This window comes from Anopheles gambiae, chromosome 3 (assembly GCF_943734735.2).
Source record: "Anopheles gambiae chromosome 3, idAnoGambNW_F1_1, whole genome shotgun sequence".
NCBI classification, from domain to species: domain Eukaryota; kingdom Metazoa; phylum Arthropoda; class Insecta; order Diptera; family Culicidae; genus Anopheles; species Anopheles gambiae.
Genome location: NC_064602.1, coordinates 22306829 through 22435129, shown reverse-complemented (window position 1 = coordinate 22435129; position 128301 = coordinate 22306829). Strand labels below are relative to the sequence as shown.

Genomic DNA, 128301 nt, shown 5'->3' with positions numbered 1-128301 from the left:
GCTTCGAGAAGACGCGTGCTAAGCAAATTACGCCATAGGAAGCAATCGAGCAGAGAGAGCGAACCGCTTACATCGGGCTTTTCCCGCGATGTGCGTACGGTTATGGCAGAGCTCGAGTACAGCTTCCGGTGCCAGGTTTGTGACCTTTTTCCAGACCCCTATGACTTACGGAAGAATCTGTTACGGTGCGACCGGTTATCCTTGCGTGCAGTGATACGTTAAGCAACAGTGAGCAACCGTGAGAAAGTTGTTTGGAAACTTTGTTTTTTCTTCGACCATGTGCTTATCGCTTCCCTTTTTGCTTCCATCCAAATGGCAAATGCCCTTTCCTGGTACCACTGGGCAGTACACTGGCTGGTCAGTACACTTTGTAGTGCTAATTATTTTCACCACTTACCGAGCCAATGCGAGATTCGTGGAAAATTGTTCCTTGATCGTTTAATTAGCTCCCCATGCCGTGGGACGAAGAAACCATCGCCCTCGATCGTTAGCGAATGGCGACTCACTCCACTGCCCCATTCCAAATAGCTATAACTTTTAACTCTGCCTTCGCAACAAGTCCCTCATAATGGATTATGCGGATGAAAGTATAAATAGCGTGTATGGTATGCTCCGCTTTCACCATTCAACAGTCGGTTGGGATGGGGACAAGTTTTTCATCGTAAGAGTTACTTATGACTTTCTCGAGGAGATTGTTTAATCTTACCTTTTTCAGAAATTGATAAAACCTAATGTATGCTCATAACTGGCATAGAATATATAATACATAGGTTTGAAATGGTCGCTCGAAAATTTTGTTTTGATGTTATGCTCCAGCAAAAATTACATGTTTACATGCATAGTGCGTAATTGGCAAACAATTTTGATGATGGTTATTCTTCTGTGGTGTAAGTATTTAGTGGTGCTAAAACATAATCAAATGCAATTAAATGGCTTTTTATTCATTTGAAAACATAAACTGAAACCTGTTTCATGGTAGGCATTCAAACTAGTGATGTGCTGTCTGGAGCGCACCCACGGCTCCGATCCGACTCCGACTATTGTTAGTTCGTTTCCGACTCCGGCAAAATGGAACCACTAGATCCGAACGGAGTCGGAGTCGTTCGGAGTCGTCCGGAGTTGACCGGAGTCGTCCGGAGTCGACGACTCCGAACGACTCCGAACGACTCCGAACGACTCCGACTCCGGGCGACTCCGGGCGACTCCGAACGACTCCGAATGACTCCGAACGACTCCGAACGACTCCGAACGACTCCGAACGACTCCGACTCCGGGCGACTCCGGACGACTCCGAACGACTCCGACGACTCCGAACGACTCCGAACGACTCCGAACGACTCCGAACGACTCCGAACGACTCCGACTCTGGGCGACTCCGGACGACTCCGGACGACTCCGGACGACTCCGAACGGCTCCGGATGACTCCGGATGACTCCGACTCCGGGCGACTCCGGGCGACTCCGTACAACTCCGGACGATTCCGAACGACTCCGGATATTGCAGCGCGGACCTACCTTCCGGAGTCGATTCCGAATTTATCGGAGTCGGATCGGAGTCGACTCCGGATTTTTGCCAACTTTTCCCATCACTAATTCAAACGCTGCATCATGACGTTATGGCGTATGGTGAACATCGTCACATCACCCGTGCTGCGCGTATTGCATAATGTTAGGCGGAATATGGGAACCAACAGCACTAACATGAGCGCGGTGCGTAGAATAACACTTTTACAGTATAGGTGTCCCCCGAGATACGACTGTATTTGGGACCGAAAAAATGTCCCAAAGCAAGGCGTAAGTCGAAAAAGTCGTATGTCGAATATATATGAATTTAAAGATTTAAAGAAGAGTTGAAATTTATGATATCGTGTATTTTATTTAAAATAATGTTCGATAATGTAATAGTTATATTTAAAAACCGTATACAATATAGATATTCAAGATAGGGTAGTTGTGGAATCTTTGGAAATGTATGTATAACGGTTATCAGCCCAGATATTCAAAAAAATACATCAATTTCTTGTCAATGACAACTTTTAACTGTCAAAATCAAAATCGTCGTATCTGCGAATCGTCGTAACTCGGGGGACGCCTGTACGTAGATTAAGCTCCGGTAAAAGTTGTGTTTTATTTATAAAAAAGGACATAATTATTAATTGGCTTTCTCGAGCACTTAGAAGTTTTTTTTTCTTCTTTTAAGTAATAAGTAAATATTATTTATATGCATACACTTTCAATTGCCAGTTTTTAAAAGTTTTACAATTTTTTATTGCCAATACATATCTCTACTACGTATGTAAGACGATTAAAATTGTATAGAACAACTAGAAAAATTATATCCTCTTCTTTTTCCTTCTGACATAGCTACGCGAAATTCTGCACCAAGAATAGTTTGCAATATTTTCAGATGTTTTACCATTGCTGCGATTTCACCATCTATCGACAGGTGTGATATGTACATGAATAATCCTTATTACAATGTTTAAGCAAAATAAAAAATGAAACTGTTGGGAGATTGAACAGTAAACTTGACATGCCGTCGGGGGCCCCTTCGATTATCAGTCACATGCTCTACAATTTTTGTTGACCGGGGGGGGGGTGCAAATGATTCAGCAGCCTCGGGGCCCCAACGGCCATCCTTCCGGGGCCCTTTTCGCTAGTACTCTGTCCGTACGGCATAGTATAGATTGGCGATCTACGGAGCCCCCAAATCGGTGGGGCCCCAGGCGACCGCCTAGTCCGCCTACCGTTAGATCCGCCACTGCCACTATGAACTTTAATAGCAGAAATTATCTTGTCTACAACCATTACAACAACTATATCTAGCTAAAGTAGTCTTAACTTGTTTTGAGGTTTTAACATCTAAAAAAATACGAGAGGCAAATGCAAAAAACTCGTCAAAAATAAAACTAAAACAACTACAGTCGTTCCCAGAGTTACACGAATAATGCGTTCCAGGGACATTCGTGTAACTCAGATTTTCACATAAGTCGAATATCACGTTTTTCAGTCAAAATATGAAGGATAACAAGTTATGTATGATCAAAATTAATAATCTAATGGCCATTATTACATATGTCATACGATTCGTGCAGAAAACTCAGTTATTTATGTTAATTTTGTGATTTCAAACTTTTAGCAAAACTGCAATTTATTTTGCATTTGGCAATTGTTGGAGGAACTTGTACCAATTTGACGTATGATTTGTCAAAAAAAATCGCGTAACTCGAATTCGCGTAACTCGAGTGTCGCGTAACTCAGGGAAAGACTGTATTTCATACCATCATTTATTCTACTTACAAAAAAACTGTGCCTGGTAAGTTCATAGTATTAATCTAGTGAATTTGTAAATCTTAATCTAATTACTTAAACAAATTTGTTTATCCTTATTTAAATAATAATCTAAAAAAATGGGTCATATGACCCATTTTATACTAGCTAGTGCAACACCTTGAGTTGTCTCGAGACAAAAAAAGCGTCCCTATACTTCTACCACACCCTTAATGTAATCGTTCGGTATCGATAGTCTCGTCCCCACGGGGATGCTAAGCAATACCGAAGCCCAGCAGTGCGGAAAAACACACATTCGCTCAAGCGACGGTAAACCACACAAGCCCATCACCCCTCCGCCTAACAGTATGCAATCGCTGCTGCAGCTTAGCAGTGGGGGGAAACTTTTCACCACTCCAAAGCACCCAAGCTGCATCTCCGCCTGTTCTGGTTTTTATTTCCTTGCTCCCCTTTTCTGCTGTGGCACCACACTTGCACGGCAGGACAGCCGCCAATCCCTTGACTGCATTTCCGATCAATTAACACAGTTTCCTTGAACTACATTACATAAGCGTTACCTTTTGCTTCCACTTGTTGCGTTGCGGGACATACGGCATAAGGCAAAAGGCCATCCCTGCCATGCGTTCGGTGTCTTGTATCGAGTTTTGCCACGCGCTAAACTTCTCCACCCTTCGCGCCTCCCCGTGCCTCCCATATGTCGCAAAACCCCTTCGTTGAGATCACATCGATCAAAGTGGACCGATACGCTTCTACGCTACGGAGCTTATTGGTTACGATTTTACCTATCGGGCTTCTGCATCAGCTTCCACACGCAGCCTCTCGCTGCCGTAGCGGACAAGCACAAATAAGGATTAGTTTCAGCGCCAATTTCTCATTACGTGGCACACGGACCTGTAAATCGCCTTGCTCGTGCCATCGGGATCCTTTAATCTACCGTGCCCTATTCACCTTTTCTTTTGGATTTTTAGTCTTCCTCACTCTCCCTCTCTCTCTGGATTCTATCAGCTAAACGACCGTTTAATGTGATGGCAATTTGTTGGCTCTCCTTCAGTGTGTTGCGTGTGCTTGGAATCAGCTGCTACATGGCGCGATTATTCATTCTTCTTCTATAGATGAGTGTTAGTGCCAGATAATGCAGACTGCTTCTTCGTACGCTTCTTGGCGATTGGGATCGTAAATTCATTTTCGCGATGGCGGCAGCCCGCTTTGCTGCGGCGATTCCACCATCCACCACCGGTCACGAGACGTTCGCGCGGGTGCGAATGCAAAGAAAAAGGTCAACCATCGCTTATCAGTGTGTGCCCGGCCGCCCGCCGGCCGGACAGTTTGTTGTTTCAATTTTGAGCGAAAAGCACGATCGACGTGCGTCATTCGATCGAGTACGATCGTGGCCCGCTGGAAACTGGGACGAAACTGCCGTTTTCTTTTTGGTCCCAGGAATACACGCTCACACGCTCACAGACTCACTATCAGCTGTTGAGCGGTTGGTTTGGTGGTAATATTGAAATTTATTGCCTGAACTGTGTGTGCCACCCGGCCCGGTAATTGCCAAAAGAGTGATTAAGATGAGGCTTTTCTGGTTATCTATTAATTTAATGCTGTTTTTGGGTTTCGTTCTTTAGAAATAATGAACTTGAAACGGAATTTATAAGAAAGAAAATAGAAATATTTTAATTCTTAACAAATGCTTTTATTTACATCATGGTTTGCTAGTTAAAATGTACAACAATTTTTTATTATTTTTCTTGATAAATTACGATTCCATTTTACAGCCTCTTTGAGTGAGAAGTTATCAAATGATGTCAGTAGCATTCAATAGACTACATAAACGACTGTATCTTGCAGCTTTACCTCAACTACAGCTAACAATAATGAAGAAGTAAGCTTATCATTCCCACACCCCTGTCCATTATGAAAATGTACTTCACATTTTCTTTCCTCCCCCAAACACAATGCTATCAACTCATCCCGGAACGGAGGCTTTACGAACGGCACACGTGCACGTATGCGGCTACGATAAGACACCCACCGAGACACTGGTACCGGCGTCGATCAAATCGACTATCCCCTCTTGTCAGTCGATGCTTTCCTGTCAATCATCATAACGCGCATGGAGGCGTATTTCTCTAGCGATTCGTCCTCCGCGGCACTCCTCACAGAACAAGCGCGCCCGCAACGAACCGAATAACTCAATTAATGCTCGCATCCACCTACTCTTATCTAGGGCTGCAAGCATATCATCTTTAAAGCGGGGAGTAGGCATGATGAAGCTTCAGCACTATCGAGGATGGCATGTGTATTGGCCTTGTCTTCCCCGTTCAATACGTTCTGACGATCGGAGATAGCAACTAGTGCTGAGCCCACTGCTAATGCATGCCACGGTTTGTGATAAGCTGCGATACGGTGTAGGATGCTTTATATCTTGATGGACCGCCGGAGCCAAGGTGAGCCGTGCGCTGCTATCTGTTTGCATTCAAATGAAGCGAAGGGCGGGTTGTCAATTGCAGTTCAGTATTTATTGGCTGTTGTTTCCTGTTTCACGGTGAAATTGGGAATGGAGAGAACATGTATAGGATGTCCTGTGGGGAACCTCGAATGATTGAATGCATCGCTGGAAGAAAGGTAGGTCAGTACGAATGTTTGTTTGTAGAGCTGAGATAAAGCATATGAGTTTTATGATATCATCTGTTGCTTTTGTTCAACTTTATTGGGCTGTCATGATGGTTCAATAAAAATAAATTGAAGAAAATATTTATGGAGTAGCAAAAAATGCAGAACAAGGTCACACTTCACTAGTAAAGTAAATTGATTTTTTATTTCTCATAAGTACGGCACAGTTACACATAATACATAATCAATAGTTTAATAGCTATTAGAGTAATTTAATCAGGCACATTGAAAGTAACTCTTTCTTTTTTAGAACTTTAACAAAGTATACATGCAAATTTATAATATTTTAAATTATTAAATCGAAACTATTCAATTAAAAAAAAAATAATCGAACCTGACAATACGTGTACAGTCGTTTCCCCTTGTTACGCGACACTCGAGCTAAGCGAATTTTTAAATTTAACAGTTCGTGTGTTAAATCGGTACAATTTTCTCAAACAATTGTTGAGTAAACGTACCTATAGTGATGCTAGTACCAATAGTGGAGGTATTGCACTAAAATGCGTCTCATACGATAAATTAACAGTAGTTAAGTTATTTACGATAGTGTGAAATGTTCTCTAACCTTTTACACAGGATTTAAAAATGAAATTGGGCCATTCCGTATCTTAGAGACCGAAAAATCCATTATTTTGTGAAAGATTTCAACATTTTTCCAAAATCCTCAGGATTTTATAACGATACTCATATTTTTGTTAACGTTCTAAATGACCACATAACAACGCAATTATTAGTTTTTTAGCATAATTTTTATCAAATGATATTGTTTTATTCAAATTCATTAGCTTTTGACCTTATTTACGTATTTTTAAGTGTTTTTTACGATTATAGGTACACCAAATAGGCATGTTCCTATAGTGATCCTAGATCTAAAATCAATAAAAACAGGTAATTTTAGATTTTTTTCGACGACATTTTTGACATGTCGTACTGTTTTCATTAAAATAAGCAACAAAAATGAGTTTTCTGTTAGTAATTTATCAAACAAAGGCCAAAATTCGCTTATTTAGCGGAGTGAAAAATTGACTTCAAATCAAGCGAACTCTTCTGGGCATTGATTGACGACAGGTGTTATTCAGTACTTTACTCAATATTTTCATCAACCAAATTCATACATTTTTTACGATCAAATTACGAAAGAAATCATTATTGTGGCAGTAATCCTTGCTATTCACACGAAAACAGCTCCAAAACTAAGTTGTATTGATATTATACACTGTTTTGAGGCGTCCTTGTTTACCACCACTATAGGAACACAATACGACGACTATAGGAACCATACCACCATCATAGGTACAACGAAGCAATCACAAAAATATGTATTTTTTCGTAAATTTTATGTGTTTCATGGTAAAAATGGTTGTGATTGCGAAGATAAAACATATTCCAACATGTATTAAAATATTCAGAAATGGTCCTTCCTGACACTTAAAATCCATTAAAACACATCTGTACCACCACAAATTGCACCACTATGGGTACATTTACCCTATAATACAAAATAAATTTCATTTTTGTTAAATGTTTAAAATCGCTTCAGAGTCATAAATTACCGAATTGTCAACATGAACTGTATTACAAAAGTAATTTAGTACATAGGAGTACTAAGTTAACTCAAGCATAACTGTTTATCAGTCATGTTCATGTTCAATGTCTCCGAAACGCATTATTTGCGTAACTCAGCAAAATCCTGTATAACATACTTAAAAAAAAGTCAATTAAAAATGCATTAGAAAATTCAAAACCTTGTCAATAATTTTCATGTTTTAGAAAAGTTTTTAATATTTTACAGGGATTGAAATGATAAAAGTATTATCAATTTTAAACTAATAACAATAAACGCTAAAAGAATCAAACTTGACATCGTAAGGGTTAACAAAAGACACACATGTACGTGTTGCTGATATCTTCTCCCCCGTCCCCAATGCACTGGCATTACAGAACGAACGATAGCTCAGCTGTTGCAAAGACCGGTTTGTTGCTCGTAACATCAAACAATAAACCATACCCCATTCACTTCCCGAGGCTCCCCTTATCGGTGTATCCCTTCAAGCTCCTTCCATCTTTGCGCGATAGAATAACGGTGAGAGAATTCACACCGCATTGCCGGCACTGTCCGAGTATAGAATTTCTCATTTTTCCCAAGAAAAATAAAGGGAAATCGACACCAACAACAACAACAACAACAACAACAACAACAAACACCGAGTGCCGGTCTCAATGAAAATGTTATGAGCAAAAGAAATCTCATAAATGCTGCTTCTCATCACTACCAACGCATTCCTCATCCCTTTCATTCCTTTCCATAGTAGTAGCGCATGTGTGTCGTGGTTTGCCCGCCGTCTCACCAGCGTGGGTGTGATTTTCTTTGTTCAACACCATCGGCATGAGATAAAGGTGACTCCTACACACCATGTTCTCTCTCTCTGTATCTCTCTGTATCTCTCTACACACCACCAACGTTCAACGTCGCTCTAAAAACCGCCCGTGTCTGGGGGGGTTGGTTCAGTTGGTTCATTTTCATCCCTCTCCTGAAGATTAAACACAGCTTTATGTAGACAATAACAACAACAAAAAACATCCCCCTTCTGGGAAGCTTCATTTGGTTGGGATGAGCGTGTGTGAAACAGACAACAACACGCACACTGAAAGCATTTTTGTGCAGATGCTCTACCATGACCTCCGCTAAGAATTATGGCAAATTTGTCATTGTGGTGTAAATAAAAATGAATAATAAATCCGCATTTTCCCCTTTTCGCTTTGTGTTCGTAAGTTTTACACATTGTTTTGCATACTTTTAAACACACACGCACATACACAAACAACCATAGAAAAAGAGACTATTTTTATATCCAAAAACCAAATCCACGCTGGCCCACTGTGCGATGGGGGTGGAAAACCGTTTCACAAAAAAGCGGAAAACTGCTCACAGCATCCCTTACAGCGCCGGCACTTTTACTCTCTTCACACACGCGCTCACGCGGCTTGGTTGGGCTGATCTTTTGCGTTCACTCCCGCACTCGCTGCCAACCGGAGTGTATGTGTGTGCGAATTTAACGTGCATCGCGATTGCTAGTTTGTGTCACTTGTGAAGAGAAAGGCCCAGAGACAGATTTTAGCTGCAAACATCTTTTTAATGTAAGTATTTTGTGCAAGAAAACGGCGATAAATAAACTAGAGTGTAGCGTTGTGATAAGATTTTACATGTTGAAACGCAACGCTTCTTTGTTTGTATGAGGGCCGCTACAGAGTCCGAGTCCGCGCGATAAAAAAACCCTTGCCACGGCGCGAGCTCCACGTATCCACGCGTACGCGTCACTGTATGCGTTTCGCCGAAACTGCATACGAGCCTGTTAGAATTGTTATGGTTGCGGCGCTGGAGGAAGTGCGCTGCAGAGAGAAAAAAGACACAACACAAACACCAAACACAAACCAGCAAGAGCGAGAGCGAGAGAGAGAAAGGTACGAATGTACGAGAGAGTGTGTGCGGTTAGCGTAAAAGATTAGATGGAGCTTAGGAACGGGCCGATCGATTTTTAATCCAAGCCGGCGTTGGCGAGAGCGCGATAGTAGCCACCGCGAAGCAAACGAAAGTGAAATGCGAAAAGGGGCAGCTGAGAGCGGGATGAGAGCGGCACGATGCGAAAGAGCGAGATAATGCGAGAGTGAGCACGAGCCCACGACCACCACACTGCTACTACGCGTATCCCTTCACTACAGCGCGGGCTAGCCGTGGAATCGAGGGTGTCTGTGACACCCTCTCCCGTACACACACACACACAAATACCCAGCCGGAGAGCACCACTACACCGACAGCAACACCCGTCGGTGGCAGCGGTTTAAGTAGTTGAACCGCGCTTTAAAGCGAACGCACTTAAGCTACAGCAGCGGTACGAGCAGCAGCGGCGTGCTTTCGCAGCAGCAGCAGCAGCAGCAAAACTTCTTCAACAGGAAGTGGCGTAGGGAGAGGAAGCTGGTTAGTGTCTCTGTGTTTGTGTGTGGGTGTGTGTTTGTGCCTGCATCCTTGAATTGTCCTTTCCGATTTTTGGTGGATGCTCAACGTAAAACTCAAAAACAAAAACCCAAAAACAAACGGTCTAGGAATTGGGGTGTTTTCCGACTAAATCGCTCGTTGTGTTTGTATGCAGCTGTAGTACGGCTTCCAAGGAAAAGTGTTTGAGTTTGTGGGCCTATATCTTTCCCCGAGTGCAACGTTGCCCAGACAACGACCATGAGACTTTGGTCTTTTGTTACGTGCTCCGTCTGTGATAGTGATAGTGTTCCACCAGACAGGGACCGATTTTGTAATTGTTTGCGTGTATTTAGTCTGATATTTTTTTGTTCCCTGTCTGTGTGCTCCACCTTCCCTAAGTACACCTTTGCCTCATTAGCTCTCCATTACTCACAGTCTTCTTTGCATATTTTTCTCTCTTTTTTGCAGGATTTGCAGTGTGAACGGCTTTGAAGCAACGGCCTAACTTTTCAATAAAAAACAAACATCACACAACCTGCCACACTCCTTCACCTCGTCGTTCGGAAGAGAGAAAGAGATCGTGAGTGTGTGCAATCGAACCTACGTGTGTGTGAGCGAGTGATAGTGTGCGTCTATTGTGCGTGCGTGTGTGTGTATCTCGATAGTGTACGCTTGCATCTTAGCCGATCCAAGTAGACCTGTGCCAGCCGTGGGAGCATCGACACTTCATTTTGTGATAGAAATTCAACGTTGTCGGTTGTCGGGCGCACTAAATTCGAACCTTTTTGCTGATAATCTCGCGCAGGTGTTGTGGTATAAGAAACCCCACAAACCCCAAATTGTGCTAGTAGAAACGCCGCGTGTGTAAAGTGACGTCCATCTTTTAATTTGACTCCCTCCTTCGTGTGTGTGAAAGCAAACTCCCTGTAAAAGAAGAAAAAGATGGCTCTCCGCGTCGTGGGACTGTTCATCCGCCAGGAGCTGTCCGGGCTGGCCGGCAAACCGTCGGTGCGCATGATCAGCACCAGCCGCGGCCCGAACTGTGCCCGGATCCTGGAGCACTCGCCGAACGCGCACCTCAACAAGACGCTGCTGGACCGGTACACCCGGCTAAAGTACGACCCGAAGTACGTGCAGGCGACCTACGTCTGGATCGACGGCACTGGCGAAAACGTCCGGCTAAAGGATCGCGTCCTCGACTACGTGCCGAAGGCGCCGGAAGATGTGCCCGCGTGGCAGTACGATGGCAGCTCCACCTACCAGGCGCTCGGCGGCAACTCGGACATGAAGCTGGTGCCGCGCGCGCTCTACAAAGACCCGTTCAAGGCGGGCCCGAACGATGTGATCGTGCTGTGCGACACGTACCAGCCGGACGGGAAGCCGACCGCTTCGAACCATCGTGCCGCGATGCAGGATGCGTACAACCGCACCAAGGATCTGGAGCCGTGGTTTGGCATCGAGCAGGAGTACACCTTCCTGGACATTGACGGGCGTCCGCTCGGCTGGCCGGTGGGTGGGTTCCCGGGACCGCAGGGCCCGTACTACTGTGCGACCGGGGCGCAGAATGTGGTCGCGCGCGATATTGCCGAGGCGCACGCGGTCGCCTGTCTGTACGCGGGCGTCCAGTTTGCCGGCACGAACGCGGAGGTCATGCCGGCCCAGTGGGAGTACCAGGTCGGACCAGCGCTCGGTATGAAGTGTGCCGACGATCTGTGGCTGTCGCGCTACATCCTGTGGCGCATTGCGGAGGATTACGGCGTGGTCGTGACGTTCGATCCGAAGCCGATGGAGGGCAACTGGAACGGAGCGGGTGGGCACTGCAACTTCTCCACCAAACCGATGCGGGCGGAGAACGGTATTAAGGCGATCGAGGCCGCGATCGAGAAGCTGTCGAAGAAGCACGACAAGCACATTAAGGCGTACGATCCGCGCGGAGGAAAGGACAACGAGCGCCGGCTGGTGGGCCGGCTCGAGACGTCGTCGATCGACAAGTTCAGCTGGGGCGTGGCGGATCGTGGCACCTCGGTGCGCATTCCGCGCGGCGTGGCGGACGCGAAGAAGGGCTACCTGGAGGATCGCCGCCCGAGCTCGAACTGTGACCCGTACGCGGTGTGCAATGCCATCCTTACCACCTGCCTGTTGGACGAGTAAGCGGAGCGGGGGTGAACGAGAGTGTGTGTGTGTGTTTGAATGTGTATTGTGTGTGTGTGTGAGAGCCGATCGACATTTTCTCCCGTTTTTTGTGTTGGCACTCCCTTCGCTCCCACCACACGCGTTTGTTTCCCTTCTGCTAAATCCCACCGCTGCTCCTCCAGCATAAAGAAGGCATGACGCAATCAAGCCTGTGCAAGATCGATCGAAGCCTTTCCTCCCCCCCCCACAAGACAACAAGGAAGAAGGGGCGAACACACCCAAGATGGGTTCTATGTATACGGTTTATTTTTTGCTTCATTTTTTCTTTTCTAAACCAAACTTTCCAATTGTGTTTGGCCGAAAGGACTCATGACTTAGGCAATGGAATGGTGTTGGGCAAAACATGTCAAGACTTTCACCGAGCGAACTCGATGGACTGATAATGACGGTGGAGATGTATATTTGTGAGAGATGCCTTTTTAATGAACCCGCTTTTATATAAAGATGTGTGTGTTTTGTGTGTTTTTACAAGAAAAAAAAAAGATCGCAACGAATGTATTTCTATTTTACAAGCAAAATCGTTAAACGAATTGTACAAAAAAGGAGCCATTACAGAGTAGAAGGAGCAAGAAAAACAGAAAGAGTAAAAATGCTTAATTAACTAGAAATTGTGCATTTCGTTCCTTTTTTTGCTCTTTTGTTTTGTCTTTTTAATCAGCAGCCACGCGCTTAAATTTTCAGCAATGAAGCTTGGTTTTACTCATTGGCAAAAAAGCGTCTTATGAAAGAGAAAGAGAGATATGTGTTTGCAACGAGCAAGGGACATGAAGTGCATTATTATTTTTCGTTTGTTTTTTTTTATAATGGAGGCTGTAAACTCAACCGGGCAGACGAAAAGGGAAAGCGATGATACTTAGCTTGGAAGCAAAAGGGGCAGAAGACGATCGTACGCAAATATTCCGAATACACAAACATAGGACACATTTTATTTTCCGGTAAGCGTAAAGACAGGTGGGAGCGCGATATTTTAATGGGTGTGTGAGAGAGAGAGAGGGAAGTTAGAGAAAAAAAGAGAAAAGAAAAACAAGATAAAAAGCGAGCAAGAGAGAAGTCAGAGAAAAAAAAGGAAAACAAGATTAAAAGCGCGAGAGAGAGAAAAAAAGATAAGAAAAATTATCGTAGCTGTTAAAATAACTTGTTGTTTAGAATGTAAGTGCAGTTGAAGTGTAAGAGCGTGTTATATCAGCGAAATAAGGTGGGCAAACGCAGAAAGCAAAGAAGTAAAGGTGGATGAAAGCAAAATAACACAAAAAGAATAAATCCAACCATCACGTTATGCAAAAACAAAGTGAAACTCTTTATGTCTGTGTGTGTGTATGTGTCAAATTGGCAGCCAATAATAATACTTATGCGCGAAATATCAAAAAAATTAAAACAAAACAAAAAAACATTCGAAACAGAACGGCAAAATTGCATTAAATAAAACAAAAAATATCAAAGTATGAATAAAACAAACAAACAAACCATTAAATCTAAAACCGCTTGGAGGATGTGTCACGTTCTTGTCTTCCCCTTTTTCTCTGTATGTGTTTGGTTCGAGATGTGTTCGAGAAAGCAATATTTTTCCCCTTTTCACTAGAAAAAACAGCTACCGTTCCGCTATCCTACTCCCTTCTTGGCGTTCAATTCCTTCCTTTGGTTGGGGTTATTTTTAAAACCACTCCGTTTTCCTTTCCTACACTGACCTCATGTGACAAAACGGTCGCTCCCACGACTTAGCAGGCTTAATGATGACCATCATCATCACCATCATCATCATCATTATCATCGGAAAAACTCATTCGACCTTCTGATCATTTCAAACATTTCACAAACCTGAAACGACCTTCTGGGTTCAGCGGGATACAGCTGACCGCATCATGTTACACACAGCTCAGATGACAGTGCCACAACCCTTCCTCGTACTGCCCTTAAGCCCCCTTTGTTCATCTTTCATCTTTCGTTCGCCCATGTCCATGTCGAGCAAAGGTTCCGCCAGGTCCTACCGTGTGTACTACTGGATTTGTTTACGTTGTGCTGTGAAAAATCGAAATCGATGCCTTGAACTTCGAACTAGCTCGTGGAGCAGTATTGTTGTTTTTCCGATGTTTCTCCCACTCTCGCCTTGGTTGTCAGAGTTCCGGTGTAGCTAAAAAAAAAAGAAGAGGAGGGAAGGTCTCGTTACGTTACACAACACTACGAACGAGGGTGTGTTTCGTTTCTTGTTCCTTCTTCAAACATACATACCCCATTGGCCCGCTAAATACGGCTGACAGTTGATTAGCCAAAAACGTGCTAGAAAAAGAGTACTCAAAGTACTTTCACTAGAGGCATGCTTATGATGGATGGATTTGGCGAAATAACGATTTGCGTCGGTTTGGGGTTCACGCTTATGTAAGCCGTTCAAAGCTGGCGAAAGATCAGGTGAGTGGGGTTTGGGTGTACCTTCTTTTTTCAACATACGATAGGAGCATTGACCTAGGGAAAGGTTTTTTTTGCGAGGTTTTGATTTTAGAAATTTCCCTCATAAACCTTATGTCAGTGTGGTATTTAAAAATTCCCCGTTTGATGCTTGATGTGATAACGAATCATGTAATCTCAATTTGATTAGTTTTGCTCGACGCTTCTCACCCCATAAATCCTTTTTGCATGACATTACTCAACGAGGTGTTAAGTAAAACATTGTTCTTCAATGTTTAAGATCGAGACCATTCCGAGTCATCCAGCAAAAGGGCTATCGTGTATCTTTTTCCGAGAAAAACGATCACAACGGTACAACATACCTTTGGCACAACGGCATTACAACAAGTACAACCCCGCCGAGCACCGTAACACTTGGCGACATTGTTGTTTTCTAGCCTTTGTTTTCGCCCCGGGACCCCTTGCGGCAAACAAAAACAAACCTTGTACTACCCCATCGGTCCATGCTGGCTCAGTTCCATTACGGTGGCACACGACAGTCGCCCTATCGATGAGCTCACGAGTAAGGGCAGCAGAAAGCAACCCCCCCGAAAAAAAGGAAGGAAAAAACAACCACGCTACACAAATACGTACAGAAACACCCCACAATCGAATGGAAATGGGTCTGCCCTGGCTTCACAGAACCAACCCCCCGCTACTCCGTCGTTACTCGGAACACGGCTAGCGAACACGCGGCTATCAGATGATTTCGCGCGGGCGAACGAACGAACCAACGAAAGCTAATGCGGCCTGCGCAAGTATGTGTTTGGTGCGGACCGTACGCGCGTATAGCGAAGCATACGCTTTTGCGCCTGTGGGGCGCAAGTGGTTCAGTCGCGCGCGCACTCCTCGCTTCGCCTCGTCCGCAACACAAACGCGTTGGCGATGGTGGCAATAATAATAATAATAATATTACACCACCCAAGCAAAATGAGAACGCGATACGCGGGGGGAGCGATAGAAAAGAGTGGCTAAATGGGGTGGGATTCTTTTCATTCTCTAATTTTTTTTTTGGTGGATCACCAGCTGATCGAAATTGGGTAAAGTTCAGACAATCCTGAGACCGTGCAATTGAGGCCGGTTTTAAGCACTTTTTTGCCACGCTTAAAATTATCAGTTGGATGTAGTCGTTGGAAATGTACTTATCTTTCGTTCAAAATAATAAAAAAGACAAGAAGATATATAAGAGATCCGCCTTGCTGCGGGCTTTTGTTTAAAGGCAGCGGGTTGTTTTTATTGGACGTCTTTGTGTAAAACTGTCCATAAAAATGAAGAAAATCTTCATCTTTTTACCGTTCATTCAAGTAAACAAAATAAGCAAACAAATACATTTTCAATGCGAACAACCACACAGACATCACCTACCCCATTTTTTAGCCGAACAGTTGTTGCTTGTGGGAGGGAAGGGCGCGATAAAGCTTATAATGCGTGTCATCGAATCTAGGTTAAACCGTCTAAAATATCTGTCGCTTTACAGCCGCTTTACGATACCACGCTCCACCACCACCATCACCATACGAATACTACCCGTACCGGTTGATATAATGTGTTGGTTATTGGGTTGGTGACTGTTTTCTCCTGCAGCACGCCAGATCGGGGAGAATAAAATCTCAGAAATAGAAGAAACATAGTGCGTGCGTTTGACGATTGTTTTTTGTTTGGATTAGGGATTTGTGTAGAGTAGATGGCTGGCAAAATGATCGTGTATATTCGCAGCAGATTTTGCTTGATTTTATATGATCATGTTGGAAATAATAATTCATAGTTTATCGCACAAAATTATTCTCTTAGAGAAAACAAGAGCGTTTTTGGATGTTCAGGATATGAGATAAATAAGGTAAAGAGAATAAGGTATAGACGGTAAGGCAAATGAAGATTTAATATATTTGTTTGTCAGACAAGGTTAACAAAGCATTCAAGTTATCAGAAACTGTAATTGAAGTATTATTAGAATAAATAGCAGCCGCTTTTTATGATTTTAAGGAAGTTTTATATTCCAACTCGATTTGAAGCAATGAGAATTGCAATAAAATAAATGTAAGGGACGATCCATACATTACGAAATGTTCTTAGGAGGAAAGTACCTTCCAGCATGAGCACAATTTGTTACAAAGGGTAACACAAAGACAAAGCAAAGAGCCAAAAAGCACAAATAAAGGCCCTTTCACATTGAAGAACTTGGAATAGAATTGATTCGTCAATACACATTTGACAGCTTTTACCCTCGGCCAAAAAAAATGTATTCTTTGAGGTGAATATAGATTCTGCTAAGAAAGAGAATTCCCCTGTCCTAGGGTAAACCGGGGGTTATTTGAGTGAGAAACACATAAACCAGATCGAAGAATGTCGTTGCAAAACAACTTCTCCTACACAAGTTATTTGTAACAGAAAGACATATTTTAAATAAAATTCTGTTCCAATATCCGAAACGTATTATAACGCGGATGTTTCTTTCAAAAAAGGGAATTGACCGATAAATTCTGGAATTATTCCTGTAATGTGGGCCTTGAGATGCACGATTTCAAAGTGAAATATTTCAAGATCTTAATGACGATCACTGTAGAGGGGTGATGGCAAATTGGAACGTCATTAATAGAAGGAAACATGTATTTATAAATGATTACGGAATTTATGGATAACCCCTACAATTATAAAACCAATCAATCCATCAATCATTTTCTCCTATTTTTGAGTGAAATATATGCCTATTTTTCGTCTAGTTCTTAGACAAGGCGAAGCTTACTGTCACCACGTCAAATACACTATTAATAAAGAGGGAGAAAACATATGAACAAAATAAAATGATCGCGATCGTTGTTGACTCAACGTTGTTTGTCAGCCTAACCGTGTGATCGTAATCGTTGTATTAAATTTATCTCTTTAATTTATGTTGTTGTCTTTCCCTAATGCACATTCTATTGCATCGTAAACATAAACAAAATACAATCATTTATCTAGCTCTACCCAACACAAAACGAAATAAACCCCTCCTCAGTACAATGACTTGGCAAAACGTTAAACCACACACACGCGCAGACGAGCCTTTCGCTTTCGCACCACAGCGAACACGCACCCGGCGCATTGAATTTGACCTAAGCAAACGCGACCGAACTAGATCCTCTTCCTTATGTGTCGGCTGGTTTCCTTTCGAATCCATATTGACTCATTACTGAACCACTGAACCACCTTCCCCCACCTGGCCGCCCACACTCTACCACAGCCCTGCGCAGGTCGTTTTGCACACACCAAAAACCACGAACCGCTCGCGATATCGCTTCCTGGTGCGGTGAATTGTGCCGTTCGGCTTACATATTTGCCACCCTGGCCGGCCAGGGAGTTATTTCATCTTTCGATATTTGCATCTCGCAGTGCGAGTGGGTTAACCGGTTTTTCTTGTTAAATGTTTGTGCGGATTGTTGGTTTACTTTGTGCTTGTTGTCTTCGTTTTAAGAAAAAAATCAAACCCACTAAACGCGAGACTTTGCGACGATCAGCGCAGTTTGCGAGCGTTTTTGGCTTGTGTTGTGTGCCTAGCGCGAATCAAATTATTCCCATCACGAGCACCTCGTCCCGTTTTGTTTTGTTTTTGTTGTTGTGCGATCGTATGATGCTGTGTGTACTGTTTGTTTGCTGTTTGCGCCTAGCGTCATGACGCGTCGTATTTATTACGCGTCTAAAAATGAAAATCAATCACTCTCCACTCCACCGCGAGGGAGCGTATTCTATTGGAAGTGACCACCTGGGGTGACCATACGCTATTATCTACACCGCTCAAGAGCAAAAACGCACACAACACAGCGGGAAGGTGTGTAGCAAAGCAGCAGCAGCAGCAGCAGCACAAAACACAATAGCAAACAGATAGCTGCAGCGATGCGATGGTTTGATTGAGCCGCGATGGGTCCGGCGGGAAGCCATTTTTATCAGCATCTCCGAGTGCGCTACGGTACGGCGGTACGAGACACAGCGACAACCGAGACACCGGACACGCTTCCCGCGGAATGGCGGACCTAGTAGCGGCACGTACGCTGCGTACAGCGGCAATGGCAACTTTATGACAAAAATAGCTCCCTTGTCAGCTGGTCAAATGACTGATGGTGTCGCTGTCTCGCGCTTCTATTCTACCTCTAATGCGTTCGTGTCGATGAAATCTCAAACTCAAAATCACACGCCACACGCACGTTCAATATTGGGAAGACATAAGACATTTGGGTAGAAAAATACACACAAATTCTAGAAAGAAAAGTGTCAAGGTCTCGAGATGTCAAGACACTATTTTTATAGGATTAGGTGGACGGTGGACAAGACATTCCTCCCAACTGGTCCCGACAGTAGTTGCTTTAAGGTAAACGAACGCATCTGTACATCTATTCAACTCCAAAATTCTCAATTAACACCTTTTTGCTTCAAGTTGTCCGAGTAAATTTGCACACGTGCTAACATCTTAATAGTCGAAAATCAAAGAAATGCAATGTACTGCCGCTGGAACTATGAGAAGTGTTAACTGGTTGTGTAAACCTGCAAACAAAACGCTACTATTTACATCCTCATACGTGATTAAAATTCCAGTCAAACAATTGCTGTTGTGTAATCTCTGCCATTGAAATCCTTCGCTGAATGAACAAACATTTATCTCTTGATCTTCGATGCTCAATAATGCCTTACCGTGTGCTCCTGATTACCGCTCTCCATCCATCCATCTCCCGTAATCGAGCAAGATTTCCCTTTCGATGACCTCCAGGAGCATCTAAAACCACCCATTGTGTTTACCCTAATGTACGTGAATCAATCGTTATCGCACCCACTCGCTTGAGGTGGTTGTCTTCTTCGACGATACCCACTCGTACGGCCGTTTGCAAAGAGATAGCCCTAGGGTAAACCCTTAGGTTGTAAGATGGATTTACCCCTCTTTGTTTCTCGGGAGGAACTGAAAAGAACAAAAAAAGACACATTCATCGATAAAGCGTCCTCAAGCGAAGTGTTGTCTACTGGCAATTCAAACAAACAGCTACTACTGGCAATTATTTAAAAGGCGATCAACCGATCATTACCAGTAGCTAAGGCGGCTAAGAGTGCTTGCCTGTACGCGGTATGAACGAATTGCTGATTATAAGGAGCAGCGAGGCGCGGCTACTATGATTGAATTTTTATAGAAACATACCAGTACAGTACCCCATGAGGCACCCTCCCCATGAAGGCATGAGGATGAGGGACACCCTGTTTCGGTGTTTCCCTACGGGGTAATGCAGCAATCCAAGAATAACACTCCAACACGCTCCAGTAGTCAATTGCTGATTAGCAATCGCACAGGCGTCGTTAAACAACGTTAACGTAATTTACGTTACAACGCATTGAAGCAGTCTGCCCGCGGCCTATCTCGCGCGTGTTATTGTGATGTTAGAAAAGGTTGAAATTGAATCCTAAAAAGGAAACAACATGCAGCGGCAGGAATGATGATGAAATACTCTACCCAACCGCGAATGTAATGCAAGTCTCTCTTATCAATTCGCAATGTATGCAGTTGCAAAAAAATACGATTGTCAAAGAATCACACCTCGGTCGCTTGTGAGTGGTGTAAGTGATCTGATTAGGTTGGAGCATTGCATCGCTCTTGTTGATCGATTACGGACGATCAATTACAACGCATAATGGTTTTTTTGGGCAGTAGTTTGAAGAAGGTTCAATGTGAGTATGACAACTTCATTCGGTGGCTATAAGGCATAGCACGCTAATAGTGTGCTGTGTGTATTAAGCTATTACTAAAACAAATCAATTTCCATCACAGCTCATCGGTCCCACTTAGCGCCGTTGCTAAACGACACTAATTAGCCGATAAACACACCAGTCGGTCTCGTGCCCGGGTCCCACTCGTGTTGGAGGCTCGCCAGCCAGCCGTCTCGATAATTGGTGGTTTGAGAAAACGTGCCCCATGCCCCATCAACCTCCCATTAGTCTACCTCCGCTCGCACGGGGATAGCAAAGATAGGTCAATATCTTACTCTACTCAATCGAACCCCAGCGTGGAGCTCTGTCTTACTTCACACTTGACTGCGCTAAAACACACGCTCTGTCGTAGAACGTGAGCGGCACGTTTCGCTACTGTTACGCCCCGACCAACGTGTATTCTGGGCATTGGTCCAGAGATGGGAAAAACTCTCCCTCAAAGCTTTAAGCTTCATGTGCAAGCGAAGAAAAACGTGCAGAAGAACCACGTCCCACGAACGAGCATAATGAAGCGCCCCCATGCCAGGCCCGGCGAATCGGTGCGTGCTGTGGCGAAAATGATTATCAACGCATCACTCTCCGGTCACCCGTTTGCTGCATGATTCGGAGGGGAGCCCCGGGACGGATAAGACGGACGCTTCCCGCACTCCCGGGTCCAACGTTCAGCGCCGCCGAACGCGCGGGACGTGTGTGGCTGAGTGAAGAAGATTCTTTGCCATTTATCAGTAGCAGCCTGGACAAGCTGGACAATGTCCTCTGGAGTCAATTTGACCTCCTTTCCCCTGGTGGTGTTGGATGTGTACGGTTTATATGAGCCCCGGGCAATAAAACATTACGACAGCTGACTGTGTGTGGACCTGGAGTTTCGCGTCATAAAATGGGAATAGATAATGCTTGCTCCGGGGTAATTCAGACATGACCTTCCGTTATTGTCACGGTGCAATGAGTGGACCTCGAACGAACAAAAAACCATGAGATTACACTTTCACTAGAGCAAGGAGCAAAGTCACTAATTTTATGTTTTTTTTTTGCCATAATAATGATCACTTGGAATTGCACGTTTATTGTAAAGCACAAAGCTACGATCGCACGTTTCTTTCGCTCTCGCTCGCTGTTCGGCTGTTTATTCCATACGAGGGGAAGAATTGCGAACCAACGCCTTATCAGTGCACGGTCACACAACCCTCCGACCGAAGGGTGGGCAACCAAACATTCTTCCGGATGGTTCGGTTCTTATTTACCGAAAAGCTTAGCGTACCTCCCTAATGGTCCGCTGGTTCGATCGGTATAAAATTCAAGAGAAAAAAAATATTAAAAATCAAAACACACACGTCTGCCAAAAAAGGGTTTGAGGGCCTAGACCTGTTTGCGTGTAGTGTCCACCCGTACCGATAGCACAACCTTGAACCTGCTTGGCTACAGGGAACGTCTCGAAAGAATGGCTTCTAAGCCACAACAGGAAAATAAAAACACTTCTCATGAGAGAAACAACAATCAGGTTTTCGTTTTGCGCGGTGCGTGTGTGTCTTTGTGTAGAATCCATTCGCTTCTCTCTTTACGTCATCATCACGACCAAGATCGAAATCTGTAAAGCGCTGTCAAAATATGGCTGTCATGCGTTAATTAAACGCGTGGCGCGGCTCGGCCGCAGTTGGGGCTTCGATACTGATAAGCAGGTTTCGGCCGTGATTGGTAGCATAATTGAAGCAGAACGATAAAGCCGTATGTTTTGTGTGTGGGGCGTTTTTTTTTTACTTACCGACCTTTGCTTTAAATCACTGGGTTCCACAGCTGGGGTGTGTTTCCAAGGCAACAAGGCTTGTTGCTTGGATGCGTACAATGTAAGTAAGCCGGTTCCAATTGTGACATTGTGTGAGTGTGTGATTGTCATTTGGCCAGCTCGACGAAACAAAGTAAATAATACCGCTGAAAGCCGGTTCTACTAGTTGGAATGAGTTGTATCTTCTTTAATTGTGCATATTATTAAGTATTGTACTTCTAAGTGTACTGGAAGTTTTATACACACTTATTCAAATACCATTTGTTATATAGAATGTAACAAGAAAACATCAATAACAACTCATAATTAATCACAAAAAATCGATAACAATGGACCAAATTGTTAAATGCTTGATATACGTTGAGTTTGTTGTTCGCAGTTGTTTTTGCAAATATCTTAGCCAATTCTGAAGCTAGACTTCATAATTTCGATGTCATTCGATAGATAATCTTTCTAAGTATCGATTATAATTTTAAAATGAAAGATTTTGTATATTCTTTCTCTTGTTCTTTTATATTTATTTTAGATTTGTATATTTGTAGAGATCATAATTTCATATCATGTCATAAGCAATAAGGGCATCTGGTCTTCTCCAGATACCATTTATCAATTAAAATTGTGATTTTCGTCGAATATTAATTTCAAGAATCTAAAAAATATACTGATCACACTTTGAAGAAAATCCTTTTATAGATCCTCCCAGTTGATGAGATTCTTTTCAATTTGCTGGAACTCATTTAAACTAATCTTCTACTTCAGTCCAATACATGCTATAGATTGTGCACAGTTAGGTGTAATTAATTTGAATTAAATTAATAGGCAAAAAGGTAATAAATAATTAAGTATGATTAGCTGAATCTAATCTTGAAAACTATGCAATACAAAAAAACGTATTATGCTTACATTTTTAAATAAACAATATTACATACAAATGTTGCATGGAGTAAAAAATCTGTGGTTTCAAATGTGTAAAATGTTGGATTAGGCTAGGGTAAATAGGAATGAAAAATGCTACTGCAAAAATGATATAGTTCATGCGCAATCTTTTAACAGATTTTAACGTTTTAAAATTTTCTCAAATAATGTAACCTAAATATTTGTATACCTAAATACCTAAAATATGTACCGCAAAATTGTTATATGTTTGCGATGAAGATGTTTATTCAAGTAGAATTATTATTGATATTATCACATCCTCACCACGAATTGCATTAATCATGTACATTGTCACCTTGATGTGTGAATAATATATTTAAAAAATAGTACACCATAAAATCAGAACATTGTGACGTTCCAAATTTTCGTTACCTTCCCAAACAAAAGTAAAATAAAAGGAATATTCATAGCTATGTTCATCAAAACATATTGTGCCCATCGTTATTTTTTTTTATAGAATTACCCATCATTTTTTCACCTAAAATAGCAAAAACCAACAATAATTTGATGGAAAAAAGTATCCCCTCGTTTTCTGAATCAACGGTTAAATCGTTCTGCGAAGCGATTCGTAAACAAAATAATGCACCCAGCCCCAAGTGTCAATGTCAAACATGCGTACACGCTCCGCAATCGGCCAAGGTTACGGACGATGCACGCGAACACACCTAGCGGCAGTAGCAGCAGCAGCAGGAAGAAAACCACCAACCACAAAGACAACGATCGAAACCGAGAGAAACGGTTCAAGGTGCAAACGTCGGCAAATGTGTCGACAGTCGGCTGCAATCGTTGGCGCTTCTGCAGCTCTGCGGTAATAAGGAAGCAAACCGTCTTGCGGCGCCCTCAAGCAATTCAGACCGCATCAGCGCGTTGCGCTGTGCGCAGTGCTGGAATGCCGATAGACAGATGACAGGTGTGTAGAGTAGCGGTCAATATAATGCAGGCAAGAGAACGGCAATGACAAACAGAGTTCGTTCGGTCGTTTTTCTGCTTGCTTTTTTGTTGCTTGCGGGCTGAACACACTCAGCTGATTTGCGTTTATGTTTGCGCGTAATGCAGCTTCAATGACGTTCGTGCAGGAGGACGGTTGACGTTGTTGCTCTGCCGGAGGGTGCTTGCCGGTGCGTGATGCAAGCTGTTTTAAAACGGAAACATTGATATTGAAGTTTAAAAAGGCTGGTGACATACTTAATCATCTTTTAATTCAGTTCCTTCCTTAACAAATTAAGATGCTCATTCCTCACTGATGTACAGGGGTCGGTGAACTGTTTAAATCATCCTCTACCCCTCCAAATCTCTTGCGTGTGTGGTCTGGGGCGCTGATAGAGCAATTAGGTTAAAAAACACGAGACAAAAAAGCTACCGACAGAAGAAGAAAAAAACACAAAAATAAACAATGTAAAAGCATACTGAACCCTGCAAACTAGTTCGCTTCCGAACCGATTAAACGATCGTAAAACTGTCCCATAAAATTGTCATAAAACCGATTGGGCGTAAGTTTTTTTGGGCAGGTTACGCAGAGAATCGGGAGGGCGTGCGGATCACCGAAATGCCAAAACAAAGGCGGCAGCAGCAGTAGCAACAGCACATAAAACACGCGCGTTATGCTCGTTAAAATTGGTCGGTTCCGATTACCTTCTCCACGGGAAAAGCGGTTGCGTGGCCGATGGGGAGTGGTCAAACACATGGACATGGATTTCATTTGTTTACGACCCTGCTGTGTTTGTATTCCCAACCCTCCTTGCGGTTGCGCTCCAGAGCGGCGGGTGGTGATGATAGTTGATTTTTAATTTACGACCCTTTCAGGTGAACTTGGAATTTGTAATAGGATCGTCTAAAGCAGGCACGTTTTGTGTTGTGTACGGTGAGTTGCATGTGGCATTTAGAAGATCGTTGCATTTTTCTGCGATAAAATGAAAAGCGAAAACGTTCTATATCTTATCTGTCGTAGGAATGCTTTCATGCAAAGCAAAATCTTCTTTCCGGATTTCTCCCACAGGGTAGAAGCGTGATCACAATGATTCGCACAGACCGGATGGCCTTCGAATGAGCGAACATCACGCCACCGATGTTTTTCGATTTTGCATTTTTTAAACCTGATTTCAGAGAAGAAGAAAAAAAAATTGAACAACCTACATGGACAAGGGGCTTGATAGTTTTGAGTTGGCCGGTTTATTTCTGTACTCCGCTCTGTTCTGACCACACTTCAAATGCCTTTGACAGTGACCGTATGATGACTGTTCGACCATTACTCGTCCGAAACTGCTCGTAACCTTAAAGAAACTGTTTTGCTATATCTTCCACCCCTGGAAGGTTGAGTTCATCTTTTAAGCCTTGGGGGGGACACATTGAAAAGTACTAAAAATAAATACCATTACATAATGTACACCCTACACACACACACGCACGCAGCAACTTCCCATCATCATGTCCATCAGCCCGTACACACGTGTGCGCATCGATCTGTGTGCGCTTGGCAACGGGCGCGTTCGAAACCGCGCAAAACCTGTATCCCTACGCGCTGCTTGTTGCGCTTCGCCGTTGTTGTTGTTTGGTGCTTTGCATTGTTTTGTATTATTTTGGTATTCGTTATTTGTTGCTGTGTTTTGCTTCTTCGTTTTGCTTCTGCCTTAGTCTTATTTGTTCTGTCTCCATCTCAGACAGCTTGCCAAACCCGTTTTGTGGAGATCGGCTTTTTGTTTTGCAGCTCGATGAGACAGCGAAATTGGTTGCCGAGCCTTTTCAGACTTCGAACTTTGTGCCGCTTTCTAGAGGGTGTCTTGTTGCCGCGTGGACCAGCCTCCAGTCAGGTAGAAACAACACATTTTAATCGGATTACAGTGTGTGTGGTATGCGATGTTTTTTTATGTTATTTCACAAATTGAAGAATTATGAAAATCGGAATTAATATTTTAAACTATAGCATGTATGTAACAGTCACAATCTCACAATCTGATGCCTAAAATCGATCCTTTGGACTATTGGAATGATTAATCTAAGAACATTTTTTTAAAAAATGTCACACTACCTGCTTTTCATGATATTATTATTAGTATTATATTGATATTGATATTGATATTAGTTATCAGTTTTAAGATCGCTTTATCGCTTTATACTTCGTATCTTTCTTCAAAAACATAAGTGAACATATCATATAATAAGATTTACTCAAATATTGACCTACAAATGTTGTATCGGTTGTGTATTGGAAATTAGTCAGATTCTATGCAAAAAGGCGCACAAACTCAATAAAATTAATGTATTAATGTAAATTAAATTAGAAGACTAACTCTCCATGAAAGCGTGATCACTTTTTTGCAAAATATACTTTTATTTGTACGATAGAAACTGTCCGCTTGTCACTATCACCTAATGTTGGGGCGCTTTACGATTCCAGTCAGCTTTTTCATATGGAGTTTGACAGTTGGAGGCTGAAATCATGTCAACACTCCATACAAATACACACACAAAACTAGACTGCGATTTGCAGTCTAGATTATTTCAGCCTCAAAGCTAGAATTAGATTCGAGTGCCTGTTTTCCGTACGAGCATGAGTTTTCACTTATGCCGAGGTGCATTGAAGAGATCAGGTGATGGAATCTAGAATCAAAGTGTATGTAGACCAGGTGGTCTCATAGCTTCTTTTTTATAACCAAATTTGAGCGTCACTTTTTGACAGTACGGGTGAAAACTTTTGTTCAAACAGGATTTCTGGAAACTTGACGAATACACAAAACACTCTTGAAATCTTCAAAAGCAGAGGCGATAAAAATCAGACTTCTAAATACATACACCATGAGATAAGCCTACCTGTATATTATACCCACTTTGAAAGCTGCTCGAAAACTGCAACACAATGCAAGCAGCTGACATGCTGAAATTTCAGCCTACGAACTTAAAACAGAAAGGAGCCCGTTGATAGAGTTCTTATCAGAACTCTGACGTCCTTGAACTTGGTAATTTAGTTACAAAAAAACGCCTTAATCACTAACGAGCTCATTTGAAGCTAATCGTCAAAAGAAAGAGTATTATTGAAAAACAAATTCCTTTTTTTCATTCAAAGTGCCATAACGCACAGGAATGCTTGTGGAAACACCTCATAATCTTATGCTTTCAAAGCAATCTTCAAGTTTTGCTTCAAGAGAAGCAATCGCAACCTCTTGTAGCTTCAGCAAGTGTTAGATAAAAGATAAGAGAGGAAGGAAACACTAAAGTCATATGCTCTGCATTAACTACAGCATGTCCCCTACTCGAGCTCATCATCATCAATTGCAAAAGTGAAGAGTTATATACCGCTACCCGTGTGTTGCTGTAAGGCCAAGAAATGGTCAAATGAAATTTTAAAACCTCATCCACTTTTATTACTCGCCCGACAATCCATTTCCCACACTACACAGCACACACATGGTAAACCTATTGCCTATTGGTGCATTAAGCTGGCGAACTACCCCTATTTGCACATTAGCACACACATCGGTGGCATTACTGCCAGCCCTTGATCCTGCGTCGGTTTACGCCAACCAGTGCCGACTCAAGGACGCCAAGAGAGACGATGATGACGCGACACATATTGATGGCGTGGTCTCTTTTTTTGTTTCTGTATACCTTTTGTTTTGCATTTCACTGCACTTGCTGCTGCTGCTGCTTGCAGTGCTGCATGTGCCCGATGTTTTGCTACCTTGGGCGAGGTTGCTGACCATAATGGACACATTCGAGTGATCGCACAAAAGAATGGACAGAGAGAGAGAGAGAGAGAGAGAGAGAGAGAGAGAGAGAGCGAGAGTTGGTGGAGAAATGTTTGAGAAATGCAGTTCACCGTTACCCAATATCGATGGATGTGTTTATTATTACTGAGGTGTCAATGACATACATGTTGCTGTTTTGTTTCAGCTCAAACAGCTGGCAAACTACTGATCCTATATGAGTTGTCATAACTTTTTTTTTTATTTATAGAGGTTTGGATTTAGTGGAATAAAGCCCCATTTACTGTAAAGCTAAAGAACGATTAACAAGATGACGATAAAAAAAAAACCACTCCTACAAGAAATCCACTCCGTACAATCGATTCAAAACCAGACGTCCGGTCGGGTGTGAATAACCTTCACTTTCTTGCGTTCGTCCGTTCAGCACGTTCAGGTCTTGCAGGCGATAGGGAGTGCATTGCCACCGGTTACATCGAAGACCGTTTCAGTTTGCATCTCTATCAGCTGCATCACCCGGAAGCTTTTTTGCATTATCACACTCGAGAAGCCTCACTTGAGAGCAGACTGAGTACATGAGCTCGCAAACGCCACAATAGAGGCATTGTAATTTCAGTGAAAGAGAATCTCAAACCCAATCCTCCAAGGAAATTAAACAACCACCACCTCTGCAATATGCAGTGAAATGACCTTCGTTTTCAAGGACATTCGAGTATTGGGCACAATAGCAGAAACGATCCCCCAAAAGTCTTATTAGCTACCGTCGTTTGCAGTGTACAGCCGTCTGTTATAGGTACGCCTACAGATGTCGGCAAATCTTCGCCCGAAAGTCTGGAATGTTTTATTTTACATTTTTTCGCGCCCCCAACACCCATACAAGTGCAGTATAAAATTGGTTTTCCCGATAAATTTCCTCTCCCCAGTAAAAAAAAAGCTTGCCAATCAATTCTTCTTTCATGTTCGTTGACCTTGCGGGAATGGGACTGCGTGGTTGTGTGTCTGTGTGTTCGATTGCATTTCCGATTGTTATAATTATATCCGATGATTTATAATTATATTGACCCAACGTGGTCGTGAGAGGCATTTTAATGATTTTACTATATAAAATTAAACTCAATCCAAGGTTGTTGTGAGGTAGGACTGTAAGGGATTGAAATGTAATTCCCACTCCCAACCATAAGGGGAGGTTGGCTTTCCCTTCATTGCGCTCGGCCTACATGGCACATTGTTGCCGGGACGTGTGACCCCACGGCCGCTGCCAGCACCATCATTATCAGCGTTTATTATGCATTCCATGCTCATGTTGCAGGCTTGGGTCAATTGCATCCCGACATCTCGACAACCACCACCACCACCACCATCATCATGCTTTGCCTTCAGCTTCGTATGCAGCATCGTCTCACCATGGCACACGGAGTGTCTCGCCTCTCTCCCTACATTGCTTCATTTAATCACGCATTCATTCGTAGCATAAATTTTATGCCTATTGTTGTTTCTTTTTTTTTGTCACCATTCCCCGCAACACGTCATATTGCATCGAAAACTGCAAACAAAAATAGGGAGAAAAAAGCAGGTTTTTGATCAATTAATTGGCCGGCTTGATCTCTCGCCACGACCGGGCGTCGTCCTACATTCGTATCGCAGCGCGTATGCGTGAGTGTGTGTGTGTGTGTGTGTGTTTTAATTTTTATTGTGATAAATGGCACCGGGACCTTTAATGGGGCCAGACTATCATTTTCATTTCTTTTCTTTCGCTTCGCACACTTTCCCGCGCCCCGTTTGAGCTCTTCTCATTTCCCTGACGATCCAGCAGCAACACTGGTCATCATTATGCAGAGCAACAGTTTGTGTCGTTTGCAGCGTTACATAATGAACCATGTTGTGTGCGTGTGGGGGGGAGGGGAAGGAGTTGGTAAGGGAAGGTTTTGCTAAATGAAACCATTTAAAGTTTGTTTTTTTTTCAATTTCAAAACGAAGCGCCCAAAGTGAGATCACTCTTCCCTCGAACCTCGTACAGGCGGATGTTATGGTTAGATAGAGCCGCGATTGTGAACACAATCGATGAAAGTGTGCCTCGACTGCCGTTCGAGGGGAACAGCAAACATGATACTTATAAGAGCAAGTAGAAGGGGGAGAAAATCAGATAAAAATAACCATTCCCTGGTACGGATGGGGACTGTTTCTGCGAATCTGTTTTGTGGTAGAGAAGGAGGATTTTGCTACCGACCGGCGAATATTGACTGCATGTCCATCAACTGACCTACGCTAACACGCATGACGACACTGGGCCTCGGCACGCTATGCTACTTAGAGTCTAGAAATACATAAGACATGTATCGGATGAAATAAGAATAACTGTAGCCATGTTATTGCAATTCATCAATGAGTAATTCAATATTTGTGTTGAATTATTTTTTTGCTGCTGCTGCTAGTTAATTTTACTAATTTTAAAATTATTTATCAAGCAATACGGCCTTTTTGGACCGTCCCTCCTGAATAAAAAAAATAACTTTATCTAATGCATCGCTAAATTTACAAAAATAATCGCACAGCATTCCAACCAAACGTGTTTTTTCTTATTATTTTTGTTACATTTTTTCCGTCCAAGCTTCAACAACTATTATTAATTAAATTTAATCAACAATTTTATTTCTTAATTATCTACTTTTCCACGGTTCCGGTTGCTTCGCCGCCATGTACACAATTGTTTAAAGCTCTCTTGAGCAACACTAGTTAATTTTGAGAAAGTTTGCTAGAATAAGTAAATACCGATAACGTACAAATCATTTAATTTGTATTTAAAAACACATTGTATTTAAATTTTAACTCCTTTCATAACGAATTTCAAACGTCTTATGCTGCGTAGAAAGAGATGGCTGCAGATGCACGGTACAAGAGCAAAAGCTTCTAGGAAAGCTTTTAGCATAATGGTGAGAGCTTTAAGCACGGACACAAAAGAAAGCTTTTCTGTTTGTCTTTTACCTGAAGTTTTACTATTTTTAACGGTTTTTCTAACGAATATTTAAAAAAAATATTTAAGATACTAGTGAAACGTTATAGATTAGTTATAACAATTCATACATAAAATACAGCACACGAATTTTTTTTATTAAAATATGATAAATAATAAAAAAAAAGAAATATGATAGCTTATGTTGTTGTATGTACAGGGACGGCTGGTTTATTCGATAGATGCGTTAGCTCCTACAAGGCTGGATGGAATTGAATCTCAATCGAACCGTTTCCACATCGTAAAGACTGAGTATGCAGCTGTATTAATAATTCTCGAAGGCCTGTATAGGATAGCATGATCGCATAGGTAAACAAGAAAGAAGATAGTTTGTTCGTTGCCTTGAATGTTTTTACATGTTATGTAACTATTTTATAACTATTCGTAAACATATCAAGATTTAGCAAAAAATGTTTTGATATTGTATTTTAACAAATTATTATTATTCCTAAGAAGTGTTTAAACTAATGGCATGTGCTCATCATTATTCACCGCCTGCAAGATGTTCTTCAACAGCTATCACATATTGTATGGACACAATCACAATAAAGTCTCAGTTCTTACAAGTGATGTTCAACACACCACAAAGAACCAGCTTGAGGCGTGGTGAAAATCATGTGAAAGAACTGAAAAATTATTGTGATGTCAATACAATGTGTGATAGCTGTTGAAGAACATCTTACAGACGGTGAATACAGGGTTTCAAGCCACTTTCGAATGTGCACATAATTATTCACCACATCCAAGATGTTTTTCAACAGCTGTCAAATGGTGTATTTGCTTCAAAATGAAATTTCAATTTCAATTTCTTACACATGATTTTCATCATTTAACAAAGAACTTTTAAACTCAATTCAGCTTGAGGCGTGTTGAAAATAATGCTGATGAAATTAAAAATTATATTGATGGAAATTAAATGTCAAATTGATGTGGATTTACATCTTGCACGCAGTTAATAACAATGTTTACATTTGAAAATCGAAGGGGCGGTCACGTGGTACAGTTGACAACTCGTACGACTCGATAATATGCCCGTCATGAATTCAAACCTAGAATGGACCGTCTCCTCGTAGTAAGGATTGACTATCCGGCTGTGTGGTAATGAATTAAGTCTTGATAGTCTGTATAGGCCGGTATGTTCGCCAAATAGAAGAAGAAGAAGAAGAACATTTGAAAGTGACTTGGAAATCCCTGTAAAGATAAGCACATGCCTTTAGTTTAAACATCTCTGTGGAATAGTATGCAACTGCAACATTTGACAATTGTTGAAAAACTTTTGGCAAGCAATAAACAATGTTGGAAACATTGGAAATTGACTCGAAAAACCGTGTATTGTAGTGGCTTCACAATAAAGTCTCATTTCTTACACATGTTTTTCAACACACCACAAACAACTGTCCAACTCAATCCAGATTGAGACGTGTTGAAAATCATATTGAAGAACTAAAACCATATTGTGATGCAATTACAACATTTGACAGCTGTTGAAAAACATCTCACAAGCAATGAAACATGCTGTACAGATTAGAAAGTGACTCAGCAAAACCCTGTAATATATTCCATTAAGAGGCTATTGTGCTCTTCAATATTTTAATGCTTAAAATTTATGGTTTCCTATTACAGCTAATGATTTGCTAATGCATATGATATAGTGAAGCAACAGCAATCGACAACTTTCTCAACAACTTTCATTTCCAGGAAAGCAGCAATAGCAAGTTTTATATGATATTTATCACATCCGGTCAAATGGATTGTATTCATGGAACGCTTCAGATTGTGATACGAAGATTGTTGGAAAAGAGCAGAAAGCCATCCATTAAATATTTAGCCTGTGAAGGAAGTGCGCATGATACTTTTCCCAAGACAGATAAAAACGAAATGTTCTTCCATTGCAATCAACATTGGTTTATTTTTCTTCATTTATTTACGTGATATAAGTTATTGATTTCTGTTTATTTATTTTTTATATTTTTCCTACCATATTTACACTTAAACACCTCGTTCACCTCGAAACCACCATGTTTTACGTTTAATTGAACGCATCCTTTAAATGTTCACTTGCCCAAAACTCAAACTCACCGACCCCCGGGCCCTATATCCAGCCCCGCTGATCGTAGATCCGCAGCGTGACCTCGAGCCGCCGATAGTAGTCCTCCTCTACCAGGTTGTCGTTGAAGAACAGTGCCGCGTCCTGTTCGCTCTGGTCCGGGATCGATTCCTTGCGCGCCAGCACCACGCGCAGCATCGATACGATGTGATACAGCTCGAACGGTGCGACCCGGTCGATCTCCTCCCGGAAGCTACCAAAGCAAGGAAATGGGACAATAGAGACGGGTGAGAAACAACGAAACAAAACCCTCCACCTCCACTTTCCAGCACATTTGTTAACGGCCGCGTGCGTGCTAATAATTAATTGCTTTTGGGTTTTTCGTCCCACCAGCGGGTACACACTGTTGCTGTGTGCAAACATAAGCGAAACCTAATGCCCTGTCGCGCGAGTTTGGGTACAAAAAAAGGGAACCCCAACCCACCTTTCAAGCGTCAGCTCGTCCTGGGAGGGAAACTGCAGCCGGGCCAGGTTGGCGGCCAGCTGCTGGAAGTAATACTCGAAGTAGCCGTCCAGCTGCGCCTCCAGCTCCGGATCGTTGACGCTGGTGATGATGAAGAAAATAACGTCCCGCACGAGCGAGTCCATCTGTATCAGCTGGAAGTCGACGAACTTGAGGCTGCACGGGACCTGCCCGGTCGGGTCTGTGTGTGTGTGTTTGTTCGCCCGATAAGCGCACCGGCGTGTCGGCGTGAAATGGATCCCAATCCACCCAAAACAAATGAAGCCGAGGGTGTATAGTAAAAATAGAATAGAAAAAGGGACGTGTCCGCTTTGTTAGTTTTCTTTATGACATCCAATGGTGACAAACTGGGAAAAGGAAGAAAAATTACCATATTTGATCATCATATTGTTCACCCACAGGTCGTTGTGCAGCATGGTACAGTAGCAGGTCAGCTGGTCCGAGATCAGCTGCGCCTGGCGTCGATGGCACTCGTTTATCTTGGCGTAAGCCCGCCCGGCCAGCCCCGCCTCGACCCCGGTCCGGAGGATATCCTGCCGAAACACATCCATCATCTGCCGGAGCGTCGCCTGGCTCAACCCCGCATCGATATCAATCTTGACGAGATACTTATGAATGCCTGCCTCAAACACGTCCGGCTTCAGGTAGCGCAACGCAATTGGGATCGCATGAAACAGGGCCAATTTCTAAAGTAAAAAAAGAGGAGGCAATAGGAAGCGAATGTTTTGTTCGAACGAAACGGGTTCCAAACAAAAGGGTATCCACTCAAATCCTTCTCTGCTTTCGGCCCATCCTTACCTTCAGCACATATCGGGCCAGCTCGCGGTTAAAGCCTTTGCGACGGTCCGCCGTAACGTAGCCGGCCAGCTTCAGGTTTTCGAACAGCATCACACCGTCCTGGTCCACCTTTTCCACCGCAGGGTCTAGCGAGACGCGCGCATTAAAGCAGCGGCAGAACACATCGATCAGCTCCCCATCGCCGTCGAAGCCTTGCTCGCGCTGCAGCGCCAGCAGGCTGGGCACTATCTTCAGGTAGACGGCGGCTTCCTTCACGAACGTGATGTCGATTTGAAAGATTTCGAGAAACTCCTCACTGCTCGGGCGCATCTTGGCCACGAGGTGCAGCAGCTGGTCAACCGGTGGTTGATCGTCGTTGCTCGAGTTGTCCTGATTGGGAGTAGGCAAAAGAATACAATTGTACATGTTTTTTTTTAATTTATTAATTTTAATGTATAAACTATTGCTAGAGGATTTATTACAATATGTTGAAACAACAGACAAGCGTCTTGTGTGGCTCAGAGTAGACTATAATTTACAATTTAAAATGCGGGTTAAATTCATTTTTAATAATAAAAATCCCAAGCTCAGATATATTTCCCAGGGATTCACGCTTTAAAAAAAAAATTTATAGAAAATGAAAATTATTACCAGTAAAACTAATTTGCATGTAAGCAACGAATGGAGTCGCCCAGTGTTTTATTGTTGAACAGCATTACAAAAGTTACTAAATTAGTGCTGATTCGTACATGTCTATTTATTATATTTTTTACAGTTTTAAGAAATCAAATCGTTGTTTAAAGACACTGTCAGAATACAAATGTCATATTTTATTAATTTGTTGTTGAATTAATAATTACGTGAGGAGCTAACAGCGTTAGATCAGCAGCAACAGATGTTGTGCTGATGATGAGACAGACCACGAAACCATGGTCAAAGTATTCGATTCAAATAAGTAAAGCTTTCATAAATTTTCTCATATTTATCAGAAGAAGTTATAATATCTTATGAAAGTTAAATACAAGATACTACAAAGAATGGTAATTCATTTTATTGGGCAATTTGATCTACATTGATTGTGAAAAGTGACCCAAACGTGTCCCAAAGCTGTGCCGGCCCATCACCCCATCGCAAGATCAGTTTCAGCGTATACTAAACTTTTTTTTTTATATTATTTAGGCCAGTGACCAATGCTGAACTCCGAAAGAGTTCGACAGCACGGTCAGCACAATGCTCGGCCGCCTGAGGACATTTGGTCACTCGACTTTAAAGTAGAGCTTCACATTCAGCATGCCTACTGGTCGCCCGATGCCTAGACCGTCACAAGATTTAGCATTTCAACTTCAGTAAATTCTAAGCTTTGTTTTCCAGAAACTTTTAATTTTTTATATGAAAATCTGTTACAATAAAGAATTGTTTCTTTGGCTTTGACGTATAGTATACACATTTTATTAACATTTACAAACAAGGTTTGATGAAAATTATCTGCCGTTTAAGAAAGTCGTTGAATTTACTCAGTTGTTATTTAGTCTATTTTAGTTGTTCGGGTGACCAAAATATGGTATCAAATCATTTCAAGTAGTTATTTATATTTTTGAGTTTCTTTTTAAAGTGTTAATGTTTTCACCTAGTTGTAATTTTTCTAGTTGTTTTCACAACAACTAGAATGTTTTCTTATAACACAATTGAATTATGTTGTGTATAAAATTTAAAAAAATAATCATTATATTTTAACCTTAGCAACTTTAAAAGAAACCATTCAGTACAACTGTTCCAAGGTAAACAACTTTTCCCCGTACCTCGAAGTACACCATTAATCGCATTAAACAAATCATCTCATCACAAAAATGACGAAGCATCGGGCCACTTTAAGCAGCCTCAGCCCCGGTGAACCATTTTTCATTCAAATTGTACCATTCATGGCATCGAACAACTGGCACTTCATTCCGCAAAAGCGGGAAAAACATCTTTCAACACAAACACCTACCGAACGCTTTAAAGTGAAGTATGTTGTTTTGGGAAAAAAGTGACCAAACGCACAACAAGATGGAAAGGAAACACAATTTGCATCAACTCAAGCATCGCATTTACGTACAAGACGGTTGTAACGGTGCAATTGATGGACCCAAAAGGGAGGAAAAAAAGGAAAGTAAACGGCTTTCAATAAATCACTTCGACACTCGGCTCAGAAGTGTAAGTGAAGTTGACGTTTTCTTCCTCCTCCATCCACCACCTGTCCCAAAAAAAAGAAGGACACCCCTAAACACAGCTGTTTCCGAGCGCTTTTTTGTTGGGGGGTAGCAGGTCCATTTCAGCTTTTTGCTTGAATGATCCGTTTTTTTGTTGTTGCTTTTTTCGTTATTGCTAACGCATTCAGGTTCACAGATCTTTAACCTGGCTGTACCGCTGCACAGTTCGATTCAATAGAGCAAGAAAGGAAAGGTTTGACCGTAGGCCGCAAAATTTAATGAAACACAGCACGGCGCTAGGGCACAGAAATGGTAGCCAGATCTTGCAGCAGTTATGAAAAACCATTGCTGGATGGAAAAGATTTTCTTCATTTTTTCTTGCTGAACAACCAGAAACAATCACCCTGGAAGTAATGCGGAGGTTATTTTTGCTCTTTTTTTGTGCAAAGGAGTGGGAGAGTTTTTTTTCTATTCGCCTGAACGTAGGATAAAGCTCGAAAGAGGAACGTATCCACTACCGATTCCATTTAAAAAAAAGCGTTGAAAATGTCTTCGGTTAAATCAGAAAATTCCCAGAATCCTTAGTCTCGAGTCTCGCAAAGAGGTCCTTTCCAGTGAATCATTAAATAATCAGAGAGAAAGAGAGAGAGAGAGAGCGCAATGGATATTATAATAACACAAAAAAGCACACACCACACATACCATAATTAAGCAACCTATTCAATGCATAAGTGGTTTTGCTAATAATTCCCGGAAGAAGAAAAGCTTTAAATTATATACAACCTTTGAAACAAGTTTCCAAAAGCATCATCCATTGTTAATGATATCTTTCATACAAAATGCTTCACACAAAAAAGGCACTCAAAAGCATTTGAGGCTCACTTCGCGTTAAACTATCTTTGCATTGCTGCTAACAATCTTATCACAGCTCGATACAACAACAATCACCAGCACAGTGGAACACAGCCCAAAAACCATTGCCCTGGATGCCATTCAGGCGAAATGTTTTTCCGTCCCATTAGCACGTGGTTGATGGAAACTTTCGCCCTGGCGCCCGAATCAAACCATTCGCCACGTCATTAACAGACGACACACAATCACGCTCACACACACAAACACACACTCACGCAAGAAACGTGCTTTCTGCCTTTTCCGAACAACAAAAATGAATGGAGAACGATACGAAGAAGGGAAATATATAAAAAAAAAACAACACGAAAACAAAATAAATCAAAACAGCTATTCTTTTCCCCTTATTTTGTGCGATTTTTCCTCCTCTCTTGCCGTGCCTTGTTCAAGGTTAAAGATGCACATACACATACACACATCTCGATAAGGCGGATAAGTGTGTTGGTGTTGGATAAGAAAAAGGGACCGATAAATCATGTTCCACGCCACGGCATTCACCTGTTGCCGCTGGCTGGTTGGGTTTTAGAAGGATTCGCATGCACTCTTCTGTCCTTCTTTCTCTACTACCTTAGATTTGTTTGAAACAATGTGCATGACGCAAACGCTCCTGGGCAGGAAACGTGCTTTACCCATAAGGAATGGGTTGAGAACATTTATTCGTGCCTTTCTTTTTTCTTCTCCAATCATCGTCTTGAAACCGGAGCAGAATCAGGTGTCTTTAAATAACTTTACCTTGCTTTCGCGCTTCTTGTACGTTTTTTGTGCAGAAAAACAGCATCATTTCCTCTTGTTTCCATCACTTTTTATGTGTATGTGTGGCAAGTATTCAATCAATTGATCATAATTAATCATCCCTGTACGAAGGCCGCTTCGCATCGAACGCGAAAAATCCATCCGAGCATCACTTAGAGGGAATCAAAATGGGAAAGATCACTCGGCACTTACTTTCAAAAAAACAAAACCAAATATCCTCCCACCAACCCTCTTATGAATTTGAGTTCTTTTTTGCTTTCCTTCACCACCTGTAGCTAATAATATCCAGCTGTAGCTGTGAAGCAGTTCCAGCAACGGAAGAAGATTGAAAAATAGAAAGAAAAAACACACCGAAATGCCCGTTCCTTCTCCAAAAAGCGTACACTTATACACCTCTTTCTTTAAAGGAAATCCTTTTCAGACGAAACCCATCGCCGACGTCGAACATCCTCTTGAAATGAAAAAAAACCAATCAAACATATCTCACATTTACACCTTCCAGCGAAGCGAAGCAATAGATAACACGCCCGAATCATGCCCGAGGATGATGGTGCTATCGTTGCTTGCAGAGAAATCGATTGCCCATGTGTGTCGAACGGGGAAAGATATGTTTTTTTTTTATATGTAGCAACATTAAACGCTGGTAAAATCCAGAACCAGAATGGTATTGAATTTGGAGCAGGGCGATATTGAGCGACGAGAGCACTCGAGCACGAGGAGCTTTTCCCTCGCTGCTTTTGACCATAAGATAAGACACGAACAACAACAAAAAGAACATCACTTTTGATGCTCTGTTCAGCACACACTGTCCTTTGTCGTGTGGCGATGTATGTGCGCCTGTTGCCACTTTTGCGACATCACATACTCCATCCCTATACAAGCAGCACAATCAATCCAGTCAGCAACAGGAGATGGCATCATTTATCTTCGCCACAAAACTGATACACCTCCCGACTGGCCCACCCCACGTGGCTGTTAAACCACCAGTCCTGTAGTGTCAGGAGAGGATTTAATTTACAATTTATGAGGCCACACGATCTAGATGGCACCGCTCGTTGAAACGGGGGCGTGCAAGATGGCTACGATGCTGGGATACGCTCAGCGTACTTTAACGGAGCCACACACACTTCATACGGGTCAGCGTCGGGAGTAGGGAATGGTACGTCAACACTTTCCCGTAAGATGGGATTTAATTTGATTAACCATTTACACTCGAGCCCGAGTCTTCAGAGTCGTTCGAGGCGACTCAGCTTCACACCATGCTGTGACACCATCCTCTTGGTGAACTGACGCAAGGCAAAGCAAAAAGGGGAAAACAGAGGAAAAGGTTACGCGATTGTGTGTGTGTCTGTGTGTCTTCCTTGTGATGAGCTTCCCGACCTTCGTGCTGCTAATTGCTTTGCCATTTTCTTGGTAGCGGCAAAGCAGCAGGCAAAAGTAAAACCATTCATCTGAAGCCGACTGGGCGCCTCCATCTTCAAACTCACCACGTGGTGAGTGTGGTTTGCGTGCTGAAGGCGGGTGCTACCGAGGGCTGTGTTATGATTAATATGCGACACATTCAGCTCAGCGTTTTCTTGCCCTTTCTTTTGTGTTTGTGTACTTTCTTGAGCAGACACCTTTGCCTTCTCCCATTGCCGGTTGATTAATTTACACCGCCCCCCTGTAAGTGATTGGCTTGACAAAAACCCCGACCCACTCGCGATCTTGGTGCTGCCGCACACCGTATTGCACACAACGGTTTACCTTCTGCTCGCGGCGTTCCTGCACTGAAGCGTCCTGGGCGGTACGAACCGTAACGGCCAGCATGGTGCTGCCGTAGTTGTCGCCGGGCGCAGTTAGATACTCCGACTCGTAGCCGAGCACGCGGGTGCCGGCGGGCAGGACGGGCGCCAGCAGTCCCTCCAGGTCGCGTATCGGGGGCGGTGGAACGGTAGGCATGCTGTGGGATGCGCGCCAAATCAGCACCAAAAACAGCAACCGCACCACCAAACTAATGGCGTAAGCGTGACCGTAACAGACGACGCCGTGCGGGAAGCACGAGCGCGCGAGCGTGCCTGTGTTCCCTGTTAGCGCGCAACGACGTGTTAAGAGTGTTCTGGCACTTTTCCCACAGCACGTACCCTATTAACACTGTACTGTAACCGAGGTGCGGACCGAACCAAGCACCAAGCCTGCCCGGAAACCGATTGCTATCAGGACCGAACGCACCGAGCCGCACGCAACAACTGGCGCTTCTTTCGTGGACGATCGCACTGCACTGCTTAGCGCACGGGCGCACTATGGTCGCAGAACACGAACACGAACAGCGGTGCCGGTTGGATATGGCGACCCCGAATGCGACTCCCGAAGCCGAACACTGGAGCCGTGGAGCGGTGTTTAGGGAGCGCTCAGTTCGCCAGCGAGAGGAAACGGAATGGAGAAGAGACGTTGTGCCGGGCAGACGGCAATTGGTCAAGATTGCAACGCCGAGCGCGCCAAAACGATTCCAGTTTTGAATGAATGGCTGATGCGCGATTGAGATAAGAGTTAGGAAAAGGAATTTCATTGATAGCTTCACATTAAATTATTGAGATTTAGTGAAGAGATACATAATTTTATGGTACTTCATGGTTGTTAACATTATAAAATTGGTCAAATGATGCTCGTAGAAAGCTTATTTATCATCAAAATCAATCCATTATAATACTTATTCGTTTCATTATGAATTACTAAACAAAAAAAACGACCTATGTTTATTACTTTAGACCTATTTCTACGTAGTTTAGGGCCTATTTAGGGCAAGAACATTATTTTATTTCAGTTTACTTTTTAAATTTAATATTTATTTTTAAATTGATATAATTGAAACATTTGAGCTTAAGTAATTTCTTTTACAATCTTAAAAAATGTACGTAAAAAGGACAAAAATTGATGTGAGAGATAATAATTGATGAAAGGGTCTGTTTCGACTCCTGCTTTTTCAAAAATAAATGGTTAGTAAATTAATTTTCATCGTTTTTTAAAATATTAAACTATTACACAGCTTTCTTTTGTCATAAAAATGTTGTTTTGATGAATCACCATGAGTTTGAATAACGAGATACAAGGGTTTTCAAGTTAATTTCGAATGAAAACATTGTTATTCACCGCGTGCAAGATGTTAATCCAAATCACTCTGACATTTAATTTCCATCACAATAATTTTTAATTTCATCAGCATGATTTTCAACATGCCTCAAGCTGGATTGAGTTTAATAGTTCATTGTTATGAGTTGAAAATCATGTGCAAGAAATTGAAATTGAATGGAATTTGTTATGTATTGAAATCTGAAATTTTCATTTTTTTCATTTTGAAGCAAACACACCATTTGACAGCTGTTGAAAAACATCTTGGATGTGGTGAATAATTATGTGCACATTCGAAAGTGACTTGGAAATCCATGTAATGTTTAATTTCTGTAGTATATTTGTCAACACTTCGACGGTCGGTTTTTTTCACCGCGATTTGAAGCAGGATTTCATAGCCGTAGAAGTGTTGAAAATCATGCTGAAGAAATTGAAAATTATTATGATGAAAATGAAATATTAGACTGATGTGGAGTAACCTCTTGCACGCGGTGGAAAACAATGTTTACATTCGACAACAGCTTGAAAAACCCTGTAAAACTTATTTTGATAATAGGTAAAAAATAAATACTTTCAACACATTTACCAACATTTGCAACACCCTTTTCTGTACATTAAAGAGATATTTTTGACTTTCTTGGCTTCTTAAACTTATTGATAAGCAACCTACCGTACAGCGATCCCCAGCCGGGGGCGTCTGTTGTTATTTCGTACGCAGCGTTATCATGGCGTATCAAAGCGTTTTTGGCTAATCGAAACGACTGCGTTTTTAAAACAGCTGGTGACGATAAGAAAGAGCGATAACAAACATTAACCAACCCGATAAACCATTGATTATCTATTATCTTAATCCTACGCTGGGAAAGAATTCGATAAAATGCTTTAAAGCGTTCTGTTTGTGTGCTTCTTTAGTTTACCCCAAAATGCAATCATGCCATGAACAAATAAATCAGGCCAACCTGTCCCAATCAAACGCAGTTCAGGAGTACGAAAAAAAAAAAACGGGACAGAAGTCAATCTCTATATGCACCGTCCTGAAAGTAAACCACTTCATCACACGCCCAGAACCCTTCGCTCGTTGACGCAATAGTTAAACGGTGGTGGTCGGTTGATGATGATTTGGTCGTTTCCCGTGCGGTTCTTCCCATTCAAACAACACGCACCCGTATATCGGTATGCAATGCATGCAGCATGCACTCGCAATAACCCTTCCCTGCATGCAACGAGGGGGCACACACACACACATGCACACGTAAGAGGCACGGATCTGCTGACATGTCACTGCCATGGACATTGCCGCCAAGTGACCTTGGCCTTTTTCAAACACAGTGTGTAGAGTATGTGTGTACAGGAAGGGCAGGAAGGTAATTTTCGAATCGAAACCAGACCTAACCGCTTGTTGCTGCCCCGTACTGTCGCTTTCCGTCTCTCTGCTCTGAGTTCTGGCGAATTGACGCTGGGGATGAAAACCACTTGACTGGTGCATTGATTGGCCCTCTTCCTTTTGGTTGGGATTTACGAGTTTTATGAGCACTAAAATTATTTAAAATATAATTAAAAAGATTCTTGCAATAGCTTCAGTTCAGAGTTCAAAATCATAAAATTGCAACAAAATATTGTGCCAAATACATTCTAATCCTGCAATAAAATCCTCCCTTTGCACCGTTCTTTAACGCTTTGATTTACTTCAATTGACCACCCTCGTGCTATCGTGCCCATTCGTCGGCAAATGTCCCCACCATCATCATTTGCAGCACTTGTCAACCCGATTGATCCACTAAATTATGCAGTAACAGTACTTAATAAAGAGACAAAAAAGAGAAAACACCCAAAGCCATCCCGGCCCAAACCCCCCCGCCCAGTGACTGCACACATTTGCCAATTTGCCAATTTCGTCCCATCACGCTCCATCTAGAAAGGGCTGGCTCGCGGCAGCACGAAATCGCCATCGGAGGGCGGAGGGGCCATCATGATGATGATTTCTTTATTTATGGGATATAATGTCCCATCCTTCTCGACATCTCTCTTCTTGTCTATCACTGGGTGAGCGCGCGTACGCAAACGAAATGACTTTCTGTTTGTGTTTTACGGTTAGCGTTTGGGACGGTTTTGGGTCGACAATGGCCCGAGAATCTGACACTTCCGGAATATAATCGGGTGTCTTAATGGAGAGCTGAATGTTGGTTAGAGTTAGCGAGAAAAAAAAGAATCTATTCTGAAATTCTGATAGACCGAACATTTTCAATTTGGATGGTGAGTTTATAGTTTTAGACGGCCTGTGATGGTTTAAGGGCATTTATTATATATTTTGAGCCTTTTTTGTTCATGTAATTGTTCTATTATTTACTTATTGTGTCTTAAATTGTGTCTTTTTAAAAAAGTTAAGCATTTATAGCATTTGAATATTTATTATCTTCATTTATCTTTATCTTTATCTCTTTATCTCTCTTTATCTTATTCTTTATCTTTATCTCATTTAGTGTATCAACTTATGTTATTGTAATGGTTTAGAATAGTTGTTTTTTTCTATTTTTCACTAATATCCTTACGTTTTTCATTTCTTGTTGTTAAATAATTTTTATCTACTTTTCGATACATGTTTTTTATCATTTCATTCATTTATTTTTGACATTTTTCATGTCTTTGTTCGTCCTTCTCGATCTTTTTAGCATTAATGCATGTAATACTCATCTTATATTTTATATAGTTACGATTGAACTTAACTTCAATAACGATACAGATTATTATTTCTTGATAGCTGCAAATAATTGAGCATTTTTCTTTACTTTTTTCAAAACAACCTAACTGATTACTAAATTTACATTTTTACTTTGTCAAAACGATTGAAAAGAGTATAAAAATGACAAATTTTAAAAATATGTTTACATATATCTCATACATTCAGCAGTACGATTGGTCCTTAATTGCACAATTAACGTCAACAAAATTGTACATAGCACCAGAAACCAGAAACTTGATAGCTTTACCACTCCTCCCACTTGAAACAGCCCAAACCAAACAACAATATTAAATTGAGCCACAAATGCTTAACAAACATTCAAGTTCTAATGATAATTTTTAATACCCTCTCTAACGACGTTAGCGAAATTTCCCGTGCCCCGCACAAAACTGACACTAATCCGCTCAAGTGGAAAACCACAACGCTCGCGGTCGCGGCCGCAGGTTCGCGATTCCCTTCCTGCCTTTCTACCTTTTCTGCCCTGGTCGCAAGAAAATCTTCACTTTGTCATTGTCAAATTGTTGACCTTTTTTTTTTTTTGTTTCGCACTGTGACGAGTCGTCGTTCGTGCCTTCTGGTTCGTGCCCTCCAGACCAGATCGCTTTTATAACATCAAAACAGTTCACCGTCTAAGCTCTGAAGGTACCGCAAAAACTGCGCCAAAAATTGCGCTCTAGCAGAAAGGGGAGTAGGTTAAGGGTACAAGGAGTTTGGCGACAAACAATTCTTCCCCTCACCATCATCAGCAGACGCGCACAACACCGGAAGCTGATAGGCACACCGTTGGCCGCCGCCTAGAAATCAGTATCAGAGTAAGACTAACCGCGGCTGCAAAAGGTTAGGTGAGCGGCTGTTGGAAAGTTCGGCTCGGTCCTATCATAACATGAAATTTTAATTAACGGCCACCGTCTTAGTTACAGCTAGAACGCAGCGGCACAGCGAACGACGCTTAGGAAGGAGCGCCAAAAGCAATCTGTTTCTCTAATTTTAGACCAATGCCCTTAAATGACCACCACCACGATGGAGGGAAAGTTTTAATTACACACAGACACACGCACACACACCGGGACGTGGTCGGATGGGACGCACAAGATGCAATTCGAGAGTATGGGGGTGGTTAGTTCCTCGGAAACGCCAACCTACGGAACAGGCTCAGGAAAACAATTATTCGATTAGTTTGTTGACTGACGGACTGACTGACTGACTGTTGTTGTTCCTCCAAGTGCCCATTGCTGCCCTCGCGATCTCTCTGTCTCTCACCCCTCATATGAATTAGCAGAGGAGAGCAAGGTGTTATTTAATTTCTGCACTTCAACTTGTGCTCTGTCTCACTTTCTCTCTGTCCTCCACTTCCGGACGTAATAAACTGCCGCAGGGGAAAAAAGGCTTCACACCCACCGTACGAGTGTTTTGGCTTTTTGGCTTGATGCCGCCTGCTCCTGCTGCTGCAGGGTTGAATCAAATTAGTTCGGTCTATTACCGGCGGCGACAAACGCCCCGTCGTCGTTGCTCGTCCTTATATACCGTGCGCTACTGGCCAGCCATTGCCGGCGATGGGAAGACATCGGAATAGTCCCAGCAAAAGGATGAGATAACAGATTTTAATCATCACGCCGTTCGCTTTGCTACAAGCGCACACAAACACACCGTCATCGACGTCCTTGCGCTCGGCAGAGAAAGGATAACGAAGAAACGAATAGCTGGTGTGTCCTATATCTGGTCGGTGCTGAGGAAAGTATTCGGCGTAAGAGAACGATGGTGTGTATCTGGTGTGTTTGTGGTCACGTCAGGGTGATTGTCACCATGTGGTACGTGATGGTGATGTAATTGATGCCTAAGGTCAATCCTGGAGCCGTACATCATCTCTCTAGGGTGCTCTGCCAACACAGAGACTAAAAATGCACTTACGGATGCATAATCAGAAAGAGAGAAATGTCGAATGTTTCCAAATGCACAGATGTGGCTGATGTTGATACATACGAGATACGAGATAAGTAATGAGAGACATAACCGTGGATTTATGAATAGGATGTAGCAGACGTTGCGATTATTTGGATTTAGTTTTTGCGAGCAATTTGCCATGTTATTAAAGATGTCAGAAGGAGATATATGTTCAAATTACAACAATATCCAAATGTACTTTGTTGAGAAATGGACCTAAGAATTAAAAGAATCTTCGAGGAAGAATCAAGTCCATGGCGTAGACTCATCAGAAGATTGAAAACCTTAACTCCAACAAGAATGTACAAAGATCTCAACCGTTTCCCAAAACGCATCATAGCAACCTGTTCGTTGCTTTTTGCTTAGCAACCTCTTCAGTCGGGTGTCTCCATTCGGTGAGCAAGCGAGCATAGAAGCAGCCATCATAAATATAGGACTTCTGGTACGAATCAACTAATCAATATATCCAGAATGTCCCGCTGCAAACCACCGAAACCGGTGTCCTTTCCCACACCGATACGCTACGAATGGAGCAAGGCGTACCTGGCCCGACCGAAGGATAACCTCATCGCCCATCCGGACAGCTTGCTGAAGCATCCGTTCCGGCCATCGTTCGAGAAGGTAAGCTTTTGAGGAAAGATTTTGTTTTGAGCAAAGGAGTGTATTTACTTTCTAAAAACACACACAAACGCAGCATGGTGATCCAACCATGGACTGTCTGCTCGACTGGTCGTACGCGAGAATTTGGCACTCGGAGGCGGAAGCGTTTCGCCTGAACCGGACGTTTACGGAAAAACCGGCACCGAAGAAGAAGTTTCCGATCTACGCGAACCGTAAAGCGCCACTGGTGGAGGTGAGCAAGGAACGGTTCAACATGAGACGGTTCCAGAATGTGCCGGCCAAGGTGGAAACACGGCGTACCGCAGCAGCTCCATTGCGTCCGTTGTGTACTTTTTGAAGGGTGAAATTGGTCGTTGGGATTTGTTTATTCCACGAAACTAAATTTCCCACACAATTTCGTCTGGTTGTGCAAAATCTAGTGTATGTCACTGTAAAATCTCGTGCGTGAATATCTCCCCCTTCCAACCGCGAACAGAGCATTCTCTCGCACTGTTCCTCTCTCAAAGCATGGCTCCCCATTTTACGCTCACAACTTCTCTCCAGTTACCAGTAAACATGTGCGTTCGAATTGTTGCGAGCGAGTGACAAAGCAAGCGCTACTGCCAGCTGTCAAATGTCCTTCGCCGGACATATCCTTCCAACGTGCGTGTTGTACAAAAAGAAACAGAAAGAGATGGCAAATGTTGGAGAGCATGCGAAATAAAAAGAAAAAAAAAAGGGTAAAAAGAAGGGAACACTTACATCAAAAACACCTTTCTTCGCTGCGTGTCGGTGTCACAGGCTCGAGGAGTTTTGTGTTTTTGTGTGCATAATTTTCCACCAACCTCCCAACCAATCAACGATGACTGAACTGTAGGGAAAGCTGATTTAGTTTGTCGCTTTTAGCGCTTTAGTTTGTTAAGGAAATAGGCCCTCCTCAGCTGTGTTTGTTAGAAACCAAAAATATCTTAATTCGCTCCAGGATTCTTTGAGTTCTGTCGAGTCCTACCATCAGCCACATAGGTTTTTTCGATTACGTACCAGTGTTTTTCCCCCGTTGTACCTTGACTTCTCCATCCCCGAGTGGTGCTGTGCTGTGTGTCGTCACCTGCTTCCGGATGGCAAAGTTACGAAGCATCTTCAAGTAAGGATTTTTCGATTGTTGTTCCTCAGAGTGGCTCATAAGTTCCATCTCTTTTGCAGAAAACACCTGATCCCTAATCTGGAGCGCAAATGTCGCCTGTGCCTGTCGGATAAGGAAATCGTACAGTCGATCTTCCAGTCGGACAACAGCAAGGAAACAACCGACACGCTAGTAGAGAAGATCTTCGAATGTACCGCAATCATGGTAGGCGTTGCGACGACGCCAACAACTTGATGTGTTTATGTGATGTTTGAGTATCCTTATTCTTATTGTTAGCTCTCCAAAGACTACGACTACCCTTCCCCTATCTGCGAGGATTGTGCACTAAAGCTGGACGAGTTCTTGCTATTTCGCACGAAATGCTTGCGGAGCAACGAGATCTACCGATTCAATCGACTTCACAAGCAGCGGCTTCTGTTTACCAGGAAACCGGTCACGGCAGAGGACAGTGGTGGAATACCTTGTGAAAAGCTGGATAGTGAGTCTACTGCATCAACAGACGAGCCGGATGTTACTGGTGGTGTTGGTGGTGATGTGTATCCCAACGAGGAAATTACTATCCCTTTGCCCTACTCAGTTCCTGCCGTGGTCATTGCCGAGGCTAGTGGATCGAGCAGCTCCGACAGTCGGACAGTTATCGAGCAGGAACGATGTACTGCCGAAGGTGATCCGGAACAGGATCACAGTTCGATCGTGACGCTAACGTTGCAAAACGGAGAGGAAGAAGTTACGGAAAGTCCCTCAATACAACAACAACAGCATCAGCAACAAGAGAATGAAACGGGATGCAACGGGAACCATCAAGGTTCGGCCTCGTCCGGGTTGGACGAACCAGAGGGTGAGGAGATCCCGCGTTGGAAGAAGCCACCGGATCCGGACGATAGTGAAAGCACCGGACGGTTATCTCCCGCACCCGTAGTACTTCTCGTGGATGAAACGGACAGTATGATGAGATATTCTATGCTTAAAAAGCCCGCAAGAAGTTAGTACTTACTCAGAAATCTATTCTATTCCAAACAGCTACCATAAGTGAGGCTGAAGATGTTGAGGAAGTGATACTACTACCTGCGGAGCTGCTGGACCCTTCCCCGACGACAGGTGACGAACTGGAACGGGTGGAGATGATCGGCGACGTAAAGTTCCCGATCGAAACGATTGAGCAGCTCGACCAGCTGGAACGATTAGTTCGAACGTGCGATACGGCGAGGGAGCGCTATGTAAGATCTTCAGAATCTCCTATTATCGACCTTCGACCTCGCTGACCTTTCACCCTTGCCAGATTACTCTGCTGCGACGGCTGAAAACACACGATACCTCGTTCAGTGACACATATCAACGGTTGTTTGCGGACCGGCTGCTGATTCACTACAACTACGATGGCATCTCGCCTAAGTACAACAAACGACCACTGAAGACGTTGCTACTGTTCACGGAATGTATGGCTGGTAAGTGGCAGAAAATAAGATGAAATGATTTTGATGAAGTCGCTAATGTTGCTGTTCGCCTGGGACGTGTTCTAGTGGCCTGGGAGGACCATATGGATGCCGGTAGGGTTAGGGAGGCTGTAATTGAGGCTGTGAGAAAATCCCATAATCGCTACAATCAGTACAACCATCGGAAGGTAAGGATCATTGGTCTGTTTGTTTGTAGATGGTTCTTTTATACTCATATTTCTTCATATTCCCATTATCTAATGTCCTTCGTCTAGCGTGCCAGGTGAGATAGAATCTTAGTAAATCCTTCAAGAATTGCTTTTAATTCTTAACCTTTTTCTCAAATTTCGATTAATTTTAAAGCTACGAATGGTTATAGCTGAAGATACCCCACTAAGTAGCGGTTCAAGTGAGGGAGCAGATGAATCCACAAACTGCCAGCGAAGAAGCCGCATTAGTTAAACGTTTTATCAAAACACTCCCCAATCCCCCTGAGGGGAGGTTTGTTTTCACTACAACATTCACTACGACACAATTTTCTATGACACAATACACAGAATCGTACGGTTATTAGAACGAATAGCTAGAAAATTGCTACCAATAAGCATGGTTGACTGTTGAGACACAGAGCATAGTAGTAGTAGTAGTAGCATAGAGAGTAATAACATAGACGTAAAGAGTGAGTACGCACATCGTGTGTTTAGAGCGAATCGAACCAACTACACCGCGCAATTTGCAATTACCAGTATTACAATGATTGTAGTAGTCTCTATTTAGCAAAAACTTTCACTAGTGGACTAGTGCGTGATATACTTAGGCAACACAAAGAACGACACTACTGACTGTAGGAGCTGAGTAGACAGACAGTGACGGTAGCAGCTCGGATTTAAGCAGCAACGTGCTCTTAGAGAAATTTAAAACAAACCCCAGTGATAGTTATGTGAAGCAACAAACAAACGTACAATGTACTAACGTCCTGCGAACGGAAACTGCGCTTCACTTTTATGGCAGTCATTAGTAGCAGTAGTAGTAGTAATAGTAGAAGTAGTAGCGAGAGCAATACCAGTTAGAAATTATGTCAGTGTACACGTCAGTATCACATCTTTTCACGCCGTTTTATCAGTTGCTGATGAGTGCGTACTTTTGTTAAAAGTGTTCATAAACTTTTGTACCTTTACATAAGGCCTGCGTGCGTATGTGTATGGCGACTGTGAGATGCCATTTTTGAACCGTTTTATTGTGTGTATGTGTATGTCTAGATAGAGTGATAACATGATGAAAGGGGACCAGCATAGGACACGATCCCCCGCTCCCATCTCCCAGCCCCTATGCTCCACTAAAACTCAAATTAACTTGGGCACTGTTTGCCATTTTAGCCTAATTTAAAGTTTCAAAAAGAACGAGCAATATCTGAATAAGCGGCCGTTCCTGCTGAATAAACAAAACAAATTTAAAAACGTTAAACAATAATGATAACATGATAAAGCACACTGTGAGTGAGCATAAATAACGACAGCAGCAAGAACAACCGTACAGCTGTGCACTTACATATAGCGTCCTTATCAAATCAAGCAATATTGCACTTGCAATCGAATGCAACTGAGAAATCGAGCTGTAGGGACATGGAGCGAGCCACATTTTCACGAATTTATATTTTCATTTTTTCACGCGTGCACAAACGTAAAGCTACAGGAGAGGGGTTTACTTTTAAAATGATTATCGTACTATCATGAGAACGGATTTCTCTCTATCTCTCTCTCTCTCTTTCTTTTGTTATAATGTAAAGGAAAAGCAAACTAATACTGTGAGAAAGATAGCAACACTACAAGGGAATAAAGTGCAATACAATCTTCCACATAACGTTACACACACACACACCTTACGCCGTTGGTGGCATCGTTTCGTTTCTTTCAAATACCTCTCCACGGAGACACATCACCAATTGAGATTTTGTGTTCTTTTTAACGTTTAATTTCACCTGTAATTCTGTGTATGCGTTAGTTCTGTTGCTTCCCCTAACATCGGATTACATTGTATCATCATTGATTCTGTTTTATATATTGTTACTGTTTATACGAACTTTCCGGCTTTCCCTCACGCAGGCGTAGATGGATAAGATTGTAAGGTTGTAGTTGCTTTTCGGGACACAAGTTTTGTTTAAAAAGCATTTCAGTTAATTGATCCGAATTCAAAAAAGAGAAAACGAACAAGTTTTGCTGCTAACGTGCAAGACCTCACTATCGGGGACGGCGTATTGTAAAAAAATTTGTGGTAAATGGCTAGCCGTATTTCTAATATCAACAGAGTGGAAAATTATTCACACAGTTTCTCTAAACGGAGCTTCAAAAAACCCTAACTACGTACCGGGTAGCGCGGGTTAAAGAGAAAGCGAGTAGAATGTAACAACGTTCACACTTGATCTCAAAATTTTAAAAAAAATGAAAATTTACCACTTTTTACGCTCATTCATTTCGTTTTCATAAATTAAGTTCATAGTTACAATCACCGAAGCAGTGCAGCACTACAGGTTCGTTCAGAGGTAACAAACCGTAGCAATGCGGGGGTAGCAAACAACTACAACGACTTTATAGCGTGTTACGGTTACTGCTGGTTACATTCACTTATTGTTGGTTGCATTACTGTAGTACAAAAGTGATGATCGGGGCAAAGGAATTCACAAACAGAGTAACAAAAGTGATTTAAAAAAAAAGGTCATCCACGCACTTTGCGGAGAGGACGAGTACGAGCTAATTACAGTAGTTTGAGTTAGAAACGGATCTCCCACGGTCATATACTTTACTACCTTTTTTTGTATTGTTTTGCTATGCTTTTTCACCTTAACGAAGAAGGAAGTGTGCTCACTCACCACCGTTCTCTTTCTCTCTCTTGGTTGCCCTCCATTCTAAAGAGCTTACCACTGTGCAAGCAAAAGTGTCGCAAAACACAAGCGCTACGCCAAACAGCGGTACGCGTCCTTGTCCTTCTCTGCCTTGTGCGTTCCGCATACCTTACAACGGAATACGGACGGGGAGAGGTGGGTGAAGGGGCACATACCACAGACAGTAGGGGGTAGTAGTACATGTGTCGTTTCTTCACGGTTGATTACAATATGCGCTTAAACATCTAAGTATCTGCTGCACTCACACACACCTCACCTTCCTTCACATAAATCATGCGCACGAGAGCTGGCAAGCAGCAGCAGCAGCAGCGTCACGCGGTATGTAATTAACCGAAATGGAACGAAAAGTTGGAACTATTGCCACCGCCGCCGCCCTGGAAGCCACCGAACCCGTAGTCGGACGGGAAGAAGAACTGTCGATAGATTTGCTGCGGATCAATGTCGGCTGGAAAAGGTGCAAAGAAAAATAGTTCAAATTAAGCTTCGCCGTCTCTAGCTGGTTTACGCATATCTGCTTCGCTTACCGCTGTGGTTCATCTCCTCCAGATCCTGGCCACTGTCGTAGCGCGATTTCTTCACCGGATCGGACAGTATCGTGTACGCTTCGCCGAGCTCCTTAAACTTGCGCTCCTGCTCCTTCTTCTCCTCGTCCGTCGCGTTCGCGTGCCGGTCGGGATGGTGCACGAGGGCCCGCTTGCGGTACGCCTTCTTAATCTCATCCTCCGACGCCTGCTTCGTGACGCCCAGTATTTTGTAGTAGTCCTTGCGCTTCGACTTCTTCAGCTGGAACTTGGCGTCGCGCAGCAAATTTTTCACCTCCGGCGAACGGTCCGACTTGAGCGCCTTTTCGTAATCCTTCACCGCTTCCTCGTAGTTTTCCATGTTGTAGTACAGCTTGGCACGCTGCAGCAGCGCCTTCATGTACTTCTCGTTCAGCGCCAGCGCACTGGAACAGTCCGCAATCGCTTCGCGCAGGTTGCCGAGCTTCGAGTTCACCAGCGCCCGGTTGTAGTACAGCTTGCTGTTGATGTCCTTGTTCTGGGGATCGAGCTCGAGCGCCTCCGTGTACGTTGCCAGCGCGTCCCGGTACTTGCCCGACTTCCACAGCTCGTTGCCCGATTCCTTCTTTTCCTTCAGTTGTTTCGCTTTCTGCCTCATCGCCTTCGCCTTCTTGTGGTCCGGGTCGAGCATCAGCGCACGCTCGAAGTGCAGCAGGCCCTTCTCCAGGTTGTCGCTGTAGTACAGCGTCAGCCCGCGCACGTAGATCGCGTCCGCGTTCGTGCTGTGCGTCTGCATGATCGAGATCGCAATGTTGCACGCCTCCTCGAAGCGCTCCAGCATCGCGAGACACTCCGCCTTCAGCAGCTTGTTTTGTATGCTGCCCGGTGCAATCTTGATTGCGTTATCGCAATGGTACAGACAGGTGCGATAGTCCTTCTTATCGTAGCAGGCGGCCGCCTTCTCGTTCAGATCGCGCAGCTGCTTCAGGCTGGCAATCTCCTCCCGCAGTGCCGTGTTCGAGGGGTCCAGCGTGAGAAACTTGCGAATCGCTTGCTCCGTACCGATGACATCGCCTGGAAGGGAAGGGGAAATGGGAAAAATCAACAATTGAAGCCAAAACATGATTTTCACCCATTAAAGGGCATCACAGCGCTACTTACCGAGCATCAGGGAACATTTGGCCATACGGACGTATCCCTTCTCGTACTTCTCGTCGATCGTGATGGCCGTCTTCACATCGTTCAGGGCGGACCGATAGTCGCCGAGCATCATGTAGCAGGCGGAACGGTTGCCATAGTAGGCGGCCGTACCCGGGCTCAGGTGAATCGCTTCCGAGTAGAGATGCAGTGCCGCCTCGTACCGTTTCAGCTTGTACTCATCGTTTCCGGAGTTTTTCTTCTCCTCTGCCAGCCTGTCGGAAAATAGGGGGAAACGAAATCGAGAAAACAAAATGTAACTCTATTAGTACGGTTCGTTCTACACCTTTCGGAAAAGGTCACACTCGGTGGGGGGGTAAACGTAACGTAGCATTTTTTTTTTTCTTTTTTTTCTTTTGCTTTGCTTTAGCGACTGTGCAATCGAACCTCAGAAGCTCAGTTATAAATATTCACCGTGAACGGTGAAGTACACAATGAGGTGAGTGAGGTAGGCTGTAAGGGTTACGGGGTAGGTTGGAGGAAACGATGGAGCTCGCTACTCCCCCCCCCCCCCGCGACCTAGGTGTAAGGTGGTGACGGATGACGCAAATTTGACTAGAAGGGAGGGGGGGGGGCAATCGTAATCGAATGATATTCGCGACACTGCTCCGTACATTAAAAAATAGGTGCTATAATTAAAACACCCTTTACTACTGTGCAGGACGACTGAAACTGAAAAAAATGCACTTTGGACAATATTTTATTCGACGTAATAACACACACACACACACACACACACACACACACACACACACACACACACACACACACACACACACACACACACACACCTTTCGATTGCCACCACTTCCTCCATTGTGAAGCACTCAGCAGCACGATGTTGTAGGGATAGCTTTGCTGGTATTCACTTGCGAAATGGGCTCGCACGCACTGAACACCGTGTCCGTCCTGGCCCGGTGGAAATTGTTTGCCAACGAAAACAACTTTTCTTCCCTGTTCCGTTACTGCAAGAAAGGAAATTGTTTCCAAATAGCAACCAATCTCTCACCCCCACGAGCTCGCACCAAGGGCACAAAGTGAGCGAAAGCCAGGTCGGTGCAGGGCGTTACTGGATGAAGGCTACTTAACGTGGGCGAAGCACGAGCACTCGAGTTGACAGTTGTGCGCACAGTTTAAAGGTGAAGTAGGTACTAGGAGTACGGGTGGTTCTCGAAATATGGCAAATGCCGTCAGGCGATTAAAATGCAATACATTTTTACAACAGAACTCATTGGGAATTATTCGAAAAATATTATTTCTTCGAAAATTCTTGATGTTAACTTGGCTACGGTCTGTCCTCGACATAGGAGACACGCGTTTTTGTAAAATTGACAATTCATTTATAAAATTGAAAGAATTTGATCTAATAATTGTAAAATGCATAAATTATAAGATTAAATTGCTTTTCGTCTAAAATTTTAAAACCTCACAAAAAACAACAACATGTAAATATTCTGTAAAAATCGTGTTTTGTAAATGATGTTGTACAGTCAGAATTGAATATTTGAAAGCTTTTTAGTTGTCATGCTTTTTAGTTGAACGCTCGATAGTTGGCTGATGTTTTACTTAAAAAGCATGCGTTTGTATGGAAAAATCCAGTTTTTGAAAAAAACCAAAAATTCTCATGGCCTGCCGTCAAATTCAGATGTTTTTTTGTATGAAAAAACGTACCAACTAAAAAGCACATATTCAATAGTTGACAGGGAATCAAAGTTCAACCAGTGAGTTCGAACAGTATATAAACGAATTGAATTAAATTCAACTCATCCATTTCAAAAGTGCATTTGGAGTTTAAAAAAGTGATAATCGAGTTAGGAAGATGTGTTGGGTACTCATAAATCACATACAGTAGAACGTCGACTATTCAGTCAGCTCAGGACAGGATAATCCGCCCCCGGATAATCGTAACTAGCGAATAGACTGTTTACAATTATAGTAAAAGGTGTTCAAAAATTATGTTGTTTCAGTTCTCTTAAACAACGCCCTCAAATCAGCAAATTTACCATATTTTATAATGATGTTTTCACAAGCATGACGTTTTCGATACAAAAATCATAAAATTTACTAGTTATATTAACAGTGAATTTTAACCAATCGAATCATTCCCAGTAGAATATTTTTTAATAATTGACTTTAGTTGTAATAATTCTCCTAGAACAAAAATGAAATTCGAAAAGCAATAGCTAGGTGCACTTTTTTTCACATTACTGTTTAAGTCACGTACACGTTTAAGTCGTCCACCTGTTAATCCACCCCCGTTCACGCGAAGTTCTACTATGTTAAGCGCTATTTTAATTTGAAAATAAAAAAATAAACCGCTCAACAAATATTTTATGTTTGCATGAACCATGAATGACCCAACCTTTTCGCCATATTGCTCACGGGTTCATAGTGATGGTCCACGGGATCGGAACTTTAGCTCCGCTCCAACCTTCAGCACCCAATCCGGCCCGCTTGCGAGCTGTCAAACCGAAGGGTAACAAAAAAAACCTGCCCAATTTTTCTCTACCAATCTTTGCAATTGTTTTCAATTAGTTAACACAGTTTATTTTCTTACTTTTATACACTGAACGGTGTAACGAATAACTAAAGTGTGCGGGTGAAATGTAAACAAAGAAGTGTGTCCGAACAGTAGCCCACAGCACCTCATTTTGATCCTCCAGTCGCCGCTAGCCAGAAGACCCGTGTGTGTAGGGCGAGGGGCCTTGATACGATGGATGCCCAAAAGGAGGAATAAAAGTGAAGTGAAATTTGTGACCATTGCTCGAGGCTGCGGCAATACCCCTTTGCATGTAAGCATCTTAGTGTTGCCGGTTAGCAAAAAAAAATCCAGATATGTATAGTAACAAAACGCACCCGGCCCACGGCTGAATACGAGGAGCGAATCGAACGGTGGAACAAATGTAAAAGCGATTATTTTCTAAAATGGCGCATTGAACGTGTTAAATTCATCGCCCATCGGCCGATGCGAACCTCGAACCAACCACATTCCATCACCCCCAGTCCCACCTCTCCCCCACACAACCGACTCGCTGTGTACGCAAATCAGCTGTTTGCACCCCCGCAGGAGTTTTGTTTTGATGTCGGACAATTATTGAATAACCTCAATTTTGCTAGCCATAACCTAAGTTTGTGCTACCAAACAAATCGGCCTCCGTTGGTTGGCTGTGCTCTCTCAGCCTCCTCCGTGTGTGTACAGAGGCGAGCACCCATTCATGCGACCACCGACATCGACTTGACAGCGCTCGCGCCCTCTGGTGGCAGACAAGCGTACCAGCGCTCTGCTTTATCTCCCACGAAGCACGCGTACGTGTGTGTGTGTGGCTGTGGGTATGTGTATGTGTGCACAAGTGCCGAAGCTAAAAGAGCTGTCATTTCTCGATGCGCGATGGAAAGCGGTAAAGCAAATTGCAAATACTTTCGCCTTCGTTGTCGTCGTTCTTGTGCCGTGTCTCATATTTCAAGAGCAAATTTTCGGTTGATACTAATCGTGTGTCCCTTCTCCTACAGTGGGGTAACCGTGGCGTAGCGTGCCAGCAGTCATGAACCACAACAACCCATTGCCTCCGCTTTGGCAAGTGGCAACTACTACCAGCGGACACCAGCCGCGAATGAACAGCAGTGCCGGCAGCAGCACAGGCAAACTCACCGCCGGAAGCATTTCCTCTGTGAAGTACGTGTCCAATGCACGGCCTACTATGAAAATCATCAACATCCCCAACCAGCAGCAAGCGTCGATGACAGCCACCAGCGATGGGACGCTGCTTTACGGCACGTCCATCGGAGGAGCCGGTTCGTACCTGACAGTGACGAACGACCAGCGGCAAATGCAGCCGCCACCACAGGTACGCCGACCGGTGACAACCACCACCACCACCACCCATGCGGCACTGCTGAACGAATCCATCCTGCTGCAAACGCCGGACGGCCGGGAGTACCTCGTGGACGAACGGTCGATACAGAACATCGATCAGATACCGCCGGAAAACTTGATCTACATGACCGCTTCCGAAGCGCTGTCGGTGGTCGATGCGGATGACGTCGGCCAGCTCGCGATTGTGGACGAAAGTCAGCTCGCGCTGCACGATTACGTGGTGCCGGCGGAGGCGGCGATCGATCAAACACAGCACCAAGTACAAGACCAGCCCGCCACCTCCGTCGAGGCACAACAGTACGCGGAAGAGTGCGAAGTGACGGAGGAAGTGATTACGGACGATTGGGTGCAGCCGCAGGGCGAAGAGTGCGTGCAGGTGACGGTCGACCAGCTCGGCGTGAGTGCGGTCGTGGTGCAGGAGGAGGACGACATTTCCGTCCCGCTCGACCAGGACCAGTACACGCTGTCGCGCCCGTACCCGTGCGATTTCTGCAGCCGGCGGTTCCGCAAGAAGAGCAGCCTGCAGAACCATCTGATGGCGCACTCGAACGATCGGCCGCACTGTTGCAACCTGTGCGGGGCACAGTACAGCCACCGGGCGGATCTGATCAACCATCTGAAGCAGCACGCGTACTCCGTGGCGGAGCAGGACGAGCTGGCGCTGCGCAGTGACCAGGAAGCGGAATGTATGTTATTTTTTATCACGTTTTGTTCATTTTCCGTGAGCTCACTTTTGTGTCGTTTCCCTTCTTTTGCTTTCAGATGATCTGCCCGATCTGGGGCACTCATCCTCCGGCGGTGGTGGCCATAGCATGAAGCATCGTTTGCGGCATTCGAGCGATGACGAAGACATGTACATCCAGAACTCGATGGTGAGCTACAACTCGCAACCACCGATGCAGCTGATTTCCACCACGCATTACGGTGCTTCGTCCTCGTCGACGATCGGCTCTTCCTCGTACGCGCATGACGTACCGATGGAGCAGTCGCCTTACCTCGAGAGCGTTCCACCCGTGCTGGAGCAAAAGTACACGCTCGGCAAAATGGATCCGAGCGGCCCTGCAACACTTTCCAACACCACCGGCAAACGTACGCCGCGGAAAAAGCAATCCCAATCCACCCAGGATACGCGAACGGCACGGACAAAGCCAGTGTTTGCCTCGAAAGTCGGCAGTCGGCAGATTAAAAAGGAACCCCTGGAGCATGGGGAAGGTGGTAACGCCATATCATCGCCACCTCCCACGAGGACGGTCGCAGCGGACTGGCGCAAACCGTTCGTCTGTCAGCAGTGTGGCGCATCGTTCGCGCGAGAGAAAGCGCTCCTTTCGCACGCCCGCACCCATGCCGGCAGCACGCGCTACGATTGCGCACTGTGTAATGCGCACTTTTGGGAGCAGTCGCTGCTGCGGGACCACGTGCAGCGAGCGCACCCGGCGCAGGAAGCTTGGGTGGCCGACCACGAGCCTTACGGCAGTGCGCACGGAGCGATAGAGCTGCCGGTGGTGACCACCACCACCACCACCAAGCAGTACAATTGTGATAGCTGCAGTGCAGTTTTCTTCCAGCTGGACCATCTACTGAACCATACGCACCACGCGCACGGCACCTTCGAGCAGCACCAGCAATCGAGCTCTAACCGTAGTGTGCTGGTGAAGCAGGAACTGCTGCAAACCTCCAGCAAAGTGGAGCTGGAAAGTGACCGTGAAGCGGAAGCCACCGACCAGGAAGCGATCGAGGAGGACGAGGAAGAGGAGGGCGAAGAGTACGACAATCTCGAGTACACGATCGAACACTACGAGCAGGCGCCGCCGCCGCCGCAGCGTTCGAACGAACCCGACCAGTCCGCGCTGACGTGTCGCGATTGTGGGGAGTCGTTCGACAGCGCGATGGACTTGCTCGACCACAGTGAGGTGCACGGTGGTGGCGCCGCCCAGTACGAACCGCTCGAGTGTCAGCTGTGCGGGGAGAAGTTCCCGGACGAGGCCAACATCAAGCAGCACGTGCAGGACCGGCACCGGGACGAGCTGACCGCAACGTCGTGCGCGATCTGCGGCAAGCGCTGCAAAAGCCAAACCACGCTGATGAAGCACGCGTGGGACCATTCGCGCGAGCGGGCCCACTCCTGCTCGAAGTGCGGCAAAACGTTCCACCACATGACGCGGCTGAAGCGGCACATGGACTCGCACCGCAACAAGGCCGTGCGGTGTGAGGTGTGCAAGGAAGAGTTCCCGGACGGCCGGACCCTGATGAACCATCGCCATTCGCACACGAAATCGAACGAGTATCCGTGCCACGAGTGTGGCAAAACGTTCGGTTCGCGCTCGTCGCAGCAGATCCACATGCGCATCCACACGGGGGAGCGGCCGTACGCGTGCCGGTTCTGCTGGAAAGCGTTCGCCGACGGGGGCACACTGCGCAAGCACGAGCGCATCCACACCGGGGAGAAACCGTACGCGTGCCCCGTCTGCCCGAAAGCGTTCAATCAGCGGGTGGTGCTGCGCGAACACATCCGGGCGCATCATTCGCAGGCGGACGCGAAGCGCGGCTCGCCGGATCAGCCGTACTACTGTACGGTTTGCAGCTCACCGTTCGGCACGACCGCCGATCTGGTGCAGCATCTGATCGAGCACAGTGACACGAACACGGCGATGAAGCGCAAACCGCCCACCTTCCCGCGCAAGTACAAGCGGCGCCGAAAGCTGAAACCGCACGAGCTCGAGCGGCTGCAGAGCGGCCGGCGGAAGCAGAAATCCAAGCGCCAGATGGACAACGAGGAGGAGGAGGAGGAAGAGGAGGAGGACGATGACGATGGGAGTGGGGGTAGTGGGAATCAATTCGAGGACGGCACGACAGCGCGCACAACGGATCGCACGGTGGTGGAACGTGCGCGCGGCGATGGCAAACCAACCGGCTCCTCGTTCGTTCGCTACCATCCGGACGGGACGCGCAAAGCAAGCACGCGCGAAATGTACCTTGAGTATGACGACATGGGAGGAGGGAGCGTCACGCATGCCCCCAAGGCATCCTCGCAAGGTATGCTGGACGTCAATGGGATCAATCTGCTGAGCAATGTTGTGCTGCTGCACGGACAGCAGGAAGAGCCGTCCCACGCGCACAACAACAACCATCTGCCCGAATCTCCTCCCCGGCACATGTTCGGGGAGTTGCCCAAAGCGAAGCAGCAGCCACCGGGAAGTTCGCGCATGATTTACACCCAAAAATCAACCACAAAAGCAGCCCCAGCGTCGTCCCGCAAAACGCCATCCGCCCGGAAACGGCCCGCCGCCAAAGAGCAACGCCCGGCGGCAGCGCCACCGCCGCCGGTGAAGCTGGAACCCGACGAGGACGATCCTGCCATCGCGATGGAAGCGTTGTTTCGCGGGCGCAAACGGAACGCTTCGCTGCTGCCCGAGATCCCGCCGCACCGGATCTCGTCCGTCGGCTTCCCGCTGCTGGACGATGGCAACACGGACGACCCGATGGACGAGCCGGAGCAGCGGGCGCGCCGCAGTACCGCCTCGTTCAGCGCCTCGGAGGACGATCTGCTCAGCCAGCAGCTGCTGATGGAGATTTCGCACAAGAGCAAGTACACCGAGCGGTTCAACAGTGACACGCTGAACGATCTGGAGGAAATACTCCGCTCGCCCGTGAAGGGTGCTGGTTCGCCGGCCGTGGCCAAACGTGCCACGACCGTTCCCTCCACCAGTGCTACCGGTAAGAAGCAACAGCAAAGTGCTGCTGCCGCTAAAAAGCCAACCAGCCAGCGTAAGCGAACGGCAGCACCGAAAGCAAAGGCTGCGGCGAAGGGGAAGAATAAACCTGCTGCTTCCTCCACTGCCAGTGGCGCCGGTTCCTCCAGCAGCAGGCAGCCACCACAAAAGCCAGTGGAAAAGCGGGCGGCCCGAGAACCGCCGGCAGTGTTGCGCAGTCAGCGGCTTACGCGCCGCCAGCTCGAGCGCGAGGTGAACTTTCTCAAGGAAGCGTATGACGCCGGTGAACCGGTGCACGAGGCAACGGCTGACGGGTCCGGTGGCTCATCGTCCGTGGCGGTGGTAAAGACAGAAGCGGTCGATAAACGCTCCTTGCTGGATGGCGCCGCGACCGGAGTGACTGAGGCGCTGGACCGACCGGACAGTTCCGAACGCTTGGCAGCGATGCTGCTCAACGATGGCCTTCCGGACGAATCGGACAGCAGCAACAGCAGCGGTGAGGGAAGTCGCCGTAGCAGTGTGATGTCCACCGCAGCGCGACAGACGCATAAGTACGGTCCGGAATCGTACGCAGAAGAATTGCAGATGATGGAAACGGCGGAGGAGGAACATGTGGTAAAGCAGGAGGATGACCAAGGGCAGGGTGAGCATCACTACGAGCTGGGTGACGACGATGTGGGTGAACTGTATCTGGATGATAACGACACTACTACCTCAGCAACAACACCAGCCGCAGCCATTGGTGACGAACCGTTGCATCGATGTTCGATCTGTTGCGCCTGCTTCGATGATCGGGCACAGCTCATCCTGCACGTTCCGGTGCATATTTAAGTGTGTTAGTGAGTGTGTGTAATAAGGTGCCCTTTTGTGCATGCTAGGCATGCCGGTTTTGATGCGTTATATTGTTTTCTAACTGCCAATTTAAACCCCGCTGTACAGTGTGCATTCATAAAATAGTGCCCCTCCCCCAACGAGCCGTTTCGAGCGAATGATGGGAGGGGAGATTAGCTTTTAAAACCTAAAGTCTCACAACTTTTTTTGTGACGTTTTCCATCAACTTATTAAGGATCGCTTCTTAAAAAAGAATCCTACGAAGTGTCCGCGAAAGTCGCAGTCAAAAATGAAACCGATTACTTGAGCAAATAAAATCGTTACAAGTTAAGAAAGCTCTTGGCGTGTCTCTGTGTGATTTTGTGTACATTTTTCATCTAAAAATCTCGCAACAAAAACCGCAAGCAGGAAACGGTGGGCACCGCAGCACGCCATCGCAGATAAACGCGCCCACCTCACACGCGATAAGGCGCAGCGGGAGTAATGGTTTAATCTTATTTCTCCCCAAAATAATTATCTTACTGCAACAGTTTTCACTGTTTGCAATTAAAGCAGACAAATAGTATTACAAAAATCCAATTCGGAGGGCCACCCGGAACACTGCCGTGTCCCAGTTTGTGCAACAATGGGAAGTGTGCGGATGTTACCTTCCTGCGTTAATTGTGTCTACCTCAGATGCGTAATTGTTGTGCCCTCGAAACAAATGGCAAGCCGCTGTGGACCGCTGTTGTTGTCGTAGAACATTAAACAAAGGATGGGTGCGTCGCCGTCGTCGTCGTCGGTTGGCGGGGACCGTTCGGGCTGGCGGGCAAATTGAACCGTTTGCAGTGTCGTGCGGGTGTAACACAAAAATAAATCACCCGTTCAGCTTCAGATCGTTAAAGGGATGTGTATCGCAAGTATTGATTTTGCTCTTGCTGTTCGCAATAGTTAGACGCAGACGGATACCGACAACAGGGTCAGGGCCGTTTCACATACTTTTTTTGTTGCCACGGAACCAACATAACCTCGCCCGTTGGCTGTTGGTCGTGGGAAAATTTCTCTCACTGCAACACGGGCCGACAAGAACGTCATCTCTCCCTACCGTGGAGGAGGAAATTAACCAAAAACCTAACCATACAAATGTGCCATTTTGCTACACCATTGACGCACAAACGCATCAGACGATCGATCAGAGAAAGGGAGAGAGAGAGAGGCTACTCACATGTTAACATCGACCGGCACGAATTCGACCTCATCCGAATCCTGCTCGGAGGCGACCTCCACCGTCTCGCTGGTGTCCATCGTCGACGGTGTGCCCGCCTCCTTCGGTGCGCTCGTTTCCGGCTGATCCTCGATCATAATCACATCCTCCGACTCGGAATCGTTGCCGAGATCAATAATCGGTGTATCGGACATGTTGGCTGCACCCTCACCACCACTGCCTGCCTGCCTTGGGGCCCTTCTGTGCTGCTTCTAATGCGTACTGCGTACCACCAACAACCAGCACGGCACCGGATTTTACACTTTGATCCTGCTGCAAGCAGTGGCCCAATGGGGGGACAACAATCAATGGGAGGAAAACCCGGGGAAAACTGGACACGAACCGCACACACGAACGCACGCACGCACGCACACACACGGGGATGGAGGACTGCTTTTTCCCACCGTTTCGTAGCGGAAAAGGGAAAATTTTTGCTACGAAAGAGTAAATAAATAACCTCTCTCGGTGGTACACAAAAACAGCAGTAGCAGCAGCAGCAGCTGGTGCAGTACGTGCGCGAGAGAAGGTTAGGGCAAGGTGACGTTTCGTACTGCTTCACCAGCTCATTCAAATGCGCGTTTGACGTTAGGGAGCAAAATAAAACGGGGAAAATTGAGGAGTTGCTCAAAACGAAATGTTCTATTTTTAATTATGTTTTTGTAACGATGACTTTCGTGGAATCAACAAGTTAATTTAGCTAAAAATGCACTCGAATCCGAGAAGTGCATAAATTCCAGAGCACTTTGAAAAGAAGAGTTCTTATTTTTGTCTAATTCAGACTAGAAATCGAATCGAGAAGTATCGAACGTTTTTCCGCTATGGAACTATTTCCTAGAGTCCAGTAATTGAAACTTTATACGAGAACAGATTTTATATTTACTCCGGCTCTGGAACTGAAGCTGACAGGAACTTATCCCAAGTGCCACTACTCCACTAAACGACCACTAAACGGGTTGTAAACGGCTCAAGCTCTCAACCTAAAAGGAATCTAAAAAGACTTCGTTTAGCAGACGGCAACGACTGATGCATTCTAAAAATAGCAACAACAAAAAAGGCTGGTGGCGCCTTGCCACACAGAGGAGCGATTTTTGCCCTTTGAGAGCTTTCTACTTCCCTCTGTACTTTTGGCTTGATTTGCTTTTGGTATGGTTTTGAATTGAAGTTATGCATCGCTAGAACTAGAACGGCGATACGATTGTTTAAATACCAAACTCCAATTTAATCCATCAGCACTGAAGCAAGTGCGATTTGAGTAGGGGTCGTTAGTGTTGATACCCGTGTATTTGACCACACGATCATTCATATAGATTTTTGCTCGGAAAGTTAAAAGGCTATATAGGTTTGAGAAGGAGCCTTCGTTTTTTTATATGGATATTTGATTTTCCAGTCGTTTCAGCTTAATCTGTAGCGTTTGGGATAGTCATCAGGCTGATTATAGTTTTGTGACGGATTTTCGGAATCGCACCCATGGCTAAAACCCACTTTCTAGCATTGCAACTCCAGTTCCGATTCCTGCTACATCAAACCAACGGCTCCGCTCAAAGCTGTTCCAAACCATTGCAATCGTCTGAGTCGTTTGGGGCCCCGACTATGACTAGCTAGCTTATATGACGGCTCCGGACGGCACAGACGATTCCGACAGCTCTGGACGGCTCTGGCGACTCAGGACGGAACCATCAATTTAATTTCACCAAAATCGGTGTCAGGGAAAATTATATATCACGGATATATTCTTGTCCTGGACCTGATCTCAAGCTTATTCCCATTTTGGAACTAGTTCCGAACCTTCCGAGTCCAGTCATTTAAAGCTTACCTATTCTCGTCCCAGATCCGTTTTGCTTCTTACTAATGTTCTGTGAGCGAAGCTTCAGGGACCTTGTTAGGTTCTGGAACTATTCTGCAATCTATATTAGTCCAGGGATTGATTGAAGCTGCAACCCGAATCTCGTACCTGAAGCTGATGCTAATTCCGAAACAATCTTAGTGAGGGCGTTAAAATAATTCCATAAAAATAAATAAATAGAAGCAGAGTTATGAAAAACTGATTTTGAAGAGATTTAATTCTACAAATTCAGCACCAATTTTCGCTTAAATTCTGCGCTTTGGTCCACTGGCACTGGATGACACAACCCGTTCACCATCAGCTAACTATAGGCGCGAGTCGGCAACTTCGTGACCATAATAATCTGCCAGTGGAATTTTCCATCCACTCCGCTGGCCAAAACTGATGCATTTGCTTGCCCGCTTGCCGTACCACACACACAGCTGTCAAATCGCAGCAATTGCAGAAACGTCAGGTCGCAGAAGCCAGTTTGTTTCCTGCTAATTTGTAACCCGCGAGTGTTTCAACATTCTCCGTAAAAATCTCAACTTCACAGTTCTGCCGAGTGAGCCGAATAATTACAGCCGAATCTCGTACGTTTGTTGCCGATATACCGATTATAAAGTTTTGTGAAATGAGTTTAGTTGTACGACTTATGGCGTAGCTTGTCTCCCCCTCCCGTTTAGTTTCTAGTTCAGTTTTGCGTTTCGGATTTTCGGACTCTTTCACTGCCTACCACGTTCGCTGGAAAAGAGCCGAGAACGATTTCGCGAAAAAGTGTGAAGCTCAACAAAGGAGGCAGTGGAGAAAAAAATGCGATGACGTTGACGCTGCTGCTGGTGGAAGCTGTGCCGCTCCTTCCGTGTGTGTGGTAACGCGTCGAAACACAAAACAACGCACTGCTCGAGAATGTGGGAGGAGTGTGTTTTGGAATTTTAGGGTAATTTTGGGTGGAATCATCGGCGTGGGAAAGCGGCGCAGAGGTGGACGCCCTTTCTAGAATCCTCACCTCCCCCGAAACGAACACACAGAGACGTGCACACAGTCACACTCACACACACACACACCAAGCGCAGCATTATCCATGCTTCCAGGCGCATAAAACGCTCTGTGGAGGCTGGCCAAGCATTCGATGTGGCAAATTGAAAGCAGAAGCAAACGTGACGCTGTGGTGGTGGTGCTGCGGCTGCTGCTTCTCCAGAGGTGAAAGGAGCTGCGTTCCCAAAAATTCAACCGACACTACCGAAAGTAGGTTACCCCGCTGCTTGGTGGTGTGTGGTGCTTTTGTGCTGTAAAAAAAACGTTTCCGAAAGTTTCTTCTCTTCCGTGCGTGTGTGTGTGTGTGTGTCTGTGCAAAACTCCCGTCACCCCATTCCATCATGTTCGCCTAGCGCGATATGATTTTCAACACCTTCTTCCCACGGTGCAGTGACCTTGTTTTCGGTGGTGGTGGTGGTGAGCAGATATTTGGGAGCTGATTTTACACAACCCCGTACTTCACCAAATCACAGCATGGAGAGCATAAATTTAGGTGACTTTGTGTGGTAGTGCGTTTGTGTCTGTGTGCGTGTGTGTGTGTGGGTATGCGCTTCATGCCATTTCGCACAAGTGTTGAAAGTGTTTGCGCTCCTGTCTGCACATGTGTGCGTGTGTGTGTATGTGTAAAGCATAATGAGACAACAGGATTTGGTGTGTCGTTGCTCCGGAGTATATCGCCTTGTCCCCCAGCATGGTTTGGGGTGGAGAAAATAGGCAAAAACAAAGAAGCCCCAACATCGCCCCCTGCAAGCCCAATCCAAGCAAGCGCGTGACGATCCTTTGTTGTGTTTTTGGGGGGCAAAGTGAATGCCATTGACAGTTGTTGTTCAAGACAGGGAGAGCATCACAGATGAAACAAGCTGCATGCGTGTCTTGCACGTGGTGAGTAAGAATTTACAAAAAAAAAAAAATAAAAAAATAAAATAAAACCCCCTAATGTCTTTCACCTTAAAGCAATATTATTTTGTTTCACCTTTTTTGTTTTTTAGCTGCACGGGGTGGGCATTAGAAACCAAACCAAAAAGGGCACACGAACACACACGCAGGAAATTGAACCACCCCGCTAATGGTGATTAGTTTGTTTATTTATCAAACTTTTGTAGCCGCCAGCCCTACTTTTGTTTACCTTTCGAAAACAAACGAAACCAACCTCCCAATCCTCCCCCACCTGCTGCTCTTTGCCGGCAGCACCACCTCCCTGTGGTCGGGTATGCAAGCCATGTAAACAGCGCATTGAAAAAGAGAACGGGTCAAGCGAAAGGTATACATAGACGCCGGGAGCATAAAACTCTGGCTTGTTTGTAAAAAAAACGAAGGTGTGTGTGCGTGTTTTGGTGTGTCGATCTATGGTCAGCATGGGACGCCGCGCAAACCCTTCAAACAGTGGGTAGGAAAATATGTGTTGCTGCGCGGACCAAATGCGTATAATTTTCAATTGTAAGCTCCACGTGTCATCGAAGGTAAAACGTGGCTGTGGGTCTCACAGTTTTGGTGTATGTGGAAGCGAAAATTAGCGCCCCAGGTGTCCTAAATGGCCCAGGTCTACTTTAGTAAAGTCTGGCGTGTGGTTTGATTCCCCCGACGAACTGTCCCTAATGGCATGGATTGATTATTTGGTTACGTATGGTATAAAAAAGAATAAGATAGGCAATAGAAGAAGTCAACGTGCTGTTTATAAAGGACGTCTTAAAAAAATAATAGAAATCGAATTGCAAAAAGAGTGAATAAGCACAAACACTTCAAAATTTTCCGCATCGGAATAATGATATTCACCTTTTGCCCTATTTAAGGTTGCTTTTCACATCCTTTTTGCTGCCAACGGTGCACTGTGATCGGACTGTGTGGGTGTGAGCCTCCGGTGAGCATAGTGCAGTCCCCTCGTGCTCTGTCTGTACGCCGCGGCAGTAGCTACCCAGTTGGTGTGTGCAGCAGCAGCAGCAGCACCAGGTCAAGGCTTTATTTTCTGCACCTGCGTATCGGAGTTTGGTGTTCGTAGCAGTAGGTAGCCCCAATCTGGGCCCCAAGCTCCATATGATTGGTTTAAAGTTCGTGTCTTTTGCTTGATGCTTCTAAAACTCTTCTTTTTTATTTTTTAGCTATGCGCACGATTGCTTGAATGAGAGGGAGGGGACCGTATAGCGTGTAGTTACGGAGCAAACACACGAATCGCTTCATTGGCACGTTCTACATTAGCTACTCGATTAGCTCGACACCACTGCTCCGTCCCGATAGGTGTAATCCGTGGCAAGACGAACCGGGCGCATTTGCCCGGTCCGAGGTCGCACTTATTTCAGACCCGTTTGCGTTGCAGTGGCGATGTGTTGGAGTAATTTGTGCCGTTGGTGTGCGGAGTTGTGCTACAAACGCAACCTGCCAACCTCCGATAGTAGTGTGGTGAGTGTGTGGGGCTGTGGTTTTTGCAAAACGCAACGTGCGAAATTGCACTTCCAATCAAATCGATCCGACTCCATCCCACCCCTACAGGAAAGCTCTTCAAATGGTGTGGGAAAAAGGGAAGTGAGAGGCAAGCAAATGCATAGCTAAAACGAACGTAACGTAATCGGGATGGGAAGCAGAAATATTTCTCTCCAGAGCCGAAATGAAGCCACCGGCGGGTTTGTGCTTTTTCCATTGCTGCTTCTCCGTTCCATTGGAGAGTAGTGTGGAAAAACCCGCCCCCTGCTCCAATCCCCGCACTAAGAGCGGGAGCTCTGATGGGGGTGGAAGACTAACATTACATTAGAAATTTCCCGTTAGCCGGGGCCGGGGCACACGGAATTCCGCCGTGTGTACCGATTTTCTCGATTTGCCGGTTTGCTTTCCCGGCCCGGTGATGGTTCCCGTTCATTCGTACCGCTTTGCTGCTGGTGATCATTCGTTTGGTTCGGGTTTTTCTATGTGTGTGTGTGTGTGTGTGTGTAGTAGCGAGAAGATTTGTCGGTTTCTTTCCCTTGATCTTGGACGAGAGCAAAAGCGACGGAAACACTGCGGGTCGGTGTATGTGTGTGGCCATTGATGAAAGGAAACGATGATTTGTGACGTACCAGTGATGGCTGGAGACCATCATCAGTGGTTGAGAAATTGGTTGAAAAGGTTCAAACGAAGTAAAAAGCGATTAAGTTTTTTTTTTTTTAATTTTGATTCTTAAATTATATTTTTTTCATATTTTAGCACCAACGAAAACATCTCAGACTTTGAAATTGTGCTGTGAATATAACCACCAAACCACCAAAAACTATACATTTGATAAAATGAAGCAAACCCCTGAACAAACGTGGCTTTGCTCAAAAGAAAGTTAAACAAACCCTGACATCGTCCACCTGGAAGAAGCAGAGATCCTTCTTAAAAAATGGCATTTTTCTTACTGCTGGAAGCTTATTTTTTTGCGAGTGACGGATAAACAAACTGCGCACCACCACAACCATACGAAATCCGTCGTCTTCTATCGTTACTTACCGTAGGTCCAGAACCAACCTCCGCCCAGGTCTCCGGGGGAGGAAATATCTTGCTCGCTGAACCGTAACGACCATAAAGAACAATAGACTTAGTTGGAATACCTTTGTTTTAAATAGACCATAATTTGGGTGAGACCAGCAGCCCACCGCTACCGCCACCACCACCACTACCACCCCTAACAATCTAAATAAGCTTGCTCAGTGAACAGAGAGCGCAACTCTTCAACTGTGGGTAGCCAAGATGCAAGTCACGTGATAAATTCACGGTCAAAAGTATCGTCCAGCTGCTGGGTGTTTCCGATCGTTAGGTTTGAAAATTGTGATAGAATTAAATTATTTAATTAGATTTTCTAATATGTTTGCTCTCCTATAAGCAATAGGTGGTGAAGCAGCTTGGCTCCATCTCGTCGTCGTTTGTCTTTCCCCCCCCCCCTTCAATTGCGATCTTGTTGCTACTCTGACGCAAATCTACTGCTGCTGCTCTACATATCGATTCGCGGCCTGATCAGTCGCCCGTAACGATCTTCACCAGGTGGAACAATCTGCTTCTGCTGTTTCGCGCAACCACCTTCTCTTCGGGGTTCTGTTGCGTGTGTGCATCGATAGTTGAAGATGTTGAAGAATTTAATACTTGCACACTCACCGCCACCATCACCACCAGGAGATGTAGAGCCCATTTTTGCCTGTATTGCAATCGATTAAATATGATTTTTTAATTCGTAGAACCATGCTGCTGATGTAGCACATAAACTGCTGGTGTGCCTAGGGTGATGTATAAAACTCGCCGGAGTCTGACGCGTTGCAAAAGTTACTGGAGCGTTCAGAGCACAGACTAGCAGTCATCGATGCTTGCGGCGTATCTTGCAATTGGCAGAGCTTCTGCAGAGGCATTACAGCGACGTCATCCGTGTCTAGAGTACATCAGGGCCCGAGATCAAACCAAAGAAGAACCACGCCAGGAGGGATGATTCTTTTGTAATAAATTTATGATCATATCTACCATTAGCAGGGGCAACCTGCTTCCCGACCCGCGCCTGCCATCCTTACCGGATCGTGGATCGGAGACCGGCCCGATCCGTTAGCTCTTTGGTATTAATGTTTTGCTCTCCTCTACCACCAATCGGTTGAGATTTTGCGGCTTGTTATTATTTTGCTTGCCAGCCTGCCCTGCCCTGCCCGGTCAGCTCACCCGGCGGTGGTGTAGTGCTCAGCTAGGCGGAAACACAACACTGGTTCGGGATTCCGCACCACTGACTTCTTCTCTCTGGTGCTGCTTTCTGTGAGTGTGCGTGTTTGAGGTTGGATCAGGTCGCAAAGGGAGAGGCAGAACACAATCGCCGTAATGAGTTTTAAGACAAGCGGTAGAAATTGATTATGGCTTTTTGATTACAAGTGGGGAGTTAAATTTGTCATAAAAAATATTAGCTTGTTTACTGTTGGTTTTTGTTATTATTTTTCTTTTGTCTTAAATTACATTAAAAATTGGTATTAAATATATCCCACTTATTCATTCGAAATCGCAACAAAATTGGAAAGAGTATCAGCCAATTTTGCAGTCGTCAGCATGACTAAATTGGAACAATCACACGTTGATTAATTATTTTTTTGTTCTCAACATGGTCGCGGCGTACGTAACCGCCACTGTATCAATGGGTTCACATTTGTTTGTTTTGGTTAAGATTTTGTATCGTATTTTCGTACGCAACACCCTCTTCCAAACGCCATGTCGAGTTTATTGACATTTCCTTGATTGCAATCTTCGTCTCGGAACGTTTAACACCCAGCCCCAGACGCGCACGATTCAACACACGCTTTGGTCTTCTTTTGCGCGAATTCTTTCGCCTATATTTCGCGGACGTGTCGCTCGTGTTTTGGCCACTGCTGGTGAGCGGTGCGTTATGGCGTGAAGAAAGACCCACGAGATGATCTAGCTCACTGTGCAGCCCAACCGTACCGTCCGTCCAGACACCGTTACTGTCTTTTTTTTCTTGGGAAAATTACAAAAATAAAAAAATGGATGAATCATAGCGACATGTTGTCGTGTGGTTAGGATTTTTCTGTCCGTTTTTTTGTATGTCTTTTTTTAATGTGTATTTTTATCAGCCTGTTTGTATCCGTGCCGCCGTTGAAACTGGATGACAAACTGTGGCTGCTCGCATTTTAATGAAAGCTAATCGATGAATTGCAGTTTTAACAGCGCCCTCTTCTTTTATAAGCGTTTAAAAGATCGTAAAGTTTATCATTCATTATTACAGTGTCGGTTTCGGTAGATTATGAAACAGTCGACGTTCAAAAATGTGCAGTTATGTGTGGATTGTGATTTTTTAATGACACTTTCTGCGGTGACGATTTAGGTGAGAATACAATGATGAGATAAAAAAACTACCGCTATCTTTTAAACAACGCATTATGCACGATCGAAATACAACGCGGTGCAATATATTCGAAAGTTTTGGCGTGTTATATTGGAAATCAAGTTGCGTGTTGCGTTGCTTTTGGACGCAACAAACTATCTATTAGTGTGTGTATGTTGCGGCAGTGGAATAGTGTCATCAGTATGCTCTGGAATCAACACAAGGAAGGACTGAGTTCAATTCAGCCTAGAACCATTGGATTGTTTGTTGAAATTGTAAATATCAGAAGTCTTAAAAATAGGCGAATAACAAACTTTTTAAAATCCAACTTAGAAGCAAAATTTGTTTATTCTACAAAAAATGTTTTGAAAAATATGATCATCGAAATGAAGTCTGATGAAAGACTTTCTATAGAATATTATATTAAATTTAATCCTGATCAAGCTATCTAATAGCTCTTCTAATACCTCTGGTTTGCATTGCTTAGAGATCATGTTTTGCTACGACACACTTAATGATAACCCCCTTAAGGTAGAATGGAATGGACATGTTCAATTTCCAAAAGCAAATAAGCATGTGCAAAACAAAAACCCATTCTTCCCCGGCGGTGGAATTCATTTTGCGCACTGTTTCCTTCATCGCCGCCCTATCGGCGAAAGCACCGGAGACAACCATCAGTCACGAAGGTTCACCATCGCCGCTCAATTACTTCATTAAACATTCATCGGTACATTCCGCTGTTTCTGTGCTGTGTGTGTGCGTATGCCTCGGGAGGCGATTTAAATTGCCCGCTTGTCTCCGCGCACATATGCTAACCAAGCCGCGAGCGTTTATCCGTGGATGTATGCGAGTGTGTGGATTAAGCGCGTACTTCGTTTCATGTATGGTCAGTTTCATTCGTTGGAGCAAAACATATTATTCAATGAATTGTTTTTAGCGCTGGCGGGCTAGGCAAATGGGGAGTGTAAATCGGGACAGTGTGATGGTCACCGGGGGACGTTTAATTGCATTCTTGCAACGGTTGGGTCGTTTAACGGTAGTGGCTGTTGCTCAATGAAATGCGGTTATGGTTACCTTGGACTGTGAATCGAAGAAAGTGGACAAGCATAATGAGTTAATTTTGGTTTGTTAACCAAAATAATAGTAAAATTACAATTCAGCTTCGCTGCAAAAGCTACAATCGTATGATTTTATAGATCTATAAAGCTATGTATTTAATGCCAGTGAAGTATTCCTCTTCGACAGGTATTTTACACCCCTTCAATCCGGCTCCATGTGGATTCAATAATTTTAAAGTCTTATTTACATAGACGAAGGTCACCGCAAGAAGTGTCACCAGTCAATTAACGCTTGCCCGCCGTTGTATGTGTAGTTAAAGCATTGCATCAAAAGCGCAAAACAGGCAAAAGCAATAGAAAAACGAATAAAAAAATCCATTTGGAAAAGGTCACGACCCAGTTTTGAGGCTACGCCTATAGTGCACTATTGATGACTGCATGCATCGTCGGTAAACGTTATTTACATGTGACAGCGGTACTGTTTGCACCCGTATGGGTTTAAATTGCACAAAATAGTAAAAAAACCATCAAAATGGGTCGATGGCGAAGAGAGCGTGCGTGCATGCTAATTTCTCCTTGACATGGTTTATCTTTGGTTTTGTTCGTGATACAGGACATTTTTTGTTGTTGTTTGCTGGCCTTTAGAAATACTATTAAAACACAAGTTTTAAAAATTTAAAGTGATCTTGTTTACTGTGAGTGGTTTAGTTTTGGTCGTGATTGAATTAATTCTTCTGTTGCCTAAAGCGACTCTAAAAGACCTTATTTTGAACTTCTCTCCTCATTTGTTGTCAATTATGCAGTGTTGGCACATAAATCTCGAAAAGAAGGCAGCCATTAAATTAAAACAATGCCCACTGCATGTCAAAACACCGACGGCCAGCAACTGTTTTTGTAAAAGAAGAAGAAAACGAAGGAATTTTGTCGCTGGGCCGGCCGCCAGACCATTTACGGACGGGGCTACAATCAGATGCAGTTTTGCTTGGGTGCTGCGTCTGTTGCAAATCGGCAGCACCAGCTGCATTTACAAGCAATGAGGAAACGATGTAAATCGGCACAAGTACGCTTTGTAGGTGATTACAGGTGGTGATTAATGCCACCCAGTGTCGTAGTTCTCGTCGCGAGCTTGGTGGCAGTGTTTGTACGAACGTACCCAGACACAAGTGGAATTGCGTTAGTGGGACACGTTTTTGGTTGAACCTCCCTGGCGTATCGCAAGCACCCTTAAATGGGTTACACAAACAAAAAATATCATCACGTACTTCAAGTCGTCTCAAGGCACGGAAACCTGACGGAAATGTAGCGCATACTGTAGGTGCTTGCCAATCACAAGATATCATTAACGATTCAGACAATCCTCGGAAAACCGTATGAAAATAATAATAACAGTAGAAGCGGTACATTGTTCAAAGCATATTTTGCTAATAATTGATGTATTGAACGCACTTTGCATAACTTTAGGCGCAAAGGAAATGTGTTAATGTTCATAAATGAATATCTTCAGGCGCAAAGTAATGTTTAAGGCTTTAATTAAATTGAACCTAATTCAATCACTTCAATTTAATCTGAAACGAGTTAGAGGGACTCTGAGAAACCAATAAAAAGGGATTGAAGGACAAAAGTTAGCTTTTGCTTTACCAAATTTAGCTCCAATCAATATATCCCTCATTGTTTATTCATATTTAACTTCACGTCAATCGAATTATGATCGATGCCGCTTTGAAGTTTCGTGTTCTCTGGATCTCATTTTAGGATTTCCCTTTCAATCAGCGTCCCATTTCTTTCCATCAAAATGTCGTTTCCTCAGCTATTGTTTTTCCATGCGTGCGTCATACTATGACGTGAGAAGTTGTTTCTGTTGGAATTGGATTTCCACTTTTCCTCGTCACTCATTTAAATAAGGTGAAATTGATCCGAAGAATGGCTGTCGGAGTTGCAGCTGGTGGCATTGGGAGCGGTGAAGCCCACGTTCGTCGTTAATGTTGATCATGTGAAAATTCATTCACCTTCATCTCTTTTGCTCAATTTTCTTCGCGTCGGATTGTCTGTCTTGGAATAAATGCACAGCTTCCGCCGAGCTTTCATCCGAGATGCCTGAAGGCCTAATGCTTTGTTTTTGCGCCGATCGAAGAAATTGGACTCAGCAAGATCGCTGTTTGTTTATGTGCGGCGAGGAGTATGGAGTTACTTTCGAATGCACAAGCTGCTGCTGTGGCCAGAATTGATCGGTGGTGGGTGGTGGTGGTGTTGGCTATGTGTGAAGTGTTGCATATTTCTGTTGTGTTAATTATTGCTGCATTGGTTAACTCTATAAACTGCTCTCTTTTGTGCGCGCTGTTTGTGTTAGATCGAGATGCCCTGGGGAGGTATTGTGAAGATGAAAAACAACCATCTTCCTGATGGTGGGAACCAGCGCACATTCGGAATCGGGTGAAACAATTTCTTCCCCACGTCGCTGGCCATTCAGAGGCAAGAAAGGATTTATTGATTCAAATTAAGCTTAGATTGTATAATGGGAACAGGCACAGCTGCCCATAGAGAAAATTCCATGTTGTTGAAGACCGATACGATTGACACTGCATTTCCATCGTTAACATCAGGAAGATATAGAACACTTGCAACCCTTTACTTCACTGCATATACATACATTGTACTGCGAGTGGTTAATTGTTATACGGCAAGCTTTGTCTCAGTTGCTCCAGTATCTCACACTTTGTCGCCTTTCACTTTCTCACAATTTGTACGAGGAAATGATGACGATGATGCAAGACGTCCAAATTGTGCATCTCTCGGTTTGGTTGCTGAAGCCAATACTCCTGCACGATGCACCAACTGGTGATCATTTCCGTGCATTGACTAATTTGTGCGTGGGGCTTAATTAATTGGTGGAGCAGTGGTGGTAGTCAAGCGACTAGTTACAGGCCTCAATCGTCTTATTAATACACTTCTCTTACAACATATTGTTTGCTAAGAATGATTCAAATTAAACCAAAAGAAACCTAATTCGATTGTATGCTCCCACACCCAATTCTCACTGTTCGTCAATTAATTTCCCTAGTCTGATTTTCCAAAAGACAAAGGAAATATATCTTATCCAGTTCGTAACAGTTAATTTTAACTGGCCTGCGATACGAGATAAAGGTTCATATTGCATTTAGACAGGCTGCTTTGAGAAAACAGTTGATTATTATGACTTTTTTCTCCTTTTTGATGAAAGTTGATGATGATGATCATCATCATATCATCTTGCGTGAGATTGATGCCCGTTTTCCTATGACGATCGAGTGCGCGTGCGCACGTGGCAAAGTCGGCGGGAAATGAGTTTTTGCTGATTATACCGAATTCTCACCCCACAAAAAGAGAGAAAGAGAGATCACTGCGGCATGTCGTAGCAAAAATGAAATGAAGAAATAAGAGGAAACGTATTTATTTCCTAGCGGTTGGTGGAAACCATTGACGTCGCCCGGAAAATGCAGTCACGGTGGCGAGTTAATGAGTCATCTGCGTCATCGAATGCCCGATTAAGAGCGGGCTTGAAATCGTTGTGAATTGTTTGCCAGAGAAGAGGTCTGCGCCTGGTTGTAACGGATTAATGGCTCAAACTCGCAGAGCTCCGCGTGCACGCTTGATTAGGCTATCCGCGTAACAAGGTTGCTAATGTGGCTGTGTGTGGTTGTGGGTATGCTTTTCTAATGCTACTTTTACGATGTTGATTGCTTAAATTTGGGTGTGTAGAGAGGGGATATCAAAGCCACGGAAGTAAAGTTGGAGACTTCTTGGAGCATTGTTCGGTTATGAAGCTACTGGAAGAAGTTTGGGTAAGCGTAGGCATGTTCATTTGTTGAGATAGATGGGTCGTTAAATTAATAGATCCTGAAATAAAAAAGATATCTTTAATCTTGATTCTTTTGAATGCCCTCTCATAATGCAACAAAGCCTTTGGACACATAAAGTATATCTTAAATGCATACTGCATTATATTATGTGACTTTAGGTTTTAATTAGACCATTGTTACTCTCAGTATACTAAGTTGGTTACGAATCACATGGAATCATAGCTCTTTGATGTGGGAGTTCCTTAATAACATGCACTGCCGCACAGGGGGATGGGCTTGCCTATCTCCTATTCAGCTTGGCGCTAGATAGGACCAATCGGGACTCGAGGGTGGAGACTTCGGTAACCATCTTCTATAAGTCATCCCAATTCCTGGCATATGCTGATCGGGCGGTCCCGTGGTACAGTCGTCAACTTGAACGACTCAATAACATGTCCGTCATGGGTTCAAGCCTAGAATGGACCGTGCCCCCAAAGGCAAGGATTGATTATCCGGCTGCGTAGTATTGAATAAAGTCTCGTAAGCCTGTATAGGCCGGCATGTCGCGTAGGACGTTACGCCAAATAGAAGCTGATGATACAGACATCGATGGTCTGCGGCTCTCCTATGTAGCAGAAGCCTACGGCGCGGGATCGTGAGCAGTTTCGGACACTTCTGAGACAGGCCAAGAACGCAAAGCGGTTGCAGAGTGCCGGATAAACAAGTAAGACGTACAAAAAGATAGGCTGAGCAAACGTCTGATGCTTGGCTAGAAAGCATAAATATGGTATTTAGAACGCTAAGGAGTGAATCATCTGAGGCTATAAGTTTGCCATGTCAAGATCTAGATCGTTCCTGTTCAGATACGTCGAGCAACTAAGTAGGTTCCTTGAGATTTGTATAAAATCCACATACACGCAGTCATATCTGGGCACAGAATTGATAAAGATACGGCTCTATACCAGGATCGACGTTAGCGACAGGTTGTTTAAAGCGATTCGATTCCTTAGGAATCAAACCAATGGGTTGAAATGTACCTCAAGTGATCACAACAAATTTTGGAGTACGATATCCATGCTTCTAGTAGGTTTGTGTCTGACTACTACGGTTTGGAATTTGAATCTTTAAATGTGACTAATTCATAGATGCTCCACCATCTGTTCAAATGGATAGTTTCTTCCACATTTCTCCAAGTAAAGGAAGGCTGTTTCTATCCAGCTATCATGATCTCTTGATGGATTGGATTATCTGGAGACACTTAAAAAGATTCCAAATCACGAGGCTTTCTTGAATTATTATAAATCCGTTCCTTAAGGTGCATCTTTGATATATTAATGAAATACAGAGTATTGCTAATCTACTGAGAAGAATGGATAACAGAAGAGAGATTACCTAATTTTGCTTTCTTCGGCACCTGTAGCATAAATCATTCAAAGCATACAAGTGAATAAGAAGTCACGCAATACTTTGTTTTTGTCGTAGTAGTAGGAAACATAACCAAACTGCACACGCGATCGTCATTTCGCGTGTAGAACGAATGTAACGCGATCCGCAAAAAATGAAGCCGGTATCGTGTGGGCGTTTTTACCATCGTGGACGACTTCCTCGCATCGTGAAGTGCGTCGCATGATCGGTTCGAAGAAGATCGGCCTTTTCCGTGCTGCGATCAGTATCGGTGGTGCGATCACCATAACAACAAACACCGGCGGTGGCGGTGTATATTCCTTTTAACATGAACCATTGCTGCCGCCATGTGCGGTAATACTCGGCTTCCACCCCCAAATCAACCCCGTCTAACTGTTCAAATTAGATAACAGCAGCGGCGCAAAATGCGAAGGAAGCACAAAACCACCACCCCCGAGAGTGTGCGTATGTTGCTCGGGTGAAAGAAAGAAGGAAATGAATCGTACCAGCGCGCGCAACAACACCGTCCGGTAAGAGTGTGTGAATACCGGGACTTGAGTGAATTTAATCGTACACTCACTGCCCTGCTGTTAGTAGGGTTAAAAAAGCACAGGGGGACCTTTGTGCCGGTTCACTAATTACGCTAATCGCGGAGTCCAGAGGTCGTGTTCCGCTCGATTAGTGTCGGTTGACTCGCGAAATTGGTTAGGTCGCGCAGCACAGCATATGGTTGATGTTATGCTCCAGTGGCGTTCACTACTTCTGCACGGCACTTTATTGGAATATCACCGCGCGTCCGTGATGTGTGCCTCATCCGGCTCGGAATATGGCATTGGCCATTTATGCTAAGCGCACTTGATTATTGACCGTGCCCAGGCTTTAGTGTAATGTCTTTTTTTCATTTCCTTTGCCTCTTTGCAACACTGCTTAAAAGGATCATTTTGTATTACATTTTCTTGTGTGTTTCTTTAGATGTTAAATAAATTGAATTGACGTGAGTACTCCAAATTTACAACATCTTCCACGATGCTAATGCTTTAAGATCGTAAATCAACAGCTCAGGCATGATTTGCAAACTGTGCTGCAACGGCTACATGCGGCACAGATTGATCGCTGCAGATAGTCCATCCATTAGTTGCGAACAAATTGTACAATTAGTGTCACGAGGGTGTGCGATCAGCGTCTCCATTTTCTCCCTCCCGATCAGCAGCATCCATCAAGTAGTGCTTTCCGTCTGCTGCCAATCCTCTAGCGAGCTTCTCGATGGTACACGGGGGGCATATGTTAATACAACCTAGTGTGATGATGATAACTTAGCATCATGGTGGTGGTGGTGGTTTGATGTCGTGATGCAACGCTGCGCAATTCGCGATCCTCCTTAAACTCCCCAAATGGGCATCTTTATTGCCTTCAGCCTTTTTTTCTCTCCTCCACTGTACGAACACTGATCGCGTGCAATAAGAAGATGCATGTGTGATTGCATAAATTGTCGCGTGCGCACTCTGCCTTCTTCATTGATTGGCCGTGTGGTGTCACCGCGCGATCGTTGTGGAATGCATCTTGTGTGTTAGTGGAGGGACTTTACTTTTGCTTTCGAAAGCGTGAACGTCTTCCAACACCAACTTCTTCAAGCTGAACAATGTTTGATAAAGCAAAGGTTCGGTTGTTTACAGGGAAATCAAGGGTGCTTTTGTAAGCGCCATTATCACTCTGGACCGAAGGAGGTTAGAGCACATGGACAAATATTTGTTTGAATAATGTCATATAATTTTCGAAAATCACATTTTCTATCATTTTTCTCCACAGAATGAAATAAACCTGCATCATCCAACCTGAATTTCTCTCGCCCAACGTGCAATGTGGATGTTTGCCAATTTTCTTCCAATTCCAACGATTTGTCATTTCCGGTTCACGGTGGTGGGTGATGTAGGTTGTTGATGCTGCTGTTGTGTGTTACACACGGTCGTCTAGCACCTCAAACCACCATATCGTCGAATGCTCTAACACACCATTCCAAACAGTCGCAAAATGACATAAATCCTTCCTTCGTCCGCTCGTTCTCTCTGGTTGCTTTGGCCCCCTGATGGCCGGCCAGTATTTGTGTGTGTGTGCCTGGGTAGGTAGACATGCTCCAGACAGCGCTGGGTGGCAAAGCTATCGCCGTCGATCTCCTAAATTGTGGTGTCGAAGGAATTATGGCGACACACAACCGGTGCTGCTGCAGCAACGACACACACACTTGTACCGGTCGTCGCCGTTGGTTGCCGTTTAAGCCGCAACGCGTCATGCCGTGCTATTTTGTCAACGCGATTTTCCCACAGTTTGCTACCACTCTGCCGGTGCATGGTGCTGCAACAGTCTAGATCTAGAGCAGATATTGGGCAGGAAAAACGGGGCTAGCCTAGCCCCGTTCTATCGCGAACTACTCTCCCCCCCCCCCCCCCCCCCCCGTCCCGTGGGTCAGTTGGGAAAGCCGGCGGGAGTTGAATGAAAAATTAATCCAAAAAGTGAATCCACCCTGCGGGGTGAGTACAGTTCCCCATCAGTAGCTGGCTGTTGTATGTGAACACAGTTGTGTTGTGAAGAGTGAGGTCACTTTCTGTTGGGCTGTATATGCTGGGACACAGTGCTGTTGAAAGGACAGGAAATTAGACTTCTCGTGCGCACGTGTGTGACGTAAGGGTGGTAGACGGGAGAACGTTAGCTTTTCACATTTTCAGGTGCGGTCAGAGCTTACTACTCGTACTCCGTTGGACGAGAGCTGTACGTTTATTTTCCGTTTATACTCTTGGGATAAGAGTGTAAACAAGAAGTGGGCCAGTTTTTGTTTGGCCTTACGTTTCGTGGATAGTTTATGAGTGCAGGGGGCCATAAAGGCTCAAATGACAACGAAGCATTACATTGCCTATTTGTGGGGAAGAATAGATATTGTTTTTGTCCTTCAAAAGTCACGTTCAACAGTCATTACGACTAGAAGTTATCGTTCAAGAAGTGCTAGAACTAGAAGTGCGATTTTGGGAGATTTCCTCCTATGTTAGTTCAAACTTTAGTTTGATTCTCCATAATCATATGCTTATCGCTAAGAGTTTATACGTAAAACTGGGTAAATATGTTTGTGTACAACTTAGTTTTGACAGTACGGCTACACCAAGCGAAATACACATCGAAATGAGTTTTTTGACAGTTGAAATATTTGATTGGTACCGCTTCACGATCATCATCTGATTTCGCTCGGTATGGCCGCCGTGGTTGTTTATACTTTCTACATACTTGGAACTAGCGTAGAACTAGCAGACCTCATTCAAATGTTTTTAAAATTGTCAAAATATCTTTTAATTGGTAAAAATACTCTTAATTTCGACATACTTTCTTTTTTTTAATAAATTGCACACCCATAACATTGTAAAAAGACATTCCGTATGGTAACATCATGGCTTCTTTTCAAATTACGGTGGCAAAACGACATACATTCCCGCACATACTTACCATACCGACCGGACTAATTCGATTAAGTTGTTCTTGTTCTTGACAAAGCAAATGACCGCAGCTGAGCTAAACTGTGTAGCAGCTCTGTGACTTGAGTTTAGAAACGCTTGAATTGAAATCCAATTTTGTGAACGATTATACTCCTGCGGGTGGGTATGTCAACTATCGGGTATCGCCGAACGGTGTAATTTTAAGCCTCTCTGCTGCCACTGATGGTACTTTTCTTTGCATGACATGTCGTCAACTTAATAGCTTTTTTAATGTAATTTATATTTACTTTTGCGTAGGTTTTCGGCTATACTACCTCCCAGTATGCGTTCTTGTGCCGTTTGCCAGTTATTGGCGGCTTGTACATTTCACACTGCATGCAAGTGTGAACCGCCGCCGTATATATTGTATGTCGTTGAACTTTGGCACTGATCGTCGTCTTCGTCACCGCCGCCAGTCAGTGTCAACTTTCGCCGGAAGTTTTACATTCCTTACGGCGGTTTTCTGTTTTGTCTTTCTTCGCCAGTTTGTTGGTGAACACTATTGCCTTCTCGGTGCGTGTGTTTGTGTGCATAGTTACATCGTGTATACTACGGTGATTAGGGGTAAACCGTGCGAGTACCAAACAGTAGTAGCAGTTCGACTTACGCACGCAGTCGAAAGGTGGTATATACGCGCTGGGGAGCCCAATGAGGCTGAACAATTCAATCCCCAATGGTTGTGAGTGGGAGGGGTGGTGAAAAGTATATTGTGTATTGTTGTTGCAGACCAGTGTGCGTGTGTTATATGGCCGGCACAGGTGTATCGTCGGCTCGATTAGGGTACGAAAGGAAAGTGGAACGATTCGGTCGGTTCCGTCTTCTTACAAGTAAAAACAAGACGTTGAGCTTTCGAGCTTATCAAATCGATCGATAATACGGTTGTGTTGTGCATGCGTGCATACGTTTTTTGTAATCATTCGTTGCAATCTGCTTTTTTCCGGGAACGTCGGTTGGTGGTTGCGTTTTAGGTAACATGGCCTAGTGACGTGTGAAAAAGTGAAATGTATAGTGAAAACGCAGCACAAAATTTTCGCTCTCTTTTATGCTTTCGTTTCCTCGAGAATCCGAGAAGAGGAAAAGGTGTATCATGTATGCTTTCATATTGCTCATTTGATTTTTTCTTCCTGAGCTGCAGCAATGTGTGGGATGTGGCCAAAAGCCATTCTTCTAGACTACACAAATCTATATAGGATATAGGCTCATCTATGATGCTCCGGCAAACAACCAACATCCATCGAATGATGATAAAGCAACGGAAAACGAGACTGTGTCTAGACTAGTGATGGGTGAAGCTGGACAAAATTCCGGAGTCGTATGGAGTCGTCTGGAGGCGTCTGGAGGCGTCTGGAGGCGTCCGTAGGCATCTTGATTTGTCTGGATTCGTCTGGAGTCGTCTGGAGTCGTCTAGATTCGTCTGGAGTCGTCTGGAGTCGCCAGGAGTTATCGAGAGTCGTCTGGAGTTGTCTGGAGTTGTCTGGAGTCGTCTGGAGTCATCTGGAGTCGAGTCGAACTTCAGATGACTCAAACTCTTGGCGACTCCAACTCCAGATGTCCCCGTATCCTGACGATTCCGACCCCTGTCTATTCCTACTCCTGATGACTCCTGACGGCTCCTGGTAACTCCGACTCCGGGCTGAACTATGGTTCCGATTTTCACGAAGTAACGATAGCCGGAGTCAGATGATAGTCATGGGTGTGCTCTAGAGCAGTGATCTCCAACCTTTTTAGGATCGCAGAACACTTTTGATAGAAAATACATTTGCCGTGGCCTAGATTTATTGATGTAATTTTATAGACTTGCATTTTAATGCATTTATTGACTTAATTAAAAGTTTTTAATCAAGAATATGTTTAAATCTTTCTCAAGACGTGCTAACTGAAAAATTTAACCTAGATTGTGGGAAAAAAAATTGAACGATATTTATTGTAATTTAAGCTTTCCTTTAAAAATCATTTCTTTTCGCGGATCACTTCTGTTAACGCTACGGACCACAGGTTGGGGAACACTGCTCCAGAGGATACACCACTAGTCTAGACGTGTCTGCACAAACTGCTGCCACACACTTTCCTAGTTTTGCTGCCCAAGAGGCGTGATGAGGAAGATGACTCACTTCATTCCTGGCGGGAAAGTTATGACCCTCTTGGGTTACCCCAGGAGCGAGATTATAGCCGCTCCGCGACATGGAACACGTGTTTGGCTGGGCTGGCAAGTTGAACCAACGTTAGGCATAAATCCATTTGAGCCTCTATCATTAGACTCGATCGTAGCGGGACCACAAGTGTAAGGACCTATGGAGTATAAGAGGGGCTGGAAAATGAGATGCTTAAATTAGTCTGGAAACGTCGCGCTTACAGTTCTCCGATGACATTCAACGTAAAGGCTGCCACTTCTGACGAGAGAGCATTAAAAATAGGAATAACGATGGGTATTAATGGTTTGAAAGTGGCTCTCCGGGTCAGATTTTGGGGTTTTGTCAAGGGGGAATGAGAAATAGGCATTTAGGGAATGTCAAGCATGGTAGAACAACAGTTCTTTTCAGCAGTCAAGTGCTGACGCTGACGTCGTTGATCCGCTTCATCGATGACTCGTTCTTCGAACGGAAATCGATTAGAGAGATGATGTGTATGGGAATGAGTGTGGACAAAGTGTGCCCCTCCATCCTGAAGCAATTATGGCAAGCTGATGAAATATGTGTCAACAAGCCGTGCTCCGGTTGAATGGCTGCTCGGGAAAAATGAATCATCTGTCGCTGGAAGTGTGTGTGTGGCATGTATGTCAGCATGAATTTTAAAGTTTATGATGATTGGCAGCAATAGCTTCAATTGTTTAAACACGTGTTTGTTTCACTCGCTACACTTTTGGGTGCACTGATTATTCTATGTCGACTATGTCGACTTTAGCTGCATAAAGAATGCTGTTATTGGGAGGAATTCGTAATGCATTCCAAATGTAAATGAAAAACACTCCATAGTAATTCCTTTTTCACTCAAATTATCCACTTTGCAAGGTGTTAAATACTAATCATGCGCTTCCTATTTGGTCGGTGTGAGTGAATTTTCTACCATTGCCTTTAGTTAAGCAATTTGCATGTTGCATTAATTTACGATCAAATTCCTCTCCCTTCGTGTTTCCCTTTGGGCGCCATTTGGGGGGGCACTTTGTAATTACAACGTAGAGTGAACAGTTTGTTTGGTGTGAAATTGGCCACCCTCGAGCGAACGGGGGGTGAGGGCACTCCCAACAGCTCCCCATGATGTTGACCAAAAAGTGAGAAAACGGCATACCACACGCACACCTCAATTCCCTCCTCAAAACTGCCTGTGGTGCGTTCCTGCGTGTGTTTACCTTTGCTCTCGTTTTTTCACTTACTTTAATGATCTTTAATTAACATATTTTCATCAAACTTTCACTCATGCAACACACACACCCACCCTGTGGTGGTCAATGATTGTATGTTTTTTTTTGTATATGCGCAAATTCTTTTTTTGTTCCTTCCTATTTGTATCCATTCACCTGTAATTGCTTTTTCGCCCAAAGGTGTGCGGTGTTGGTGTAGCGTTAAAAATATGCATTTGATTGCTTTTTTTTGTTTGTTTTGTCTGTTTTATTTCTGGAGTAAAAGATTGGGACTCGAAAAAAAGAAGATACAAAAAACGCATTTTTTCTTGCGAATGAGGAGGAGAAGGGTTTGATGCTGCTCTGTTGAAGAGATGAATTATTTATCACATTTCAGAAGTGGGGCTACGGTACAGTGAATTCCGGTGAATTTGAAATGTAACGCAAATTGAATTGTTTGTTAAAATGGCGCTTAAACGTGGACCATAGATAAAACACTGTCCAGCAATATAATGGCTTACTGTTTTGCTCTTTCGCTTTACATAAACGGCGGCACCACTAGCATAATTGGATGGTTGTAATCGATGTCACTTTTCACGCGGTGCTCTGCTACTACTAATTGCTATGCAAGCGAACGGAAAGCAAACGAGGGCTGGACATTGTCACCACACCGGCTTGGATGATGTATCAGTGAAACCGATCAGTCAATAGAAAGGAAAACAATCTCTTTCAAAGGTGCTCGTTGTAGTCAATTAGCAATGAGAAGCGGGAAGAGTGTAAATCCCCGAGCTTGTTAGGGTTAGAGATGATGCATTATCAGATTCACAATTAGGCGAGAGCGCGATCGTTGCATGATCGTTGTTTATATGACAATTACCCACACAAACGCTTGTTTTGGATCTCAACAACTGTGGAAGATTAGAGTAGAGCTGGAAGGAATTATAACGTTATGGATTTATGTATTTCCTTAGTATCTTAGGACGATGCATAAACATTTCATAATTATTACATTAAACCTACATAATAAAACACTTTCTCCTGCCTGCCTTTTTGCATAAAAATCGTATCCGTGTGTACCATATTTGAACATCCTTTTGAATGTTTTGTTTCTTTCGTATGAACTGCAACCAATGTGGACAGCGTGAAAGTTGTTGCTCCGTAACCCGTAAAAGGATCGAAAAAAAGGGAACGGTTTATTGGGGACCCTATTGGGAGGGGAAACGGGTACGAAATCAAGCTTAGCAGCGTGTAGGTCCATCTACGACGTTTATAAGTTATTGTATTAAGTCCGCATATAAATAAAATGAGGGTCAAAATTGGGGGATCGGTTGCGAAAAATGGGTTGCTTCAAAAATACTGAGCCCCAGCGCGCCTCATAGTGTAAATTCCATGTTTTGTGTTTATTTTTCTTCTCTTTCCTTCTTTTTATTTTGGATCATCGTCAAACAGATTCCTCGGGGAAAGGCCTACATCACCACGTAAGGCAGTTTCTGTAGGGATTATTTCGAAAATTTGTGGGCGCCGCCGTCCAAGATGTTGTGTGATGCGGCGATGCATTTTGTTCGTGGGTGCCGAAGAATGACGCCCTCGTCCCGTGTGTTGATTGGATTTTCTGTGGCTGTGTGCGTGCGTGCGTATGTGCGATGCGCCACCTCTCTCTATCTCTTTCTCTCTCTTCGACGTGATGAAAGCGCACATGTTGTTTTTGGACACCAAATTGTTTGATCTTCTCCGTGGGTGAATCATGCTGTAGAAAAGTGGAGGAATACAACAGGAAAGGAGGAGTGGCTGTGGGGAGAGTAAAAGAAAAAAGTGAATGACCGTGCTCTGTCCAGCGTAAAAGGAATGTGAGGGGGTTTGAATATCTGTTGGGGGCGATTTGTTTGACGATTGAAAGTGAAATCTCAATCCTACAACCTCCACGGTGCAAGAACTTTGACCCTGTGGGGTGTCCCAAATAGGTTTATAGGTTTTGTATGATCAAATTTCATTTCCATCCTAATGACACTGAAATTACAAATCATGGCAGCGCTGTTGCGTACAAAACGGAGCGCAATTGTCGCAATGGTGACAGAAAAATTGGGAACACTAAAACTGGCTTTAGGCTTCATTTGAAATATATATATGACAAATTTGCCAAAATTCTCTTCCCCGAATGATGCAATGCCTTCTGGCGAAGGTCTTTATGAGATCATCACCATCTTCTGTGTCTGATTGTCACCCCACCTGGGAGGGGTTGGGTGGGATACTTGTAGCTTTCGGACACTTGAGGACGATGACGTCACGTTCAGTGGTCAAAGACAAACACACGCAGATTGACAAATTAGTGTTGCGAGGTTCGATTGTCACCACCACTCTCGGGTAATAAACCGACACCTAATGGAGCACTCAGTAATGAGCTGAGTGATCTTAAGAGCATCTTTTGAGGTTGATTTATTTGTTTAACCAAATTTAAGCGTCCCCAAAATCCTTACGTAGTTTAACGATGTTTTAGGTGCAAAATTACGGCTAAGATTCTTGCCCGGCGTGTTATAAATATCGCGTGACGCGTGTGTCTACACGTATTTTTAGAATCACACCTTGTGCCTAAGTTCAGTTGCATCTTGCGTTTGGAGCGTTGGTATCGCTCTAACATGATCATCAATACTAACACCACTTTTTCGGCAGCAGACTGCATCTGCAACTGCATTTGACAATTCGGTGGAAGCTTGATTGGCGTGTCCTAACAAGAACAGCAGGGGCATGTTACCGTTCCGTTGAGTGCATTTTTCAACCTATGAGGTGCAATGCTGCTTTTGCTCCCTCTATTTCGGATAAGAGTCCCCAGCGCGCGCGCGCTGCAGTGCATCCTCCACTAGAAGTGTAGAAGAGAGAACGTGCATTAAGAAGGCGCCCGAAATAGATTGATCTATTTTTAAGTACCTGGTGCACGTTTTACTAGTAGTGGGGGGAGAGGTGTGCTTATAGTATGCTGCCTGACGTACTTGTAAGAGAAGATGCGTTTGGGAAGCGGGTTTTCGGGAGCAGCAGAAACTAACAAGAACCATTTTCAATGCGTGTTCTGAGGAGAAGAACAGTGGGATTTGTTGTTCTTCTCCTCAGTTGGTCAAAAGCGGTAACCATTTGCGTACCAGATTTAGCTGACCTTTTAACTCAGACCTCCGAGCGAACTCTGCTGGGAAAGGCAACAAATGACCTTTCGCCCCCCCGGTCCGTGTGGTGGGACCAAACGAGAATAAAAGATGACATTCTGATGGTAAAACGAAAAACATGGCCCCACCAGTGTGTACTGTATGCTGCAGCCACCCTTCATCCGGGGTATCCAATTTCAAAGGTTGTTGGTTTCGTTGCTACGAAATTCCGACTCCGATGTACCACAATGGGTGGCTTTTTGTCATTCGAAATGCTGCAACGCGGCCCTTCTTTTGCATCGGTTGAAGGGAAGGATGTGCATCTTTTTTATACTTCCCCCACGAGTGGTTTGAGTGAAGAGTGTGTGTGTGTTGGTGCTGTCTTGTCATTAGAGCCCCTATGCGATTTGGTACCGCTACGATGGAGTTTGGTAGTTTGTAGTCCGCCCCGCCCGGGGGTACCAGGCAGAAACACGTTGTGCAGAGTGAATTCTAAAATTGTAAGAATTTCCCGGCACAAACCAACCGAGCATGCACGTGCATCTCTTGTCGCGTCCGCATGTATCTGCTGTGTGTTTGTCTTTCCATCTCTCGTCGGGATGTCACCCGACCACCACCGCTTGTGTGTACCGCTGTAAAGAAACGCTCTATCATTAGATCAACTTTTACTCGCGCACCCCAAAGCGAGTCGTCGTCTAACGTTGGTTTGGTTTTGTCGTGACAGTTTTCCACTCACACCTCTACACAACATCCCACCCCACCCTTCGGGATTTAAATTATAATGACTTTCCCACACCGGTGTGCACCGCTTCCATTAGCCGCGCAACAACTGGGGACGACCTCAAACGGCATCACTAAACCGTGTGCTCTCTTTTCTTTTATTTCCAGATTTAGAAGACACTCTCCCGGCCCCAGAGTACGACATTCACGGCACAACGTCCCCATCCCCCAAAGTACGAGCGGGAACACTCCGGCGAAAGAAAATGTTCCGTTAAATTAACGAACTGCGAACGGTTTAATTCACGCGCGACACGGCGATGCGGTTCTGCCGTAGTATTATCTGAAGCAGAGACAAACTGAGCGCAGTGTTGCCACGATTTTCTCTCTAAAAAGCGACGACCCTCTTCCCCGTTTTTTAGCCGTAAAACCTGCACCGGCAATAGACATTTTTGGTACGGAAATTGCAGTCCCTCACTGTCTCGGTCCCCGGAATTGGCTCCCGGAGGGCATACAGGCAAGCAGGCAGAGTTCGTTCGTGCTCTGCTTCTATGAATTCTCCAAAACGATTCCCAAATCTGCACTGCGGAGATTATTATTAGGAATAGTTCTTTAGAGGTGGAGCCGCTATCGCTTCTACTAAATGCTACATCCGGTCGTGTTTTACGGTTGCGTTCCCTCGTGGAGTATGCTTATTCCGTCTCTCCACCAAGCCAACAGTTTTCCTATTTTAGCTTATAAATGCAGCGGGGCCCCCATTGCAACACTGTGGATAGAGCGAAAGACCCCCCCCACAAGTGGAGAGTGACATTTGGGAGGAAATTGGGAATAGCCCTTAGGGCGGCCATGAGCGACCGTGGGGATTGCGTGTTCAGGGTTTCCTCTGCAACAGCTGCAGACTGTCACAAGTGAAGTGGATTTTAATATTTCAGTCCCCGTTTTCCTATACTCCTGTGCCTTATGTTTCTTTCTCAGTGTGTGAGCTGCTTTGAAATCAGTAATTGACTTCCGACTTTTCTATGTGAATGCATTTTTAATACTAATTTGCTCGTTCCACTCTTCTAGAAATTTAGTGTGTATGGTGTGACGTGGTGTCTCGTTGAATAAATTGGGCTAAACGGTGTGTTTCGTGTGTGTGTGTGGAAGTTAAAAAAAGAAGAAAAGTAGCTTGCTGCATAATCTGCTGGCAGCGATTAGTGCATCCCCCTGGGGTCACGAAAGTGCCAAAAAAAAGGAGCGTGGTGCAGCAGTGCAGTACTACTATGTGTGTTCATTGTGTTGTGTTATGTGTGAATAATAAATGGTGAGGTAAAATTGGCGAGACAACACAACACAAGTAGCAGCGAGAGTGCAGGGGAGAGAGAGAGAGAGACCGTATCATCCTCCTCTATATGCATCCTAATTTGGCCAGACCGTGTGCAGCAACAGCTTCGGTCTTTCGGTGTCGTCGGTGAGGAGAGAAGTACACCGCGGACAGCACTGGGTGCTGTAGTGGTGTGGTGTTATTAAATCTTTCCATTCCTCCGCGGACCATCGCTACCAGTGTTTCGTCCCAAGCACTCAATTAAGATCGCGGCAGTAGCACACCCGGCAGTAGCAGCAGCAGCACGGGCCAGAACGTGAGCGGCGGCCAGTACCGCGAGCAAGTGAGACAGCGTGGCGATCTACCCTTCTGTCCCCGCGGTTGGAATATGGATAGAAGTGTAGATTCCATCGGTAGTTGCTCGCTTGATGTAGATGCCGATTCGACCGACTTCTCAGGTGAGAGAGCGAACGATGAATGATTTGATGGGGGGAGGAAGATATTTTTAAAATGGCTTAGGAGCGAGAACTACCCCACGAAAAGTCATTTCAAGATACTGAGGGATAGTATTTTTTGTGCTGATTACTTGGTTTGTATTTTTATTCATTTTTGTGACAACTTTTTTGAAGGATTTGGTATATTTGATGGTATTTGAACACAATTACAACAAATTCAGTTTGCATCACAATTGCTTAGGATGAAATTTCAAAGGCCTTAGTTACACACTCTTGAATAGACTGTTAACTCTCTTGACGATCTTGAATAGTTATTAAATTAAGCAATAAATGATACTGACTAAATGAACTGAGTAATGTAATTGTAGTTGGGTGAGACAACTCAAACTAATCTCAAATTAATCCATTAAAAGTACCAATTAGAGTGGTTAAAAATAAATAAATTATGGCAAATGACATAACAAATGCAATTATTTAGTTATAAGTAGAAAACTATCATGTAAACTACTTGTTTAAAACTGCTATTCCAATGGCGCTAGCCTCTACAATATCATAGTATTCAAAGTAGCTTAAAAATGTTGCTATAAATTTTCCTATAAATTTTGCTATAAATTAATAGTGCTCTTAATTCCTTACCTGATGTATATGGCATTCTAGCTTTGGATTGAAATTTTGTGATTTAATGTGTTAAAACTATAATATCATGTACTAAAATTGACTGGTTTGTTTCATGATATCCATCTAAATCGTGGCCTAACTGTTACCAATCAAGTAAGTTTACCAATTATAGCGTCATGTTTAATAGCGCTATTCACAGAAATAAGCTCAGTAGCAACTTGCAAATTCTGCTATAATTTTATTATGAAATTTATTCCTTATATTTTTGACGATATCATGATGTCATTTGGTACTGTTGCCTTTGTTTCTACCACCTAATGATATCGTTCTAATAAATACCCTTTTTAGGTCATTTTATAGTCTCGTTTTTTCTCTCTGCATCACATCAAACGTGCTACTCTGTATGATGAAATTTCTACTTACTTAATTAAAAACCATCACTGCTCACACAGACGACGTAATAATCTGTTCCCCTCTCTCGTCCCGTGGGCGGATGAGCCATTACGATTCCGGGGAGTGTAAGCAGGAAGTCATTTCTTTCACGGCCATCCGTTGTCCCAAATGTGGCGCGGAGCAGGTTTCGGACCAACTTCGGGCCCGGAATTGCCCAGCTCAGTTTGTTGGTGGTCGAACGTCGTCGGTACCCCCCGGATAAGGATGAAACCGGGCAATCAAACTCGCTTGGCAACTCCCCCTGTTATTGACAGACAATTGTGCACTACTACCTCCGTCTTCTATCAACGGACACCGTGACATTGAATGTGTTGTCCCGATTGAAACCGGTCCCGTGGTAACTACACCAACCAAGATTCGCGCGGGTGTACGCGGGATGTGTGACGATAAATCAAACCGAGGTGCGATTGCTCTCTGCGGTCCCAAAACGGAGCAAACAAACAAACAAAAGCACCTTATAAAAGTGTCCCCGGAATAATGTGGCGATTGCCAAAAAATTGGATCCCAACACACCCGATTCCGATCGTTTGTCGCTGCTCTTGAATTGGATTTGAGTCCCATTAGGCGGTCTGTGGAAGGAAACTGGTATATAAACCACTTGCCATTAGAGAAATGGGGGAGTGAATGTGTGGTGCAATCCCACGCATTTTGCACGTGCGTGTGTGTCGTGCATACGGGGTAGGCTAGATTTGGGTAACACTCTCCGACGTAGAACAAACGTCTATCAATCTCTTTGTTTCTTTTTTGTATGGCTTTACGTCATCCGGCCAGGAAACACGGGATGTTAAACGCTCTTTGGTAAAAGTACGCGTGATCTTACACGATTTGTGATGAAAAACGTGGGTTTAATCCATTTAGTTTTCTTGTTTTCTTGTTATCTTCTCGTGTGACTTTCGATTCGGCTAAGCAGAGGCCACCTCTCTATATAGACGCGAAGGCAGCGCAATTGGATGCATGGTATAGCGGTGGGCATTGTTATTGTTCCATTTATCTATACTCTTACTTTGTAGTTACAAGGTGAGTGAGACCCCAGAAGAAGAAAAACCCTCAGATTGGGGACAACATATCCCCCCGTAAAACCGTGCTTCTCTCAATGCTCCGGTAGGCGAAGGTCAATGTCAAGCGGAAATTTAAATGCTTCCAGTTGTTTGTCCCCGTTCACGTGGGTTGAATGATACCTTTTCCTTCCAATTGTCTTTTTTCTGTTTTACATTGAACATTGTCACCTTAGTACTCTGTGGTTACTATTAGATTGGCACAAGCTGTATAAAAACCGTTCTTATTGCATATTGTCGACTATAGTTCACATTCCCGTTTAGCTTTACGAGCAATCCACCACGAAGGTTTCGACTTTTGGGCTCCAAAAACACCAAAGGGAATCTTTCTTGCCTTTTGTTTTGTTCACTTCGCATATGCAAATGGGTGAAATTGAGTTCCGGACCTTCCCAGACTTGTTGCCTCTAACACACATATCTGACGTTGAATGATTGCTTTATAGCATGCCGAAACCGTGCTCAATTCAGGTTTCGGGGAACGAATTTCGGTGGTGGGCGTTTGGCGGCATTCTACGAAACAAAGCACCGTCAAGGACACGGAAGTTTGTGTTCTTTTTGTTTTCTTCTTGAAATGCTGTTTCCTATCGGTGTGTGGTGATGTCGTTTTGGTTTTGCTTTTCTACCCCGAATCGATTGTTTGTGTGAATTTAATTATGCACGCATCTTGAATATTTTACCCTTGAATTTCAGGGCCAAACGATGGCTTTGGGTTTTTGGGTTAGGGTTTAAGGTGTTTTTGTTGTATCGGAAAGATGAGTAGCATGCTTAAGCACGTGTTATGCTAATTGGAGGGAATGGAATGCTCTGACGGATGTTTTGGACAAACGAGACTGAAAAAATCCTCAGAACACTTTAAGGTTGCATTTACTGTGTCACTTTCGTTATAATTTAGCTTCTTCTCCGTCTCATAGGCGATCTATTTTGTATGTTCTAATGGCGGCAAAGCTTTAAGGAATTACACGCTTATTTATAGACTTATTGTTTGTATTAAATGTTGTATTAAATGATCCGGAGTAATTAGCACCTTCACCGGGCGTTTGTTTGTTTTTTCCGTTGTAATCCGTTATGTTTACACCAGCTAGCTCGCTAGTGCTTAATGCATTTTTAATGATCGTCCAGGTTTGGATGGGTAGATGTCGTCATTAGCAGCTCATCCAGAAGTTCTTAATTCGTTTGCTTCACATGGCATACTCTCTTAAATAGATGGGAAAGCAAAAGCATATGAATCAATTCATGAAGATGATGAATTAAATGTGTACCTTTTAGTAGGAAGTTCCACGAAGCTTGTGGGAAAAAATGTCCAACAAATATACACGACTATAAATGAAGAGGATTATTGAGTTTTACGAGAGGAACTAGAAAATCCAATAACTCCAGCGCGCATCGAGCCATCGAAGGACTGTAATCCAGGCCGTAATTAAAGCCTCTCTAGCGGTGTCCGGTTGCGGTTAGAGAGTCGCCTCGCCTGACGCAAGAGGAGCATTGCATTTTGTATTCACAAGCTCCTCTCCCCAAGTGTTTAGTGCTTGGGAAACCGAAGCAGTCGCGCTCGCTGTCATCGATTGAAGGCGAACGGACGGAATCGCCTTTAATCCAGTGCATCACCCACTCGGTTCGGTTCGGAGGAGTGAGAAGCCCTAAAGCTATATCGACCCTCCGCTCCTCTTCTGAGGGTGGGAGACCTCTCCCAACGGTCGGCGACACACCGCATGAGTGCGTGAGTGTAGTCGCCGTCTGCCGTTTGCGCGCACTGCTTGGGCGTACGCCGGCAAAACTAGACGCGTGCATTGGGGGTGCGTTGGTGTATACAAATGTCCGCCGACGCCTTCTGATGCTGTTGTCAGCGTGAGGAAGAGATGGCAAGGTTGGGACTGCAGTACAGAAGAGAGCAAAAGAGACTTCAACGACTAACAGAGAGAGAGGTTCTGGTGGGTGGGTAGGTAATGCACTCACTCAAGGTAAAGTTTGAACGCATTTTAGAGTGGCGTGGACCCATGTAAGAGGGCGCCTCCATGCCTGTCAAGAGGGGGGACCATTGCGTCATAGAAGAGAAGTCAAAAAGGGAGTTTTCTGTGGGGTGGAGGGCGCTGTTTGGTTTTTGCTCCAAAACAACCGGAGAAAAAAGTGGAGGGAAGCGTTCGGAACTTCGGTCTTGCAGTGGCAATGACTACAACAAACCACCACCACTACTCCAAATGATCGCGCGTGTCACGAGAGAACCGCGAACGGCGAGAGAGACAGAGAGAGAGAGAGAAGGCTTCCTCTAAGGTCCCGCGTGCGCCATCCGCCGTGTTGCTCCAATGTGCGTTCGGCAGTCGGTCCGAGCGGTCGTGTAATTCTGGCGGTGGACGATCGAAGCCACACCGAAAGCAGACAGCATTATACAGTACATGCCTGCTGCCTGTTGTTGGTTGATAAGAGTCGGTGCCTGAAACTGAAAGTGAGTGAGAGTGGTTCGGTCTTGTAAGCGTGATATTACCCACCGTGTGCAGCAGTGGTGTTCCTTCAGCCTTAAGCCCAGTGACCGGAGTGATCGACAGTTCGAGGTTTTACCAAAGAAAAGTAGGTTGGAAGAATGCGTGTGTAAATATGGTTGATCATCTCGAATGATGAATGATAAATAAATTGCAAAAGTGCATGCAAATCGTTGGAGATACTCACACGTACAGACAGGCGGTTGATACATGGAATGCGACGCAAATCGTTTAGTAATAAGTGTTGTGCTGATGCGAACGCGGCGTCATCCGTCGGGGGCGGCGGCTCCTTCCAGGCACTCTCTAGGTCCAGGGCTGCGTATTGTGTGTGTTTTTCTGTGTTGTGTTGTATGGTTGTCCGCCAGCAAACCAGTTCGCATATGCGCGGCAAGGAGAACAACGCGTCACGCATAGCTGTCCGCTGACGCAACGGTGCCGCAAGTGTGTTCGCGTTACTTGGTGTATCGCGCAAAAAAGGGTGTTAGAGTGGACTACACAAACTGTCGCGCAAAGGCCGCTTTTATCAAGTAGCAAATCGATCATCGATCTTTTGATAGTGCTCAAACACGAAATTGAGAGTAAATGTACCGTAAAAAGGTGTTGAAGTGGATTATTATTGTGAAACACAATGCTTACAATATAGCTAAGGCTAAAAAGGTTACTAAAAACCTCTATGTCATCCAAGGTTTTAGTTTAAAGTGTTTCTAATAGTGTATTTGTAAGTAGAGCATAACAAAGAGTTAACTATTGCTCATCCGCTTACATTCAAAATTGGTGACACACAGGATGCAATTCTCCGAAAGGGGAGATGGTGACATTAGCATGAGTCTTCCTACGTACGTGCTTTATTCTGGTGCAGCGGCCACCACTCGAACACCCACTCATTACGACGACTGCATTGCGAATCGCTCCGACAAAAACACGTGGGCAGATATGGATCGCACTCCCCTGAGGGGGGACTTCAGAGGCTTATAGATTTACAGAATGATTATAATTTAAGTCCAATTGTTGTGAGAACCACCTCAATACGTGATTGCAGTGCTGTTGTTGTGTGCGGATAATGTATTAGAAAAGTAAACTCCGGAGGGGGGGCTTTTACCTTTTCCGCGCTTGTGACTAATGCAATGTGACTCAGCGGGTATTTGCCGAAGGAAGCAATAAAATTGTCCCCTCTTTTTTTAAGGTACTACGTGTGCTCGATCAATTTTGGAATGGTGCTGTGTACTACGATACGATTAAGCGAGATAAAGAGGAGGTCTGTGTGACGAAGTGTTACTACCACTGGGTTTTGTCGGCGGGAGAAATCGCTGTTATCATGTTACTCCAGCCAACCGAAACAGCCCGACGAGCGATGAAGGTTATGCCTCCCGCTTGTGTAAACATATTGGCTTACATTACCCCCCCCCCCCCCCCAGTGCGTCTGATTTCGTTCGAGCGGATTGCGAAGAGGAAGAAGAAGTAGAAGAAAGTAAACATAACACAACTGCATCGATGTTTTCGTACGCGCTATCTCTCCGCATGTTGTGTTGTTATGGTGCCTGTATCAGCACCATTGGCCTGCTTCCAAATGCTCTGTGTGCTCATAACCCCCCTGCTCTAGCTGATGGTTCCTTGCGGTCTGAGTAGTGAAACCGCGGGAGAGTATGTTGCTGGCACTACTACGTCGAATTGAATTAGTTGTGTTTTTCTCTGCGAATCGTCGGAAAAATAGAAAAATGAAATTAATTGATAAGAATGTGGTTTAAAGAAGGAAGACTGTACTTAAGTTTGTTTAGCAACATTACACTGATAAGAAGGTTTCAACCATATTTATCCAAAACATTAAGGTGCTGTTATACCCTTTCAAGTACTGTTCACGCAACTACAACGGAGTGTAGCAGCCAACCCTGTACCGAAGGTTGAAAACGATCAATTGAAAGTGTCAATATGTGTGTTGCTTGCTGTCGGAGGTGTAATTTAACAGACACACTCACACACTTCACACACTTCAAGTTTATCGGTCATGAACAAAAGTGCTAAAAAAGAGAGAAACACGAGAAAATACGATCCATCTTCAGGTTCATTTATCAAAGTTACTTTCTACACATACCCCTCCTTCCGAATGCTTTATCACGCTCTGGAACAGCACAAAGACTGATTGTGCGAAGCGAAGTATATGGGGGTGCATGATGAACTGTTGTTGATTGGTAATTTTAAAGGACGTTTGTCTCTCTGTTCGTTTGTAGCTGGCGATAAACCCCTTTCTGTAATGGTCGTAGCAATTCGAATTGGCGTTAGAGTGGCGCGACGGCAGCCTGAGAAGATCCTTGAACGTGTCCTATAGCACCAAAAGGAATGCGTGCATATTGTATATAAAGTTATCGTTCCCATGACCGACCACTAACAGCAGCGACAGCCTTGTGTGTTGGAGACGAACAACGCTACACGATATGTGTGCGTGCCGTGCCGTCCATCGAGAAGGTGGAGTCCTGAGAAAGCCCTTTCCAGCTGGAAAGGAAGAAAGAGAGCTTACCCACGCGCGCGTGTGTGCAACAGGAGGTTCCGGCTGTGGAGAGCGAAATTTACGACACCCCTCGTTTGTTCTGTGCGTGTGTCCAAGCTACTGTCCTTCAGGGGAATGATTTTAATGTGGTAGCTTAAGTACGCTACAGCCAGTAGTTGTACAACGAGATGACTGTGCCGTCGTGTGCCTGCAATTGAAGCGATTTACGCATCGAGGCCGTCGCTGGGGATGTGGGAGGATTGATTTTCTTGGCCTCTTGCCTCTTGAACTTGAAAGTCGATGAGTTATGCCACGTTTTTTGGGGTAGGTTAGGGTTTTGTAGGACGTATTCCATTCGATGAGATTCTACAAGAAATAGAAACAAATGCGTTTTTAATCGATCTGTTGAAATTAAAATAATTTCCCTATTTCTCTTACCATCAAAGTGATTGTTTCTGAGTTTTTACATTTCCTTATTATTCTTCCCTCATCCCCACAGACACCTCCGGAGAGCTGAACTTTCTAACACCGATCTCGGGCAAAGACATTACGCGCGAATTCACCGCCGGCATCAAGGAGCGTTGTATGCTACCGGTCATTAACTGCCAAGCAGTCACGAGCGTACTGGACCCGGTGACAGGACACATCAGCACGGTGCTCACGACGACCACAGCACCCAACGGCCAGCAGCAGCAGCAGCAAGCCCTGCAACCCCTGCTGAGCGGCACCGGTGACAGCTCACCAACCGCAGCCACGAACAAGAAGCCGAGCTATCTGAACCTGGCGTGCTGCGTCAATGGGTACTCGAACCTGACGACGTACGATTCGAAGCTCCGCCAGGACATTAACAAGTCGCGCGAAGTTTCGCCCAGCCGTCCGATCATCGCGACGCTCCACTACAACCGTACCGAGACCGGTGCCGGTGGGCATCTGCTGGCCGCGCCAACGCTCAGCTACGTGAGCATGAACAACACCATCAACAATAACAACAATAACAACAACAACAACTACAGCGCAAGTACAGGCGGCAACCGAATGCTCAAGATGAACGGTGCCGGTGTAGTGAACGGGGGTGCTGCTGGAAGGATGCGTGGCATGAATGGCTCAATCCTGTCACCGCCCTCGGGCGGTGCCGATATGACCGACAACGTGGGGATGTTCAATGGAAATGGAAGTTTTGCCGGCAGCATGCGTACGAAGGTAATTTCCTCCCAGTCGCAGATCAGCAGTCACGCGCGGGACGAAGCGACGGCCCAGCTGCTGATGACGCCGAAGAAGAGCTTCATCCAGCAGCGCGTCGAGAAGCTGTACGGGGCGAGCGAGGTGGTGGTGCTGAACAAGCAGAACTACAGCAGCAGCGAGCGCAAGTACCTCAACAACATTGCCAACGACAACACCAGCGGCGGTGCGCCGGGCAAGCTGATCCATCACAGCAGTACGGCTCAGGCTGGACAGCAGCAGCAGCACCACCATCACCCGATGGGAAATGGAACGGCCCGCAATGGGGTAGCGAATGGGGCGGCCGGCGGTCTGCACGTGACGAACGGCGGAACCAACGGCGGCTCGCTGCACGATGAAAACGGCAAGCAGCTAAACGGGGCGGCGGAAGTGACCAGCGGCAACGACGAGGCGGACGTTGAATCGCTGCCCGTGCTGCGACATTTGCGGCCCGAATTCCGCGCCCAGTTGCAAATATTTTCACCGAAAAAGATGCCGAAACCGGCAGCACCGCCGGCGAATCGTACCACGGCCGTCAACGGCAGTGCGGCGACGCATGCGAATGGCAACACTGCGGAAGAGAATGTCACACTTACCACCGGCCCGAAACGGTACACGCAATCGAACGGCAACAGCAGCAACGCCGATCACCTCGAGCAGCAGCAGCATTCCCTGGTGCGGGAAGAACAGGATCACCGCACGACGGTTACGAATCGATCCACCATGGTGGTGAAAAATGCTCGAATTTCTTCGCACACAACCACAACAAGCAGCAGCACTAATGGACGGATTGTTGCGGAGGAGGAAGAAGAGGAGAATGCTCTGCTAACAAGCAACCATCACCATAGTAACGCTACTAGTGCACGCAGCAGTACCATCACCGAGGCAAAGCAGCAGCAGCATACCACCGGCGTCGTAACGGAGCAGCATCATCACGAAACCGCGTCACAGAGCCGCTCAAGTTCTACCGACATGTCGACGACCACCACCACCACCAAGACATCGATGGCGGCGGTAACGTCATCGACGACGGTGATAGTGGAGGAAAAGATGCGCTCGCTGGTAGTGGTGTCGCCGTCGTCGGCTACCGCGGCCGATAACGGTGTTGGTCGAATGTCGACTGCCGATGGTGGTAACGCCATTGCCACGGCCGCCGCCACTGTCGTACCTGACGAGCCAAAGCCGACGACAGTCGTCGCCGCGAGTGTGATCGAAAACGGCGTACAGAACGGTGTTCGACAGTGCAGTGACACCATCACCAACGGGCTTGAAAGTGTAGTACCTGCAGTGAGCGTGAAGAAGGAGGAAGTGCTTGTTGTTGGCGGTGGTGAAATTGTGAATTGTGATAATAGCAGTCAGTTCGACGCGGACAATATGCGCACAGCGAACGGCGGAAGCACGGTGGTAATGGAACCGGTGGCCCCCAGCAGCATCACGTTGCCCGCGGTCGCGACGATGGCCGATTTTGTCCATCCGGTGGTGGAGGGAGGCATCCAATCAAATGGTAAACCAATCGAGGTAACCACAAATGGCCAGGGGAGCAACGACAGCAGCTTTGGTAGCAGCAGCAGCAGCAACAACAACATCGTGCTGGACGGTAACCATTTCCTGCGGATCCTAAAAACCGAACAGAATCGGCTCAAAGCAATGGCTGACGAAGTGGAGCAAGAAATCAATCTGTTGAAGGTACGCATTGCGGGGGCATGAAAGGTGTTTGAGTGGTCAAGAGAGGGAGGATGTGAGTGTATTGGGATGCGTCCGGTAGTGATAACGTTGTTACACCTCATCGCTTCGTAAGGTGTTCTTTACTTCGACTTTCCATTTCCCCCCTTTTTCCGAGCACACCAAACAGACGGACGATGTTTGTCTATTTTCATTTTCATCTGACAGACATATGTGTGCCGGTCCCTCTCCCAATCCACTTGCACGTTCCGCCGCTTGTCTTTTCCGCCCTTAAAGTGTACGATTTGGCATCGGATAATAGTTCTTTTCTGCTGTTAATTTTAGGCCGATGGCGTCGAGTTCGGCGAGGACATTAACGGATACATCCTGGTTGCTGTGGGCAAGGCCCGCCTGCTGTGTTCGCAAAAAATGAAACAATTTGAAGGTTAGTATATTGCGGTGCGATTGCAGTGTATGCGGGGCGATGTTTGTTTGTAGATCTCTTTTCACGCAGCGTCACGTGGCGCTAAATGTTTTTATTTCTACCGTGGAAAAGATTATCCAAAGATAAGAACAGCTGCACGGTGTAGTATTAATGCCCAGATAGTGTAGATTCATTGAAAGTCGAATGACGCGCGTGGTGTCGTTTCCTTTGAAGAGATAAATCAATTACGTTGATAAGAATTTTGATTTTGAAACACGAAAACTATCTTTATTCCTTTGTTCAGGGGCCTAATAGTCGCTTTATAATTTTGAAACAATGTGTGCATGGAAGATGGAATGTTTAAATATTGCATATTTGACTCACGCATAATTTGCTCGAAATGTTGTCAACGAATAGCACAAAGGCAAAACAAAACATTCCATCGATCCATAAATAGATGGTCGCGCGAAAGGCGGTGATGGCCGGCCGCCACCATCAAAACAAACGCTTTCGTGCGTTGATTATTCGCTGCCGCGTGTAGGCCATACAATCCTGTTCGTGTTTTTGTGTGTTTCTGGTTGGGCCGGCCCGTAACGATTTCTGTGAGTTACGCTTTGATTTTTCGCATTAATTAATACAGCCGAAGGTGACACGGCGGAGTGTTTGTTTCATTTAGCACCCTCACACTCGTACAGTTTATTAGAAAAATTGATAGAAAACGATCGCAAACAAGCGATATACATGGAAAATAAGGCATTCATATCTAGGAAACAGACATAAACTCGAAACTAATTTCCTTTTTTTGTGAATTTAATTGCTTTTTCTAGATTTGTGCTACACGAACCTCAACCAATCGCCGGACGAAAAGTTCCAAACGACTGGCGAAGATTTGCGAGGCTTCTGGGACATGGTGATGCTGCAGGTAAACAACGTCGACGCTAGCTTTGCCGAAATTGATTCGTTCCGGAAAAATGGTTGGCGGGTAAGTTGTCTCGCACGAAACGTACCGGTTCTCCTTTTTGTGCGGAATTTTGCTGTACGGAAAGGGAGAGAATCGCGCGTAATTTGCGTCAAGCAAAGCACAATTTCGTTTCATTTCCGCTCACTCTCTGATCTCTTTCTTCTGCGCTGTGTTTGTCATTGTAGAAACCAGCGCCAAAGAGTCCACCGCCACCAGCTCGCAATGGGACGGCGGGAGCGACGCGCACCAAGCTGGTAAAGCGTCCGTACAAAACCGGCGGCACAGCGAACGGTACCACCGTGACGGACGGCAGCAACGGTGTCGAGGCGAAAAAAGCGTCCGCCGCGCTGGCGGCAGCCAAGCGGGAGGCCCAGCGGAAGCAGCTGATGGAAATGAAGCGCAAGCAGAAGCTGGCCAACAGCCAGCAGCAGACGGCGGTGGAAATATTTGCCCCGGCAAGCGACGAGCCAGCAGCGCAGCAAAACGGCGTCGGTGGTGGTGATGACAGCAACTGTAGTACGGCCGTCGTCCCTCCGGTAGGGACCGCCGCAGCAGCCGCGACGACGACGCTGGTCGATACGAGTTGATCTCGTGAGCCGGCAGCAGCAACAGTACGATTGCTTTAAGCTTTTTTCCATCACTCGCGCCTCCCCCATACCTGAGATAGGCTCATTTCGGAGTTCAAGCTAAAGTCGAGCGAAAATTTTATCGAAAGCGACAACAAAACACAACAATACAAACTGTAGATGCTGTCTCTAGTTAAGATGAAACGCAAGCGGAATCGAGCTAACGCTAGGTGGTGTGAGGAAAATTGACCACTTGGTGGAGAGACGAGTAATGTTTTGTAAATTTTACTACACACACACACACACTGGACTGAACCTTATTTTTGACAGTTTTCGTTAAGCTATCCGGAACAGTGAAACCCGCAGCACCGATCGTCACGGCGAAAATAAACCGAAACACCCGTTCATGTGAATGCAAGACTACGTTAGATACTATGATCAACATCAAAATCCCATCCTTCAATAATTTGTCCGAGCACACCACCGGTTGGTATCGCTCGGATGTTTTTTTAGTATACAAATTCCATCCCTTCCAATGTACCCGCGATGAGATGTATGTTCTCTACCACAAGGTGGAAGCAAGTTTTGAGCATTTTCATTTATCCCATTTTTGCACTAAGATAGTAGAAAACTCTAACGATCATCAAAAAAAAACCCGTAACAACCGTAAACTGGACACCAGAAGGAAGCGCGTGAAGCAAGAATTATGAACTGTTGGAAAGCACGTACACAACAATGTGATTGTTTTATACATTTTTACGGTCGAATATTATAAATTTATTATTATGCCTGTTATTGTAAGTACTAGTTTTTACATGTAAAATGACACGAAAGGACTTTTTTAAAAATCATTAAAACCAATTCAACAACCCCATTTTTTCTCTTGGACAAAAGCGTACCTTCCGTTTCCGCGTGATGCTGCTGCACTTTGGGCACCGCAAGTCCCACTTTCCATGACCCGCGTGCAAAATGCAATCGAGAAACTGATTTGTTTGTTCTCAGTGTAATCAAACCTTGGAAGAGGGATGTAAAAGAAGGGACTTGGTTAGGTTTTGGTTAGCTCAAGATACAAAGGAAAGACGGCAAGTTAGGTTTAACCAAGGAAACAAGCAAACAAACAAACACTCTTAAAGACAAGCTCTAGTAGAAGAGCCCCCTCGAAGAGAAGAGGGTTTAGTAGCAGTGTTTAGGTGTACGTTATCTTTGCTTTTGCCCTTTGCGCATCCCGGTCGTACTAAGCACGCGTGTTAATATTAGTTTTTTTAAAAAGCCACGACTCACACGTTGAATATAAAAAACCGACACAACCATACTATACTATACTATTACTAAAATGTACATGCAGTGGAGCTACACAAACACAAAACTGCGAAACCGAAGCAAATCGAAATGTAAGATGAGAAAGAATCTCTATTTATTAACAAAAAAAAAGAAGCAAACAATCGAACATCATTTATCTAGTTCTATTATCGCTGCTTATATTACTCTATTATTAGCATCCACTACTACTACTATTATTATTATTATTGTAGCGCGCGTGTATAACGCGTGTTGCTTTTACACGCTCTCTCTTGTTGAAACTAGTGGCGAAAGAAATCCAACCTCATACTCCTCCAACAGACATGAGTTGCTTTTGCATTTTGTGGGAGGTGGCGGTGGTGGTCGTGATGATATGGCGAGATATGTACAAGAGTTTTACAACAGTTTTTCTTCCAATTTGAAGAACGCCTGCCGGCCGTGGAATGGCAAAATCTTTGTAGATAATAGATTCTACGATTATTTTCCACTCGGGAGCGCAGGCCGATTACTTTCACGCGAGCTTAAATTGCCTTCCGTTTGCGAGTTGCCTATTACCGTTACTACTACACTATTACTGCTACTAGCCGCCCGATCGGGCCACGATATAGCTCATTTGTATTTTGCTACACGTTGCTTAATACAAACAGTCTCATTCTACTACTGCTTAACATTTTCGTTAGCTTTTTTGGCTTCTTCCGTAGATACCTTTCCTTTGCAAAAAGCCTTCATTACACATTTATGATATGCAAAATAGGTGTGATAGCAGGTGAAATTCGAACGCGAGCGTATTAGATGGACACATTTTTGAAGCATTTGTATTTTTTGACGTTAAGAGTGGAGAAGCAGCAGCAAAACGAAAGAATGAAACAAAATCGAGATAAACACACAGACATATTGCGTTTAGCGAAAATTTATCCACTGAGCAAGAGTGCCTTATTGAAATCGTTCTTTGACCAGAAGAAAGCAAACTTTTGATGCGCGCATTATGAGTACAAAACAAAAAATAAAGCATTTTTTTGCGGTTCCCCTCTTTTTCCTTTTAAAACGTACTATTTTTGGTTTTTATAGTTTTTATTTTCTTTTCATGAAATAGTTTAAAAATTCATTCTTGTAAAACGTTTGCTATGCATTTTTTCCATTTTGAGGGAACAACTGTTATTTATGTTGAGAAACTAAGACTCTCTCTCTTTGCGTTTTGTTTCTTTTTCTACGCCTCCAGTCACTCTCCAACGTGACACGTTGATAGTAAAATGCATCATACAAAGCGGATCATTAAAAAAAAACACGAAACTATATGCTTTGTGATGCAGTGGCTCAAGAAACGATTATTTAAGCGATCTAGATGAAGAAAGCATACAAAAGTCATTACCCATAAACAACAGTATATGGAGTGTTGTAACCGTGCACACAGACACACACGCTATATGTATCCCTGTCGCGTCCCTGTCTCGTCCCAGCAAAGTATGTATGATGTGTGTGTGTGTTAAACAAAAGATCGGTGTTAATCCAACACTTACAAGCAGTGGTGTAGAAGCGTGTTGTGAAGTTAGCAAACAACGAGGACCCAATTAAGCTTGAACTAAGGTGGATGGGGTCGAACTCAGGGAGCGCTCTCCCTGGACGATACGTAGTGACGCTTCGGTGCGTTTATTTTTCGATTTGCGCAATTTTTTTGCACATTTTACTGAACTCAAAAACGTAGCGCTGCAGCTGCAAAACGACGGTCGTATAGGTCAAATATATAGAAATGTCAAACAAAGAGGAGAACACTATTATAATAGTAAAGCAACAGCAAACACAAGTAAAGAGCGATAAAAACCATTAAAAAAAAGCGGTAGGATAATTTGAATTACATATAAACACAAGCACGAAGTAAACGAACTCTAATTATCGAGAATTATAATAGAAATTTGAAATTGAAACAAAGGCAAAACATGCAAACAAAACCACCAATATATGAACACGAATTGTAATTTGCGATAACTACACAACCCACGTACACATGAACGCGTACACAGCGGAAGAAGTCTTTGAACTTGTGAAGCAAACATTACCTATTTTAATGTAATAAAAAAAAAACCCTCCTCACACACCAGAAACACATTTGAAGAGCCCTCCCGCTTGGGAGTGGGGCAAGGTCAAAACACGTATTTAGGATTAGTATATGCTGCAGCTTTCTAGCTGCGCGCTTGATATGATGAAGCCGGTGGTATGGTGCTCTTGACGCGCTCTAATAGACACACAAACACACAGACACAACAGAGTCACGAGGGAAACGTGTAACACCTGTTTAAAGTATATAAATCGGTTCCTTTTCTGTTTGGCTTATGTGTAGATGTCAGCAAAACTTTAAATGCGTCAAAATCGAATGGATTTAAATAAATCGTTCAAACATTACGTCGTTTATTTGTTCACTCAATGTTTAAAACTATCTTTTATTTAGCCTTTTGTTTCTTAAATCCCTAATTGCTGACTTGTTCTTACAGACTGGAAAAGACTGTGACCTTTTTTTTTATAACCTATTAACACAGCGCATTTGTGCAGTGACCAGAAAGTATTGAGGATCGCTTCTTGCACGGACGGCGGCAGGGCTGTGAAATCACAATTGTGTGTGTGTGTTGGCAGGCGAAGATGGTGATCACCTTCGCTAAAAGTGCATCTTCTCGATCTGCACCGTGCTGTGCTTGATGCGGAAATCGTGCCGCGCGATGTGATCCGCCGTGGCAAGAATTTCCGAAGCGTTCGCTAACGGATCTGGTGGAAAAATTGCGAGAAAAAAGTCAATTTGTTAAATTGCTTGCTCGAGGAAGGAAGCGAAGCACGCCCTCCCAAATACGTACCGATCATCAGATGCACCGTCATCACGTTCCACCCGGTCGAAACGCTCCACACCCGCAGATCGTGCACCGTCTTAACGCCCTCGATGTAGGCCAGCTCGGCGGAGAGCCGCTCAAGCGACACGTCCACCGGTACGGCATCCACCAGTATGCGCATCGAATCGCGGAAGATACGTACCGTCGTGACGAGCACGATCAGCGAAAACACGAACGTACAGATCGGATCGAACGCTTTCAAGTGAGGCTGTGGACGACGAAGAACCGGGACGCGTAAGTACACTCCGATGAACCGGCCATTCGAATAAAGCTCAACACTTACCGCAAATTTGATCACTATTGCAGCTACCAACACGCCGATGCTTTGTATGAAATCGCCGATCACGTGAATGATGGCCGCACGTACGTTCAGATTACTGCTGTCATCCTGCACCACGTCCTCCGCACAATGCTGCTCCTGATGATGATGACGATGATGCGCATGATGCTCTGGAGAGGATGCATCCAACCGGTCGCCTCCACGCTCCTCATCCTCGCTGTGCCCCCGGGTGGAAGATTCCGGTTCGGTGCTGATCCGCGAGTACGCCAGCTTGCTCGAGCTGATCAGATCGGGCGAGTTCAACCCAGCGTCGATGCTCATCCGATGTCGAAGGCTTTCCTTGTGCAGCTTCAGCCGTGCGTTGGTGAGAATCGTGTCCAGGCTTGGCCGCTGTTTGTGATCGGTGAGGGCGAACGAGTTGTGCCGGCTGTTTTGACGCGACGATAGTGGACTCCCTGTCTGCGGGCTCGGTGGATAGTTCGGGATGATGAGCTGCTCGAGCTTGTCGCACTTTTTCTCATCGCAGGATTGGGCGCGTAGCATCCGACGTGGTAGCGGCGAGCAGGACCTTGACAGTGAGAGGCGTGGTGCGACGAGCTGAGGAGTTTTCGACCGTGGCCGAGAAATGTGACTGTGGCCGTGGGAATGGCTGTGCGAATGATGACCATGTCCGCCATGGCTGTGACCGTGGCTGTGGCTGTGTGGCACCACACTGCAGGACCCGTGTAGAATGAATGCCGTCCTGTCGGTGGGATTAGTAGTAATTAGTGTAAGAGCGCCACCCCGTCAGTGGATCACAACACTTACGCAATATTCATTACGACGCCCAGGATCGCCACAATGATCATCGTATCGGCGTCGATCTCGTAATCTCCCTCGATCAGTCGATTGGCGGACATGACCACCAGCACGGCGGTCAGGGCCCAGATGCCGAAGATGGACAGCAGCGCACCGAGCACCTCGACCCGCCGATAGCCAAAGGACATCCGGGCGTCGGCCGGTCGGTTCGAGATCCAGATCGAAATGATCGCAATCACGAAGCTGATGCAATCCGAAAGCAGGTGGGCCGCGTCCGTCATGATCGCTAAGCTGCCGGACAGGTATCCTCCCACGAATTCTGCTGTCTGCCATTGAGAAAGAAAGTGATTTGATGAGACAGGAATTGATATGGTGCAAATATTCGTAAGTAACGCCCTTCCTTACCATAAACGCTACCGTAAACAGTGTGGCCCACATAAGCTTCCGCTTCTCTGCCTTGCCATAGGACTCGTTGGACGATTGTGCTGCCGATGTGAAGAGACAGTCGGGTTTGGAAAGCTGCAATAAGGGTAGCAGAATAAATTACGATTAGTTTTCCTAAACCATTACCAATGACGCACTCGAGATAATGCCTAGAAATTCCAAAGACACACATGCATAGCGTGGACGTTTTATAAAAAGCCTAGCGCAACATCCGGTGAGATGGTGCTAATCGTGTCGACTAATAGCAGATTGGAGATGAATTGTGCAAGTACACGCATTAAGCGCTTGGCACACACAGGAGCTTGAGGAGTGGTCTCCAATTAGCACACAGTGTGACACTGGGGCAAAACGCGTGACTTGGCAATTCCACAATGGAATTGTGATCTGAAGGCAGGTTTGCCCAATTTCCGGATGAAAGCAGTTAATGCGCCCTTCCATAGATATATGCCCGGATGACGGTCAGGGCTAATTGTTGACCGTGGTCTTGTTTTTTCCCAATGTCCCAATGTTGGTCCCTAACTGTTGTGATACACCTTTCATTGACGTAGTTTGATCGTAGCTCCCGATCGTATCTTGATCTTCGAAAGATGCGCAAGTGAGTGTGCTCCACTTGTAAATTAATCTCCAGGGGCATCGTCACCAGCGATCGGGGGACTCTCTTTTACGTCTCGCCGGTGGTGATGACGCCGGAGAAAGATAGGCACGTCTGCGATAATCGTCTGCTGTTACCAACTCCCCAAACTCCGTGCAGTGTACGCGGGAAGGATCGGCTGTATTCCTTACTCCCGCAGCAGGGACTGGCGGAAATTGGTGATAATTTTGGCACTCTTCTTTCTGTGTGAGTTAGCGCCGAGCCGGCGAAACATGTTGAAGTAGCTCGCGTTGCTGTGTATTATCTTCTTTATTCGCTCGTTTGTTTATCAATTTCCAATCAAGGACGTCACAGAGCAAACACGCGTGAACGTTGGCAACGAAGCGATTGACGCTCCTCGAAGAGTGTGATCTTTAGCGCGGGGTTTGCTTTGAAATTCTGAAATTTCATTTGAGAAGGTTCATTTACAATTGCAGCACTTTGTTGCAATGCTAGTAGGAACAGTTTTTTTGGTTTACTGATGTAAAGACTGCAATAAGTCCAATGTTCATGCAATTTCCCTATATATCCTCCGTGATATTAGGAATGCACTGAAGATCGGAAGATCAAGGATAAACCTAACATATTGGACTATGATTTGATCACGCTACTACTGTACGACGAATCCAACTTTACGAAGGATTTAATTGAGAAGCATGTAAACATTGCAATCTCGATCTAAAAAGAACAATGGCAAGAGGTTCTGATCTTAATGTTTATAATAAGTTTTCATGATGTTCTTAAGTCCTGTATTGGCTAGATACTACAATAGTATAACGAGAATGCAGTAAAGTTTATCCCAAAATACTCGAATCCACGAAATTGCCTTAAGTGGTGCCGCCCAATAGAGAGATATTGGGCGATAATGGATCAGAAATTGGGGAAAACATTGGACATTGAACGAATGTAGAATTGGTCGAATTTACTGGTCAAAACGGTAGGTTGCTAGTAGTCTAAGAATTCCTTTCATTTTATGTACCTTTGTATCATTTTTAGAAAGCATTTCAATTGAAATAATAGTATAAAAAAGCTACATTAGTTACCATCTGCCCTCTTTCTAAATGAGTCAAGCTTCACATGGGAAAAATAAACCTTCCAAAAACCTCATAAATGTGGTTAAAAACGTCTCTTATCGTTAGAGGAACATCAACAATCTCAACGTGGTTTAGTTCTTCCATCAATTGCTATAAGACAGCCCATATGTAAGACAGCCCTTACAATCCCAAAACAAAACGCCAACCGTTAGTTTACAGCAGTTCTCATTCCTCATTCCCCAAGCTGACTCTAATGATCGCGTTACCACCGATGCATTATAAGGCGAATAATTTCAATGGAACGCCTAAGAGGGTAACACTTCAACCTCAACCAAAGGTTTATCACGCACCCAGCTGAACGGGAGGGGGGTAATTCCATCCCCACAACACCACCACCCACACTCTTCGATGTGCTTCGTTTGTAAATTCAGACACACACACATAAACCCCACTCTCTAACGCCGTGGGCTCCAAATTGTTCGTACAAAATAGTGACATTTGGTTCATTATCGTTCGTTCGGTGTTTTGGCTACGCTATGCTACTACAAATTGGGACGCCTGGAAGATACACACACGTAAACAAACAAACGAGGTTTTACACGATTGCGAGACTTGATTGTTTTTTCTCTCTCTTGTAATCTATTTTTTTGTTTCACTTATCACTTGTCAATTGTGTATGAATTGGCTATCGCCCTATCATACACCCCCCCTGCCTTATTGATGGCACGTTACGATCACGAGAAGAGGGTTGGTGGTGGGTTAAGTATCACGATAGGCCACTTTCGATTAGATAGTGGTTCTTCAGCTAAGCTTAAATTCTCCCTCTGGCCGGCCCCCCTCTGGATTGTTGGGGTTTGCTTACATTTGTGATGCTTTGCAGCAGGTGTTGGCGGCTGCCACTGCTATTACACTGTTGCAGCTCGAGATCGGACAGATCGTGATGATCGTCATCTTCCGGTTCCGAGTGTATGCTCACTTCGATGTAGCTCGTCATTTTGTTTGCGCCGATCAGAGTTAAAACAATCGTCTGGATCGGGGGAAATACCGCAGATATTTTGGACACTGATAGCAAAAAGGGAGCCCACCTCTAAATAGGCTCACACGACCTTCACCACTTTTCGATCGCACATGATCTCCGGAGCACTGCAGTGATTTTTGTTGCGTGGGATCTAGCACACACGTGTTCACTATTATTCTGCACACTGCAGCACCTGTTTGAAGGTAGTTTCTTCACCAGCCAAATTGATCCCCAGGTTAACCACTTGCTTTGTTTTCGTGCGGATGTGTGGCAACTACTATCGCGGTTCCGGCACTTGTTTCACCATGGTACCACGACGGAGACGACGACGACGACCTCACTCAGCTGACGGCGGAACGACAATAGCGGGTCCCGCTGGGTTCTGATATAATTTTTATATTCCCCACACACAACCGTGCGCTCGTGTGTGGGGGTTCGTGAGTTCGATGTGTGTATTTGACGGTTCGTGCCTGTGGTTTATGCCCCGCCGAAAGACGGTCGGTCGCATATCAGAGGGTTGAAGTGAAGCAGCAGCGGTTTGGTAAGCGGAATGTGATAACAGTTTGTACCAACAGCCCGGTCATCCGGGCTCTAGTGTGGTGTGGCGTTGGTGTCGCATCGCTCTTCTCGGTCCGTTCTCTCGGTGGCGTCTTGAAACGGTCGGGATCATTGCGTTTTTTTTTCTTCTGCAACGGTCCAGTTCAAACTATAACGCCCGTTCTGCACGCTTTGTTGGCTTTCGCTTTTAGAACAATGTGCTTACGGTCAATATTGAAGCACGCGGTTAGGGCGGCTGTCTGTGGTTGTGATTGAACAGCGAACCGAATCGTTCGTTGAATGTGGTTCACGTTTAAGCAAACTAGTGACGTAGCGAGGATCGCAGGACGACATGCAGGATTGGGCAAAAAAAAAACAACAGGGAAATTGAGTCGTTCGCTCTAGGGTTGAGCGCAATTTAACACCTGGCCGAGAATTTAGCAAACGGTGCTTAGTTTGAAGCTCACGCTCGAAGGTATTCGAGCCGCACGCTTCCGATCAATGGTTAGTGGGGATCTTCCACGATCGTTTTACGATTGATTTTAGTTTATAGCGCCGCAGTAGTTTTATTGACGATTTTATGCAAATCATGGTAATAATCAATTAAGTATTAATGATTCCATCAAACACTGTGCCAGACAAGCACGTCCAGAACAAAAAAACGTTAAGCTAGCTAACCATGATATTTGCTTATTCGTACCAAAAATGAATAATCTCAACAGCAAATTGATTTGAAAATAGGTGAGAGCGTGAGATATTCACTGTGGTTTCCTGCTTGCGGTCACGATCATGCCCGATCGTGCACTGTGGACCCGTGGTGATCGTTCTGTGGACAAATTGTTTGCTTTAATTTTATAGCGATCATCGATAGTAGTTTGCTATAATTATGGCAAACTACAGTAATAAGCATTTTAAAATCGTTACAAAAAATAATTTTCAGTTTAAATTGTAAATTTTGCTCAAAAAAATAGATGAAAGGATGCATTTTAAGCATAATATTTATTAACTATTAATCGATCTTTGTATGCTAATTGTGCAATTCTTCCTTTTCCTGTTTACTTATGATGTATTGGAACATAGTGAAGTATTAAACGTTTAATTGCTTTTCATTATATCCAGATTTGGATATTTGCTTGCCATTTAGTTTGATAAAATGTAGCTTAAATCTAAACAATAACTGACAAACAGGATAAATGGAAGAATAATAATAAGGATTAATGGAACAATACTAAGGTACGTAGGATCACCGACTCAAGAGCTTGCTACCCCATAAGATAGTAAAATTTACTTCTGCTCCTAATCGTGTCCTTATTTCAACGAACTATTCAAGAATCACTTCGACATACTTCAAGACATAATCGACCACTTTATTGTCCAGTTTCCCAAGTGAAGAAATTAATTTTCTGAGCTTCTCATCTCCGTAAGCCTTTTCGTAATGAATCCAACTAAAGGCCACTCCTAAGCCTTTAATAATTTACATCGACATCGTTTTTCGATCCCAACACAGAAACCCGACTGGTACTGGTATCCTAATGAAGCACTGGGGCTGTAATTGGGGCAAGGGCGCAAACAAGAGAGTGCACGGCAGGGGGCTCACGGGGGCTGGGGCGTGGCGTGGCTCAATACCAGTGGTCAATGCAAATTGGCACATCGTAAATGACGGCCCATCGCCAATCGGTTATTGCTTGATCATTATGGGCCTCGAGAAGTAGTGGGGCGGGGGTAAAGCTATCGTGCAGCATAAATCAACTGGATTTAATCTGATTAAATGTAGCATGAGAGACAACACACCAAGACAATTACGCTGTCGGAAAAGGATGAAGGATGTGAGAGTGTTTTGAGCGAAAATAAAACATGCTTTTAAATATCGTGGATTTAAGTGTGGTTTTGAGTGCCTTTTTGTTTCAATAATTGCCGTTTTTCTTCGTTCTCAGATCAGATTAATCGCAGAAGACAAAAAAAACCTGGCCAATCTGATGCAAGGGAATGTTAGTAGAAAGCCAACATCACTACACGCAATCCAAACGTTGGACCTAACACGAAGCGTTTATTTTGTTCGCCTATCACCTTGAAACGGAACTGTTTAGTAACTTGTAATTACACTCACTGTGGATGCTTTTTTCTGTTTGTCAAGTGTAAACACTAGTTACACTGTGAACTTCCGTGAAGGATAATTAATATCGGAAAGAGCCACTTGTTTAAAACGATGATTTGCATTGTGAAACAAGTGCTGCAGTAGGTAATTAAGTACACGGATATGACATGTAGAGCCAATGGTCAAGGCCTGCCTGTACCACTTGTGGGCTTGGCTTTCAGTGACTAACAGATCTCCCCCCATAGCAGGATAGTCAGTCCTACGTATCGCGGCACGGTCCATTTGGGGATTGAACCCATGACGGGCATGTTGTTAAGTTGTACGAGTTGACGACTGTACTACGAGACCGGCTCAATCTTTGATATGATCTTATTTTATTTTGCCATGGGAGATGGGACACATGTTTTTTTTTAAATGTCTCATAATTTAATTAAAATACATTCTCTTGAAGACTTCTTTTAAGTGAAGGGAAATAAGATTTATTTCGTATGCACGTATTGAATGACTGATCGTGATCAATGGCTACATGAAGATGGTTCAATGATCCTAACATGAGTTCACTACTGTCTCCAAGAAAATAAAATTATTGATACAATTGGTGGGTCCTAACAATACAAGAATACAATAGTGACAAAAGAGTCCATAAGGAACATCAATTGGCAAGAATGCATTGGGAGACATCGACAAGAATCCATGGGGAGACATTGACAAGAATACAATAATAACCAAATTAAATACATAAATTAAATTAAATCATGTGCCCCCATTGATTACCAATCAAAGTTAGTTGAAGGATCCTGGGAATAGTTAGACACTCCTGAAATGATTCAAAGAAGTCGATTTAAAGAAATCGCTTGCTGGAAAATGATCGAAGATATTAGAATAGATTGACTCACTACTTAGGTTGAAGGATCTTAGAAATAGTTTGACACCTCTGTCATTATCTCAAAAAGCTTGTTTAATGCCATTCGTATATGGGCAGGAGTTATAGAAGAGATATTTAAAACTGGTGAGAAAGAGTCGTTACTCATTCATTTGGTAATGCGATATCAGGGGTAAAATGGATGTAGCACTCTCTAACAACCTGTTCAACCGAAAAAGTAAGCAATAGTTGCAACTAATGCGGAACTGCTTGATTGTTGTGTTTCTGTTACAGTCGCACCGAGAGGAAACCCCACATTAAATAGACAGTTTACAAGCAACAAGCTGCAGCATTGAAACAACTTCACTTGATGATCGTCTGCCGCCTTCACCCGCTTCAAAGCTTTATGCCAAAAATCTATTCAAATTGTGCCCGAGGGAAGCAACAGCAACTGGCCCTTCCTATCGTTGAAGAGTAGTACCGAACGTGCACCTTACCTCCATTTAATGTGCGCCAACGTCCGAAACATGGGTCCCTTAGCTGGACCCGGTTTCAACCGTCATGCTCTACGCGAACAGCGAACCACACGGTAGCTAATATTTCTTCGGTCGTCGTCATCCTGGAAAGTGGTAGCACCGTGTTCATATTTCAATTCCCTTTTACGTGACCAAAACGCGATCATCCGGCTACAACGCGTGTTGAAACGGTAGGATAGGCTGGCGGAAGCTAGTAAACACTAAACCATCGTCGGGGGGAGGATCGGGTAGGATCGTAAAGACAAATCCAAACCCACCCTGCAAACCTTCTCGTACCAAACCTAGCTGCATACCGTTTGCGGCCACTGCAGTGCGGATTTTAATGTGCGGCCGTTAAAGACAAAACATTGCACATTGAAAATACGCAACGAGCACCATTAAAATGGTGGAACCGCGACGATGCCGACCAAGACGACGACGACGACGACGGCCCAAAGCAGTGCGTTAGTGGTGACGACGACGAAAACGGCCCGCAGGTGGTGGTGCTAGAAACGAAGGCACTAAATTGGCCACGCAAAACCTCCACCTAGCCTGGTGTGGAGGAGGACTTGCCGCAGGACAGGAGCTTCGGAGTGGCAGTGCCTCGCCAGCGAGCGTCATTGCTGCCCCTGGCGGTTGGATGCACCGATGCATTTATGTTTTGTGTGCCCAATGCTGCCGAATGCGGGGCACGGCGGGGCAGGCAAAATGAAGATGTCAGTTGGCTTTGTGTCGAAAGAGAATTGACGGTCAAATGACAAACGAAGGATGTCAGCGCATTATTAGAAGCGTGTACGTGCTGAAAGGTTGCGGGAACGTGCTTTCGCAGCGTGGGGAAAGTTGTCTTTATTACGATTGTGGTTGTGGGTTTAGGGGCAGAGGTGAATAGACTGGTCCTGTAACTTTACATAAACCATTTATTTTCAAATAAATAGTTTGACATAAAAAAATGCTTATTTTGTCAGTCATTATATCTGAATAAGTTAATAAGTAAATCAAGTTAGTAATTAAAAACGCTATACAATTTAACATAATGTTTAAGTTTTTTAATTTAGTTTAAGATGAGAGATAAATTAAGTTTAAAATACAAAAATTCAATTGAAAGAACGATCGAAGCCTCGAACGATCGAACTTTAAAATGGGTTTTGTTGAAAAGACTATATCAAAACTGTACATATTTTTACAGAAGTTGGTAAAACAGCACAACAAGCGATTCAACAATGAAAATACGCCTAAAGCTATGCAAACAGCCACTGCAAATCATTACAGAAATGCGTAAAACAGTGCAACGACTGATACTATAACAGAATTACGCCTAAAGTTATGTAAATCAAAATAGTTTAAAAGGAAAACAAAATTTGGCAGTATTAGCATATCCGAAATATTGAAGGCAGCAATTTAATATATTACAAGCAATTGAATCGATGTTCTTTGGTGTTCTTCTTCGGTATGATGTTGATATTTCATTGTTAAATTTAATAGTCTGTTATGGTGCACAGTACATTGTTTTTGTTTTTTTTTAATGATTATCATGAACATCAAATTATTTAATGAGTAGCAGTGAAATAGCTGGGACGTTACTTATCAATAATTATCAACACTCCAACACATTTTGATAAAAAGTTCTTATTGCAGGCTTGTCGTTAATGTCCTCAGCCTTGTTGAGCGCCTGAAGGTATGCAATATACCAATTGAAATGAATTAGAATGGGTTAAACACGCTATTAAAAACCGCAGCTATTAAAAACCGTCTAACCTACAAAAATCAAAGGTAATGGATTAAATTAACTCTTTTTACGTGTGTAAAATAAGTTTTTGGACATTTTCTAAAGGTTTTTTCCATTTTTCTTCAAATATTTTTCAATCAATTTTACAACTAACTGCCTTTGAAGCAATAAAAAATGGTAGAAAAAAATCAAAAATATATCAAAAATATTCCGACATTCTTGTCTAATTCTTAAAGCTCGACAAAATGGACCAGTTTTGCCAACCGAAACCAATGTTCACCTACCTTCCCAAACACTTCATTATCAGCTCCTAGCACGGAACCCTCTACCCTGTCTCACCACCTATACCAGGGTCCCAGCATGAGCCCATCATCACAAAAGCACGTGCGTGTGCCCGAATCCTGCATCCAATCCATCCAATCCATCCATCCGTCCATCCGTCCGACCGTCCGTCCGTCCGTCCGGCTAACCAGTCTGACTGGCTGACTGACAGACTGCTGACTGGCGTGATGCTGCGAGTCGTATCTCACCCAAAAAAAAAAAAACCTCGCCGTAGCACAGACACGTCAAGCAGGGAAGCAGCTCGGTTCGCGCCACCCCATCTAACCCCTTTTGCCAAAAAAGAAAAGGGTCAAAACACGCGCCCCTTCTCGTTCACGGGGGCATATTTGACATTTCCATGGAATTTACCGGCTCGGAAAATGCACTAATGAGTAGTTGGCAGTGTGCCCGGTCGTCACCCCACTCGGGGCCCCGGTAGTTCTCCGTCCTCAGCATCCTCATCCTCTGCTGCTCCCTTCGCACAACCCTTGACGCTTGACGTACGCATTTTGTACGGAAAATAAATCTCGATCGCGCGCGCTCGCGCGCTCACCGAGCAGGCGGTGACAATCAGACAGCAGGGCCGAAACAAACTAACGCAACACGGCGAGCGATGATCACTTCCGGCTCGTATGATCGCCGCACAAACGAGTCTATTATTCGTTGGTAGCAATGAGTAAACTTTTAATAGTTCTCCCTCTCTCCTACCCTTTTTCCCTTCTGTTCGCCGTTAGTTTTGAAGAAGAACGGACACTCTATCGCCCTAAGCGAGCCGATCCTTACAGGCGCAGAATGGACCAGAAGCGTCGTACATCGCACCACTGCGCCACCGGTTGGTCATTTTTCATTTTAATGTTGTTTTTTCTTCATTTGCACGTTTCAAGGTGTACCGTGCGCTGGGGGAGCAAGGAAAGGGACCATTTCATCGCGAAGATATTTAATTCGCAATTAAAAACACCCCGCCGGCTCCCTTCGTCGGTCGATCCATCCGGTGCGATTCGGGGCTGGCTTGAGTTAATCGAGCGAGGTGGCAAAGCGTGATATGAGCAGTGCTCTGTGTCTAGCTGGGATATTTTGACAACTACACGCCCGGCTGATGAAGATGAATTACCTCCCCCGCCCCCAGGTAGAGAGTGAACAGGGATGGCCATTTGGCCTATATGTTGTGCGGATTTTGGGTTGTGGTGGTGACCGACGAAGCCAACTGCCAATACCAGAAGCAACCCGGGGCGAATCGAACGTTGCTAGCTGCCGTCGTTGATCGGTGACAGAGGAAAAGAAGACGCAGAATCCTCCCGCGGGTTGATGTCCTCCAAGATGGATGCTCACGGTTTTTTTTTTTTTTTGCTCCTTCTCTTTTCAGTGTCCCTGTTTTTCCAAACGTTCAGAATGGCAGAAGTTGCGAACGAACATGAGTTTAATTGTATTATATATTTTATGCCGATTGTCAATTCCTTCGTACGCGCATTTTCGCGGATTGCATTCTGTTTGCGCTGCAAAAAAAAAACAAAACAAAACGAAACGCGCGGAATTGAGAATCGTTTTTCATTTTTCCAATTCCTGGCTCCCGGGACGGGACTTGGGGAGGATGGTGGAACCGTTTTTTCTCTGCCTCTGAGATGACCATTGAAGATCCCTCTGGTTGCTGCTGTGCTGCTGTGTTTTTTTGGAGGGCAAGAATCGCATTCGCAGGACAAATGGGAAGGCTTCTTCAAAAGTCGGCCGGACGAGCCTGTGTCCCTTTCCGTCGTTTGCCGTTCGCCGGTTGAACGAGAGCTGGCTGACAAGGTAAGTATGGCTTTAATATTTATTACCGATCGTAAAACAGGTGGATAGTTTTTCAAACTGCCGACTTTTATGAGTGTTTCTGTTTTCGGGGATGGGGCTAAAAGAAGGGGAGGAGGTTTACGAGGCTGACTGGAGGCTGCTTCCCTTGAGATTGTCAACCGGTTGGACAGTTTTTGCTCCTCTTCTCTGTCTCACTGTTTGATGGAGATTTCTCTGCTGCTGGTTAGAGAAGCTGGCAGAACTCTCAAACGATTTGTTTTTGGGTTGCGATCGTTTTGGCTGTGGTATGATCGGAGTGTTCGGTGAGGTCCCCCCCCCCCCATCTCGTCCTGTGGGAAGCAACACCGATCGATGGGAAAGTTACCTTAGAAGGTAGAAGAAATCATATAAAAAGAGCTCTTAAACAGCAACCTAAACAGCAACCTGCCAACTCAGTCGAAAGGAAGTGCGTGAGAAAAGTTGGAAAAGTTGGCGGTGGTTGCTGCTGCCCCTAACGTAACCGGCGCAGCGCGGGAATTAATCGTACCCAAGCGTACTACGGTAACGTCTTGATCTCCTTTTTGTTTGCTTGCTTGTTTGCTTGCTGGTTTCATTTAATGTATGGTTCGCCTCCCTCAAAGAACGAGCAGCCAAACTGTCGTGGAGGTTTGGTATGGAAATGAGCCACCTTAACCTCGTTTGCTGCCGAATCGTTGCGGTCAACGCGGTCGCGCGGTGATGGGTTATCAAAAGGAGTGTTTTATTACGACCGCTTGTACAACAAGCGATTAAGGTAATTTAAAGGGTCGTAAATCACAAAAGCCCCATCCATACACGCACACAGCACCGGTAGTGTGTGTGTGTGTGTCTAGGTTTAGATTTCTGTTTGGTTTTCTTTTTCTAGTACAAACACTATGAAAGAAAGAAATCAGCTCATGGATAAAATAATATAAAAAAAGCAGACACACATTGGCTCCACCTTTGCTAGCTTTGCCCAGTTGGCTTAATGGTGCGTTTTATTTTATTTTTATTCTATTTAATGGTGCCGGACTGTAGTTGCTTTCGGTGCCTTCGATCAGCGTCGATCAGCAGGGATGATTTATGAAGGTAGTGTGGTTTGAGTAGAACGTTGTGTTTTTTTTTTATTACCGGCCATTGCAAATTCTTTACGACGAAGAAATTAGGTAAGATACGTATCCGTGCTAATGTGTACGATGAAAAGGTCGGTGAGGCGATAAGTTTTAGGATGAAATATGATGCTTGGTTGAAGTTGGGTTTAAGATGGGTAGGAGGTAGCAGGGAAGAAAAAAATGGGGTTTGATCATATTTAAATGAAGCTTCGGAACAGCTTCTGATACTTTTAGTCTTTGCTTTAGAAGACGCAGAAGCAAAAGAAACTAAAAAGCCTCTTCACATAATTTTGAGACATTAAACGATGTGAAGTAGGGTAATTGTACCAGTATTGGACAGGCTAGTGCAGCAGTTTCGTCAAAACTGAATATATGCTTATAATTTTCAATATTTGTCATGAAAGTTCTGTTATTTACAATGATAAACTAACGTAGTATGGTAACTGGTACACGCTTTGTTATCTTCCTTTTAATTTATTGCACCATACATCGTGTAATTGGTCATATTTCATAGAAGAAATGTCGTAGTATATGTCGACATACGGATTGTAGTGTTCAGATCAAGTTTTAAAGGAATATTCAGCCAAATCGAAGGTGTTACGATTGTAGGCAGGAGCCCAAAGCATTGTCAAAAAGCAACATTTAACGTGTACCTATTTTCGGCAGCAATTACACTGAAAACTAACTTGTTTATCGTGGTTACACATTTTTTTGATATGTTGGAAAATACTCAAGGAAATTATGTGAAACGAATATGAAATACATATGATCAATTTAAATATTTTTATTTCAACATTGTGTTTTGAGGCATTTACTCATACTTTCACGTTTTTAGTTATCCTGCCAAAAATGGATACACTGCCGAATACTGGAATACTGGTACAATTACACTATTGATAAAATCATGAAATATTCTATAACAACGTAACAATCAAAAGTTTTCGTGTGCCTTTTGGTGTACTATTTCATGAATTGCATCGGTACTAACTTGCTTTGAATATCGAAAAAGAATTCTTTTTTTATGACTTTTAATTCACTAAAAGTAATGAGCACTAATGTCTTTCAACTACGATAATCTTAGTTCGCTAATTAGAGATTTTTGCAAAGTCAGTGCCTATTGCATAGTTTTCGTTATTGGGGGCCTTTCCGTTTTAAGCTCGTAGGCTGAAATTTCAGCCTGTCAGCTGTTTGCATTGTATAGCAGTTTTCGAGCAGCTATCTAATTGAGTATAATATACAGGTGGGCTTATCCCAAGGTGTATAAATTTAGAGTGCTGATTTTTATCGCTTCTGCTTCTGAATGAAGATTGTAAGAGTGTTTTGAGTATTCGTCAATCCTCCAGAAAGCTCGTTGGAGCAAAAGTTTTCACTCGTTCTGTCAAAAAGATAGGTTCAAAATTGGTTAAGAAAAAATGCTATGAGACCACCTGGACTACATACACTTTGATTCCAGATTCCACCACCTGATCTCTTTAATGCACCTTGGGATAAATGTAAACAAACCTGTGTTTTCGAGCAGGTACTCGAATCTAATTCTAGCTTTGTGGCGAGAATAATCTAGACTGAAAATCGCAGGCTAGTTTTTTGTGTGGTTTTGTATGGATTGTTTACATGATTTCAGCCTCCAACTGTCAAACTCAATACAAAAAACTAACTAGAATCGTGAAGGCCCCCATTATTGGATTATTATTCCATGGTATCAGCACAGAAACATAATATATACTTGTAACTGTAAAGATCAAAGTCATAAAATAAGCTAAAGTTGTTTAGTTTGTGGAAATATATCCTCGATTTGCATAATATTTGGCACAATTACATAATAAACACTGCATCAGTTATTACAAACTACTTCAAGTTATCAAAAAAGCAATACAAAATTAAATAAATTGAGGGATGCTCTGTTTTCGCATAAAGTTTTATTCTTTTCTCACTACCTCGACCACAATCAGCTCGGTTTGCATTATGCAGATTACCGTTTTGCACACCGCCCGTGATATGTGTTAATTCGCGTAATCGCTCGTATCCTTTCAGACCCAAAACCGTAAGCGGATGAAATCATAAAACCCTCACTCCTTTCTTCTGCAAATGATCAAGCGTGTGATAGGCGAAACAAAAAAAAACATATCCTCCCAATGGAATGCAGTTGCAGCATAAACTAATGTGGGGTGCCACCATATACTCCCTGCGTTCCCATCCTCATTTTGGTGGCGGCGAGCAAAGGACGCTTTGAAATTTGCTGCGTTCACCGCGCTACCGTTGCTAGCGCGATTGGGCTGGATAGAACAACACCGACACACGTGTCACGTCATAATGGTGCGTACGCGCCGTACAGGAGAGTGTACCGCGGTACCGTTGCGTTCCATTGTTTACGTAACAATTAAGAACATCATCAAAAGCCATTTAGCGAAGCTGTGGTGGTTGGCAAGTAGGTGGAATACGTTTTCGAATCGAAAAAATAGGGATCCTCTAGGTGAAAAAGTGGGAAAAGCGTTCGCATCGAGAGCGAACACACATGCGTATCACATTTTCCCACCGGACCGGAAACGGATCCGGCGTCCCGGAGGGCGCAAAACAGAAAAGGTATTGGTATATGCTCCTGCCCTACAGTTTTTGTTGTTTTTCCTAATCAATCGAGAGCGAATAGAAGAAGAAAAAACTAAAAAAAACCGTACCCCGCTCATTCACCCTAAACCGGAACACACCCTTGGCGCTTGCGGAAGTAATGCGCTACAGGACGGGACGGCGAATAAACGAAAGCGCGAATGCTGTGCGCCACGTGCTCACCTTCACCGTTTTATGATGTTTACAAATCACTTCACTTGCTTGCGCATATGCCTACGTGCTTGTTCTTTTGCGTTAGCCGGAGGGGTGAAAACTGCACCATAGTGCTCTAGATGGTGTGTGTTCCTAAGGTATTTTCCTGGTGAGAGTAGAGTGCAGGGATAGCGAAATAATAAAAAATCCCACAAGCAGGAACGTGTGCTTCAGTCAAGCGGAAAAACTTACCGAACATGGATGGTTAGTTGTTTTTCTTTTTTCTATTGGACGCTCCCACACTACTGGTAAGGGTTTGCTTCTTCGGTAGCTGATTCTTTCGCCGTTTTTCCATATCCTCTCGTTTGCGAACATTCCCTATCGGGAGCGGCAAAGGTTTTCCTTTTCTATTATTTGTTTCAATTCTGTCAATCAATCATCGAACATTATGATGTGTTTTAGTGTTGTTTCGCTTTTTGTTGTTGTTGTTGTTGTCGTTTTTGTTACAATGAAATCTCATGAACAGGTTTGAAAACTGAAGTGGTAAAGCGAGGGTTGATGGTTTTGTATCACTTTTGTCAGGGGATTGTTGTTTGAAATGATTTTGAGTAACGCTGTTGGCTGGTTAATTTACCTTTTCATTTGTTAACTTACTGATCATTTTGATATTTCCAAATTTCTTTCCATTTCATCAATTGATTAACAAATAATGACATCTATTGAAAATTGTCTGTAGAAATTAAAAGGTAAACTTAAAATAACATAGAACTTTTGAATATTTTGAAGATTTTTCATTTGATGGGAAAGATATCTAAAAAATAACTAAATAAAACGAATCAGAAAGAAGTGCATACTTTTTGCGTCTTAATTAAGACTTATTAATGTGTTAGAAATCATAAAATAGGCCTGTTAATACAGGGTTTTCCAGGTGTTCTTATAGTTCTGGAACAGTTCTTTGATTTTTTCTTATGGGAAGTGAACTTCGTATGATGGTAATTGGACTCTAAGGCTACTTGGACAGGCTCCTTGGAAATTCCTATTGGTTTTGTCCAACAAGAGTGCTATAGAGTCCAATTCCTATTATATTAAGTTCATTTCACCTAAGAAAGAGTCAATAAAGTGTCTCACAGCTATGAAAACTCCTGGAAAACCTTGTAATAATAAAAAATATTAAAAAAGAATATGTTAATGACCCTGATAAGCGCCTAAAGGTATGCAATATGCTTTTTAAAGTATAATATACGGGTTTCTAGAAATAATACACTAAATTCAAAATGAAGAATATTATAAACAATATTAAAACTGAATATTAAAACAACGATTTACCTTAAAAGATCTTGATTATTTATCCTTTTTATCCCTTTACATTTTCCAGTCTTACAAAATTGTATTTGCTTCCCCCCAAAATTCACCGTCATCCAAACACGTCCCCCTTATTTAATTGCTTCTTTCTGAAATCTTTCCCTTGTATCTCTAATACCGCTCCGGCATGAAGGTACTACTTCATTTTCATGCCGCCTTCGGTAGCATCAAGAGATCGTGTCCCGCGATATTCTCGCGGCACTGCTTCTCGGAACGCCAAACGTACAAGATCAATCGGCAATCAATCGTCACCTAAGCGATTGGATCGTCTCGATGACACCTGAGAGAGAAAGAAAGAGAGACAGAGAGTGAACGAGTGAAGGGAAAACCCCACGTTTCTCCTCACCGTACAGCAACCGTGGAAAGGATTATGGTGGCTGCGCTGCTGGGAAACAAAACGGCCCGACCGCGTGAGCGTTACGCAGCGGTACGGGGAGATAACCCAATCGAACGGAACGGAATGGACGGATCCGCGGTGATGAAGTGCTATAAATCATTGCCGGTTTTCTGTTCTGCAGCGTCGATGGTTTACGGGTTTACGCGGAATCAATAAACGGGCCCCGACCGCACTTATCACGCGCGACTCTCGCGCGAATTCCTCCCACGTGGCACGGTTAATCCTTTCTTGTTGCCACTGAGCGGTTCGTAGCCAAGCAAAAAAAAAAAAAAAACCCCCACATTAAACCAATGCCATGGGGGAAAAACGCCACTTCAAAGTGTGAATGCTAACATGCTGTTTGTGGTGACCTGACCGCCCTGCTTCCCTTTTGCTGTAAACATCTCCCTTTCCGTCCCAAAAGCGTTGGAGGTTGTATTTTGCTTTTAAAATTGTTAGAGAGAAAAAACGACGCCCATTAAAAGGCAGCAAAAGCAAAACCTATACGACCCGGTACACGCATGAGTGGGTTTGGTATTGGTTGGGTAGTTAATGTTGTTGTTTGGGTGTTTTTTTCATAATTATTTTTTTATTACAAATACTGCCGGTACGCTACCGGCATCAGTGGATCAGGCGTGCGAAGGCGTTGAAAATGTTGAACCGAGAGTGCGCTTTTCATTTGATGCTCGCACAGGAATTTGCACGAACTTTTTGCACTCAGTGTTTAATTGTTTTATTTGTGTGTATGTGTTGCGGGTTTTTGTTTAATAATCTCATCTGTTACTTGAACTCCTCACGGCGATGGCGAACATGGTTCAACTGTGCTGACGCTGTCAATAGCTTCCAGTTAATTCAATCGTGTACCACAAACACTCCGGATCCACGCGGAACAGCACGTTTTCATCTCATAATTTTTCTATCAGCTGTATTGAATGTGTGAATAGAGTTTAACGCGGTTCAGTCAATACCTCAGGTGTGAATATGTTACATTGCTTTACAACAACCATATTCGATTACATTTCCACTGAAATAGAGTTATTGATCAAAGAGATATAAACATTTCGATTGAAAATTGTATTGGAATGTGAAATGTTTCCATTGAAATGATTTCATTAAATGTTCGCATGAAAGGAATGAACGTTGAAATATAATAAGGACACTTTTATGATACATCAATTGATAACTACTGATATCTACTTGAACATATTCCACCAAGCCTATTTTACCAAACAAACAATGACTATCTAAAAATGTTATAAAATTGTTTTACTATGTTGATACACAAAGGAAAAGTGTAAACATTACAACAACAAAAAATTGATCCACTAAAGCGTTGAACGTAACATCAAGTGTTATCTAGTGTTGTGAAATGTAGCTTTTTCAAGCAGAAGACGACGTCTGCTTAATGCTCAGAGAAACGCGAGGGCTCTATGTTCCACTCTATGTTGTTATTCACACTCCACATCCTTTAAAAAATACAGACATCGTTTCCAAATTGTTGATCGCACAATACAAAAAAGAACTACATAGGACATACATGAATTCACGGATTAAGCTTAGAGTTCTGGTTTTGAAGAAAAGAAGGCTCCAAGTGTCTTTTGCACTCCCTACACAACACTACTCAGGGCTGACTTTATTGCTATGGATACCCCAATCATTTACAGTGAAATATCTGAAAGATGTAGTCTCTTCAAGATGCATCGTTAAGGTGAACATTTGACGGTCCCGTTATATTCTATACATTTTATATCTCTTCCAGATAAATGTCTCCCAAAGTCCTTCATGTTGCATATGCAATTTGGTAGCCGAAATCTCTAAGATGTATTTTTGGGTGGCAAAACAAGTTAACAAAAATATTGGTCGAAGGATGCCATGTTTTTATCGTGTTTTTTTGGATACTTCATAGTGACTCCTTGATTAATTTTCCTTATAACATGAATATCTCTATAAGTCGACGGTCCCTTGAAGATTCCTTTTAGATACATTTCACTTTATATGAAATCATGGATTAAGCTTAGAGCTCTGGTTTTAAAGAGAAGAAGGCTCCTAGTGGCTTTTGTGCTTCTTACACAACACTACTCAGGGCTGACTTTGTTGCTATGGATAATGCAATAATTTAATGTTATTTCTTGTGTTATAGGCGGATATATTACTCTCCGGGCGATGGGACAAAATGGGGCCCCTAATGACTGTCAAAATGTATGCCAAGGTGAGTTTTTACATATCGCTGGACAACGTAAAAAGGTTTCCTTAAAGGTCCTCGAAATGTATCTTCATCAAACTATTACAATTTTTATCTATTGCTGTCTTTAATAACTGTTGTAAAGTACTAAACCTCATCCTAACCTCGTTTTGATAACTCCAACAATATACCAAAGTACTGATTGTGAGGAGGTTCAAATTCTTGATAAGCGTTGATCATGCATGCCTGATATTTCTAGTAAATGAGTAAATGAGTAAATTTCTAGTGCCTGATCTGAGATCGAAGTGTCCTACTTTATATGTAACGTTCGTTTTTGTAGTCTAATCAATGGTGGCATCGAGCCCTTGATGGCGAACCCCAATCTATAGATAAAATCCGCCTCTGCATACTAAACAATGTTGCATGCTAAGTAAATAAGTTTACTATAAATTCTAAGCACAGATAACTCGTGTTGGGTCATTGAAGAAGATGAAGTTGTGCAACGATGTGTAAAATAGGAAAGCTTATTCAAATCACCAACACACTAACGGAACGGACGAGCTCAAGTAAAATCAGCTTAATAAAGCAACTAACGAACTAGCTGTCTAAGCAGTCACAATAAAAGATAAAACCAAGATTCTTTTATTTTACAAAATGTAGATTTAACTGTCAACACAATCGCCTTGTTATGGAAATGAAGATTAAATTATAATATCAACTCCGTACAACAGGATAATTGATTTTTCTCTCTCCCATCATCACATAGCTCACCACTCATTTTCACGCTGCTGTGGTGAAGGGCCTTCGGTTCCTACCAACCGCCCCACCGCCTGCCGTCCCTATTGCATTCCTGCATAATCTTACATCGGTGATCGAAAATTGGTCGTTTTCTAGATTCGAACATAAAGAAAAAACTGGGGAAAAAGACAAAGGGCCAGATAAAACATTTGTTCGTCTGTCGACACATCGGAAAACGCATTCATAATCATTTCTGTCAACTGTAACAAGTGCTTCCAGGGTAGGAGGCCTGCCTTTCGGTGGCCCAATGAAAGGCTCCCTTTTGTGTCGTTTAAAGTCTCTCCAGCTCCTATGAGCTTCCCACATATTTTAGTATCTTGGTGACTCTCTCCCCACGGGCACTGCACTTCAATGCAGCAGCAGTCTGGGATTGGTTCGCCTCGGATATCTGTCGTGCTTCCTGCATCGAATGCGTCATTAAGATATAACGAATGCCACTGAATTTCCATATATTACTGGTGAATCGCTTTATATCTCCCCCAGCCCTCCTCCAGCATGTTTTAGGAACGGAAGCATCTTCAGAAACGACACTGATATCTGTTGCCACCCGATCTGGACACGATCGATCGAACGCAGCATTAGCAGCATATGCTCCCGCACACTTGCTGCAGCCTCTGGGAGCTGGTGCTGGTTTTGGTTTTGGCTTCCCCGGTTGAATGATTGGAGCCTACGGGCTGTGTGGGCTCATGAGGGAGAGTGCGAACTGGGATGAGAAAATTCGTCTAATCCAGTGGCCGTCGGCCGTTCCCATCGTCGTCAATTTATGCGTATTTCGAACGAAGAAAAATAAAAAAAGCCAGAAAAAGCGACTCGAGCTCACTTTTGGGGGAACACACTTTGTTGGAGTATAAAGATGGATACCAAATGAAGTCATTCCATTGCTGTCCCGATACCCTCTCCCCCCGGCCGAGGGAGTGATCCTCAGCAGACAGATGAGATGAGATTTGTTGTCTCTCTTGTCTCTCCCTCCCGCCGCTTGGGTGTGCCATTCCAATGGCCAGGCGCATTAATATTTGCGACATTTTTGTGTGACATTCCTGTACGCGTTTGATTG

At 44.2% G+C, this 128301-nt stretch overlaps 8 protein-coding genes and 2 long non-coding RNA genes across 14 annotated transcripts; 6 read left to right on the top strand and 4 right to left on the bottom strand.

Moving 5' to 3' along the window:
- Positions 1 to 8905: 8905 nt before the first annotated feature.
- On the top strand, positions 8906 to 13605 carry LOC1279950 (glutamine synthetase 1, mitochondrial). Of its 2 annotated transcripts, none has more exons than XM_061661544.1 (2): positions 8906 to 9099; positions 10403 to 13605. In XM_061661544.1, exon 2 carries the CDS (start codon positions 10877 to 10879, stop codon positions 12083 to 12085), a length of 1209 nt encoding a protein of 402 aa, XP_061517528.1. In that variant the 5' UTR covers positions 8906 to 9099; positions 10403 to 10876; the 3' UTR covers positions 12086 to 13605. The 2 variants fall into 2 exon arrangements, with proteins under 2 accessions (XP_061517528.1, XP_061517527.1); XM_061661543.1 differs by lacking the exon at positions 8906 to 9099 and adding an exon at positions 9535 to 9937.
- Positions 13606 to 19473: 5868 nt separating this feature from the next.
- LOC133393963 (uncharacterized) lies at positions 19474 to 21784 on the top strand. Its single transcript, XR_009766530.1, has 2 exons — positions 19474 to 20248; positions 20349 to 21784. It is a non-coding gene; the product is annotated as an uncharacterized LOC133393963 (long non-coding RNA).
- A 10807-nt stretch (positions 21785 to 32591) lies between these two features.
- On the bottom strand, positions 32592 to 40196 carry LOC1279949 (uncharacterized). Its single transcript, XM_061659288.1, has 5 exons — positions 39655 to 40196; positions 34079 to 34447; positions 33651 to 33966; positions 33242 to 33461; positions 32592 to 33010 (listed from the first exon to the last, which is right to left on the bottom strand). The coding sequence occupies exons 1-5, from the start codon at positions 39847 to 39849 to the stop codon at positions 32803 to 32805; spliced, it is 1308 nt and encodes a 435-aa protein (XP_061515272.1). The 5' UTR covers positions 39850 to 40196; the 3' UTR covers positions 32592 to 32802.
- A 5909-nt stretch (positions 40197 to 46105) lies between these two features.
- Positions 46106 to 47184, top strand: LOC1279948 (uncharacterized). The gene is made up of 2 exons (XM_319736.3): positions 46106 to 46318; positions 46392 to 47184. The coding sequence occupies exons 1-2, from the start codon at positions 46169 to 46171 to the stop codon at positions 46653 to 46655; spliced, it is 414 nt and encodes a 137-aa protein (XP_319736.2). The 5' UTR covers positions 46106 to 46168; the 3' UTR covers positions 46656 to 47184.
- A 121-nt stretch (positions 47185 to 47305) lies between these two features.
- Positions 47306 to 52053, top strand: LOC133393957 (uncharacterized). The gene is made up of 7 exons (XM_061661434.1): positions 47306 to 47441; positions 47501 to 47645; positions 47718 to 48384; positions 48462 to 48658; positions 48721 to 48886; positions 48962 to 49157; positions 49238 to 52053. Exons 1-6 carry the CDS (start codon positions 47416 to 47418, stop codon positions 49147 to 49149), a joined length of 1389 nt encoding a protein of 462 aa, XP_061517418.1. The 5' UTR covers positions 47306 to 47415; the 3' UTR covers positions 49150 to 49157; positions 49238 to 52053.
- On the bottom strand, positions 50823 to 63675 carry LOC1279947 (dnaJ homolog subfamily C member 7). Of its 2 annotated transcripts, none has more exons than XM_319734.5 (4): positions 63090 to 63675; positions 53435 to 53685; positions 52298 to 53347; positions 50823 to 52218 (listed from the first exon to the last, which is right to left on the bottom strand). In XM_319734.5, the coding sequence occupies exons 1-4, from the start codon at positions 63281 to 63283 to the stop codon at positions 52100 to 52102; spliced, it is 1614 nt and encodes a 537-aa protein (XP_319734.5). In that variant the 5' UTR covers positions 63284 to 63675; the 3' UTR covers positions 50823 to 52099. The 2 variants fall into 2 exon arrangements, with proteins under 2 accessions (XP_319734.5, XP_061517417.1); XM_061661433.1 differs by lacking the exon at positions 63090 to 63675 and adding an exon at positions 54262 to 54595.
- Positions 54926 to 62220, top strand: LOC1279946 (uncharacterized). Its single transcript, XM_061661432.1, has 3 exons — positions 54926 to 56262; positions 56981 to 58030; positions 58107 to 62220. The coding sequence occupies exons 2-3, from the start codon at positions 57013 to 57015 to the stop codon at positions 61883 to 61885; spliced, it is 4797 nt and encodes a 1598-aa protein (XP_061517416.1). The 5' UTR covers positions 54926 to 56262; positions 56981 to 57012; the 3' UTR covers positions 61886 to 62220.
- A 1714-nt stretch (positions 63676 to 65389) lies between the features above and the next one.
- On the top strand, positions 65390 to 105188 carry LOC1279945 (uncharacterized). 3 transcript variants are annotated; one of them, XM_061662492.1, is made up of 6 exons: positions 65390 to 65543; positions 89840 to 90535; positions 98114 to 100518; positions 100840 to 100939; positions 101746 to 101900; positions 102065 to 105188. In XM_061662492.1, the coding sequence occupies exons 2-6, from the start codon at positions 90466 to 90468 to the stop codon at positions 102464 to 102466; spliced, it is 3132 nt and encodes a 1043-aa protein (XP_061518476.1). In that variant the 5' UTR covers positions 65390 to 65543; positions 89840 to 90465; the 3' UTR covers positions 102467 to 105188. The 3 variants fall into 3 exon arrangements, with proteins under 3 accessions (XP_061518476.1, XP_061518477.1, XP_061518478.1); XM_061662493.1 differs by lacking the exon at positions 65390 to 65543 and adding an exon at positions 65877 to 66198; XM_061662494.1 differs by lacking the exons at positions 65390 to 65543; positions 89840 to 90535 and adding an exon at positions 94980 to 95098.
- Positions 93727 to 94840, bottom strand: LOC133394058 (uncharacterized). The gene is made up of 2 exons (XR_009766588.1): positions 93918 to 94840; positions 93727 to 93852 (listed from the first exon to the last, which is right to left on the bottom strand). It is a non-coding gene; the product is annotated as an uncharacterized LOC133394058 (long non-coding RNA).
- Positions 105189 to 106146: 958 nt separating the features above from the next.
- Positions 106147 to 111196, bottom strand: LOC1279944 (proton-coupled zinc antiporter SLC30A2). The gene is made up of 6 exons (XM_061662495.1): positions 110667 to 111196; positions 108101 to 108214; positions 107705 to 108021; positions 106901 to 107639; positions 106585 to 106825; positions 106147 to 106498 (listed from the first exon to the last, which is right to left on the bottom strand). Exons 1-6 carry the CDS (start codon positions 110796 to 110798, stop codon positions 106392 to 106394), a joined length of 1650 nt encoding a protein of 549 aa, XP_061518479.1. The 5' UTR covers positions 110799 to 111196; the 3' UTR covers positions 106147 to 106391.
- Between the last annotated feature and the right edge of the window lie 17105 nt (positions 111197 to 128301).

Coding starts and splice junctions, on each gene's coding strand:
- LOC1279950 (XM_061661544.1), top strand. CDS start 10,877: ATGGCTCTCCGCGTCGTGGGACTGTTCATCCGCCAGGAGCTGTCCGGG.
- LOC1279949 (XM_061659288.1), bottom strand. CDS start 39,849: ATGCCTACCGTTCCACCGCCCCCGATACGCGACCTGGAGGGACTGCTG. Junction 34,448..39,654: donor AGGAACGCCGCGAGCAGAAG/GTAAACCGTTGT, acceptor ACTCCCAATCAG/GACAACTCGAGCAACGACGA. Junction 33,011..33,241: donor GACGAGCTGACGCTTGAAAG/GTGGGTTGGGGT, acceptor TTGCTTTGGTAG/CTTCCGGGAGGAGATCGACC.
- LOC1279948 (XM_319736.3), top strand. CDS start 46,169: ATGTCCCGCTGCAAACCACCGAAACCGGTGTCCTTTCCCACACCGATA. Junction 46,319..46,391: donor TCCGGCCATCGTTCGAGAAG/GTAAGCTTTTGA, acceptor ACACAAACGCAG/CATGGTGATCCAACCATGGA.
- LOC133393957 (XM_061661434.1), top strand. CDS start 47,416: ATGGCAAAGTTACGAAGCATCTTCAA. Junction 48,385..48,461: donor TCTCGTGGATGAAACGGACA/GTATGATGAGAT, acceptor TATTCCAAACAG/CTACCATAAGTGAGGCTGAA. Junction 48,887..48,961: donor GTTCACGGAATGTATGGCTG/GTAAGTGGCAGA, acceptor GACGTGTTCTAG/TGGCCTGGGAGGACCATATG.
- LOC1279946 (XM_061661432.1), top strand. CDS start 57,013: ATGAACCACAACAACCCATTGCCTCCGCTTTGGCAAGTGGCAACTACT. Junction 58,031..58,106: donor CAGTGACCAGGAAGCGGAAT/GTATGTTATTTT, acceptor TTTTGCTTTCAG/ATGATCTGCCCGATCTGGGG.
- LOC1279947 (XM_319734.5), bottom strand. CDS start 63,283: ATGTCCGATACACCGATTATTGATCTCGGCAACGATTCCGAGTCGGAG. Junction 53,348..53,434: donor CAAATGTTCCCTGATGCTCG/GTAAGTAGCGCT, acceptor CTTCCCTTCCAG/GCGATGTCATCGGTACGGAG. Junction 52,219..52,297: donor GGAGGAGATGAACCACAGCG/GTAAGCGAAGCA, acceptor CACCTTTTCCAG/CCGACATTGATCCGCAGCAA.
- LOC1279945 (XM_061662492.1), top strand. CDS start 90,466: ATGGATAGAAGTGTAGATTCCATCGGTAGTTGCTCGCTTGATGTAGAT. Junction 90,536..98,113: donor CGATTCGACCGACTTCTCAG/GTGAGAGAGCGA, acceptor TCATCCCCACAG/ACACCTCCGGAGAGCTGAAC. Junction 100,519..100,839: donor AAGAAATCAATCTGTTGAAG/GTACGCATTGCG, acceptor TGTTAATTTTAG/GCCGATGGCGTCGAGTTCGG.
- LOC1279944 (XM_061662495.1), bottom strand. CDS start 110,798: ATGACGAGCTACATCGAAGTGAGCATACACTCGGAACCGGAAGATGAC. Junction 107,640..107,704: donor GGCGTCGTAATGAATATTGC/GTAAGTGTTGTG, acceptor TCCCACCGACAG/GACGGCATTCATTCTACACG. Junction 106,826..106,900: donor CAATAGTGATCAAATTTGCG/GTAAGTGTTGAG, acceptor CGTCGTCCACAG/CCTCACTTGAAAGCGTTCGA.